At 44.4% G+C, this 143,320-nt stretch overlaps 4 protein-coding genes across 4 annotated transcripts in view; 2 read left to right on the top strand and 2 right to left on the bottom strand.

Annotated features, from left to right (window-relative positions):
- The window catches only part of CAPN14 (calpain 14), a 22,029-nt gene extending 6,450 nt beyond the window's left edge, over positions 1-15,579 (bottom strand). The window contains exons 1-13 of the mRNA XM_086629942.1: positions 15,349-15,579; positions 12,851-12,920; positions 11,599-11,717; positions 10,848-10,984; positions 9,736-9,910; positions 8,957-9,022; positions 7,466-7,551; positions 6,130-6,204; positions 5,308-5,471; positions 4,448-4,611; positions 1,539-1,744; positions 951-987; positions 42-104 (exon numbers count right to left, since the gene is read on the bottom strand). Of these exons, the coding sequence (XP_086486068.1) occupies positions 42-104; positions 951-987; positions 1,539-1,744; positions 4,448-4,611; positions 5,308-5,471; positions 6,130-6,204; positions 7,466-7,551; positions 8,957-9,022; positions 9,736-9,910; positions 10,848-10,984; positions 11,599-11,717; positions 12,851-12,920; positions 15,349-15,579 (1,593 nt within the window). The remainder of the gene's footprint in view (positions 1-41; positions 105-950; positions 988-1,538; positions 1,745-4,447; positions 4,612-5,307; positions 5,472-6,129; positions 6,205-7,465; positions 7,552-8,956; positions 9,023-9,735; positions 9,911-10,847; positions 10,985-11,598; positions 11,718-12,850; positions 12,921-15,348) is intronic.
- Positions 15,580-23,933: 8,354 nt separating this feature from the next.
- Positions 23,934-52,310, top strand: EHD3 (EH domain containing 3). The gene is made up of 6 exons (XM_009989882.2): positions 23,934-24,190; positions 31,124-31,300; positions 36,211-36,308; positions 48,688-49,100; positions 49,961-50,125; positions 51,640-52,310. The coding sequence occupies exons 1-6, from the start codon at positions 23,964-23,966 to the stop codon at positions 52,165-52,167; spliced, it is 1,608 nt and encodes a 535-aa protein (XP_009988184.2). The 5' UTR covers positions 23,934-23,963; the 3' UTR covers positions 52,168-52,310.
- Positions 52,311-78,547: 26,237 nt separating this feature from the next.
- On the top strand, positions 78,548-80,856 carry LOC147529291 (carbohydrate sulfotransferase 9-like). Its single transcript, XM_086629921.1, has 2 exons — positions 78,548-78,647; positions 80,045-80,856. The coding sequence occupies exons 1-2, from the start codon at positions 78,548-78,550 to the stop codon at positions 80,854-80,856; spliced, it is 912 nt and encodes a 303-aa protein (XP_086486047.1).
- Positions 80,857-85,506: 4,650 nt separating this feature from the next.
- On the bottom strand, positions 85,507-136,842 carry XDH (xanthine dehydrogenase). Its single transcript, XM_086629914.1, has 37 exons — positions 136,789-136,842; positions 129,910-129,967; positions 127,532-127,628; positions 126,199-126,307; positions 124,965-125,091; positions 124,056-124,117; positions 121,801-121,849; positions 120,907-120,995; positions 120,367-120,453; positions 118,991-119,132; positions 118,241-118,333; positions 117,303-117,454; positions 116,261-116,354; positions 115,342-115,451; positions 111,465-111,649; positions 110,766-110,940; positions 110,203-110,292; positions 109,394-109,563; positions 107,005-107,128; positions 106,478-106,597; positions 104,798-104,894; positions 102,746-102,870; positions 101,874-102,007; positions 100,322-100,409; positions 99,635-99,721; positions 97,997-98,188; positions 97,407-97,552; positions 95,490-95,571; positions 94,800-94,895; positions 93,936-94,064; positions 92,842-92,916; positions 91,963-92,015; positions 90,711-90,825; positions 89,796-89,861; positions 88,867-89,055; positions 87,059-87,226; positions 85,507-85,557 (listed from the first exon to the last, which is right to left on the bottom strand). The coding sequence occupies exons 1-37, from the start codon at positions 136,840-136,842 to the stop codon at positions 85,507-85,509; spliced, it is 4,080 nt and encodes a 1,359-aa protein (XP_086486040.1).
- Positions 136,843-143,320: the final 6,478 nt, after the last annotated feature.

The raw sequence follows: 143,320 nt of genomic DNA, 5'->3' as shown, positions 1-143,320 counted from the left end.
CTCTGGAGGAGTTTGTTCTGGCAGCTCATGCACACACTTACCTGTTCAAAATGCTTTGTGAAGAAATCTTCCCAAATCTTGCCTTCATACCTATCAACAATTTCCTTTAAGATATTAAAAAAAAAATCATTAATTTGAGGAAGAAAAACATTGTAATCCAAGACAGAGTTACTGAAGATGTTTTCCGAGAATTGCACTCTCATCCCCTCCCCTTCCACCTTCTGCTCACCATTGCAGTCAATGCTACATCACCAAATGCAGCCCACTGCATAGCTCCCCACTGCGCAGAAAAGCTATTTCTAGGAAAGAAATACTCAGATAACACTCCCTGGGGAGAAGCATCTCCCCCACCAAGCCATGCAACAACTAAGAATGTGGCTCACTCCTTGCCAAGAAGGGAGAGAAGGGTCTCTGTCCTCCTTTACACAGGAGTATAGCGAAGATGAAAGAAGAACTGGCCCTGTTTATGTTAGGGGAACGCACTACACTATGAACTCCCTGGCACAAGTGGCAGATGTGCGTGTATTGCCATTGAGCTCAGTTATTTTGAAAATAACCTACAGACCGCTGCATGGGAATAGTACTGCTCAGGTCTCATGATGTCTTCAAAACTTTCAAGGCATGAAAGGAGTGGGCAGACATGCAAGAATGGACCAGGAGTCTCCAAAAAGCCATGAATAGTAAAGACTACAGAGTATGTAAGATGGTGTCACTAAAAGCAGTTTGCAAGAAGCCAGCTAACAAAAAATTAGCATGTCCCCCACATCTCACTGCATCTATCCACATGGTCCAAGTGACCCTGCCTGTAAACCCAAGCTGCCCTTTCAAAAGGGCTGCAACACAAGCACTCCCATTCTCACTCAGCCTCTCCATAGGAAAGAATAACAGGAAAAACCCAACACCCAGAGCTGAGACCAAACCACAGATGCACTCCCATTACAATCACTCACCTTAGACAGGGTGAAACTGCTGTTCCCACCCATTTCCCTGAACATACAAAAAAGCAGACATATTAAGAAGGTATCGCAGAGTTGTGTGTTTGTATCATCACAGGTGACATCACCCATCCCAGAAGGGGCCCCAGCCTGCTGTTGCAGCATATGTTTTTTCCCAGTGTTACAGCTGCAGCAGGGGAAGCCCTCACATCCATACAATTCCCCAGGGGCTGCTGGTATTTGAAGTCTCCAAAGCACCATGTCTACACAAGCAACCAACCACCCTAGCACCACCATCAGGGTCTCCTGGCAAACTGATGGTGCGTTAAAAACTGTAGTCCTTCTCCAGTCTTCAACATGAACACACTGCAAGAATTCCTTGTGTGGGCCTAGGTCAACACTTCTTGAAAGGATAAGGCCAAAAGCAGTGCTTCATCCACTGAGCATCCTATGCTGGGAGAGACCCACAAATCTCTCTCCAAAAGAGACTGTGCTGCCTCTTGCATGGTATAGTCTTTATGCTGCCCTCGTTAGACTAGAAAGATCAGATCATCCCGCCATCTCAGAGAATTAGACGCTAGCAGAGGGGCAGCAGCATCTCACCGAAGAACATGCTTCCTGGAGAAGACCCGCAGGATGAATTCAGACTCTTGCTGAGGCTTCAGGGTGGATGGGACAATCACATAGACACCAGGCTCCAGGTGGAAGTCCTGAGTCACTTCCCGCTCATCAAGGAAGACCTGGTGCTTGTTCACAGGCTGGTGGTGGGTGAAGAAAGCTGGGAGAAGCTTTCTGTTGCTTTCCTGGTACTGTTAAGGGAAGAAACAGAAGAGAAATGTGTTCTTCACCAGCTGAACAAACAGACAAAAGGCATTTGACATAAACAAAAGGCATAGACAGCCTGCCTTCACACCTCAGTTTTGGTTTTTTTTTTTTACAGCACAAGCAGATAACAGGGCCCAGAGGACTCAGTCTCCTCCCAGGACATGGTGGTTCTCACCATGCGCTGCACCTGCCCAATACTAACATGACAAAGAACAGGGCTTCCTGCAACATTATCAACAATATGATAGTACTTGCAAGGAACAGCAGCAAGGACTGGGAGGACAAGTGGCTTCTGTCAACCTAAGCTACTGCAAAAGTCATTTCTATACCAGCAGAAATGACTGCAGGCAGGAAATGCTCTAGAGACTGCTCTTCGCTAGCCAGAACATTCCTCCTACCCCACAGGCATCATGCACTTTGTCCACAGCTTGTCCTTTGCACCGAGGATCTGACAGCAGAGGATTTTTCAGAGCACCTGTGATCCGTGCCTACTGCAGGAGCAACCTAATCCCTAGCCCTGACTCCATGCACGTGTCCTTGATCTGCCTGGCACTGTTGGCTCTTACAGATGTTTTGCTCTGCAGGCACTTTTCTGCAATAGAAGGATGGATAAAGTGTTGATCCAGGCAACACTGAACTCATTTTTAATGCCACTGAGTGCCCAGTACACAAGCCAAATAAATAATCCTGTTAGCTAAGACCACTGTCACCTTCTGATCTTGGCTGTTCCTCACATTTAGCCATTTTACTCTGCAACCTCATGGAGGAGATGCTATTCCTCCTCCTTTGCCACTATTTTTCTTACAAATAGAGCAATCTTTCTTCTGAAGGGTTCAGGGTTACTCCTCCTCGTGCCCCTTATGTTAAATGCAAAGTTTTTATATTCCAGTCAATAGTTTGTCGACTGTAGTTCCAATATCTTGGCTCACGGCTTGCCATTTCTCAGTATTGACCTTGGCAACCACTACAAACCTGAAATTAAAGTGCTGGCCACCACCATTCCCCCTCAGGCGTGGCACAGCAGTGTGTTAGGGCCACGCTCAGACCCTCTCTGCCAGGAAGTTTAACTCACTTGTAACCCTGATAGTGCCTATAACATTTAGGTCAGAAAGGAGTGGCATCTTACCTCATGGTTACCATACTGAAAATACAGAAACTGGGAACACAACTGAGCTGCCCTGATCATACCCCCAAAATAGTTCTTTGCCAGCCCAGGTTCAAAGGGACTCTCATTTAAGAGATGCTCTAAGTAGCACCAGAGTGGAAGATATGCCCTTTCAAGGTAAAAGGAGCTAAACCTTTCCCTGTTTTAAATAGCTCTCTGAAGTTAGCGCCAAAAGCGGGACATGTATCAAGGTTTAACTTCCAGGGCCCTTCCTTGGGTCCCAAAGGCTCCCGGCTAAAGAAAACAGTAGAAACACAGATGACCTGAGGACGCTGAAAACAACTGTAGCATCAGCTCCAGAGCATCCCAGCCAGGAAGGAACTCGAGCTCCCCAGGAGGCCCCTGACTTGCATGGGGAACAGGCTCTGTTCTCACCTCATCCCAAGACTGGGAGGCAGCAGAAAGGTTCGAGCTCCCCTGAGAGCTGCAGTGAGCCCAGCTCAGACTCAGCCAAGAATCGAGGCACTATCCCATGACTGCAGGAGGGACAAAACACTGATCCCTCTTATAATACCTTTGAAGACCTAGTACAGAAGCTGAACAACTAATGCTCCTTTTTATCACTGAGCCCTCTTGATATGGCTGCTCTTCTGAAGAGTCAGTGAAGAACTCTGCATTAACAGTGACTTACTGTGGTGCCTGACTGAACTCAAATACACTGTTACTAGCTGTCCGCCAAGGAACAAAGGCAAGCACCACCTCCAGAGTTGTAACAGCTGCAGCAGCCCAGGTCCCCCAGCCAGCAGTGGTGACAAGGGACTCACCTGTAGGTCCACCTGCAGGAAGAAAAGGAGGAGAGCACCCGTCAGACAGGGACCTCTGGGTCTCACACAACATAGCTATAATTGCTGGGAAGCAGCTACATACATCCAGCTGGGGTCTTTGCCTTCAGAAACCTCAGCCCCTCCACCTGAAAACCCATCCCCACAGCCATCTCTCCATAACTGTGCAAACTCACAGCAGCAACAAGAGCTGTGGCTCTGTTCAAGGGATGAGAGCGGCTCTACAAGGCACTCAGATAAGAGGAGAATTGGGGGGAGGAAAACTCTCACCCCTTCTAGTGATATCCACTTACCCCTACACACAGGGAATGAGCAGTATTCACACATGGGCAGCTGCCACATCACACTATGAACACCTCTCAGGCACAATTTTACTGCAGTTGGAAATAACCTGAGGGCAGCGCTCTCCCTGCCTCAAAGCAAGGGGACTCCTGGCATCCTCTCAGCTCTTGCACATACGCTCAGAGAGGGAAAAGTAAAGTTCTGTGTGCTGTGGGGCAAGAGGCATTTCTCACTGTTCTGCAGTCTGACATACAGGATGCCAGAGAGGCAGCAGGCAGGGCACAGAACCTGAGGGAGCCCAGCCTTGACGTGTGAGGAGACCAGGCAAAGACAAGGAGAAAAGAGCATAGATCACCCTGCACATGACAAAACTCTTGGTCTGCAAAGCCCTCCAATTTACAGAGCCTGGAAGCATCCCTAGTTGGTGAAAGCAAGAATGGCAAGGCAATTCTTCACACCTTGTAGAGCGAAAAGCCAATGAAGAGGTGAGGAGCTCGGTTACGGTGTTTGCTGCTGTGTTTCTGCATCAGCGATATAATCACATTGCAGGAACCCAGGTTCTTCTTACTGTCTTCAACTGGTAAAACTTTCAGCCAGTACTGAGGGTTCATCCAAAAGGTGCCTAAGCAAAACAAGAGAAACATTTTTATGTCACTTTTCACTATCAATTTGGTTGCCAGCTTCCTGCACGATGCCTGGCATATGGAACTGAATATGTCACAGGTTGTCTGGACATCCAGACACCACAGGGATTTGATCTGAGGGTGCAGTTTACAAGTTTAGCAGTGCAACCACTATGTAAGACAGGAGAAAGGCCCAGGAACAAGGAACTACGTTTCTGCTCACCTGCAACTAAGAGCTCATTTTGTTTAGAAATGTATCACTCTTCCTGTATCACCTCCAGTGTATGAGCTAGCTGACTTCAGATCCCACCCACTCTGCCTCCAGAAGGGCTGAGTCCCTGCATTTCCTATTCACTTCACTTAAAATACCACTCCCTGCAAATGCTGAGGATACAAACTTCAACAGACAAGTCTAACGCCCCAAAGCAGCTCAGTGTTGGTAACTGATCCTACAACTCCTGCAGCTCATTTCATGCCATAACCAGTCCACTGCCCTATGTTTGCAAGTGATGCACTTTCTGTGATAGCAGAAGCTAGTCGGAGTCATTCAGCTGCTTTTATCTGATGTTTCTGTGGAGGGTTAAGCAGGAAGAGCATGTTTCTGTTGTTAGTTTTGTGTTAACAGGTATAAGGTGCTGGTAACTGAGTCAGCAGAGCAATGTTACCCCAGAGTCATCCAAAAGAGTACTCCTCACCATTACAGAATCCCAGACTTCCTCCCGCTGTGCTTCCTTTAACCCATCTCCCACTCTTCAGGGAGTACATCCACTTCTTCCCATCTTCCTGGCTCATCAGGTCTGGAGTTAATTTACAGATCGTTAGATCTACAAAATGAATCTTAAAATCTCGCAGAGACATCCTGGGAAAAAATTGTCAAGAGACATCTTGTCAGCAGTTTAGTTTAGTCCATATGGCTTATAAAAAGAAAAGGAAAGGGAGCAGGGAGCTTCGAATCTGCACCATTCGGTGTTACATATGGTAATGCTCATATTTTATTAGGCAGTAAAGAAGAGAGCGTCTGCTGCAACAGCAGCATCTAGCAGTAGCAAATGCACGACTAAAGTTTCAGCAAAGGACAGCAGCACACAGATTAAAATAACATTGCCACCAAAGGGACCGCAGTGAAATTACACGGGCGACAACATTGCCACCTCGCGGCAAAAGCTGTGGAGAAACCACGAACGAACATAAGGCAAAACAAGAGCTTCCCAAAGCCATCTTAAAAATAAATAGGCAGGACAAAAGCTCCTGAAAGCTGCCCCATGTCTCCAGCAGCCCTGGCAGTGTCCTGTTTCTCCCTCACTCCTGCCATTGAAGAACAGTGCACCTCTTCTGTGTCAGCACACCTCCTCTTCTCACATCATCAAGCAGAAAAGGAGAGCAAGAAAGTAAGCACGGGCTGTTATAAAGCAGATCAGATGTGCCTCGACCTAAGTGGCAATGTGCTGCCTCATCTCCAGACGCAGCCCCAGAGCAACTGGTAGAGAGGGGAGAGGCAAGACTGTGCCATTCATTACCAGAATTCTCCATCCTCCTTCTTTTTCCTCAGCAAAATCTTCTCCTTCGGGCTCAGCAGTTCCCATTTGTAAGAGCTGAGGGCAAAAACATGAGGCGACTAACCAAACGTGGCCTCCAATTCAAGGCAGAGGACACAGCCTTCCTCTATACAAAGAGGCCAAATCCCTGTCCTCACATATCTCCACCTTCATCCCCCACTAAACACAGGCTCCTTATGCCTTCAGCCATGAGAGACTTTCCACAAGCGCTCTGGGTCCCATGAGATGTAGCTAAATGGCTCCAGTTTTCTCCAGCAGAAGACAGAAACACCCCATTTCCATCAGCCAGTCCGTTCAATTGCACATGCAGCTTCCAAGTACTTAAAATATGAAAATCTAGACCTGTTTTGTTAATTTTCTGTCAAAGGAGACAAAATAGGAAGAGTATTTGGCATAACAAACGAATGACTAGGACAGCACAAGAGGCAGCTGGGAGCCGTTTAAAAGGCAGGCCTACAGTATGTTGCTCATTATGCTCTTCAACAGGAACAGCTGGTATGTTGTCATTATGTGACAGACACGCATCAGAGAAGTTACTGCTCTGCAGACAAGGTGAAAGTCACTCACATTCCCAACACTTCCCTGGGCTCTTCCCTCCTCTCTACCCACAACCCTCAGCAAACAGGGTCTGTGCAGGGAATGAAGTGAAGCTTGGAAGGAAAGACCATGCTTGGCTTCAAAGAGGAACAGGACACAAGTCTACAGTTGCCTGTGGTCTAGGATGCAAACCGCTGTCTTTCATGGATCCCAATCAAAAAACCTCAGGCAGATGCAAATATAGGGCCTGTTTGCCTCACTAGTTGCTTCCTCTCATCTCACACCCAATTGTATTTCCCCAAAGAGCCAGGACAGAGGACTCCTTCGCAGCCACCCAACTCAATGCTTGCAGCCTGTGGAGGACTTTGCACAGTCCCTCCTGCGATAAAGGTCTGTTTTCCCTGAAACAGGCTGTTTGTTTAGAGACACAGCTGTCTGTCACTTTGCATGCCATTCAGATCACGGCAACATGGTCAGCATCTGATGTTCATATTATGTTTCCTCTGGCATTCAGTGAATGGAAAAGCAGAACCGAGCTTGTTGAAGCATCATGTGTGAAGTGAGCCCAACTACAATGAGCACTATCTGCCGGAGAAAGACATATCTATCAAGTCATTGCTTTGAAACCAGAAGGTCTGTGGAAGCGTTACTTATGTTAATGTTGCTCTCAGCACTAATTCATGCCTGAAGATGGCAGCATCTTTCCTCCAAGAAACCTTTCCTCCCACTCAGCATCAGAGCTTCCCTTTTTTAAACTCACCTGTCGCTCCAGTCTCCTTTCCATTCAATTTTTCCCCATGGATTTCTCAGTCTTACTAGGTTTTCTGGTCCATATTGACAGGTCACCTGCAGAAAACAGTAACGTTGTGCTCACCAAGGTCTCAGCAGTTCTCATCTGGTTTATATCACTGTACTATATCAGATATTAACACAGATTTTGTTTGTTCTCATAGATGCCAGCAAGTATGATGACAAAAAAATCTATGAATATGTAACTCTGAATGCAGGCACAAATTGATTAAGACGCTTTGTCTTACCTTCTATAACTGAGAGCAGAGACCTCACAGATTCCTAATTTGGAGGCTCAACCGTAACAAATTCCTCTTCCTTTCCAACATTGTTTGTTTTGTGCTTATGTGGGGGCAGGACTGTACTACTGTGAAAGCTAAGTCCTACTCCAGTGCAACAGCACAGCACAACGTGTAGCCCAGGGGTAACCATATGGATTAGTGCCTCCTGAACTGGGATGCCATGGCAGGAGAAGAGGCAGCCAGGCTGACTAGGGGCTTTGTTGGCAGCATACAGTAGGACAGCTGACTTCCCATCAGTTCCACACGTTCAGTCAGTCCCATGCTCCTGCCCAGCCCTCCACCCCATCAGAGGAGCCAGACTGACAGACATGTTGCTCATAAAGCCCATAACCAAACCCCTCCTGCTGTGTGTGGGAGACACAGGCATGCATCCTCCAGCTCACAGCATCTCTTCTAGCTTTCCTAGTATCTCTTGCAGAGGTACTGCATATGCTTTCCCCCACATCTATATCACATGTCCAAAGCCCCATAAAGTCCTTTGCCATCCTTGTCAACCTCCTTTTGAGGCTAGGCAAGATAGTCAGCCATCAACCCAGGAGGAGAAAGCTCGAGCTTTCTCGCGCTCTTTGAGACCTATTATTTTACTGTCTCTTACATCTAGACAAATATCTTTAGGGAACTCCCAGTGATACTTCTGCAGATCAGTGAGGTCTACCTGGTACTCTCTGGACAGAAGCCCAGTTTGGTTCCTTTACTTCAGCCTTGACTCTGCAGTTTCCATCTGCAGTTTTTCATGTTTTGGCCTTTGTATTCAATTAAATTACTACTCTATGGCCTCTCCTCTGACTTCAGAGGAAGACTTTTTACCCCAAGCAGGTTTCAGCTCATCCTACCAGCACCAACAAAGGCCAGACCCTTCATCCTTAACAGCTAAGATGCATTTGTAGGTGATGCTCTCAGCAGAGCCCTGTGAATCATTCCCACCCTTAGAGAAATGCTGATTTACAACGACTGTTTTTTTATGTCAAGGTCATGATACTAAAATGGACAAACTTGAAAGTGAACCTTTACAAAGCACACTCTTTTAGCCTTAGACTAAGAGAAGGGCTTTCGAGGAGGAAATACCATAGTTGCCCTGATTAAGGGCTGAACCTATGACTGCAATAAAAATTGCTGACATTCAAACAATCCTGGACCCAGGACATTAGGGCTAATCTTACCTTTCTAATACCAGTTACTGTGTAGGCATGGCCAGCAACAAGCCCATTCTTCAGGACCTTTGTTGTCTGTATACAAGGAAGAGAAACAGAAGGAAAATAAACCTTTTTATTTTATCCCTACATAAACAGCAGACTCATACCAATACCAGAGACCTGTACCTATGTAAGCAATGACTCTCAAAGCAAGTGGAGAATGGTTTGAACTGAAAAAAAATTAAGTCTGAGCTCCTAACAGCCATATTTTGCCACATGTTTTGAATTGGGAGGTTGATTGGGAAGGTCCCTTCCTAAATTGTGGATCTTTGGCTAGGGACCATCTCACTTTTTAGAAGTCCAGGAGGTTAGGTTTTGATCTGCAGAATAGTAGGGTTTCCCAACAGCTGAAGTGTTAGTGTAAGGTCTGGAAGCCAAGATTTGAATTCACGTTCTGCACTGTACACCTCTCTATCTGAGTTATAAGCTTATTCCATGAGTCTCTGTGCCTCACTGCACCATCTGTAAAAATAGAAAATTTATTTAACAAAAATGGGAAAATGTAGTAGGCCCTTATCCAATAGAGGTTCTGTGATAGATAAACCAGATCCTAAACATAATGACAAGATGCTGAGTGTAGCAGGGAATCAATCCATGTGCAAAGTTTAACATTAAGAATGTGATTTCTACAGAAAGTTATGTGTGACAGCTTTGATACTTTTTGAGTCATGACTAGCTGAGCAGGGGGAAACAGGTCTGGAAAGGCTTTTTGCTGTGAAGCCATCTGATGTCACTTCAATTCTCACCCCTAAATGTGTCTGACAGCCCATGAGAGATCTGCTGTAGGTTGCTCTTGTCAAGATATCCCACAGATCAGGAGGAGCTGCTGCAAGGTTGATCCTTGTATTAACACCACCTGTAAAATCCACCAAGGCTTCCGAAACTTGCCCAATCTGCAGATCTTCATAGGAGCCGTAGAGTCTAGCAAAAAAGACATCAATATATTCTTGGGGTTATAGTCATAGATGCTGTGTTGAGAACACTGTGCCAATGAAAACGTACAATAAAGGTTTGCAAAAGCAAAAGGAAGGCTGTAACTCATGCTTAATTTTAGGGGAATCTTTTCCCTATTTAAGAGGGGAATCTAGCAAATTGCCTTCAAGATTGGCCATAGTCACTCGCGGTCATCCCTCACCACACAGTAGTGAGAACGTTCCCATCACTACCTCTTTGATAGCTCTGTGTTAGTGAGTGTTGCCTGAATTTATCACCAGACACTGTGCTGTATCTAAGATATAGCACTTTGAGAGGCACACCGTCTTCAGAGCTTAGTCTCCAGTGTGATTTTCTTTACCATCACAGTGTGACTTTCTACAGTCTTTTTGTTCTAACGCTAACACCAAATGAAAACAACTGAACTTTCTATCATTTGCTGTGGTCTTGTTTTCAATGTTAACTAGGATTTTTCCCTGTTCTGCAGAGACTATTTCAGCCCAAGATTAACAAACTCCGTCAGTTATGCCTTTTTGCTTTCTTCTTAGTCCTGATAGACCATTCTAGACAAAACATCCCAGAGAGAAGCCAGTATTCTCACCGTGCCATGTGACTTGTTGATCTACAAGGAAGGCACCATCCTAGCCAATACACTCCAAAGAGCGATAACAGAGGACAACTCCCCAGGATAGGTCTGTTTTCCCACCTACTCCTAAACCCTTGGACTTAAACTCAAGGGCTGGATTGATAACAGTTATCACAGTAGCAGCTTTTACTGCATAATAATAGAAAGATGAGAATGATTTACTACACTCCAAATGCAGCAAGGCCTAAGAGATGCATGTATAAACAAGAACAAACTGCGTAGGCACCAACCAACATATTTTAGAGGGACTGTTTAGATAACTTGCAATGAGTCACTTACTTAGCATATGCCTTCTCCAGAAGGGCTCCCCAGAACACGTTCTTATAGACTGAAGAAACAAAGACCAGCTCCCCAGCCTCATTCACTGGCAGGCGATCATCAACCACCACGTCAACCCATTCACCAAAGTGCCAGAACTGTCAGGGGAAAGGAATGAGCTGATGTTTCCCTTGGAAGGGACCTCCCCTTGAAACAACGGGAAAAGCAAGATAGCTTAGCTATAAGCACAGGATGAGCTACTTTGCAGGGGAGGGCTGCTTTGGGTCAGGGGGATATGCTGACTCACCCACAAAACTAACCCCTCAGGCCCACCCTACCAAAGGCAAAAACAAAGCACGTATCAAGTGTAAAAGGATTAAGCAAGGAAATTAGGCATGGCTCGGCTTCTGGGGAAGGAACCCTAATTGCAGGGTAGCAGAGTTGCATCAAGAGCTGGGTAAAGGGATAGAAGGTTGGAGTGGATGTGCCCAAGCCCTGCTGACTATTGCCACTATGAAGGAAGACTTTTGTCTGGATTAAAATATGGGTAGGGAACAGCTGGAGAGAAAGGTCAAGCCAAGCTATATCCTCAGTCTCCTTGTAGCTGATCCACTGCTTTGTGGGAGGGTGATGTGCTACCCTCCTGACTGGGATACCCTCTGGCCACTTGCCCCTGTCGAGGGGGAACTGTGTACAAATCATGTAAGGGTGTGACACAAAATGTGACAGAGGATTTCTGAAGACCTCCCGTGCTCTAGAGGAGCACATGTACCCGGAAGTGGAAAATGCCGGCATATTTCCTCTCAAAGCTCTGGTTTTGCGGCACGACAGCAGCCAAGATGTCCTGGTGGAATGTAAGGGCTTCCAGGGCCGCCAGGAACCAGCAGTTCTCTGTGCCAAGACAAATGGACACATGCAGTTGGCTGAAAAGTGAGAGTTGTCAGCCAAGTTCAGGAACATCACCAAGATCCTAGCAGAAGAGCTGTTATGCTGATGTCTTTAAAATTATAACAAATCATACACAGAAAATGAGATGATCCAGACATGTGCTTTACTTAACCAAACAATGATTGGTTTATAATGGCTCTCTCATGATCTTTTCATTTGGATACTGTTTGGTTAAATAAGAAATTTAGCAAGAAATAGCTCTCAATAGAAAGGTTCTGGTATTTTACTGACATTGAATGGGGTTTTTTTTCTGTTCTCTGTAAAGGCACGCTATTAAAAAAACCCAAAACTTTTCCTTTTTTCTTTGAAATATTTACTTTTCAGAAGAGAAAAATTATTTCCAACAAATCTCACATGCAAGACTGTACTTATCAGACTTTGTGTTTAAGGGCTTAAAGCATTTAAAAATTAATTTAGTCCTGCCCCACATGTTTTGCAGATGACAATACATCCTTTTACTTTAGGTAACATGGGCATAAAAATGTTTTTTCAGCTGCAAAGCTGGGAAGAGAACACACACTAGCCTGAGATACAAAGATAGTGAAAGTCTCAGATTTTCCTGCTTCTGTGGTCTCTGCTCAATTTGTCAAGCAGCAACATTACAGACTGTGGCATCCAATTATTATTACCCAGCTGGCTTGAATTGAAACTGAATGTAATTAACTAATTAACTAAGGTTGAGACCCTGCCTACAAAAGATGGGCCATTTCCTCCTGGCTGTGGAAGATGCAATGGCATCCTTGGGGCTGCAGCCCAGGCTGGTGAGTAACAACAGACCAGTAAGAGCACAGGATGACTTACTACTGCAGTACTAGCATGCACAGAAGCCACACAGAGAGTGGTGATTTCAGCTTGTGGAGACACCTCTCACCCCTCAAATCCCACCTCGAAGCTTGCCAGGTTTTCTACTGAATCTATCCTATCTTAATGGTTGCTTCATCCACACCATGCCAAACGAAGAGATAAGGACAGGCACGTTTTCTGTCTCTATGACACGTTTTATACAGTCAAAATTCCTCACTAAATGTTATCTTGTATAAGAATACTTAGATATGTATACAAAGGAGCTTCCTTACCCACCAGTCCTTGGCAGAGATCAAGTTGCTTTCTGTTTCCAGCATAAAATACTGGACTTCTGTGCAAATCCTGGGAAGCACACAACGAAAAAAAAAATTGAGGGACAGAGTCAAGTCAGTAACATGAGCTGGTTTAGCTTGAAGTCAAGGACTTTCTGCACGCAGAGCTGCAATCTCATAAGATGGGAAATCCAGTGAGTTCCTAGTCTAGGATGCAAAAACCTCATGGATATGTGACACAAAACACTCCCTCTGCCTGTTCAAAGCTTTCAAAATACTTCAGGTCTTCTGTCCCAACAGTCGTTCTGGTTCAGGTATAACTCTAGTGTCATCATGTGCTCTGGCTAATCTGACATGAGCCTGGGCACACATTTGTGCTCAGTCTGCATCGAATTTGGTCTCTGACATAAGCCACTGGTGCTTAGATGCATCCTCATGGGTCTCCATGAACACCTCACTGAGAAGACAACCCTTCAGGCCTGCCAGCCCTGCTCCTCCATAATTGCTGACAAGTTTCAGGAAAAAGAGGCTACAATGGCAGAGCATAACTGTTCAAACTTCCAGGCTGACATCTCCATGATTTGACTGATAATCGAGCTACAAACTAACTGATGGCTGCTATGGAAGTTCCTGTTGCTATGACAAGAGTGGGTCTGTAAATAACTGTTCAGAAAGAAATCATGTTGTTATTTTTTTTCCTCTCACAAGTGCCTCTGGGGTCAAATTAATAACCTAAGTGTCAAACTTACGTTTCACTCTAATGACCTACAAATTGCTCAAGCTAATTTTCACACTGTTGGCTTCCCCTTCAGGCAGTAGCAGAGAAACAGCAAACCCTCAGAAGGCAGTTACCGTAATTAGACACCAGCCCCTATCCTTGGTGAATTTGGGTGTTCGGTTTGCAGCCCATCAGTCACAGATGCAGCAAGCTACAAGCCTGCAGGCTGAATGGCAGAATCTCAGCATATCTTCTGCAGCACAGGGACCAAAGGATGCACAGCATCCATCCTCAGAGAGCCTTTGCTGGGCTAAGTTTGGCATCCAGAGCGAATGGCAGCCTTCTTCACAAGGCAGTTTTAGAGCAGTGGAACGGTGGACTGAGAGACAGAGGAGGTTTCAAGCCCGTTCCAGTATCTCTAGAGTGGAGGGACATCTGAAGGGCTTTGTAGAGGCCAGGACTCATGTCGACCTTTCCCTCCCAAATACCTCTATGCTGATATAGCTGCCTCAGCTGTAGTGCCCGGTACAACCTAGGTCAGGTCCCTGAGGACTGCACTCTTCCTCCATCTATAGATCCTGACTTAACACAAACCATCTGCGAGACCAAATTGTGCATGAAACTCTGAGAACCAGGGCTGCTATTCCTAAGCTCTCCCGCACAATTTGCAAAGGTGCTTCTATTTTCCCAGTGATTTTCACAAGTTTTGCAGAAACTCAGCCCTTCTAAGAAACTGATAAAATATGACAGCTAGAAAGTAACTCAGCTAGGAGATGTTATCTGCTATTACCTGGAAGAATTTCCTTACAGACACAGTAACATAAGGAGTCAGTACTACTGAAATTCTCAGATAATTTTGTACATTGCTTTCAGGATGATCTGAATCTCAGTATGTTGCTCAGGGGCTCAGCAAGAACAGAACTGCCATTGCTAGTAACAGGCCAGAGCTAACAGGCCTTATCTAACTGTGCCCATCCCGTGTCCTGGCCTCCACAATCCCTCCCTCCTAACAGACTTATTTTCCATTTATTATGAGAAATTGCTCTGTGATCAGCGCTCGGTACCAGATGTCTCTTGTTGTGATGTTCAGTTTAAGTGTGGGATACCAACAAAGGCCTTGGAAATACGGTCATGAGTAGAAAACAGAGGTCCCAGAACTAAAACCAACTAACTGATTGATGGTCAATTACTGATTGTGGCAGAAGTTCAACCTTGAGAGCTGGGAAAAAACTGCTCTAAGTAAAAAAATAATAGACTAAACAGTTAAGCAGAAAAAAAAACAACGCAGCAACAGGATAAGGCACCTGCTGTTGCCAGTGAAAGTAGCAGCCTCCAGCATGACAATGGTATGTGGCCCATAGGAGAGGAGTTAAAGGATAAGAACTGTCTAGAAACTTGGAAATCTTCTAAAAGTTCAAGATCTTCAATTCTGGGGAGACAGATCATCAGCATGAGAACTCCCATCATGAAAACATGGTGAGATCATCAGAGCTGTGAGCTTCAAGGGCATTGGCTCCCCTTGCTCCCTTTGCCTGCACTCTCTGCCTGCTTCAGGCATTGCTGGATATAAATTGAACAAGGCTGGTTATGATTTTGGGCAACAAATGCTTCAGAGGCAATTATGAAGCTCCATGTGTGACAGCTGATACGTAAGTGCAGCCTCTGGAGGCATTAAGGCACACCTAAATTAAAGTCTAAGAGTAGCCTGCTGAATGCTAACACTATTTTCTGGCTATCAGCTGTAATCCTCCACTTACATTATTCACTGAGAGTCACTTACATGTGGCCTCTTCCACTGTAAATTTCGAGGTAGTTTCTTTAGCAGTGCTCCCGTTCCAATAGAGCTGATGTGAGCAGGGAAGCTGTCGTCTATGAACAGGCATTTGTTCTTCAAGCACGTCTCCAGCAAGGCCTGGTAGTTCTGCTGGATGGGTGAAGTGTGTTTTTGAAAGATACTCCTGCCTAAGGGCACAGGCGACTTCTTTTTTTTCAAGAACGGCAGAAAAGGCATGGTGATGTCCACAGTAACACCGGGATAATTTTTTCCACTGACTCTGCAGGGATCTCACTCTGCACTGTCCTGCTGGAAACTCCTTTCTTGGGATGAGGTGCGTCTTCTCCAGAAGAATTTCTGATCATTAAAATAGTGTAAAAAGTCAATTTAATAATGGCTTTTAAAATTTTCTCTTTAGCTAGCAGGGGGATGAGGCAGGGGTGGCACTCCCAGGAGAAGTGGGGAACCCATCCGATTCTAATCTAGCACATATCACTGTGTTTTCAAGGCTTTACGTTCACTTTAGACCTGTGTGAAATCAAAATGAGTGACCTCATTGACTTTTACTGGGGTTTTGAAGCCATAGACATCGCTATTCTCAGTCTCCCTCTGAACTATTTAGGCTCTCTAGGATATTTTCATAACATGTTGCAACATGAATGACAGTCTTTATTCAATCACATGCTGGCATGTGGACATTTTCCCTCCTAAAAAAAGAAAAATAGCAAGATAAACCAAAGGCTAACAGAAAAACGGAACACATTAGGTGTTACGAAGCCATTACTCTCAACCCCCCAAAGGTTATTTTCCCCTTTTTGCCTCATTTTGGAGAACGATACAATCTCTCCCAAGAGATCACATTCCATCTTGCTGATTACCACAGATTCACACATGAAATCACACGCTGAGGTATTTTTTTTTCTTGTAACATTCAAGACAGATGTTTCTCATCCACCCACTAAAAACAGCTAAGAGTGATTTCATAGCCCTTTTTTAATACTAGCAGCTATGCTAAACATTAGCAGCCATCACTTTTTGCTGTGAGTGGTGGGCTCCTGGGAGAAATCATGACTAAAATCTCAGCAGGTAAATGATGCCCATCAGTGGTAACAAGTTGATCATATTCATACACTTCTCATTACAGTGTAGACAGAAAAAATGAATTGGGCTACAGAGTTCAATAAACGGTTCACATTCCATAATGATACAGTATTTGGAAGGCTTCCCTGCAGAGAAGGCTCTCTGAGACTCAAAATCACTGCCCCAGGCACTCTAGGAAACTGGTCTCAGTTAGGAATCAGTTGATTGTTACTCCCATCGAAGCTGAAGGTCACCAGCATTCCCTGTGAGAAACTAAACAACCGCAGACTGCGCCATCCTCCCACACAGAGCCCTCGTTTGTTATAAAACCACTCTACAACTGATCCACAAGGCTTGATCCTCAAGGGCAACCACGAGAAAATCTTCAAAATATAACCCTGGAAACAAAAATTCAATTTTCTATTGTCCAGTAGACATTTCAGACCTGAAAAAGGATTTAAGTGCCTAACAATCTGCCTACTTTTTCTCCAGATGAAAAATACTGTCTCTCCATCCAAACTTTGCCTTTTTACAGTCATTGACCTTCATGGCTACAACAACATGAGCAACAGACAGAAAGACAGATTTAAGGAAAAACAAGAGGAAGAAAACAGCCTGGAGACTGGCTGCACTTTATAGAGACAGACAAAACATGTACAAAGAAGAATTTCTCATTTTGCCGCTCCTCAGGAGAAGAAGTGGTGAACAATTGACATACTTTGAGCTACACTGAAACGTAAATACTTGAGACTCGATTTTGGGTGTGCAAAGCATCCACAATGCCTGATAAAATCATTGTAACCCCTCACCAGTTCTCACCTCAGTCTAGCACTTCTTTGAAAAATAATTAAACTTCACAGATAGGCCTTGAAACCCAGAGACAGTATAAAAAAACCCCCAATGCTTTCAAAAATGGAGGTTTAAATCACCAGGATATGTAGCCTTATTTTCAAGAAACCGAGCCAGCAACTCCAATTGTTAACAGTGTGTGTTGAGAGTCAATGATGCAGCTACTTCACATGTTTTGAAAACCTCCCAACTGAACCCACCTGTAGGTGTATTGTTTTAAACTCTTTTCCAAAATATCTGGAAATCTTCAAACAAAAGACGCAATGAAGCACTTGTGTGTCATGAACAGTCACTGCTTAGATAGCTACAAGGTGTTCCACTTCATGTTTTAACCTTCTGCCTGCCTGGCCACAGTTCTGTGTACGAGCAGGCATCAGATACAGTTTTATACAACTAGCCAAAGTATCCCTGGAAATCACTTGTACTCCACTCAGCAATGTTACTGAGCCAGGCTGAATCAGTGTCCCACCGTGTCCTCCGGCACGGGTGGAGCAGAGTCTGTGCACATCTCTTCCAGCAATTATAATTTCTAAGGGAAAGCAGCCAAGCGTAGCAGACAGAGGTTAAAAGCTTTAGATGGAAGCTGTGAACCAGTAGGTTGGCTGGATTTGGTTCTCTATCCTTTGTACGTTCCCCTAGTTAGTATGTTTGCCACCTGATGTAAGTCCTTCCACCACATTTGGCATCCTGCGATCTCCCCTGATCTTTCTCAACATCTTACATGCCATGAAGTGGCCTCATCCCTAAGCCTTGATATGAGAATCTGAAGAATCCACAGAAAATCCTTCACTTTTAATAAAAGTAATCGGACCATGAAAGAACTCTCTGAGAGCCTCTTACTCTCTCTACGAGAGGACTTATCCCAGGCAACACAGGAGCAGTGGGCAATTTGAGGGCTAAACCTGGAGCTGACAGAGCTCAGCCTAGCTCTGATTTAACAAAGACAATCTGTATCTGGGCTGAGGAGACACTCCTGATTATGTGGAATAGAGCAAATGTTTGCATGCAAAATAATTAATTTTAGTGTGAGCAGAACAAATGACGCAGGGCCGTTTTTCACAACCATTCTTGTAATACAGCAGAACATTAGCTACAGAAATTAGCAGTCAGTAGTCAACATGGAAATGCGATTGTATGAGGCTTTCTTAATCTTTATTAGTCTCTAAACACAGTATGAAAATAGCATTTGCAGGTACAACCCCAAGTCTTTGATGAAACATAGTAGTGTATTTCAGAAATAAAAACTCAAAGCTGACTCCCACTCTTCCTGTGGGCTTTTTAGCAAATAGAAATACCCTGAAAAGAAGCACTGAACTGTGTTTTCTCAAAAAATGAATGAACGTACAGACAGGTGGAGGACTTTGCCCTGAATTTCCTCTGCGTAGATTATTGACTCAAAAGTTGATGAACACCTTCTGGTGCTGAGATTTTCAAGGCCGAGCAGTGAACCTGCCCCAGAGCCTCCCACTGATGTTAACAAAAAGTCTGTAGAAAAAATTCCTGGATGGCTTTCAGAACTTCAAACAATATCTCTCAGAGCAAAGATTCATTCCGGCTGAGAATTTAAAATACATATTCTTTGCTGTGTAAATTGCATAAGCAACATTGAAACCAGTAGAAATAAGAAAATCTCATTTACTCGAGATCTGTCCTTTAGCACTTAAGGTTACAAAATCCTACTCATAAACATCTTAATTAGAGTTTCTAACTGCTCACAACTCCTATTACAGTCAAATGAAACTTTTGATTTCTGCAGAATACTTTCTGATCAAGTATCAGTTAAACCGCCCTTACACTGAGAGAATAAGGGTGCACAAAATCTGGGTTAGCTAAAACACCAGCCCGTGTTCCCAATCAGTTGGCAAGCAGAAGCTCTGGAGCTGTGACATGCAGGGCAGCTGACGCAGCTCATCTAGTTGCTTTACATCACACTCATTCTTCTCATGTTTGCTGCTATGAACCTTTTGCCTTTCCTTTCAACACTTCCAGAGAAAAGCAGCAGCTGCTGCATTCAGCACAGCCAGCAGCGTCGTGTAACTAATACACCCATTGGATCCTAGAGGACAGCTTCATCTCAGCACCGTGCCTCCAAGAGTGGTGACAGAGTTTTATGCCTTTCAAACCCCTAGAAAATCCTACCTCTGTGCTGGCCACAGATGCCTGCTGAATGCCAGAACCGAATCCCTCTTTACAGTACTTGGCGTTTGATGTCTTACCTTCTCCAGGTGTGTCCTCACAGCAAAGGATGATTGTTCCACTGGCAGTGATGCCTGCTGCTTATAAGTAGTATATATGTTATCTCTACCTATATGTGTGTCTGTATGCATGCGTGCGTGCGTGTATATATAAGTTTTGCCTACGTAACCCTGAGAGCTAGTCCTCACCTATCAAGCACTGTGATAAAAGCAGGAGGTGGGGAAAAAAAAACATATTGAGTAATGCCAGAACATTTCTGAAAAGCCCAATGTAAAATATTCCACAGAAGACATGAAAGAACAGGTCAGCCCATCATGCAGTTGCTGTTTGACTCACCCATCGCTTCAGTGGACAGCAGCTTCCTTGTTTAGTTAGCTACTTGATTATTCAAAGCACAAAACTCTGCGTCTCTCCATATATCATGACGAGGTAGAACAGGAAGATGCGTTCAACTGTGTCTTAATACATTTTAACCGGATTTCTGCTTTCAGGTAAGAAGAAGTTCAGAGAGGAAATACCCTCAAAACCCCCACATTTTCTCAGAACAGATGGGGCCATGACAGTCTCTCCACTTTGTCAATCACTAAATCAGAACAATTTCTAAAAAGACCATTTACACAAGATTGAGGGAAGTATACGTCTTATGATAGAGCCAGTTAAAACCATCTAGGAGTTATAGGAGAAATCTCCAAGCTTCTGCATTACAAGGATGGCGAAGGGCTCAGAGGATTTTCCTTTCCGGCACTATTACAGACATCGCATGGGTTAGGTCCCCCTTGTACAACACAACATGCTTACTTTGCCATACAAGTTTAAGGAATGAACTCTCTGCATGCACTCACTCTGTATACATTATCCAACCTGATGTTCTCCATTTCTGGTGGCACTTCTGGGTACCAGCACAGTGTTCTGCCCCAGACAATGAGGGGTAAGAGCAGCAGGGCAAGGGCAGGGAAAAGGACAGCATGAACACATCAAGCCATCTGAGACAATGGTAGGAGAAACCTAATGGGAAATATTTCAGGTGAATATGGAGGAGCAGTGAGGGCAGGAGAAGAAAGCAGAGTTGTAAAAGCAAAGCAATGTGTGAGGAAAGGGACAGACTATGCTAGAGATTATTTTATTCTTAGGCTGCATGGCAACAGCAGGAGGTCAAGAAGCTTGATCTAGCTGAACCGGAGGAAACTCTCCCATTTATCAAATTAGTGTATTTGTTTTAATTTTGGGGGCCTACTGCACCTTCCGCTCCCCTCATCACTTTCCTACAAACCTGGCTATTCCCTGTTGAACCCATCACCACCTGAACTTCTGACACTGTCTATTTGGGTTTCTGACTTGGTAATGAACAAACAGTGACAGTAACTGCACTGGCAGGAAGTTAATTTTACTGAACTACACTGCTCCCACAAGCTTCTTCGAACTGTCAAAGTGTTACGGTACTGACTGAGTCACCGCCTCTTCTCAAATGTGGTGACTTGCTAATGTCCCCATCCTCAAATGATCTTTTGTAGGAAGTAAACCTGTCCAACCTAAGGCAGCAGATAAGCAAACACACACGTCATCATGACTTGATTTCACGTGAAACGAGTTTCAGTTATACAACGTTATGTTTCACCTATAAACATCAGGTTGCATTTTGAATGCAAATACTATGTGACTTAGTCCAGCCCCATTCACTTCCAGAAAAGTGGAAGTTAATCTTCTCCGTCAAAGTCTCTCTCTCTCCAGGGCAAGGCAAGCATCCAGCTAAGTGACTGCCAGCCATGTTACCAACAGCAGGGACGTGACTGAAAAACTACGGATCTAAAAGTTTAATCCATCATGGCTTGAGAGAAAAAGACAAATTCTGTACTAGAGGGCGGTAGCAGATCCCCACCAGTATCAGATATGGGTATGTCCTGAGCACTGCAGTACAGGAGTTTCTGTGCAGGGCAATCCAGAGAGAGCTCTTGCATTTGAAGAGCTCAGAAACTTTCAAGAAAAACAGCCCTTCTTCCAGCAGTGACATTTTAAATCATCATTTGGGGGAAAGAAAAAAAAATTGGTTTTGTTCTTTTTCTGCTTCCAAATTTAAAAAATGTAATTTTTTTTTTTTAAAAATGCCTAAAGATTGCATTGTGAGACCAGTCTGTCCAACAGAAAACCATCCATTAAAACATCCCTGTTTAAGAAATGAAAAGGAATAAACAATGAAAATAGATTAAAATTTTCATTTGAGATTCTGGCAAAAAGAAAAACCTAATTATATTCTAAACTTCCTTTACTAATTTTACTTCCCTTTGTTTTTGACAAGCTCTATACTTCAAGATAAGGAGAGTCCTTGAGAGAGTCTGCCTTCCAGAGAAAAATGACTAATAAAACAGTGAAAAATAAATAACACTGTGCAATGTTTGTGAGTCACCTAAAGAAACTCTATAAAAACTGTGAAGTTTGGATAGGATCTGCCTCAGTGATAAAGAATCCAAAGGAAAGAGACTCTCTTCAAAAATTGTGAGGATACATTTTTTTACCCATTTGGCCATCGGGTATACATATTTATGATTAACACAACTTAATGATTAATGTATACTCTTGTCTTGTAAATGTGGGACAAGCGTGCCTCCGCCATACCTGTAGCAGTCAGGTCCTGCAGTCTGAACAGCAGAAACCTTGCTTTCCTTCCCCATTGATTGCATTCAGGAAGGGCATCAAGGTGGCCTGGGGAGATTTACAATCAAAGGCTTCCCGGCCTGACCTTTACTCAGCTCTGAGGATAACGCAAGCAATCACCAAAGACACTCCATATATAGCTGTAGAAATATCAGAGCAGCATCGAAGAAGTGCAGCCCTTAAATGGCAGAACTATCTAGAAGATGAAAGCGATTTTTTTTCCTACAAAATGAGGAATTCTTGCCAAAACGTGTTGATTTCTATGGGGCCCTTCGTTTTCAGGAGTTTTCACTGGAGAGGAGTCATTGAATTCTTAAAGCCAAAAGTCTCTATTTATAAAACTAAAGAAAGGAGGGGAATTAGTCTTAAAGAGGTTTTGAAACATTAATTCCATTTTCAGACTAGCTTTAGGCATTGGCAGCAAACAGAGAAGCCTGACCTTCAGAAAATACAGTCAGCTTGCTATTTTTTTCCAGAAAAAGAAAACTGGTCCCTGGAGTCATCGTTCGCACCTCACGAGTCAGGCCGTGCCGCAGAGCGTACAAGTGCATGGGATCACACAACCGGGACAGCCAGGAAAACGGTTGCTCCTGCCACCAGATTCATAGACAGGGACGTGAATTGTTGTCCAGGCACACGGGGCCACACGCATGTGGGGGTGTCCCCCCCCCCAGCCCTGGTGAAAAACAACTGCTTTTACCGTGTCCGCCAGGCCCGGGCTCCTCCCGCCTGCCAACTGCTGGGAAAGGGCAGGAGCCTGCCACACAGTGGGACTGCGTCCAAAGCTGCCTCTTGCCACATTTCCCAGACCCGCTGGATCAACCCAAGTGAAAAAGCCGTTTGGAGATGTTTTAGGAAGAATTCCCTGCTCTGCCCCAGCTGCTCAGCAGTGATGAGGAGAGCCTGGCAGGGGGGCACTGTGGCTGACGGCCGGCTCTGGGGACGTGCTGAGCCACCGGCTGCTGCTGGAAAACCCACACAGGCTTTGGCCTGAGCGCTGCAGCCTTCGGCCAGCAGCTGTCCTGTCAGCAATAATTCCTGGAGGAACAAAGGAGTGGAGAGAGCAGCTCATTTGCCCGTCTCATCTGCTTAAATGATGAACTCTTCTGGGCACAGCCAGCCTAGTCCCTGTGAGCCCCCGAGAAGCGAGGGGCAGCAGCAGCGTAGCTGAGCCATTGGCTTGAGGAAGGGCTGGGGGACTCAGCTAGGGGTGGCAGCGTTCAGAAACAGCCGACGCCCTGTCAGATTTCCACAAGCGGGGGTTTACCTTGGGGAGAATTAAAATGGCGGCCGGGCTGCAAATCCCCGCAGCGGCCCCCAGGGGGCGCTGTGCCCCGCCGCGCCCCGCCTCAACATGGCGCCGCCCGGCGTGGCTTCACCCGCCGGGGAGAACGGGCGGCGCCTGCCAGGAGCCGTCGACTTCCGGCTGCCGGCCCACTTCCTGAAGGGCCGGCCTTAAACGCCGCCCGCCGCGCTCGCAGGCTGCCGGCGCCGCCGTCACCGCCCGCCCCTCCCGCTCTGCCTCCGCGGCATGCCCACGCCGGCAGGCGGCGGCGTGAAGGGAGGCGGTGTCCAGCGGCGCCGCTCAGCCGAAGCGAAGCGGCTTTTTTAGCCTCCCGCGGGGACCGTTTTCTGACTGAGACCGCCGGTGCGGGTCGCGTAACGGAAGGCGCCCCTCGCGGGTGGGCGCCGCACGGGAGCGAGGCCTGCCAGGCCGCCCCCCGGGCTCCGCCGCCCGGCCTGAGAGGGCATGCGGGGATAGCCCGCGCCGGCAGCCAGCAGAGCCTCCCCTGCCCGCCGCCCCGGCCTCGCTGGTCGCTGCGGAGCTGGCTTCAGGCGGCCCCAAGATGTTCAGCTGGCTGGGCACCGACGACCGCCGGAGGAAGGACCCCGAGGTGTTTCAGACAGTCAGCGAGGGCCTGAAAAAGCTCTACAAAACCAAGCTGCTCCCCCTGGAAGAACACTACAAGTTCCACGAGTTCCACTCGCCGGCCCTGGAGGATGCTGACTTCGACAATAAGCCCATGGTTCTCCTTGTGGGGCAGTACTCCACAGGGAAGACCACCTTCATCAGGTAAAGCCTGGCCGCCTACCTCCCTCCGTCCCGGGTGTGCCCATACCCTCGACGCCCGTGGGCCATGGTGGGGCAGAAGGGGTTTCTGCTACCTATGCTATGCTGGGATCTTTCTTTTTTTTCTGCCCCTCCGCATCCTTGGTGCTCATCAACAGCTTTCCATTGAAAAGCTACCTCCACCTAAACTCTGAGAGCGTTCCTTCCTAAGGACAGAGTGGGTGCGATGTCCCATGAAACACCGACGTGGCAAAAAGTAGGGCAGGGCATTAGTATGGAGACCTGAGTCACTCAGGGGCTTTCTAGTCCGTTCAAAGTGCAAAAGCTGCGGGAAGCCTCGCACAGGGTATCCCCGTGACTGCTCGGGTCGGTGTAGCCCCTCTAATAGCCATTCTTTTCAACTTGATGTAGCTTTTGGGTGGTGGGGCAACCTATGGCCTAGGGAACCTTAAAGTGCGTGCTTGGGTTTGTAATGGTCTGTGTCTCACGCCTGTGTCTGCGCTTCTCTGCACTGTGCCCAGAGGCGATGTTCAGAGCCTAGTTTGAGAAGCATGTGTGCTCGGAGGGGTGTGTGCACAAGAGAGACCTGCCCATCTTCAGGGCTCCAAAAGTAAGCCCTGTTTAACTGTGACCTGCTCTGCTGAAATGCTGGGAGCAGCAAGTTTGCTCCTAACTATAAAGAAAGGGCAGCTGCCAGCAGCAGGTTTGATGGGACACTGTCAAAGAGAGGGTTAAACTTTTCTAGCTGGACTTGGTTGCAGGGATCCCTGTTCAACCTCACTGCTAGTTCAACTAGCAGCAGCCTTTCTCTTGGGATCATAGCTGAAGCTGTGCTGTCTGTTTCCTATGTGATTCATAAGCTTAGTGTTAAATTCCAGCCTTTTTCTGGTGTGGCTGTGTTGAAATCTGTGGAATTACCCCAGTGTAAATCTGGATGTGAGCCACGAGCAGCCAGCCCTTTGTTCTACCAGTATTTCTTGGTGGAGGAGGGAGCTGTGGAGAGTAGAGAGAGGTGACTCAAATTGTCTGTACCTCTTAAGGAGTGACCTTGAGAAATGCAGGAGGTGTGGTTTTTTTTTCTATGCTGTAATATTCCTGCCACTTAATGCCCAAGCCAGGAGCCAAGAACAGAATGCACTTCTGCTACCTTGTCATACACCTGGCAAACAAAGTTTAAGAGGTAAAAAGGCTTTTTTGAGCAGGTCAGGTAGATGGTTAAGGGGCATGAATGACCCTAAGAAGCATTTGGCACATGATTGGAAAGGGACTTTCTCCTCTGAAAATTAGAGAGGCTAGATTGGATAGCATAGCTGTCTGGTTTCACCCCAGATCTTTGTTCTGTGATGTGGTACCAAACCTATTTGAAAGGCTTTTTCTGCCCTCTGGGTGCCCCCTGATGCTCGGAGGAGAACTTTCCCTGAACATGAAGAGGTTGCTGAATATCCATTCCTGAGGCTGCTGACTGCGTAACTAGAGCATCTCTTCCTAATGCTTCTGTCTGGATCGCCAGCATCAGCTTTTCCCTGCAGTCTCACCTGCATGCTGTTGTAGATGAGACTTCCTGCCTTTGCCCCTCTCTGTTCAGTGAAGTCCTCTTTCTGTAAGCCTGAGCTCCTTTTGGAAGAAGTTTGGGTGCCTAAAGCATGTTCTAGGCAAAAGGAGAAGATTGAGTCTTCGCTTCTGTGAGACAGCAGCAACCCCTTTGCTCTGTGATCTAATCCTGTCTTTAACTACGGCATTTCATTCATGCCTATGTCCTCTTCTCCCAGCCTCTCTGTGCACAGGGCTGGGAGGAACCTATCCAGAGACTATGGTCAAGCAGAAACAACCAGGAGTGCAAAAGGCACCTGAGGCAGCCCTCCATGAAGGCAGAGTTTTCTCTACATAAAATAGCATGTAACAATGTGAAAGCTGAGAACTCTTGGAGAGTCTGGGGCCTCTTATCGTAGGAGGAATGTGAGGGTCTGGTACTCCAGTATGTTCCCAACCAAAGGCAGGAAATGCTAGAAAACTGAGTGTTGCTCAAGGTAGGCTTCCAGTGTGAGCTCACAGGCACTGGTCATTAGAGTGCTGGGATAAGCACCAGATTATCATCCAGAGTTATTGTGGGAAGGCCAGTGGGAGCTAAAACTGAGACCAGGGAGGAGTTAAAGGAGACTGGGGGAGGAAGTGGGAGAGGAAACAACCATTATGTCTTGGCTTTAGAGTGAAGCAAGAAACAGCTTCTGGACATCTCTCACATAATCTTGTCAGGATGGAGGATAATTAGTGTTATCCCCATGTATCTACTTCACTCTTACATTGCATCCTCCTTGTACTGCCATGCAATTTAGGAGATGACTTAATGCCACTAAACACTCCTGTGGAATGAACTCAGTCCCAGTTCACCTGGATCCCAGTACCCCATTAAAAAGGACAAAGGACCTTAATTGTCTACCTGAGGTGGGTTTATCTGCCAACATCCATCTTGTTCTTGGGCGATCTGAGGTGAAACAAGGAAGAAATGCAAGGCTCTGAAGCACCTAAGCTGCAGCATCTTGCAGTGAGGCTGCTCTCTTGTCAGGAGCAGGTGGCAGAAAGAAGGCAGTCAAGGTCAGCAGTGAGAAACATTCCTAGAGGCTGAGGCAGGGAGGAGGGAGGTGAATTGTGTGGGTCAAAGCCAGTGAAGTGAGATCAGAGCACTGGCATGCTTTCAGTGCAACCAGGCTGATCTCTCCCCCTGCTTTCAGGAACCCAGAGAACTGAGCCTTATTTTGCTATGGGAAAGATGTAGCGTCACTTAACTGCAGCTTTTCCATTCCTGCTTCCTGCTGTAGCTTCTCTTCTGGCTCACTCCCATTTTCCTCCTCAGCATACATTTGGCTGAGGGTTTTCTGTGGGGCCAGGGTCTGAAAGGCTGTGATGGCGAGGGCAAGGCAACACCTCTACCTGGGAGTATCAGACAGCGACAGCAGGATGTCACTGGAGCCTGCCTCTGCAACGTTATTGCCTTTTATGTTTCCTGTAAGAGGGTGGGGAGTGCGGGACAGAACATTACTCTACTAATTAACTTAGATTCCGTGGTCTCTTCTAAAAATAATCCTGGCTTCTGTCCAGCCATCCTGCTAATAAAATAAACAAGCCTGCCGGAGCCCTACTAACTGTCAACATGGCTTGCTTTTCTGGTGTAGCCACCCCTTCCTCCTACAGCTAATCATTTGCACATCCTGGCCTCTCCAGACTGTTTGTCACAGTCTATGCGCAGAGCTCTGCTGTGACCTCCCTGTGTGGCCCTGAACCTTTCATCTCTGCCTGCACCAGGCAGTTGTCACAGTTTCCTCCTGCTCTGCCCTTCTTCCCTTTCCCACTCTGCATCACCTCTGCTGCCACACACACAGCATCCTGCATGGCTCCTGCATGACTCATCACGAGCAGACGGCCCCTTCCCCCACATCCTGTGGCACTCCTGCCCCGAGAGCCTGGGATCTCCTCCCCTGGCTCCTACGCTGCTCCAAACCCACCTGGGAAAGGGTACCCCAAGCCATTCTGGCACCAATGGAGCTTTCCTGCCCTTGTCCCTCCTCAAAAGGAGCAGGAACAGGTCTGAAATGGGGCAAACAGCATGATGCTCCCAGCCATGTACCAACTCCAGACACTTCTCCAAAAAGCAGTTGGGCCACAAAAACATTCACATGCACTCTGCAGGCTTTTTCAGCCTGGCTGAAGGTTCCTCCCCCAGGCCCTTGAAGGTGTTGAGCAGCTCAGAGTAAGGCAGGCTGCAGTGGCAGGGGAAATTGCTCACCGTTGGTCAGTGTCCTCCACAGCTATCGTTTGCTCTTCTCTCCCAGAAATCCCTACAAATGTGACAATTGCATGGATTCTCTAGTTTGCTTGTGTTAGCAGAGGCAGCCTGTGTCACTGCCTAGCTGAAGTGCCTTCCTCCCATCAGACAAGTGTCAATAAATCCCCTTGTGTTTGTCCTGTGTACAATGAGATTCTTGTGCTGCAGACACCCTGCTGCACAAATGTACCCGAATCTCCCAGGGAAGCCTTCCTTAAAATAGATGCCACAATACTAGGCGGTGCAAGTTTTCATCTCTCTGATTTCATCACACCACTTGTTGCACATTAAGTCAATTAACATTCTCTTGTAGCTACTTCTATATGAGAGTGCTTTTGTTGTTTTGTTTTGTTATTTTGTTGTTAAGTCTTATAAAAGAAATAAATGTATAAATGCTTTGAAACATTAGGTGAGTAGAGCTGTGATAAAATTCTTTTGATCAGCCTGGCTGGAGGAGGAGTGTTGCTATTACATGCAGGACTTTTGCTTAGGCTTCTTGGAGGCTTTGTCTATAAATGACAAACATACCCCCCAGGCTTTTTTTCCTCCTGTTGCTCAAAAGCTATCATATTACATGTGCATCTCAAACCCATAAAAAAACAAGGATGTTATTGTTATGGCGAGGCTGTGACCTGGCATTGAACGTAAGAGGTGTTTCTCGAAAGAGCTTCACCTGTGGCATTTGACAATTGTTACTGCTACCTGTTTCTTTTCTCTCTAGTGTTTGCAAGGGGAGAACTCAAGGATTTCTTTCTGTGGATCCAGTGAATTCCCATCTGTATATCACTCTTAAAAACACTCTCTCAGATCAAAAGCAAAGTACAAAGTGGGAGCTGAGGAAAGCCAATAGCAGTGACTAGCACCGTGGTGATGTCTATCAGGGGCTAACATTTTTGCATTGCCATCCAGGAGCTCTTAGCTTAGTTTCCTGAGTTTGGCCAAGTGGCTTCTAACCTAGCAAATGGTTGTTTCAGTGTAAAGAGCTTCCCAGGGAATGGAGCCAAGAACATTCATATGATAGGCTACAGAGCCCTTGGTGGGAAAGAAATAGCTCCTCCTTGTTCTCAGCTGCTTCAAGCTAAAGAGAAGTTACTGTAGCTGCCAGGAAGGTGTATTCTGATCACCAACCAGGGAGGTGCCATACACCAGCAGTGTTCTGATTCTGTTAAGCAATGACCCACTTCTGCAGGAAAAGTTTGAGGATCCCTGCATATGTTAGGGGTACCTAACCTGTAGGTAGGATATACCACCTTAGTGCAGGAGGTCAGAGGGCTGTTCCCTTCCCTTCCTGGATTGTTTCCATTTTTGAGGAATGGCTAAACAGCTGCTGCTTAATCTCAGAGTTGCATCCATTAAGAGAAGTCACTTCCAGTAACAGTCTGATGAGCACAGGACTTGGAAATGACTTTGAAAGATGTAAGAAAATACATGATAAAATGCCAATAAGGGAGGGTGGTCAGCTTTCAAGAGAATTCTGTATAGCATTGCTGGAATTCTTGCTGCAGGCATTCTCCTCATTAATGTGTACCAAGCCAGATAAGTAGCAGTGATTTGCAGTATATCCTGGCCATGTCCTTGCTTTTTTTACCTTTAGATCCAGTTGGTTTGGCCTTGCCCATTGGGAACTGAAGATGTGTTTGCTGACGTGATGTCAGTAAATAGCCCTGCTGAACAAGCACAATCTTTTTGTTGTTCCTAAAGCACTAGAAGGTGATTACCTCTGTTAAAACAAGGGTGAAAGCAAGAACCCCCCAAAAGTTATCATAAGCCTTCATGCTGGTGGTCCTGTAGCCCCTCACATAGGAACTTACGCTTTCTGGTAAGACTCACTGGAGTGAACCAATGCTGGTTGTTAAATGCATTAGTCTCGATCATGAAAAATCCTCAGCCTTTCTTCCATCTCCTTTTTCCCTGTCCCCTGAATCTACTTTTAACATCACAGCAATTCTACATTTATCTTTCTACTTCTGCTTTCTACCTACTAAAGATTAGGTGAAAGCAACGGAAGAGGAAATGCCAGCCATCTATTGGCAACAAGCAACACTATTAGTAACTTCCATAACCTGACAGTCATACATTCCTCATGTAACAATCCAGAGCTTATCACCAGGTCAGGGGCCTGACACCATTCCGCACTGAGGGCTTAGACCAGTTTTAGCTCTCTTCTGCAAGCCACATAGACACAATGGTCTTAGTTTTCAGCACAGGACCAGCAGGTGGGAAGTTTTGTGCACCCACACGCACAAACACAGACCTGACTTCACCTCAGTGATGGCATTTAACTGCTTCATGAGCTGAAAGGAAGTGTCCCATGCATACCACTGACCCACCCTGAATTTGGCGTAAGTCAGGGTAAGAGTAAGTCAGGATGTGCTGCAAGGGTTCTGCTCAAAAGTCGTGCAAGGGTGACTGTCCTTCCCTGAAATTTGCCAAACTGTACCTTCAGAGAGGCTGTCAGAGGCTTAGAAAATAATAAGGGATGCTGTGCTTACTGTGCCATTTGGCTTTGTAACAAATATTGGGATAAACTGCCACACACATGTTTAATGCTCAATATGCTTGAGCAGTTTGTAGTGTAGACCTGTAGCTGCATTGCAGAAGCACATAAGAAGGGAGACTTGAGACTTCAGCAGTCAAGTAGAGGAGAAGTTGGCATTTGAGCAACTGATTTGGACTGTGGGCTAAGCACATTAGTTGGATGGGTCTGCTGAAATGAGCAGCAGTGAAGTAATTGATATTGGCACCAAAGGCTAGTAAGGTGTCAGGATTAACTCTGTCATTGCAGTGAACTGTTGTTTTTGCTTTGCTATGCTAAGTCTGTTCCGAATGTCTTGAGGCTTAAATACACAAAATGATCAATCATGATGAGAATCTCTTCCCAGCAGCTATAATCTTCTCAATTTCTTAATCCACTTGAAATAAGAAAGCTTTAAGTGTGGAGATCCTGACTAGAAAAGCTACCATGACATTTATCAAGCGATTCAGTGACAGTGCTAAAAATAGTCTCAGAGGATCCATACTCTTGAGCTTCATAATTACACTGCAATTATCAGTACAACTCATTTAGGACTTAGGCAGCTCATGTCTCATGCCCACACCTGTTTTTTCACCTACAGGTACCTGCTGGAGCAAGATTTCCCAGGGATGAGGATTGGACCAGAGCCTACAACTGACTCCTTTATAGCAGTTATGCAAGGAGATGTGGAAGGAATTGTCCCTGGAAACGCGTTGGTGGTGGATCCCAAAAAACCGTTCAGGAAACTCAATGCCTTTGGCAATGCCTTTTTGAACAGGTCAGTACTCAAGAATGTAATTGCTCTGAGAATAAAGCTAAAAACTAATGAGCAGCACAGCTAGCAATTTAAAAGCATAAGGCATGACACTAGTCTTCCTTTTTTTTCCCCCATCCACATGGCTGATGCAAAGCCATTCCAGTCTTACCAGGTGCATGTAAGTCACTCATTGAAGGGCAGAATAACATTCAAGTGGGACAAACCTCCATTTTACTTGAACAAACAAAACAAAAACCACAGCAGAGCCTATTAAGCTCATCCTGTAGGAGTGTAGAGTTAAATCTCTTTATTACACTTTATTCCCCCTTGCTTTTATATTCCTAGCTTCTTCTGTTCTGCCATCAGTTCAGGTCCCTGAAACTAAATAATCCAACCAGGTGTAGCCACTGAAGTCAGTAGAGAAGTGAAACTGGCACAATATGCATGTCTTTGCTTTCTTGTGTTTTCAAACATGGCTCGAATGTCCCCCTTGTAACAAAACCAGGATCTCTCCATTCTCATGCCTTATACGTGTAACCCCAGGTGCAAACTGATGACAGCTCTAATGACTTTACCATAAAAAAACTTGTAGTAGGGGGTTTGGACAGTGGCTCTGTGACACGAGGAATGTAACCTTTCCATCCCCTAGACCTAGCCCAGCCACACTGAGTTTTGGATCTAGGCCTTGCAGGAAGCCAGCAGCACACACCCATATCCTAGATGAGCACAAACTGTGCTACAGCAGGCAGATGGGAATAAAGTGCCTGACTACACCCATCAGTGGCGCCTTCCCTGCTAATGTGGTGTGGGAGACATTGGAAACATGGCAGCTGCTCAGCCAGACAACCAGGAAAGCTGAGCTTTGGCTCCATTTCTAACTTTAGAGCCTTGAAAGCGTCTATCCAGAGAGCACAGCATCTCCTACCAGCACTGACCCCAGGAGTGCCCATGTAGGCTGCAGTGAGACAAGGAAGAGAACCTGCAGAGAAGCTTGATGAGAGAAGAGGGACCTAGCTGAAGTTACTACTATGCAGAGAACCTCACAGTGCCTTAGGGTGACTCTGAAAGCTATATTGGATCACTATACAGGTTCATCATTCAAATACATTAACATGGTCCTGCACTAGAGAGACTTTGAGATATTTTTTCAATATTTTTTAGGGCTTAGAACATCTGCACCTGGCCAACAGTTAGGTCAGGTGGCTGCCCACTCTCTACACCAGGGGAGGATGGTCGTTTGCACTGAGAAAATTAAGTCCTTCTGCCTGGAGTGCAGAGATAGTAGATGAAGAGAACATCGTTCCAAGCAGCCAAGAAGAGCTACAGCTGGCAGATAGTTCACTGCAGAGGAGAAGCAACATCTGGAATAAGGAGGCAGGTGTGGAGGGCAAAAAGCAAACATACCTGCACCGGACTCATTGATGTGTTCTAAAGGCAATCTGCTCCTAATACAGTGAGAGATCTTTGCTGTTGCTTAGTGTCTGTTGGCCTAGTTCACGGTCTTATGCTGGGCTCTGTTACTGTTCAGCTGCTCTTCCTTCTCTTGTGAGAAAGGAGTCAAGCATGTGCCTGTGAGGAAGAGGAGGGCAGAGGGGCACAGCAATGATTCAGCAGCAGCAGAAGTGCAGTCCTGGTAGCAATGCAGGGAGTAGCCACAACAGCTACTTAACCCCTTTTCTGCTGACAGATTAAAAAAAAAGGTAATGATTTCTAAACTGGCAGAGGAAGACACTCTAAGGGGGACTAGCTCAGCAAAATGCAGATGGTAGTACCCAGGTAATTAGGAAATTAAGTGCATGCAAGAATTGACTCAGAGGGCCAGAAATATAGCAGATGTAAGTCAGAGTATGTCCACTGGACTGGATCAAGCCACCCAGACTTACTCCTGTTGTGGGCCTGGATTCTTGGCAAGAGACAATGCAGAGCTGTCTCTGCCTTGCATATATCTTGCTACTGCTATGTGTTTATTAAGGCACTGACCTCAGCTAGGAGGCTGTGAGCACAAAATTTGGAGAAGGCAGGTAATCTCCAGGAGCCACCTCTCTAAGCTAAGAGAGTTACCATGGACAAGTCCACTTTACCCTTGGGCAACAATTGGCTATGAGCACCAATGGAAAGGACAGAGCAGACAAGTATTCACATAGACCATGCTCTCTCAGCTGAGAGGTGGCAGCCCATGGCACTGTGTCCTGTGGGGTGCAGAGCCTGCTGCTCTCAGGGAGCTAAGTGGAGGAACAGAAGGAGTGAGTATCCAGGCTCAGCTGGTGCTCCCTTCCCAGCAGACACTGGGATCTGCTGCCTTCCGCAAAGCAAAGGAAGAGTGGTACAATCAGGATTTGACTGGGAGACAGCACCTAATTGTGCTGCTCAGTGCCTGTCTCCTCCATTCCCAGGAGACGGAGCACCTGCCTGTACCTTCTTGGCTAAGGGCAGAGATAGGGCTGACAAGCTGCCTGGAGCTGAGAGAGGGATAGGAGTTCTGCAGTACCATGTTCTGACCCTATCTCTTGTCCTCCTCTCCTTGCCCTAGGTGGTTCCTGAGTATTGAGAGAAGGGCTTGTTTTCCTCACTCCAGCTCTGCTGGAGTTTTCCAGTACTCCAAGCTCTAGAGGGATCCCAGCAGAGCCAGATTACAGGTTGCACCTCGTTATCAGGAGGATTTGTTTGGCACCAAGGACCTGGAGCAAAATCAGGAATCTCAGCCATTACTTTCATATCGCATCGGCTTGGTTGCAAGATTCCTCCCACCCTCAAAGTCTGTCTTGGAAACCAAAGGTTCCACCTTCACCCCCATGCTCTGCCTGTATGAGGTGGTGAAGGTCTAGTTTGGCACTACGCTCTTCCCTTTGTATGGCCCCAGACAGAAATAGGTCATGCTCCCTGAGGTCCTGCAGTTCTGCTGGGACAGCAGGAAGGCAGCAGCCTTAACAACCTTGCCAACAGAGCCAGAATGCACTCACTCATGCTGGCCTCTGACCGTATATCTGAAATCTCCTGTGGAGTACTTTCCCACTGGAAAATCCCCTTTCCTGAGGCATTTCATACTAGACTGCAAGGAATACTCAGGAAACCTGGGCTGGCAGGACAGGGGAATAACATGACTTTCTGAGCCTTTTGTTTTCTGCTACTGTGCCTGGCACTCAACAGGAGAATCAAGCCATCCCCCCTGCCTTCTACATGAGGTGTTACACATTCAGAAATGCTTCCTGTTGCCACCTGCCAAGCTGCGGATGTGGAAGAGAGGCTGTAATATGTGGTCAGAAATAGCTGACAACTTAGGAGAGAAGACATTCATCTAACCCATGAGGATTCACTCTTGTCAATCTTCTTGGAGTCATACAAGTAGGAAAATTGGAGTGAGGTTGTAGCATAGCCTGGAGGAGTTCATAGCTGCAGGGACTTCAGCAGAACCAGCCACTCAAAGCACTGCAGGGCTCTGTCTGCCTTGACTGCATCTAGTGGCCCTTCTGCCAACCCCTGTCCTTTCTGTGGTTCTGCTTCCTCCCACAGTAATGTGTTTTTTTATGCCTGGATGTCACACCACCCTATTAATATGCATATGTATGTATACACACACATATTTATAACTGCCTGGAATACCATCACAAAAAAGGCTATCCATGAAACGCTTCCAGGAGCCACGTAAGTGGATAGGCTTTTACTGTCCTTTGCTGTTACCAGCAACTAAAATAGATGAGGTGCAACCCCCTAAGAACAAACACAGGTTATTCTTTTTAGGCAGTGATTTGCATAGATACAAGATAGGGAACAACTAGCTAAAGAGCAATTACACAGAAATGAAGCTGCAGAGGAGGGAGGAGTGAATTAATGTAAGTCAACAGTGTCATACTGCTGTTAAAAAAGCAAACATCTTACTGAGATACGTAAACAAGACTGTCATATGGAAGAGATGAGGAACAATCCATCCACTCTGGTCACAGCTGGAGTACCACGTCAGCTTGGGGCACCATGCCTGAAGAAACACGTGGAGCAGTTTGAGAGGACCCAAAGGAAGGCTGCAAGGGTCTTCTGAGATTTAGAAATGAGCTGGAAAGGCAGCTAGAGAGAACTGAAAAAGAGAGGGGAAAAAAACGCAAACTGTTTTCTAGAGGAAAGACTGAGGGCAGACAGGATGACAATAGTATACATTGTGACAAGAGAGGCAAAATAAATCATTTTCCATGTCTGCTGTGCTTGAGACTGAAAGACATTGTAGCATGGGAAATTTAGATTAGACATTAAGAAAAAGGGTTTTGCTGTAAGGATAATTAAGTAATGGAGTAGACTCCCAGCAAGTATTGGTGAGTCTGAATTGAAGAACATTGTATTGTTACAGATTTGAAGAATACTTTAGCCAAACGTCTGATTGATCATGCCTTGAGGCAGGACAATAGACTGAACAACCTCTTGAGATCTCATGCTGCCTATGCTTTCGGATTTTCATGGTGCAAGAATAGCACGTTTTCTATCTGCTTAGGACCAGATTTGAAAGAGAACAAAAATCCTACAACGTTGCCGATTTTTACTTTTTTATTTTTGAACAAATTATTGCAGTTCACTTGAGTTCAGGACTCTGCAGGGGAACACTTTTAAGTGAAGAAAAACAGATACTACTTCTTGATAAAGTCTAAACGGCAAATGAAAACATTTAGATTTTCACATTTTCATTAATAATTCACAATTTGGGGGCCACATAATAAAATCTGTAATAGGTAATGACTGAGAGACCCTCATGTGAGAAAAAGCAAAACAGCCAGACAAAGTGCTCGGTTCTGGCTTATTTCTCACTTCTTTAAATCAAGAGTAGCTCCAAGCTCCAGTTGAAGACTTATAAGTGAGATCAGAGCCTGACTTGTCCCATGCTGCCTGTGATGTTTAGCACATCATAAATAGCTTTTGCTTTTATTTTAAACACATTTCTTTTCACACAGGTTCGTTTGTGCCCAGCTGCCTAATCCCGTGTTAGAGAGCATCAGTGTCATCGATACACCAGGAATCCTTTCTGGAGAAAAACAGAGAATTAGCAGAGGTAAGTCCCAAGTTCAGTTCTCTTCCAAACAACAGTAGTGGGATCCAGAGGGACTCCATATGAGTTTCACCTCAAGCTGTAGACAAAAACACTAGTAGGAGCCTCTCAGAGATACAACATGACTTTACCAATGTCCCTTTGGATTTGATTTGCAATCTCCTAATGGAGGATCTAAATGTTTTCAGGAAAGGTAGCTGACAGGACCAGCAGTACCTGTGTCACAGTCCAGTATTTCCCAGTGGAACAGACTTCCATCAGAAACAGTCAATTAATACCTATCTGCTTTGCAGAAACGCTTGTTTTCAGTGACTTATTGATGAGCCATAGGCAGGGCTCCCATGGCAATCAACTTGGTTTCTTTACAGTTGACCTAGCACGTTTCTTGCACTGTCCCCAATTCCTAAATCTAACGGAGGGCTGGATTGGTCTTAAGAGCCGTTGGCACCAAGGTTTCTCATTGCAGTGATAAATCTGGAAATCCTGGAGATGCCAAATAGATGTGATGAATAACACAAAGTCTCTTGGTGAACTTCAGAGGGTCTCAGGCTGACCCTCTGAAGTGGGCAACATCTTCATACTTTAAACCTAACATCTGTGGTCACTTTCTCACTCTGTAAGGTCATGGTGGCATAGCTCACATTTCATGCAGGTTCCTTAGACAAAGCTATGCATCATTTCATTGGAAGAAAGCCAAGTAATAATCACAGCATTCACATTTGAGAAGATCAGTTCTCATTCACACCACCTATTAACAATGCACAATTAAGTTTCAGCAGCACAGGCTCTACCCAAAGCACTGAGGTCTTTCCCATATTTTGATGTTCTCTCCGGTAAGATTTCTGATGACTCACACCTTTCCCACTTTTATAACACTTCTTTGCATTAACTTTGTTCTTGGAAACTTCCCTTTCTCTTTTGAGGAACCACCTTGCACAGAGCCAGTTCTTGATTGTCTTACTGGGATCTTCCACGACAGGCACCTCAGCTAAAGAAGTGTTAATAAAGCTTTAAAGGACAACTGGAGTTAGTTGAAAACTCACATTAAGTTTTTCCAGCATAGGTCTCTGCACTGCTACGGGGTAATAAATTCCTTCCAGGCAGTCTACAAAAGATAGCAAGATGTGCAAGCCTTCATCAGAAAGTTGAAAAACATGCTATGCAAGCATTCCTCCCTTCAGCAGAAAGTGTTTAAAAGTAGAGATAAACAAAAGTTTATATTACATGATGTGAATGTTTTTCAGCCACTGAAAGCAACTAGTTTTCTTGTGGAACTGTCACTGTGAAGAAAACTTGCTTAGGAGGAAATATTTTTTTTCTTAAAAAAATAAATAAATATTGTATGTGAGTCAAAATGGACCTATTTCAAGTCCTAAAAAAATTTCCGTAGCCCCTTTCCCAAATCTCCTCACCAATTCAAATCCTGATGGTTATTGCAAGATCTTCCTATTTTCTAGCACTAAAATACCCTCCTGCAAAATGTAGTGGCACTTCTTGCTCCTCCTTTTGCAAAATTTCTCCATCAGCCTCCCTGTGGGCCTTGGTGTCCCACTCCTGCAGCTACTCTAGTAAATGCCACCAATGCCAGAACATACTGATGCACAGCTGTGCACTGTTGGGAAAGTGACTGGTGCACTTTGACCTGAGCCAGTAACACCTCTCCAAACATCTGGAAACAGCTGAGGGAATGTTCCTTATAAGCATAGAAAGCTAAAGGAATGTCCCCGTTCTCTGAGCTTTTACATGCTATGCCTATTTGCAGGACAGGAGGCCTGTCTGAGCACGCAAGACAAGTTCTTTCTGGGCAACTTTTCTGCCCATAGTGCAATTAAGTGCTTGTGCATTGGCTCTGTGACTACAGTGTGAGGTCACTCCACCCTCATGCCAGGAGGTGAGAACTGTAGGTGGGTCACAGCCATCTCCTGTTCATCCTGCTATCCCAGGAATTTGCTCTGCAGCACTCCCAACCAGACAAGGGGGCTGTCACAGCCTAATCGTAACAGTTAAAAGTACAGGGTAGGGGGGGATCTCACTACATCACCATTTATATCCAGGACAGCCTGGAACTGCTCACTTGTGCCACATCAGATGGTTTTTCATTAGCTACAGGAGAAGATCCTCATCTGGTTTAGATCAACATAGCTTTGCTGAAGCTGGCAGAACTCCAGCAATTTCTGCCTGCAGGGAATTCAGCCCAGGGAGCAGAAAGAGTCAAAAGAGTGCCTAGGTGCTTATGTTTAGGAAGAGCTGCAGCCAGGCATTGGCTTGAGCTTATCTCAAGGAAGCTGGTGTTTGAAAGGGGAGTGCTCCCATGGAGGAGGAATAGGAAAAAGTGGTGAGGCTGGCACCTTTGCCACCAAGCTTGCGAGCCAGCTGCCTTCATTAGCAAGTTGGGTTTAGAGGCAAAGAGAGCAATAATGTGGTTTCTAGGCAGAAAACAAGACAGTGCCAAAACTACTGACGCAACAAAATGCTTGTGCATTCTATACCTTTCGAGCCTGCTCAGATTTCACTTGGGAATGAAGCAAGACCTGAGGGAGTCTTGCAGAGGTTTTCCAAGAGATGCTTTGAAATTTCTTAGCTGCTGAGAACAGGGGAGCTCTTCTTACCCACATTGTTTGCCAGTAGTAGATTTTAAGACCCGTAGACTGGGGTACCTGTGATGCAAGGTTAGGGAAGGGAGTAAAGCAGCTTTCTGTCATAAATTTGAGGGGAAAAATAAAGATGCAAGAGATGTGGCAGGCTTTCCCAGCCTGCCTATCCCATGAGAACCAGCAGCATTTCTAAAAATAGGAGTTTCTTCTCACTGGGAACATCACAAGTCTGTCTCCTTTCCCATTAGTTGTCAAGAGCATTAGCTAATCTATACAGTGCCAGCTTAGCAGAATACCATGGTATCAAAGCTTAGCAATCCATCAGAGTCACCTTATGTTCCTGAATTGTAAGGCAGTAGCTGTTCCTGTTACTACATCCATGTTTCAAGGAGGAGGATTGAGGAAACTGGGTTTAAAGGAATGATTCAGGGGCCAAGAGCAGGTTCTGAAGCTTTTTATTTGTCCGAACCCAACTCTGAATTAAATTCACTGCCTTATTGCTGTTGGAAAGACTAATATGATAGATAACAAAGTCCCTACCCCAATGGACAACTTGTAGAAGCACCAGCATGCCAGTGTTAGTGCTAACAGCAGTCAGCCTCGTGTAGCTGGCAGCAGGGCTTTGCAAACGAGTAGCAAGCTTTCCTCTAAGCAATGCTGTATAATCCTTAGAAACAGAGCTCTGCACTGGCTTTCTTCCAGGACACCACTGCATGATCTTAAGATACACCTTCCCCCCACAGAGCAGCCCATGAAATTTCCTGTCAAGCAGTTGAGGGTGATGTAGTCTGTCATAGCTGAAGTCCACATCCCCTTGACATGCAGTGAGATCACCAGCACTGCCGCAGCTCTGCTGCTGCTCTCGGGCTCTGGTAAATAGTGTAGCCAAGGAGCTGCCTGCAGTGAATTGTCCTACTGAGCTCCTGTAACTCATGCACTTCGTGTTGGGCACCCAGCATGTCACAGGTGTGGTAGCTAGACCCCCTAGGATATACAGGTTTCATTTACAGGCCTGGTGGGAAGCGTTCTCAGGATGTCATGGCCCAAAGCATCCTGCCCTTTGCTGCTCCTCTCTTATCCTTGCTTGAAGAACAGCCATTTCTCTTCTGGCCTTTTTCACATACTGGGGCATGGATCTATGTCCACATGTAAAGAACTAGTCATTGCATTGCTTGTCCTTCTCCTTTCTTTTATTGTTTCCAGCTGAGCATGGGCAACAGCAGGCTGCATTGATCCCTACAGGGCAGGTGTTTGTACCAAAGCAGCAAGCACGCTTTGGGCTGCTTTGACAATTTGATAATAATATGGATGCTATCCATTTGCAAAGCACTGTTCTGATGTCACATGATAAGCCCAGGCCATCCTGCTGGGAGGGAAAAAAAGGGATGACTGTACTGAAATAAATGAGGACAGAGGGGAGTACCACAGGTCAGGTCATGCAATACAGTAGAGCCAGAGCAGGAGTTAGGACTTCCTCATAATTCATCATCTTGAGCAGTCTGCCATGGTAATTGAGCCACCTGGTTAACAGCAACTCATACCCTTCAGTAGCAGTGCCATCCCTGGGGGGCTGAGCCTTACACCCTCTGCTCACCGTCAGTCTCAACCTACGCATGCCCTAAGCTGAGCAGATCCAAGTCTGCCAAATTCAGTGATGCCCTGAACAAGTTGTATTTGATCCCTGTTTCAGGGCAGTGCTTCCTGAATATATCCTGAATGCTTACTTCATCTTCATCCTATATATGTCACTTCCTCCCTTTCCAGCATTACCTGTGAGCACAAGGTCCTAGCCAGGAGGTAAGGACTGGCAGCGCCATTCCCCATTGGCTCTCTTTCCAGTACACGCTATTCCAGCCTTCCACTCAGTTCCATTTTCCTGCCTGCAATGCATCCCAGGCTTCCCATAGCCAAGGAAACCACACACTAGCCTTACTGTCTCTCCTGGGAAGGAAGAATTCCCAGTGAACAGCAGCTTCAGCACCAGGGATATTTAGTCACTCACCAGCCTGACAGCGAGAAGAAAAATGCTAATGGACAACAGTCTTAGGCAGTGCAGAGCTCTCAGACTGTCTCAAATAGCCATGCTCAGAAGGGAAAGGCAAACACCAAGGGAATTTATGTTCTCCCGCGTCGTGCAATGTTGTTTAGGGTACAATGGCAACAAGAAAATATTTTTTTCCAAAGAGTTTTGTCACGTGTGCTAGCAACAGCATGATACGCAACTAAAAGCATCCACCCTGAAAGTCTCTAAAAGGGAGGCATTTCAAATATTTGCTATAATACTCCCCAGTGGTGATGTTTGCTTATGTTTAGTATTTCACTCTGCCTGGGAGGGTGAAAGTGCACTGATTAGTTTTGACTTTCCAGTTCACCTCCATTACTGCAGTGCAGTAGCCGCTCTGCCAACTTGCCTGATTTTTATCACAGTCTCACAAATGCATACTGTTCCACTGAAAGGCTCAGTTCCTACAGTCACACGGTTCTGCACTTCCTCTAAGAGCAGCACAAAAAACGAGCACAAAATCTACACAGTTCTGGCCCTTTTTATTCATAGAAATACGTGAAGCCCACAGGCCTAACTTTTCTGACCTGAAAGCAGAGTGCAAACAAAAACCTCAAGATTATATTTGGGTTTCGGAAAGACCAAACCATGATTTTGTTCAGGGTGAGATGAGAGGGGGGAGGTGCTGTCCTTATGATTTGGGTTGGAAATACTGCTATGTTTTGCATTTCTAGATCTGGAAGAGAAAAAAATAATGCAAGAGAACTGAGATTAAATAGTTGCATGAATAGAAAGGGTTGTGCCTTTTTTAGCTCCCCTACTCTTGTTAACATATAGCAAGCACTTAATTTTTGCTGATTTTGAATAGTTGATGCAAAGAGTCTGATTTTTAGACCAACTGTTCAACTTGTCCATTTTATTGTCCACTATGCACTCCAGAAATATCCTAAGTATGTTTCTTTAAGGAAGGATAGTCATGCCCATCAGTATCTCATCAATTTGCATTATTTATGCCCTTCATATATTCTTTCAGCATCCTGAGTAACGATGGAGGAGGACTGTGTTTCCTAGTCATGGGTAGCAGGTATCAGTTACTGATGGCTGTTTAAGGCCAGGTTTTCAAACACGATTTCTCCCCAGATTTAAACTATGTGTACTGGGAGAATTCAGTTTGTGTTTGAACGCTATAGTGAAAAAACTTCCTTGGAATTCCAGCTATGCGTCAGTGCTGCTCTGCACTGACCTCACTGGAAAACTTGGCCTATATTCAGAGGCCTTCTGAGGTCTCAAAACCTGGCTAGAAACTGTTTTGAGGATTGGCCCAAGTACCAGGAAACAGTCCATCTGCCACAAATGACAAATATAAACATGTGAAGGGTAGAGGGGACAAGTCCTGCTGTATGCACATAGAAGCTAAACAGGCTGTCGTAAAGAAACTTTGCTCTGGACAATGCTCTCATCAGTTTTACTCCACCTGACTTGAATACGTCAAGTGAGGTTTCACCTAGTTTCCACTGACATAAAGCAAGGGCCCTGTCAGACTCCAGATCTCTTCCCAACCCTGAAACCCTTGTAATAAACAACATGAAAGCAAAAGGCCAGTCTTCCACTCTAGGTACTGTTTAATGTAAATGTTAGTGTTAGGAATCTGACTCCAGACCATCTTTCCTAGCTGAGAGCATAGGCAGATTAGCTGTGCTTTATTGGGTCCTTTTGCCTTTGCTTTGGAAACCTCAGTGTCCCCTAAACATATGTACATGTTTCTGTTAGTTCTCTGGCACTGAGGGGGAAGAAATGCAGAGCACTGACTGGAAGATGTAGCTCTTAGTGCTGTGAATCACCAGCTCCAGGACAGATTGTTCCTTTAGGTATAAGCAAAGGCAGAAGCGATGGGCAAGCTGAGACCTGCTCTAGAAGTTAAGACATGTAACATTCATAGAACTCTTTTCATCCTGAAGGACTTCTGTCTACTTCCCAACACACCCACAGATATATATTACAGGAATCTCTTTATATCCCCTTGGAAGGCAGCCACTTCCAGAGAGGAATATGGCAGGTTTTTTACAAAGATGGCTTAGGATGAGCTGCAGTGAGGTATATCCAATACCCATCTCTCACTTTTCATCTTCCCCTCTGTCCTCTCCTTGCTGGCACCACCACCTCTTCACCTTGAGAGAAGCTTGCCCAAATCACTGTTCTTCCATCCAATCCCAGCTGTTTCATCTCTCATACTCTTCCCCAGCACCCTCTTCTCTCTGCTGTGCCATCCCTCCCTGGGTCTCACAACAACCACCCACCCTGCTTCCCGCTCACTTTGTGTCCTCAAAGGGATATGACACTTGCCTTCCCTTCATTTCCTTCCCCTGGCCATCATGTCACCTTCCTCCTGCTTTGCCTGTAGCCACCTATCACACTTGGGTAACACCTGCTGGCACATTCTCCAGTGTGGGCTGCCTGCTTGTTTTGCCATAACATAGTCTTCTTCCCTAGACTTTGAAGGGCTTTCAGGCAGGGCATCACTGTGACCAGTTAGACAAAGCCACGAAACTTGCTTACTCAATTTAAAAATTCAGATCAAGTCATTAGACCCCTGGAATAGGCGCACGTTTCATCTCCAAGAGCTGCTCCCTGTCTAGGTAGTCGGTCCTCACTATGCCAACTATCCTGTCTTCTGATGCTGTCCTCAGGCACACAGAGCCAATCTGTCAGTTGATGAACAGGGACACAGCCATAAAACTCTGCCCTTTAGAGGACCATGATCTAGTGGATTTTCAGTCTCTGGATAATACCGGCTTTAAAAGGATGAGAAGGTTGCTCCTAGTGGGTAAAATTCAGCAAGACAGAGGTAAATTCTTAAAAGCAGCAGCACTGTTTAAAGTGATGTTGACAGCAAGCAGTGAAATGCCTGGTGCAAAGCAGCAGCTTTGGGTTTTTTCAGCATTTCTTGATCTTACTGTGCCTCTCCCATCCCACTTGAACTCCACCACCACAGGGGCTGTGGCCATAGTTCCACAAGACAGGAAATCTGGTAGTAAGCTTCCTATCAGACAAAAAAAACCCAGTCAAACAAAAACCAACCACCAGTGTAGCTACATGGGGAGAAATGCTGAACCAATACATGCAGACTCATTGCTGGTTTAAATTGGTTTAAAAAACGTTACAGCCAGGCAGATTTTATGCTGGGTCAGGTATCATCCATCTTCCACAGTCAGCATAAAGACCATATCATGCCTGGTCTGACTTGACAGAAGGGTAATTGCATAATCCTGCCAGATCTTAGTGAAACACACGCTGCCAGGTATTCCAATAGTGCACAGACAAGTATTCATTAAGTCAGTTTGCCTTATGGAGTCTAGGTGGCCGGGTATCTGCAAGGAGATAATTTTTTCCCTGTAGGCTGAATCCACTGACAGTCCTGCTGACTTGTCAGCTTTGTGTTAAATCTGTTGAGTCCTTTTCATGCTGTCAGAAGGAAATCTGTCCTGTGAAAAGACATCTGATTGATAGAAAAAAAATTATTATCGTGTTCATCTTGTCCTCCTAGTACTGTACGGTTGGGATTCATTTTCTATTCATGTTCACCTTATCTGGAGGACCTGAAAGAAGCTGCGTCAGTGATATTGGAGAATGTTTTAATACGCATCATATTTTTCAACAGAAACGCAAGTGCAACCACAGACAGCCAGGAATTACTGAACAGAAAATTCTCCCCTTTACATTTCTCTCTGAACATCCCTGTAATAATGGTTTTGCATTTATGCAGCTGTCAAGCAGATGGCTTCCCAAACGTCCTGTAACTTCACAATAAAACTGTGCTTTACATGGATAGCTTCGCCCATCACTGCAGCAGCTGCCAAATTAGAGATAGTAACTGGCTGCTTTTGAGAGAGGCCTTAGCAACACTCTACAACACTAAGAGAGGGCGTAAAGAGACATAGCGCATTTGCAGTGGAATGAGCAAGGGGACACTTTGAAAACTCCTAATTTGACTGTAGATCAAGCTCAGTTCTTAGTCCAAGCTCACACTGTAACATACTGCCAGAAGAAAGTAGAGTCAGGCCCTATGCATCTGTGAAATGAAAAAAGAACAAAGGGGAATTAAAGTGAGGTAGTAATGCTTAGATTTACTTACAGAACGAGCTTTGTGTTTTCAGGTTTTGAGAAACTCCAGCTCTGGCTGGAGTGAGGCAAAACGTCTCAAGTACTTTATGATGTTGGAAAGTCTTCTGAAAATGAAAGTTCTGAACTAATAATTAAAATACAAATTTAAGACCTTATTTTTAAACATCTTTATTAATAACTTGTCACCTGCTGTCCAAATGCTTTAGTACCAATCTACTCTTTCATGTGCTAAAAGCAAAACTAAAAAGTCCACCCTGTGACTCACTTGTGCGGCAATTCTCTAGGCACCTGTCTGTGAGAAAACACCATCACAGTCAGTGACTCCAAGTAAATAGTTGTAAACAGAGGTCTGTCCCACCTGCCCTTTCCACATGTTATGCTATGCATTAAGGAACAATACAACACTCGTGATACTTTAAAGGAGGAAAGAGAGGAAAATTATTCTGTCACTAAAAAGCAAAATATATACACCTTGGTTTTCCTGCCAACTACCTCCGTACAGGAGGACGTGCGTGTGATCAGCACTTGTTAAGAGCTGTGCACGAAGAGGGGTGTTTCTTGCTTAGCTGGGCACCAACAGAAAAGGTTTCTTACATTCCCTGAAGCACCAGAGCAAGTGGGACATAGAAGAAGAATGTGTGCGTTGGACTTTTGTCCCAGCATGGGAGGCACACAAATCCATGCTGTTGTGACTGCTCTGAAACATCACCGAGCATTACTCCCCAGGGCTTTTTTTCTCTCTTTAATGGAGATATGCAGGACAGCTGCCAGGAGAATATCTCCAAACAAGCAAAGAAGCTGGGAAATAAAGTTTACTAATCAATCTAGACATTTAATGAAGTCCACAGGGACATTCAAGAGTCACTGTGTTACTGTAGCAGCTGGGAACATACAAAAGGTCTGAGCAAATATTAATTCCCTTTTCTTGTTGGGTAGAAGAGCATTTTTGTTCGTAAGTAGGAAAGAGAGGCTTGCAAAGCAGATACCCTCTTAAATACAACTGTGAATCCAGGAATGACACATGATAAAATCAGTAGAGCTAAGCACCTGGAGACACTTTTGGACAAACCCTGAGACCCAGGCAGATCAAAGCACTAAGGTCAGTCTCCCAAGGCCTCAGCCAATACAAAAACTACAATACCGCTTTATATTAAAAAAAAAAAAAAAAAAAATCAGTCCCCACTTCTACAGAATTACTAAAAGGTGGGCTGAGTGTCAGGTGCAGACACTTTCCCCGACCTTATCCCAGCCCATTAACAGAGAGCCTAACAAACAGTAGCTGTTCTTCTACTGCCAGAGGGAAACCATCCACACCACCTGTGACAGGACATTACTGTAGCATTACAAGGTGCCTAGAGAGCATAACTCTTTCCCCTGTGATTCCCACAAGAAAAAGACTGGAAGAAGTAGTCGTCATGCAATTCAAACACGTGCCAGCTTTACAAGAAAGCATCCCAGTCAATGTTGACAAGATTAAATGCAAACACATTTCCAAAAAAAGTCACCCTGACTCTTTGCTTCCATGGTGATAAAGCAAGCTGTGTAGCTCAGCCTGTGAAGAATAAACTATCCTGCCATGCTAGATGACTTCCAGTACAGCCCAGGCAGAACCAAACATTAAGTACAGGTGTGCATGCCGGGGGGTGGAGTGTCTCCGTTTGTAAATTCATTGATCTGCTTGCAGAGGGACAGCCTGCAGCCTGAACTCAGTCCAAGCGAAACAAGGTAGCATTGACTCAGTCCTGCTGCCAGTGCCTCCTAGTGCAATTTGAGGAGTCAGCATGCATAGTTTTAAAGCAGATGTGCTCTAGATGTGCACAGTTAGACCCGTGGAGGTGAGCTCCCTACAGTGAGACCATCTGAGGTTAGAAGACTTAATATCTGAAAGCAAACAGGACCAAGTTAATTTCAATTGCAGGAGGGTCTGACTCATGGCTGTTACTGAGGTCAGGCACATGGACTGGGCAAGGTATACAGATATCGATATAGTATGTTGCATGCTCAGCAGATCTCTGTCAAAGGTAGTACCAATTCTGAATTCTCTGAAGTTTCTCAGCGTCAGACATAGCTGAGCAAAGAGCCAGGGCCCAGCATCGCTTGCTGCTGCTACAGGCAGCGCCAGTGTCCCTAGTGAGCAGAAGGCCACTAGTGGGACAAACATCTGTCTCCTCCATCTATGATTTTTGTAGATCCTATGGAAGAGAGCAGCACAAGCCATCCACATCCAAGAGCACTTCCTCCCCTTTTCTCATAAGGAGCGAACGACAATTGGCAGAAGCAAAACACTGCCCAGTAATAATACTTTACAGTTGTATAAAAGTTCTCAGTGGCAAACAGTTAGTACCAATTTATCCAGCTGAAGAGAAAGTTCACACAGGCTTTACTCCTGACTTGAGAGACAGGATGTCACCCCAATTTGCTTAGTCACAAGGGACTAAAGGCTAGTGGCAAAAGTCAAGATCAGAGCTTAGCAGTCCTCTCCTCTGTAGTTCTGATCTAAAGACTAGGACACAGTGGTTGCCCTCTAGGTTTTGGAGAGGACAGAAAGAAAAAAAGAAGAAAAAAAAAAAAGAAAAAGGGGAAGGGAAAGGGAAGAAAAAAATGACAGAGCTTATTATCATACATTTATTCATGAAAGCCAAGATGAAAATAGTATGTTAAAGGCTTTGAAGACAAATAGCGTATGCTCTGTCCTGATCACTTCTAACAGAGTGCAGCACTCTGGCAACACAGATAACCCCAAATGTTGCACAGCATAAGCACCTGACAGAGCCAAGAGAGAGCACTAGGTTCTCAGTGAGGCTTTAAAGAAGGTGAAAAAACACACAGAGCTATGAAGGAAGGTCATTTTGTTGCTGTCATGTTGTTTTAAAAACATTTCCACACACTGTTTGTCGTGCCCTGTATTGCCTAGAGATGGACCCAAATCTAACACTGTGCATCCATTATCCTTAGTTCTGAGGCTTCTGGAATTTGAACCCACTGTTTGTAGCTTGAGTCCACCTCTGGTGTTCACAGCAAGGCTGTCTTCTAAGCATTAAGTACTTAAAGTAGACAGAAATCCTTTTGCTTTGTGCACATGCAGCAGGTACGACAATGATTACTCGGGTAAGGCAAGTTTTTTGCATCCTGGGTTTTGAATTGAATGGGACAAAGTTAGTCTCACACAACTAGGCAAGACCTGAGAGTTATCAAGCAGTAGAGATGCACTTTTCAAACTAGTCTGGGTGCAAGTACTGCGATTATCCAGCTTTCTACAGCCTTTGTAGGCTATGCTGATGGCCAGTAATCAGAAACTAGATCTCTCTTGTTGCCACATGCAAACAGTAGCTGTTTGAATATAGCAGTTTCCTCATGATACGCATTTGAGCAAAGCATCTGTAGTGTAAGTTCAAGACTTCTTTGGGTCATCTCTTATCATGGAGAAGATGAGAGCTATCCAAACTGCACACGTCTTGGGCATTTGAGTGTGAAGAACAGTGCCTCATCTCTGCCTTCTTTGGGACAAGGAATGATGTTTCATGTTTCCTTTATCAAGCTACCTGATCTACTGGGGAAGCTTCCTCTTTGCAAGCTTACCCTCAGATGGCATACTTCAGGTACAGCAAACAGGTTTCTCTACTCCCATACATGTGCATCTCTACTTTTCCTCCATCCCTTGCAGGTTATGACTTTGCTGCTGTATTGGAGTGGTTTGCAGAGCGGGTTGACCGCATTATTCTCCTTTTTGATGCACACAAGCTGGACATCTCTGATGAATTCTCTGAGGTCATCAAGGCCCTGAAGAACCATGAGGACAAGATGAGGGTTGTTCTCAACAAGGCTGACCAGATAGAGACTCAACAGCTGATGCGAGTGTACGGTGCCCTCATGTGGTCCCTGGGAAAGATCGTCAACACTCCTGAGGTCATCAGGGTCTACATTGGCTCCTTCTGGTCCCATCCATTGCTTATCCCTGACAATCGCAAGTTGTTTGAGGCAGAGGAGCAGGACCTGTTCAGGGATATCCAGAGCCTGCCCCGCAATGCAGCCCTGAGGAAGCTGAATGATCTCATCAAGCGAGCACGGCTGGCCAAGGTAGGTGTTTGCATAGACAAACCCAAGCGTTCTGTTTGGGCTGTCTGCAGTATGCAGGCTGCGGGGAAGTGGTTTGGGCCAGTTTGTCTTGCAGAGCTGGTAGATCCTACTCTTTTTACATTCCATTTCACTCAGGCCCAGCGTGTTAGTCCTACGCACTTCAAGGAAGAAAGCACCTCCTTTGCTTGGTGCGACAACCATGACAGGCCAGAGTAAGGAAGATAGCCACAGATCAAAGCAGGTAGCACTTGAAAGGATCTGGAAAGCAGTTGCTCTATGTTAGCAACTTGACAATTAGGAACAATTCAGCATGTCAGAATCACACACCAATGGAATTGGTAAGCTCTAGGTCTTTTGCCTTAGACTTTCCTAGCCAAGAGAGATACCTAACTTAGATGAATGCAGAGGAGGTGGAGACTCACAAGAATGGCACATAAGCCTGCCCTATCTGAATATTTGAAATGAGCTGAATGAAGCCCCTAGAAATAGAGGAAAGAGCACCATATCGATTGAGAAGAGAGATCAAAAGATGCCTAAAAAGCTTTCTGTGCAAGGGTCTTCATTTCTAAGAGAAAACGCTTGGTCCACCATTCAGAAAAAAAAAAAGCCCGCCACTGCTTCTCCAGGAAGCACATATGAATGTTATTCTCTTGTATGCCCAAGACTCATACACTGTCTTCACCTCATCTCAGCACAGCTGAGCAGCACTTAGCACTACAGCCATAATCAGTAGGTACAGGCAAGCTGAGGAGCTGAGCTTGCTCTTCAGAGTGGGTCCTAGGCACAGATACAGGGAAGAATTTTATGATATGCTCTTTAACGCTTGTCTTCTTCGTTCCATATCATTGAATGCCCTTCAGGTCCATGCCTACATCATCAGTTCCCTAAAGAAGGAAATGCCTTCAATGTTTGGGAAAGACAATAAGAAGAAAGAGCTTGTTAACAACTTGGGAGAGATTTATGCCCGGATTGAACGGGAGCATCAGATCTCACCAGGAGACTTCCCTAATCTGAGAAAGATGCAGGTAAGCAATCTTGGCCAGAACATCAGAAGACCAAGGAAAGAGCATTCGAGTAACCACACAGAATATGACAGAAGCCACGCAGACATTGGTAGTTGTTGCTTGTGGGAGAGGCCTGTTGTGATGTTGAAACAGGCCTTGAAATACGTGCAGGCTATATTTGGGCATAAGCACTTTTTGCACATAGAGCCCATGGGAAGCTATGGCCGCCTGCATTTCTCAAATCTTGGCCTAAATAGTACTTTACAGAAACTTGTTTCTTCTGTTTTTCTTTATTTTTAACTCCGAGTTCCATTTACAGATTTTTCAGGCCTAAGAATACTGCTAATTTATATTAAAAGAAAAGCTATATGCTGAGAAGCCTACATATGCCCCTCTCCTCAAGAGCAGTACTTTTTGTCCTCTACTTCACTCTCTGTTTCTAGAAAGAGATAAAGGAGGCTGTGAAAACTTAAAACCCTTTTTCTATTTTAAACAGAGAAGCAGGTTTTCTGTTCTGCAGAGCAGAGACCTGACCCAGCATTCATGGAAGTCAAAGACTTCAAAGGACCTTGGATCAGAGCCTTGTATTGTACATTCAAACAATGCTGGACACTGCTGCATTGCTGCGTGGCTTCAGTCCAAGCAGAAACCTGTTCTGAGTTGCTAGCTGTTGAAGTCGTTACTAGCTCCCTATGGAAAACACAGCATCTGCTCTTTTTTTTTTTTAAGTGTATTTTCCTTAAGTTCTTGGGAATGAGATCTATGGAGTGTATCCAATAGAAGATCCCATTCAGTGCTTGTTAAAATGTGTTTAAAAATAACTATACCAATCCAACAGAAATGAATAGTGTGGATTTAACGGGTAGAGGGTGAAGTATAAATCTGTAGGTCATTTTGCAGTTTTTTTTTAGAAGAGAGTTACCTACACACTCTGCTCAAAGCACTTTTGCTTAGCTGTGAAAATTACAGAAACCAAGCTATGCCGTGAAGACATGCTCACCTCTTTACAGATATGCTGCTGTCTTTATGGCATCTGAAAGACGCCCTGCGTGATGATGAGTGAAATAGTCTTTTGCCAGCGTGGCATCTCCTTCCCTGAGTGCAGAGAGATTGCTGAGCGCTGGCTGGAGGGTGTAGCAAGAGCTGCACAACCAGTTTGCCTGGAACAATTTGGTCTTCAAGGAGATGGCTTCTATGTGGCTTGGAAAGGAGGAGTCTTATTTGCATATGGCCATCATCTAGGCCTTTGAGTAAGCCACTTCCCCTCTCTGTACCATGTCAGCCCCACTTTGTAAGCGGAGAAGATCATTTTCTGTAGGGCTTAAAGAGGATTTAAGAGCAAGGCTAGCCAGGGAGACCCCATCGCATGCTGAAAAGCAGGGCTATCAGAGGAGGGAATGCTGAGCTCCTCACTACACCTCCGCTGCAATAGCAGATTTATTTAGCCAAACAGCAGAGAGGCACCCCACTCTGCCCTGTTACTGCACTGTGCACAGCTGTGTCACTGACCTCTTGCTATGTTGTTCCACTTTAAGGATCAGTTGCAATCCCAGGATTTTAGTAAGTTCCAGCCTCTGAAGAGCAAACTGCTGGAGACCGTGGAAGACATGCTGGCCAATGACATTGCCCAGCTTATGGTGCTTGTACGCCAGGAAGAATCACAGCGGCCAACCCAGATGGTGAAGGGAGGAGCCTTCGAGGGCACCTTGCATGGTCCATTTGGCCATGGCTATGGCGAAGGCGCTGGTGAAGGGATCGATGATGCCGAGTGGGTGGTGGCCAGGGACAAGCCCATGTATGATGAGATCTTCTACACACTCTCACCTGTCGATGGTAAAATAACTGGTGCCAATGCAAAGAAGGAGATGGTAAGGTCTAAGCTGCCCAACACGGTGCTGGGCAAGATATGGAAACTGGCTGACATCGACAAAGATGGCATGCTGGATGATGAGGAGTTTGCCTTGGCGAATCATCTCATTAAAGTCAAGTTGGAGGGTCATGAGCTGCCAAATGAGCTCCCTTCCCATCTCCTCCCTCCATCCAAAAGGAAAATAACAGAGTGAAAGGAAGGTTACAGGGGAGGGGGAAAGGGAAGGGGCAAAAAAGATCTAGAAGAACATGTTTACTTAAATTATACTGTTAGATGTGAGATCACCTTTGGATTTATACCTATTTTACTGTATGAAGAAAAAAACCTGAAGCAGAACAAAAAAGTCCAATCCTTGTCATGATAATATGCAATTAACTCTTCCAGTGTAATGTCTGTGCTTTCTAATGTGTAGTCTGTAAACATGAAGGTAAAGAAAGGATGTTGGGACTAGGAGAATAAGTGGCAGTAGAAGAAAAACTGAAGTGGGCTGCATTTTTTGAGAGTTGAGTAGGCACTAACAGAAATATGCTAACTGTCCGTATCACTCCTGAGCTTTGGCTGCACCTTCTGCTGTTTAATGGGTCTCTCAAACTTCAGGAGCCTGAGATCTTGATAGTGAAGAGGAAACCTCAAGGTCTCCAAGCTATTGGCCAAACAAAAGAGCACTTCCTAATTAACATAAGCCCCCACACAATTACTAGATACTAAATCCCAGAGTTAAGAATTTTAGGAACCTTGATTCACTGTTAGATGCAAATTTTACAAGCATTTCCCTGTCCTTAAATAAAAAAAAAATAAAATCTGAAACAGCTCTAAACTGGGCAGCTGGAGTTCCTCATTGTTCACTGTGAGAAAGGCACTGAGAATTCCCAGTTGCCTCTACCTCCCATTCAGTCCCTAGGGGAGATTTGTTCTGCCCCCACAAGGGAAACAGAAGGAGGAGGCACTAGAGGCAGACATCAGGCGGGCTGGAAGGGAGAAACACCACTCCCAGGCTCACTGAAGATGTCACAGCCAGTGGATAGTGTTTTCTCTTTGAACAATGGTGGTGTTTATCATTCCTGTGAAGTGGTATGTTTACTCTCATCTTGCACAGTGAAAGCTACTAGGTCCCATTCTTGCTATAAAGATAAGAACCCTGCACTGTCAGGTAGATGGTCCATCATAAGAGCAGAGACCACTGTGGGGCACTGGGCAGAGTTTGCTCTACTGCCTGTGCCCCCCCAAAACAGCCAAGACATCGACAGCCTTCACCCACCCTTCTCCTCACCACACAGTAACACCCAGTCCCCTCCAGAACCTCTACCCTGAGCCAAGAGACCTTCCCCACCTCTTTCACACTCTATGAAATTTTTGTTTTCAGGACCGGATTTTGGCAGAAATCCCTCAATTTCCTATTTGGTTTCACACACACACGCAGGCACTCTTCTGGTTTTTGTTGTTGCTTTGGAGCAGAGTGTTGTTCCAATTCCTGTTGTCACTTTATATAAGCTGAGCTCCTACTGTGATGAAAAACCAAGACAAGTATAACTTATTTTATATCTCTGTGTTCATATTATATAGAGAATTATATTCTGTGTATGTAGGATGTGCTTATTGCAGTACATTTATCACTTGTCTTAAAAATTAATGCATTAACCTTTTTTGTACCCTGGTCCTAAAACAGTATTAAAAAAGAAAGGCCACATCTGTCTATTTCTTTACATAGCAAAATGAAATGCAGCTGAAAAGAAAAAAAAAGCTTATTTCTACATGCAACAGAATGAGGAAATCATCCTGAGCGCGTTCCCAAATGCACATGTAGGGACGAGCCCTGCCAGACTCGGGTGTGCACTGCTGAATGACTGGTTAACATCTGCAAGGTCTCCTTTCACTTCTGGCAGTCTAATCACAACCTAGATACGCGCTTGAGCAAGCGGAATTGTACCTACAATTCACCGTGTTCAACGTAGGGGAAGAGGTAACAACCAAATAAACACTTCATTAGGAAAAGGAGTATATTGAAAGAGCTTATTCTTGCCAGTCAGAGATGAGAACGCTACAGATTTGTTAAGATCTGGAAAGGACACAAAAAAACTTTAGTCTTAAACCTTGCCGGCTCTAATTTTACTTCTGTCTTCATTGTCCTTTCTTTACACGTTCATTACAGTGATCATTATCCCCAGAACAGGGCAGCGGGATGCACTGAGTAAGACTGAGAGCAGTTAGGATAGTGCTGGGGAAGCTCTCCGAAAGGGCCTGAGCTGTAATGGTTGGCAGTTTCCATTGAGCGTGCGTACAGGATGAGAGAGGAAATCAAGGTGGAGAGCAAGCAGCAATAAATGTACATTTAGAAAAAATTTAGCAGACTGTCACTCCAGTTCAACCACCCAGCAACCCCCAGTTTCACTGTCGTTACAGCGTGTACATCTGCTAACGCTGTCCAGGTATTTTTGTGGAATTTGCATCCAGCTGACTCCAGGTTGAGGCTGAACAGAGCACCCCAGATCAGCCCTGCCTCCATGCAGGCATGATTTTCTGATGGCTGCTCATACAGCACGTTGCTTGTGCCAGTCATGTCATGCTGAAACTTAACACTTTCTTTAAAAGCAGGTTACTGCTTCTCTCAAAGGAGATGGGAGAGGGAGAACATGTGTTAGTCTTTTTCCAGTGTGCACCAGCAAGGTGCTCAGGTAGGCCAAAAAATTCATTGTAACAGCTATCAAATAGCTTTCAGGGCACAAAGCCCTTTTTGCTTGATTGTTTGGGCGTGCGAGTTCACACAAACCAAACCGCAAGCCTGTTGCAAACTCCCATAGCAGGTCCCTTTTCGTTGCGTTGGCTGCGGTTGTGCTTTAGGCATCTCAGAAGAAGGCTTGCTGTTCAACAGGAAACGGCAAGAGACTTTCGGCGTCGCCGGGAGCAGCAGTCCCCCCCACAGCATGACAGCCAGGGCGTGTGCCATGGCTCCTGCCTCTGCTCCACACCTTGTGCAGAGGCTCCTGCTCTTTACGTCCCCATGCCAGCCTCTCCAGGATGTTCCAGCAGGACTCTGCGAGAAGTGCCAGTGGGACAGCAGCATGAAGAGCTCTGCCAGCACAGATCAGGTGCACAAAACACCTCCGCAGCACTGTGGCTTGGGGTTTTGTTTTTTTTTTTCTTTCAACACTCACTCAGAAATTACTTGTGCTGCCAGAGCACAGCTTCCCCAGTCGGGCTGGAGGGGGAAAACCAATTTAGGGACAAACACACAGTTACTTAATACAATTGCAGTGCGTGTGGTTCAGTGACGAGGCAGGAGATGAAGCAACCCCATTATGGAGAGGGAACAGGACAGCAACTCAGGAGGCTGTGTTTCCAGAGAGGCAGTTTACAAATAGTCCTCCGTGTTCAGATAAGTTTATCCAGCACATTTCACTTTTGCTAAGCTCTTCAGGAAATTGAATAAAACAAATAACCACAACCAAAAAAAACAAACAACCCACCAAGCCTCAAGCACCCTGGGGTTCTGTGCAAAAATACATGCAATCCTGGCTCTCTGGTATGGCTGTGAAAAGACACACGTATTTCTTCATCCCCTTCCCACAGGCAGCAGCTGCACACACACACCTCCACTTCAGAGTTAGGACTATTTGGGCAATCCCAGGCACCTGTACCATGTCCCAGATCTGCAGCAAGGATGCGATTTCCCAAGCCCACCAGGACCTCAGGCTGTGCAGGCAGCCCTCTGGCCCTTGGCTGTTCCTGCCGGTTCACAGAGCCGTGCTCCCAAAGGTGATTATCTGTGTCTAACAGTGCTTCCTTTTTCTCAGAGTGGTTCTCAATTACTGAACAAGGTTTCCCCAGGAAGTTACACAGAGAAACCTACTCATTTGCTGATGTCTGCGGGTGGGGAGTTTTATCACATGAACATACCAGTATCACTCACTTCTCTGATCCTCCCATGCCCCTCTCTACCCATCCTCAGACAGAAGAGCTTCCCTGAGGTCAGAAGAACAGAAAGGTCCTTTCTCTTTCTCCAGATAGGAGCTGCATTTGGTCTTTGTTCCTTTCTGGGAAGGATTTAGAGAAGAAAAATCTGTACCTACATGCTATATGAGCTTCTTGAAAATTAAGGAACATGACAGGCAGATTGGATCAACAGCACTGTACAACCATTTATTTGAAGGGGAGGATAGGAATTACATCAAGTTCCCTGAATAAGGTTTCACAGGAGGTGTGTGGTTCAGCAAAAAGCAATTACTTCTGTGAGCTGGAATTTATCCAGCATACTGGAGTTCAGAGGGATTTTTAATCAAACAGAAAAGGTTAGAATCAGTTTTTCCATCATCTTAAGTTCCAACATAAGCTTCATACAACAATGAAATTCAGATTTAGGTCTGGAAACTGCTTTGTCCATATGACGGCAGCCTTTGGTTGGGGAACAGAGAGTTACGGGTGATCTGACCTTACACAGAGGGACAGTATTCCTACAAGTCCAGCAGGAACTGGGGACAAGCTTCTCCAGAATTCGCCTCAGAACATGCTACACCTCTTGCATCATTGATAGCTTCCTCCTCTGCTATTGTTTATCTCAATTCCCCATCCCTGGAAGTGTTCAAGGCCAGGTTGGATGAGGCTTTGGGCAACCTGGTGTAGTGGAGGGTTTCCCTACCCATGGCAGGGGGGTTGGAACTAGATGATCTTTGAGGTCCCTTCCAACCCGAACCATTCTATGATTCTTGTTATAGGGACAAGCTGTGAGAAGAGGGATTAGGTGACTCCAGGTTTATGCTTTGGCAAATCAAGGGACATGATAGACTATTTAATCCCTTCCTGGGCTAAGAATCCCTCAAGTCCTTCAAAGCTTGATAGATGGGTGTTTGGAAACAGAACAGCATTGAGTTATTCCAGAGGAACAGCTTGACTATAACATCCAAGTTATTTTTTGTGGAATTTTCACAATACAGTGTCTATAATTTTCTGGTCTTTCCTTTTCCTTCCTTGTACTTATGAGCCTTTCCCTCCTCTTCCCAGTCTGTGCAAGGGTGGAGGAAAATAAGGTTTCATTTGGAAACTCGACGTGCTAAGGAGTTCAAGGCTAGCGCAGGCAAGTCAATCACCACATAGCTTTCCAACTCCTTTGGGCAGTGCAGATAGAGCAAAGCCAGTATTTAAAGCAGGATGAACACACTCTCAAACAATTCCTCTCTGCTTGAAGGCAGAGAAGTCGCCAGCAAGCACGGCACACATTCTCCACAGCGTGCCTGTTCCACTGATCCCTTCGCGGGTCAGGAGCACATCAAACACTGTACAAGTTGCTAGGGTTTAAAACAGGCTCTTCTCCAGCTAGTTACGCGTCATGTAAACAAGCATCAGCAAGGGCTCCATTAACGTCTTCTGAAGACATAAATGTGGAAGATATTTATAGGCCTTGGATTATATTGTCCTCCTTGCCTGTGCCGTAGCACAGACAAATGAAGGGTGTATGTGTGGAATTCCTCTCCTTGCACTTCCCAAGATCACTGCAAGCAAATGCCAACTAAAACCTCTCTCTAAATAGCTTTTACCCACCACTCAGGCTACCACCCTACACATTTATCAGCAAGATGAGAATCACAGAAGCTCCCTATAAGGTGATGGCAGCAGAAGGGGCTAGAAGAAAGCGCAGCTCCCAGGAAAAACTCACTGACCAGTTCTCCTGCCTCCTTCAACCCATAGCTTTCAAGGCAGAAATTCAGCAGTTGTTGGATTGGTTTATTTTAAGACAGTGGAAAGGAATCAAAATAAGAGCTCGCTGCATGTCTGCCTACCATGTTCAAGCCATTCACAAAGAGGACAAAGGGAAATTATCTGCATCCAACCATCTTTAAAGTTTACACGTCACACAGCACAAGTGTCTCCAATTTGTACCGTAACTGTGCAACTGGGGTCCCAGCTGGCAGCTAGCAGGTATGTTAAATTCTCCAAAGCAGAGTTGCTCTCTGATCAGGATGAAAGGACCCAATCCCTCAGTTAGGAGTTCCTTCATGTGCCAGTCAAAGTTTTAATTCCTCTCTATATACAGAAAGGTCACGAGCAGCTTAAATATCCATAACAGCTAACTAGCACCCATCAATTTGCTTCAAGCACAGAGCAAACCTTTGGCAAACTACGGAACTCGCACCATTTGCCACAAGGAAGATTAGTTCTCCAATTAATAGCATCATCTTTGATGACTCATCCTGCCAAAGATTAAAAGCAGACCGATGACCATCTTCTCTGCCAAGAAACCACACCTCGCAAACTAAACCATAAAAAGAAATGGTGGCATGCTTCCTGGTCCCACCAGCGGCCACCAACATACATTACCAGAGCACACCTAAATCCCTTCTTCCTTCTGAACTGCACAAGACCTGACCCTTCCTTCTCAAGTTGAGCAGTCTTGAGAGAAAAGGAGGAAAGGAGATGATCAAGTAGTTGCCATTTAGCGCTAGTCTGAAGCTTTGTAGGCTGCTCAGGGACAATAAATAATCCAGCAACTGGAAGAGCAATTGAGAAAGTTTTACTAACCAGAGAGGTCTCACATGCCCAGGGGTGGGCAGAGATATTTACAGAACAAGAGCTATTCAAGCAGTGAATATCAACCCCAGGCCTCTCAGGGAGCCTTAATCAGAAAACCCACTATGGTCAAGTACTGGTGATACACTGGCACCTAGTTTTTAAGCTTTGGTTCAAACCTGCCTCATCCCAAAGCAGGCAGAACATGCTATAACCAGCAATTAGTTCCTGACAGAGCTACCCATGGACTTTGCCTTGCCAGCTGTAGGCATCAACTATAGCAATTTCATGCAAAAAAAAAAAAAAAAAAGTAGTTGAATGCCTCAAACATCCAGACCTGCAGTAAGCAAACCATAGCCCATGGTACTTGGCCTAAAGCTGTCTGTGCAACCATGCAACCTTTATGGTGGTGGGGGTTTTGGGGGTTTTGTTTTTTTTCCTCCATAAATACGTCACAGGAATGGTGACTGATGAGGCAGTGAGGTTTGGCAGCAGTACTTTCCCTTAAGCTCTGCTGATTCAATTGCTCCTGCCCTTTGCCTGCAGTACATTCCCAGCCTTACGAGCTGTGTTCCCCATGTCTGTGAGGAGACGAGATGCTGGAGAGGAGGCTCTGCCAGGGCTCAGTTCTTAGGTGGAATAGCACAGAGAAGAGACCACATACTGCCTACGAGGTGGCAAAGTCTAGGCTTGAACAACTTTTCCCTCCCCCCAGTCCTCTACACAGCTTAGCTAACCCCTAGAAGCACCAAATCATCTCAGCCTTGGCAGCATTTCAGTACAGACCCAAGGTCAGAGTTTCACATCTCTTGTGAGAACCTGGAAGGAGCAGTTATGGGCTTTATTTGTGGTTTTTTTATGGCAATTCCTCTTCTCAAGGCTGCTCTCTGTCCTTCTTCCCCTCCCACTAGAGCTTCAGTTAAGTAGAGATCTCCATCCAATGTGCACAGTGGGAGGAGGGGAAGAAAAGTGCTTATGCTGACACCCTAAAGACCTTCTGAGATAGGCAAGAATGACAGCCTTTGTCCTGTACCCTCATGGAGAAAACCAGTCCATGACAGGACCCCAAAGCAACACAGCAGAGGTGGTTTCTCAGCCCAGCCCTAAGGAGAAGCTATCAGAGGCATGAAGGGAGCCCCAGAGGCTCAGAAGGGGGACCGAGGGATAGAGAAGAAGCTGCCGGAAGCTGGCTGAGGTGTGACATGGGTGCAGCTGGGGCAGGCTGGTGCAAGCAGGTCATGCTTCCATGGAGAGTCTCTCCAGCCTTCCCAGAGCAGCTGCTCCCCACTCAGCAGAAAACACGGATGTCTCCTTCACAGGGGAGAGAAATTGGCCCTGCAGAGCAGGAGATGACAAACTGCTAACGCAACAAATGAGGACACATTGCCCTTTCCGGCTGCCTCTATCCCAGCCCCGTAGGGATCATGTAAGGTCACAAATATTTCTAAGGATCTGCTTCCGATGGGTCACCTCGCTCATTTCACTTCGTTTCACAGAAATAAAGGCAGGCTGGCGGCCTTTCACCGCTTCCTTTCAGGAGGACCGTTTGGAACAAAAGCTGGCACAATCCCGCCAAGAGCTGCGGGCCACCATCGCAGCCCAAGAGGCACATGCTGGCTGCAGCCCTTCCCCTTTGCCCAGAACGGTATTTACTCTTCCAGTTTCTCACTGCAGATGTGAATGTCAGGGCTATGGAAAGGCTGCCAAAGCGGAAAGGCTGCCAAAGCTGGGACAATGCAGGGCTAGTGGACTCACCTTAGCCACTTGGAGACCCTGGGGGAAAGAGGATGCTCAGACCTGGCTTCCCACCATCTCCAAGGCTAGTCAGACCTGCTCACAGACCATTTTTCCCCCTCTAGCTGAGAAAATACCCTTCAAAGACCCCGTCACCCTGGCTGGAAGTTTGCGATTAAACCACTGGACCTGCCAATGAGCTTATAGCATTAATTATTCTTGAGGCACCTCAAAGCATCAGAAGCAACCCCATCGTCTGCCCTAAAGTCCTTCACCGGAGGGTTGAGTGAGATAAGCACCTCCCAGCCCCACAAGTAACTGCTGACTGCAGCAAGAGGGGGCAGGCCAAAAGGCTGTTTCCAAGAGAGGCAGGCTACTGTTATCAGCTCCCCAGAGATGAGTGTGCAAAATACCTGGCATATTATACCCTTTGGATCATTTGTATTCAATTGTATAGCCAAGAGGGAAGGGGTGGGAGGAGGGGAGAAAAGAAAGAAGCTCTTGACTTCTGCCCAGGAAGATGAGATAAGATACAAGGAGAGGAAGAGGGATTTTTACTGCCCCAGCAAACAGCTGTTTACTTCCTAACAAAGTGCAAGTGCAAACACTGAATGTAGTCCAAGGAGAGAAAAAGGCCATTGTTTACTGGGTTTCAGACAAATGTCTTCAAATGCCCTATTAGAAAGATAAGCGCATATTACAAGAGAAAATTAGGTTCATGCACGAGCGCAGTTATTATGCTGTACCTCTGCGTATCAACTATGCTTGATCAAAGACCTCAAGCAACCATGGAACAGTGCCATTTTGCAGAAACACTAAACACTGGCATGTTGAACCTCTTGGCACAGGATGCTCTGAGTTTAAGACCATCACTTAAAAACTAGGAGGTGAAAAAAAACCAACACAAACAAACAAAACACCAAAAAAACTGTTCTTTGTATTTAAAGATGTGTTTCAGAGAGGGCTATCAGATCAGAAGTCAGTAGGCACAGTGAGGTTTCAAAGTGCTCTCCTTAACTGCTATGAGATGTAAAGATGGAGACCTTTAACTTTTCTGATGTTGGTTTCACCAGGGCTCCTCCAGCCAAGAGGGACTCCAAGCCATGCTGAAAAAAGCATTGCTCCCAAACAAGCATTGCTCCCTGCACTCCCAAAGCCTCCTCATCACACCACGGTGTGTTGCTAAACGCCAAGCTGGAGGCCAGAGAGACACACTCTTGGTAGCTGGTGGCACTCAGTGAGCTGACCAGGGCCATCATCCCAGCTCCTCCATGCAGCCCTGATGCCAAACTGCCTTTAAGAAAGCTGGTTCATTGGTTATACACTCAGGAATTCTCCTTTTCCTTCATGGTCCAGAAGCTCAGCTTTCCAGACAAAAGTTCAATTCTTATTTTTAAGCAAAAGAGATTTGCCAGCACAAATTGAAAGATAAACAAGCACTTCAGTCAGCAGTCAACACAAGGAACGCGATAACCTGGCAGCAGCATTGCGCTTCCTTCTTTGCATCGTGCACGCCTCGCGCAGCTCGCAGGACACCAGATCTCTCTGGTGGAAAGACAGCTGTAATGTCAGGCGACTACAGGGGTGAGAGCAATCCACAAAGCACTCCAACAGATACACCAGGAGACATAAGAGCAAAATAAAAGGAAACACTGGGCAAGGAGCCAGCGCTGTTCAACACAACTACCTGGCAGATTTGAATTGCAAGCTCCTGGTCTCAATACATACAGCACACACACATACACATAGAGTTTTCAGATACATTTTACTACATCACATACCATGGTTTTTGTTGGTTTTAGGTTTGTTTGGGTTTGTTTTTTTTTTATTAAATCCAAAGACACTTCGGAGGAAAGCAAATTTTAAAGAAATTACTGTGGATGTGAACGAACCCTCTATGTCGGAGCTAGGCACACTGAAACTGAGGCATGAAAAAGAACCAGCCAACCTCATGTGACAAGTTTTAATTGCTATATATATATATATAGTTTTACACAGAGACATCTGCATGTATTTAGAATATAAGCACACAGAATTTCATAATTTAGAGATTCCCCTGTCAAGAAGTTACATATCATCCCAAGTCCCTCAATTACTTCTGCTGAATAACAGTCACCAAAGACTAAGCCTGTGCATTTTTTGAAGACATAGGTTTGTTGTTTCCGGATCTGAATAAAGAACAAAAACAGGATCATAATTTACCATAGAAGACAATGAAAAGCTTATCGTTGTAAATATATGTAGTAAGATAATACAAATCCTGTTCCTTGGTATTTCCCCTCCACCCTCCACTCCTACCACTACCCCTTCCAGGTTTAGGGCCTCTCCCCTGCTTGCATGGAAGATTTGACGCCCATCTAAAAGCCATAAATTACTCACAAACAGCTACTGAAAGTAGCAATGACCATAGGGGAACACTTCCACAAAGCAATAGAGCTTCCTTGCAAGCTGATAAGAGCTTCCTGTTTTGAATTTTAGGTTGGCTTTTTTTTTCCTGATAAAAATTGACTCTCTCAAATATCTCAGAAAAGGAAGGACCAACAGATTTAATATTTTTTTCATCTGCCAAACATAGAATGGTTTGGATTGGAAAGGACCTTAAAGATCATGTTGTTCCAACCCCCCTGCCATGGGCAGGGGTGCCTTCTACTACATCAGGTTGCTCAAAGCCTCATCCAACCTGGCCTTGAACACCTCCAGGGATGGGGCCACAACCCCTCTGGGCAACCTGTTTCAGTGCCTCACCACCCTTATTGTAAAAAATTTCTTCTTATATCTAATTGAAATCTCCCCTCTTTCAGTTTAAAGCCATTGCCCCTCATCCTATCACTACACGCCCTTGTAAAAAGTCCCTCTCCAGCTTTCCTGTAGGCCCCCTTTAGGTACTGGAAGGCTGCTAAGAGATCTACCCAGAGCCTTCTCTTCTCCAGACTGAACAACCCCAACTCTCTCAGCCTGTCAGCAACATCTTGTGTTGCGAAATATGTTCTGTTTTGCTGAATGACCAGGTCCAAGAATCCTGCATGCATCATCTGAGGGAGCAGGTAAGAGGAGCATGTTGAGTCCATCACCTCTTGAGGATGATGGATTGGCTTCAGCACACACCTTTAGTCCTCCCCTGCACACTCTCTCTCCTCTCAGGTTCTGCATTTTGTGCTGCCTCTGGCAACACTTGCTGTTTCTAGTGCAGGGGAAAAAAAAAAAAAAAGCAGAAACCTCCAGGGACGCAAGCTAAAAAAAACAGAAACCTCCAGGGACGCAAGCTCTGCATTCACCCACCTCCTTGGGGGTGGCATAACCTCCCTTACATCTGAGCACGTACGCATGCTTGAGGAGACCTACCAGACAGGCAGCCATTTCTGCTTACTGCCGACCTACCCTCTGTTTGCATGGGGGATCTTAGACACAGGTTTTCATCTGAAACCCGAAAGTCACCAGCGAGCACTCCTGCGTGGATTGCGCAGTGTTCGCACCAGACCAGGGTTCCTGATGGTCTCCATAGGAAACCCTTTCCTTCCAATACTCCAGTGCACCTCCTGGACCTGCTGTTCCTGATCACTGGGGACAGACCATGGGCCCCACACCTGGGCCAAGCAGGCTGTATCAGACAGGAGGACATCTCAGTTGCCCCTTCCCTACAAGTGCTACCCTGACCAAGGGGCTTTTGGTGGAGGATTCAAAACCCCCCAGTCTCAGCCCGAAGGTGTTCACATGCGCCTCTGATTTCACTAGCCCCACAAGCCTCTCTTCTTTAGATATAAGAGAAAAACCATTGCACACACTTGATTCAACATCAAATATGGATACGAGATATCCCCCAGGAGCACCAGATCCCCACCCAGGATTTTAAGCTTTAATCCCCTAAAATCACCTCATATTAAAAGAGAAATTAAAAGAGGAATAGCCAGCTTAAAATTCAGTACACTCCAGAAAGTGAAATAACAATAACTTTAAATGCTCCATTTGTCCTCTGCTACATAGTCCCTGCCCCTGGGAAAGGCAAAGCATCCCATATTGTTCAGCACAGGAGCAGTTTGGACCGTTACAACAGTGATTTCAAGGGGACAAAACAGCAAGGTGATGTTTTGCAAAGCAAAACCTTTTATGCATAAGCAAGATAATTTTAAAGGGTGAAGGTCAAAATAGATTGCACCCCACAGAGGAAGAGCAGCCCTCTGAGCAGCACTTTTTCCAGATCAGACTAGGCACTGTTTCACATCACTTCTCCTTTAAGCTAAATTTCACCACTTCATCTTACAGTAAACGACAGAAGTGAGAAGTACTTACACAACATAGCAAAGATCACAGGCTTGCATTTTTGTGGCCTTTCAGACATTTGTTTTCCACTGCAGTCATTCACACATGGAGTTGCCCAACACAATTTAATGTCTTGCCCATACTAGCTAGCAAGGCCAACAGTGGCTTTTCCTCACGTATCCACTTCAGTGCACAAGATAGGCAAAGAAATTATAAAATAACATTAAGTCTCACACTACACAGCTGAAAAGGCCAGGCACAAACAGGAGCAGCAACCCTTCCATCTCCCAAAACTGAAAAGCCATCTTCTAAATATAACAGTATGGTTGAACCAGCAAGCCAGGCAGCCCTAGGTGTTCAAGAGCACCCAAAACCAGCATCAAACATTTTCTCATCATTCATCCTCTCTTCCCTTCCCCATCTTTCCTACCTGTTCTCCAAATGCTGGTCCCTTCACACAACAGTAACCCAATACGCCATTCTGTCTCCAACCTTTCAAACCTGGCTATAATTGCATTAAGTAGGAGGAGACCAGCTCAGGTGAAAGAAATTCTGCTCTCAAACTCCTCTTCACCTGGAAAGCCAAACCTCTGCTGAGCATTTACAGGGATCTGGCTAACTCAGGCCATCCCACTCAATTTTTCACTTGCTCTGAGCTTCTCTCTCCCGATGAAGGCTGCAAAACCTCTCAAGCACTTCTTCCAAGCAAACAACCTTTCAGGGTACGTTTTGCAGCTAAAGACTCAGAGCAAAGCTTTGCTGCAGAAAAAGGTCATCACAGGCTTTTTCTTTCTTCCCTCTCAGAGTAGGCAACTCAGAGGAGCTATTGGGTGAAGTCATGTTGGGTCAGCCTAGGCAGAGCCAGTGGTGGTACCCCCCAGGCAAGCGAGGGCTGAGCCCCTCCAGGCTAGGCACATTTTCTTCATTGCTTCTGTTGAGCTCCAGAACATTCAACTCACCCGTGCGATTTATCATCTCTGACTGCCGTTTACATTCCTCTCACCGCCTTTTGGAAACTCACTGCTTTTCTGGGCTGTGTCAACGTTAACAGGCTGTGCTCCTACGCTGCCCCAAGCCTGCAACACCCATCCCTGGCCATGCACTGATAAAGCGAGCTGTGGGCATCCCTCTGCAAGCCCCCCAGCAGCTGATTGTAGCTCTCTGTGGGGTTAGGGCATCTCTCACTCAGCTAGAAACCTTGTTGGGGTGCAAAAAGCCCCCACCTGAGCTCAAAAGCGCTCCTACTTTCCATATACATTTGAAAGGGACTTTTCCCAGGTGGGAGGTAGATAGTACCTATACATATATACACCCCCACACACATAGAAGTGTCAGTGTGGTCAGTCAGGAGACACAAACCTCATGCATTCGTTTTACCAGGAGACTTTTCTGGCTATGTTTGAATTGCTTTTTGCAAGCCAAGCAAAAAGCCTTTTTGGTCCAAGATCCAAGCCCCGCAGAGCCAATACAGACAAGCCTTGAAATGAGCTGCCTGACAGAATTGCTGACAAGGTGCCACCAGGGCCACCTTCATGACCAATAGTCCCTGCGGGACTTGCCCCAGTGCCACCCTGCCTGCAGAGCTGGTAAAGCTGGCACAGCTCAGACGAAAGCCCCAAGCACAGCTGGAGGTATTTAAAAGACATGTAGATGTTGTGTTCAGGGACATGTTTTGGTGATGAACTTGGCAGTGTTAAGTTTATGATTGGACTCAATGATCTTAAGGTCTTTTCCAACCTAAATTATTTTCTGATTCTCTGATTCAGCTGACAGAGCCCTGAGATGCCAAAGAACAAAAGTGTGACCACAAACTGGTTGCATTTGTTGTACAAATCACAGTGGTAATGAAAAGACATGGCCCCAGTGCTGTTTTGACAGTCACTTTTCAGTGTTGGACTGCGGGAAAGGAAGGGATTCGGGGATTGTGGCTCAGGGCTTGTTTCATTACTACGGATCCCAAAGAACTTTGTAAAATGATGCTCAAAATCCAGACCAGACATGCCAGTCCATCCCTTGCAGGTGGCAAGGGAGTCACTTGGGCAAGACAGACCTTCAAGAAGCACAAGTACATCATGCCAGACACCTGGATGTTGGGCAGAGAAAGGCTTGGGTTGGGCATAGGACAGGGCAGCTCACAGGACAGTCAGAAACCAAACCCTTTGGCTCAGAAAGATGTCAAGGAGCTGCATGAAGAAGCTGTGAAAGAGCCTTTTCCTGCTTGCCCAGGACACGGGGCCTGGCCGCAGCAGTGGTCCAAGGTGGTTTATTTAAGCCATGCTCATAAAGCTCACTGTAACGAGAAAATCATTCTAGCAGAGCAAATCCCACCGAGAGCAGCTGGTGCCAGCAGGCTCCTCCTTGGCGTTCACCATCGGTTTCTCAATCAGGCGAGCAGCAGGAACCAGCCATCGGGGGAGAAGCTCGAGGTTTAATTTTAGCCTGTACCCCCAGTGCGTATCTTTCCCTTTTATTTTTAATCGGAACTTCATGTAAAAATAGAATTTCCTGCTGCCCGATAAAGGATTCCTGTTTTCATGCAGGTCTGCCTTCTTGGGAAGCTGGTGCCTACGAGGTTATTGATGGGCTCTTCAAAGCACAGCAGCCTGGCTGAGGGGGTAGGACGAACCGTGTTCAGGATTTATATTGTTCCTGCTTGCCTTAAGGGGGAAAAAAAATAAAGTGGTTTTCCCCCCTGCCGACGAATCGCCACCAAATTTAGCATTTCCGGAACTCTGTTTTGGAAAATCTCTGTTTGCCTGAATATTTTTAGTAGCCAAGTTAGGGTTTGCATCCTTCCCAGGTAGATGTTTGGGAAAAACAAAGCGCTTTGAGGCATATCCTGCCTTTTGAGCCTGGTCATCAGCTGGCAGATAAATATAAGAGCGGGAGAACAGTCATTCCTTCCACCCTTTCCACTCCCCCACGACACGGCACCCACGCTCCCCAAAATACATACCCACATTCCCCAACACAGCTCCTGATGCTACAGGGAGGAGCAGTCCATACAGTCCTGCCTTGGGGGCTGCTCCCCACCTTCGCCTGTGCTCTGCAGAGAGGTTGGAGAACTAGATGATATTTGAAGTCCCTTCCAACCCAAACCATTCTATGATTCTACGACACAGGAGTACCACAATTTCAGGACAGGCTGTTTCAAGCCTGAATGCCAATGATTTTCAGTCTCCTGTAATGCAAAAGCATTGCTCTTCTTAGCTATGTCTGCCCTGGGCAGGTACTCACACACCAAAACTCATGGTGGCGAGGGCTCTGCCACCCGCTCTTCTCCTACGCTCTTCTCGCCTGCTTTTCTCTGCAACCAGGGAAGAAACCCTGAAGTGCTAAAAGGAGACGCGCCAAGGGGAACGTGAAGAGGAATTCACGCCTTTCCTAGGTCTCGAGCAGAACCTTCCCTCAACCCCCAGCAAGCCGTTCCTCCTGGCAAGCGAGTAAAAGGCAGTGATGGTTTTCCCTGAGAAGAAGGGAACTGCCTGTTTTTTTCCTTTTAAGAATAAATCTCGATTCTCCCACTGGAAGTGTGGATGTAGACGATGTGGCATTCAGGACTGAAGGCATCTCCCACTGCAGCCCATCCCTGGGACATCCTTTAACATGGCAGGGTCTGTCAGAGATGCGCAGGCAGGCGAGGCTTTCCTCCTCCTCGCACGGGTTTAAATCTGACGGGCAGTTCCCAGGGACTCGGCCTCACCACATGAAAAGGCTCAGAAAGTCACTCTGGGCAAGAACAGCATAAAAAACATCTCTGTAGGTCAACGTGAGAAATAACCACTGCTGATATTCCTCGGGCTGGGGAGAGCGAGGTGGGGTCGGGGGGTGAGAGAGGCCTTCAGCCCACTGCTTCTGGGGGAGATTGAGTCATAGAAAGGGAAGGACATATCCCGCAATCGTGGGAAGTTTCATGCTGGTGGAAACTAGTCAGTCCTCCATGAAACTGAAACAGAGTAGATTTCGATTAGATATAAGGAAGAAATTTTTGACGAGGGTGGTGAGGCACTGGAACAGGTTGCTCAGAGAAGTTGTGGCTGCCCCATCCCTGGAAGTGTTCAAGGCCAGGTTGGATGAGGCTCTGAGCAGCCTGGTGTAGTGGAAGGTCTCCCTGCCCGTGGCAAGGGGATTGGAACTAGGTGATCTTTAAGGTCCCTTCCAACCCAAATCATTCTATGATTCTATGAAATGGCAAAACACAGACCCGCAGGTCTGACCCCAGCACACCAACACCTAACCCCAGCTCCCAGGCTCATCGCCACAGAGCCTGCAGCACTTTTGCATGTATGTGCTAGTTCGCTGCTGAAAAACAATTTATTCCATTACAAAAATTAAAATATTTGACTTAAAGAAGACCAAGGGAATGGAAATGCTGCAGTACCAGAGAGCTACCGTTGCATCGCTTTTATTAATCAATTGAAAGTCAAAATGTAAGCCTTCTAACGAGACGTCAATAGCTGTTTCTCTTGCGGCAGTGCTCACAGCCTGTGAGCCCGGCACCCTACAACACGGTGATGGGAGGCAGGGCTGTGCCTGCCAGAGACTGAGCTCTCTGAATTTATAGCAGGAGTATTTATAGAGGCAGCTGGCACTGGCAGCTCTCCTGGGACACCCGCACAGTCTTCTGCAAAGGGGCTGCTGGGGAAAGAGTAAGGGAGTGGGAATGTGCTGGAGCAACACCAAACCACTAGCCAAGGGTCTAAAAAAGCCTCAGGAGGACCTGAGAGCCAGGTCCTCAGGGGTATTTCAGTGCTCTGCTCCAGTTAAACCCCAAGGGCCAGGGCTGGGGCAGCGCTCCCACGTCCATCCCAGCAGCAATGCCAGCTCCCACTGCCCAGGAGCTGTTGAAAGAGCTGTTTTGGCACGGGGTCTACAGCATCTTCCCACCACTTCCCTGCTGGCTTTCTCCCCCTCAGGCGCTGAAGCGAGTGACAAGTGCCTGCTTGCAGGTGCCTTTCCCAAGGTCTGTGCATGGTGTAGGGCTCACACAGGGAAGAACCTGGTGCCGCCTCTCCATCACTCATCTTCTTTGCCTCCTTCTTCATCTTCGCCAGGAGAATCAGCTGAGGATGCTCAACTGGGGTGCATTGACTGGTTGAGGTCACGGGCTTCCAGAGGCAAAACCTGCTGCAAGGTCTCAGAGCAGAGCAAGCAACGGTGCATCTGAAATCCATGCTTCCAAAAAGCTCCCAAAATGTGTTTCATTCCCCTGTGCCATATTCAGTGGAAATAGGCGTAGGGGAAGACGGAGGCTCATAGAGTCGGACAGCTGCTGGGGCAAAACAGTCTTTTGCCCCTCCTGGACCTTTTCTTCAGACACAGAGGTCTCTGGTCCTCTATTTTATGCCTTTCTGGCCCTGTTACTTAAGAGTTGCATTACCTGCTTTTGAATTCAGCACACGGGGCCGGTGGAGCACCCGAGCGTGACTTTTAACAGCTGCCGCATTTTATGCCCTTCACTAGGAAGGAACGCTGAAATCCTTTGGGCTTGCTCAGACCAAAACTGCCTTGACTCCAGGATCTTCTGCTTCTTTAATTGTGAGATGTCCTGCTCCTTGGAGTAATTTTTTTTTCTCAAGTGATTTTTCAGTGTCTCCAGGCCCCTTCATTCATAACATCATGTTTGTGTTCCGTGGAAACGTGGCACTTCGGGCGGTGAGGAGTAGCCACTTCCCTTGTATCCAGCCTGTTTGGAGACATGGAAATCAAATGTGCCTTAGCATCTACAGGGAGACAAATGTGATCCTGTTGAATAACATTGTCACAACTGTTTGAGAACAACCATTTGGAGGGGGGAGGGGGGAATCATATTTAAATCTATGTAATTTAACACATCATGTTGCCATGCTGCAACCTCTGCACCCTAAAACAAAATGGAAGGGGCACCACCAAGAAGATCATGTCAATAGTAAGGCTGGTCACCGACAGCAATGTCCTTCATGGAGTGATGGAGGTGGCCAGGAGGGTGGTGGGTAGCAGGATAGTGGAAGATCTCTTCTTTTCAACCAAGATGTACAGATGAAGAAGTGGATAAACAGGAGTGACAGAAGTGCAGAGCTCTCACATTCCCATATCCCCAAGTACCGGTAGATGGGTCCATCAAAGCCCTGAACTCATGGAGGGCCATTCCCTCGACCTGTACCTGTCACCTAGATTCCTCAGAGAGGAGGAGGAGGAGAGGCTTTTTTATTTTTTCACAATGAAAATATCTGCAGAAATGCCAAATGTACAGACGGTTAGGTCATAGAGGAGAGGAGGGCAGAGCATCCCTCAGCTCTGCGTGGCCGGATGGCAGGCGAGAGGCTCCCACACCCCTGGGAAGGTGTCACCGAGTGGAGACGCCGTGTTTGGTGTACACCCAAATGAATCCTGCCATTGCTCATGCTCGGACAAGGCTTGTGTCAAGGCGAGGGGCTCTCCCAGCCGGCTCACAGGGCTGGACATTGACCCTCACTGGCTCAGCCCCAGCTTTGCTGCCATTCCTGTTTGCAGCGGCTAAATCCCATAAGCTGCGGGAAGGCCTGAGGCTCAGGGACAGTGAGGGACGGGGACAAGCAGGTGTGACGAGCTGGGTGGCCCCAGGTAGGATCAGGTGCCCGGTGCCCCAGGAGAGGATGGTGGGAATCAAGCAGAGCCAGCCCAGATCCCCACAGCTGAACCTCCCGCGATGCCTCCTGCCCTTTCCCTGCGCAGCATCACGCCAGGAGGTGCCGTGCTTTTGGGAAAAACGCAGGAAAGTGGAATTTCAGTTTGTGGTTCACATCCCCCAGAATCCAAAACAACTTGTTGGATGGGAAGACTGATGAGGGCCACCTCCTGATCCTGCAGCCCTGCATCCCGCAGGGGAGGAGGTGGCAGCCGTACGGTGGCAGCTGGTGCTGGGGGCCAAGCTCTGCCTTCCCTGTGGGTCTGCCCCTCACCCTAATGCCACCAACAGGGAAAGAAACTGTCAGTCATGCCGCTGCTGTGCCCTCCCCAGCTGGACCAAAGCACCCAGGCCACCCCATGCATCGCACCAGTGGCATCAAGAGGCTCCTGGCAGTCATGCCTGCCTGCAGCCAAGTCCATTTGTCCCAACACTGTCTCTCCCCAGGAGAAGCAGATGTGTCATTTTCCTTTCACAGGACGCAGAGCAGCCTTATCCAAATATAAACAAGCTGGGAGTATTTGCTGCCTTATTGTCTGGACAAAAAAGTAAAACAAACAGACCTTAAACCCTCTTCCCCCTGCCACTTCTGGTGTAGTAAAACAGTCGGGACCAGAGACTCCACAAAGTTCCCGAAAACATCACTCATCAGGAATAACATCCCGCAAAGGCAGGTGTGGAGGAGGTAGCCCAAGTGAGCTGTGCTGCAGCCTCCTCTAAAAGTCACTCAGAAAAAGTCAGAGAGCTCTTATATTTAAAGAGTTGCTATATGAATAATGGAAAAAAAACAGCAACCAAGAAAACACCAAAAGAACCAAGAGCCAGTGGCTCTCGGGAGAGGCCATGAGCGATGGGCAGATGTCTGGGTGCGCCCTCTAACAAGCTCAGCTTTCGGGGAGCATCAGCAAAAACCAATCCCTCAGCCAAAAGCTGCCTGAGAAACCATCCCCCCACGTCCAGCAACAGATGCGTGCGACAGCCTTCCTCACCCAGCCACGCAGTGGCACCAAAAAATGAGGCAAAAAGGGGAAAACGCTGCTGTAAACGTGAAGGAAAAGTGCTTCCCCCCAAAAAACGGGGCAGGCACAGGGTGTGAAGACTGGGGAAGGAATACCTGTTTTGCAGCAAGGGAGCTGAGGCTCAGCAAAAGAGGACCCATGGGAGAGATGAGCCCAAATCCCACAAGATTCCATCTTGCTTTGTCCATCTCCCTCCAGCCCACACCTCCCTTCCCTTCAGGGACCTCAAGAGGGAGATCAAAGTCTGGCTCTGGTGAGGGATGTTTTACATCCAAGATTTCCTTCCCATCATGTCAATGTTTTTCACCACCACCACTTCTTTCCCAGAAGGACCTGAGACATTTCAGACCCAAATCTCCTCCGTGCAGCCCCCAGCAGTGCCGCTGTGGCCACTCAAGAAAAAAAGTTAATCTCCATGAAGCTAGGGGTCAAGCACATCATTTGCCTCCATATTGGTGGGGTGGAGAAGCGGCTCCCAAGGATGCTTTGTGGATTCTCCTCTTACTGTGGTCCCTAAGGGAACAGTGGTCCAAAGTGTCTGGATGGAATAAATAAGCATCTACCTACGCTGTTTCTTGCAGTCAGGGCCCTAAAACGTAAAGGACAGCCAAGAGTCACACCCTAAAGCACATGTTGTTAAGGAACGTAACAGCCAGGACAAGACTTGCTTCATATTAAAAATAAATGAGAAAGAAAAGGTGAAAGACCAGGTTTCCCAAACCACCATGCACACACGGGCACTGCCTGGTTTGTCTGCGAGTGCTTCAGGTTTCTTTGCAGCTCCTGAGATGCTGCTGCATTTTAACAGTCAGAGGAAGAAAGAGGGAGGCCAGGAGGGGCTGGGAGATGCTTGGGATGTAAAGCAAGACTGAGATCTGGTTAGAGAAATTCTCAGCAGTAAAAAGTCCTGTGCTGTTTAGGCAGCACCACAAAGCTCCGTTGAGGAGCTGCTGGGATGGAGGTGATGGCTGCTAGCCTCATGGCAGGAGATAGGATGGGCTGGGCTGGGCTGGAGGTGGTGGCCGCTAGTCCCATGAACATCCTTCCCCTGCACATGTGGATCCAAACACACACTATTTTTTTTTCCCATAAGATTCCTATCTGCTACCACAGAGACATAATGGCTGGAATCCCTTTCATTTTTACGATATTTGGGCTCATCGAGTCGCCTGGTCCTCCTCTCCCAGGAAAATGCCCTTACCCCTAATAAAGCTGGAAGAGAGGGTCTCCTGGGCAGGTTGCGCAGCTGCCTCAGCCTCTCTCCACCACAGTCAGGTGTTCACGTTGATGCAGGCCCGGCTGAGGCAACGCAAAATTTAACAGCTTACGTAGTAATTAAGCAAAACCTCTCAATATCCTCACTAAACCACCAACAGTTCACGGCACCTTGTAAAATCCTCGTGTAACAGCCTTAGAAAAAAGTGTCACTCAGCGCTGGCAGTAAGCCACGCAGCCCACGTGGCAATTGCAAAACGCTTTGGATGTTTATGGGCCTTTTTTTAAAAATAAGATAAAATAAAAATCTAAAACGTACGTTTCCCCCAATGACTCTGCTCTGGGGAGTATTAAAAGCAGCACCTTGACTCAGCCTCCCACATAAACATCCTGCTGCCCCCGCACAGCCCGATACCGTCTTCCTCCCAGGATGAGGAGCTGAATAAGAAGTGACAATCACAGCTCTTGCCCGCAGGAAAACAGGAAGCGCCGGAGTTGTACAACCACTCCAAACATTGTCCTACCTGCTCCTCTCCTTGGGTGCAATGTGAACTTGCTTTCCTTTCCTTTCCGCCTTGCGTAACTATTTCTGGTCCAGCGCTGGCCAGTCCCGGGATGCTGCTGCATGGGGCAGACCCTGAGGCCTCTGGCTTCTTCCCCACCTGCCTAAAGCCAGCCTGGTGCTCTCTGCCCGATGCAGAAGGACAAACATCCACCTTTCTAACCCACCATTGACATTGGTGGCTCGGTGGCAGCGTTGGGTGCAAGTGCTGGAGGAGATGGAGATGGGCCCCGAGTAGTTCGGTTTACCCCACAGCTGCCCACGTCTGGCAGGAGCTAGAGATAGAAGAAAACCCCAAATCATCCCCACCAGGAAAGCCCAAAAGCAGCCAAGAACAGACTGCTTTTGGTCAAGTCTCTTAAATGATCACAAGATTGAAGGAGTCGATGTTTACAGACGTGCTCTGGTTCATGCATTGTGCTAAACCTCATCCCGAGCAGTGCCTGCCACCAAGACAGTCCAGTGGGCGGGCAATGGGGTAAGTCTGTGCCCTGGCATCGAAGCGAGCTGCGCGGCCAAGCTTCTCCATGAGCACACAGAGAAGAGCTCGGGGAATTAGGAGATGCGATGGAGAAGCAGCCACCCGCTCATCGTGCAACACCACCCCAGTTTATCCACAAATACCCACTTCCCCCCTCGACTTTTTGGTTTGATTTCTAGGAATTTCCCCTCCACTCGGTGTAACGCGTCACTCGCCGGCAGCCCTGCTCTCAGGACTGTCCTTCCCAAAGGCAAGAGTCTCTTTTCCACGTTAAACGACGCTCTGGGAGCAGGGCAGCTCATTCCTCCTCCGGCTGCTCCCACGTTTCTGCCGAGCAACGGGCCCAACTTTGCATGCAAAACATAGATCTTGGATCCGAATTTCCAAACAAGAAGCGGGAGAAGAAGAAGGTTTCCTACTCTCTCTTCCTTTACTCGCAATGTAAAAACATCCCTTGCCGAACGAGGTGGCGTTTGCCATCACTTCACAAAGTTCACATTCCCACAAGCGCAGGCGGGCGCGAAGAGGAACAAGGAACAAGGCGGGGGGACCGGCACACCAGCGCCCACGGGTCACGGTCACACAAGACAATACTTCGCAAAATTTGGAAGTGTGGGAGGAATGTGGGAAGGCTGAAGACGAGGATGTTTATTAAAATATAAGAATATCTCCAAAGGATTTGCGTCCTATGAGAAAAAAATGAAGGGAGCCCGAGGCAAGCCAGCTTGAGCCATCGGTGGGGCTAAATCTGGAAATCCTTATTCGGGTGATCCTATTGCTGACGTAGAGAAAAAGAGAATAGCTTTTTCTCATGTTCATGGCAGTAAGAGTTTTCCTAAATAAAGGTGAAGCTTCAAATGCATTCCCTAATTAATTCCCTTGCGTAATTGCATTAAGTAGTAGGATGCAAGCGTATTTCCACGCGTGGCTCAGCCTCTGCTCCCGAAAAGGGTGCTGCCTCCCTACAGCATACAGCAGGAAGCCTTTCAGTCCAAGAATTGCAGTCTCAGCCTTGCTGGCCCCTTCTAAGCTGTGCATGGAAGATGACCAGGGAAAGCCTAGCAGTAAATTTAAATCTAAAGTGTCTATAGAAAACTTTCCAACATTGGATTAAAAAAAAAAAAAAATAACAAAAAAGAAAATCTGGAGAAAAAAAAAAAAAATCATTGCATTAACCGTTTAAATGGCAGATACAATTTAGTTGGAGGGAGGAGAGTTTCCTCCTCCTCTCTTCCCCATACCCACCTCCACAGTGGTCTCGGGTGTACTTGGGAGGCGGCTCTGCGGCCACGGGGCAATGTTAGCTGTGCAAGGGGGGCCTTGCACCCACTGGTCCATTAGAGCTCCTGTTGATTGGGAGGAAGATGGAGACTACCACAGGGGCTTCCCACGGGCATCTGGGTGGTGTTCAGACGCTAAAGCCCATCAGGCCCCACGACCCATGGGCAGAGTTTAGCGCAGCCCTGGCACTGCCTCTACCGAGGGGGAGCTCGACCTCCAGGTGACAAAGTTAACCAGTTATCTCTGCTAACAAAGGGACATCTGCATTTGGGGCACAAGCTCCCAGGCAACCCCTCAGCTGCAGCAGCGACAGCAAAGCAGCTGCTCCCCAGAACCAGCCCCAAGCAGCTCAGGAGGAGTTTCCTCCTGTTTGCAGGTCATGAACGCAGAGCAGACACTGTCCCCTGCTCTCTGGAGAGACCCACACTGATAATGAAACTTTTTATGTGCTGTTTCCTCGCAACAAAAAGCAAAGGGGGTTTTTCACTGTATTTTCTGCCCCTCAGACAGAGAACATCTCTTTGCTTTTGCCTTATGGCTGCAAAATAAAAATAAATTGCCTTTCTCCCTAGCAGTTTCAGCTGCGCTTTTGCTCACCAGGGCTGCGGTTGGGACAGCCCCCGCTGAAATGTTATATTTTAACACAGGAAGGCACGTGCTGCTGCCACCTGCTAAACTAAGAGAACTTGCAGAGTTCCTTCTGCCCTTGTGTTTATCAACCTTGCAGCAGAGCGTTAATAAAAAAGGACCTCCTTGTGCTCAAGGTGGGCTCACTGGTGGCTGGACGGGCTCCTGCAGCAGCCCTTGCTGGGCTCTGCTGCTCAGGTGTGCGGCCAGGCCACGGATGTTGCTGCCCAGCCACCTAAGAGCAGCTTTAGGAACTGCAGAGAAGAAGTGCTGCTGAGTGAAAGTTTGGTGAGATGGAGCAAGGAAGGTGCATGGCGCTGCTCTCCACACCAGCTAACCTGCACTGGGGAAAAAGAATGTTGGCTGTACAGAGCCCTGCGTGTCATTTCCTGACAATCAAGCAGCCCTTGTGGGGTGGGCAGCACTACAGTAACACAAGAAACAGTTATTTTCTGTTAGTATTTATCCTTCACTCAAGCAGCCTCCTGCCCTGAGACCCATGGGGCTGGGAGGGGTAAGCACAGCACTACAGCTCAAAATAAAATTAATGTCTTCTGCTGGGAAGGAAGCAGAGGGTGGCCATTCACTCCCACCCCCACGCACCCCGACCTTGAGCTGTACCCTACTTCTCTCGGATTTGGGGTGACAAGTTGCAGGGACATGTGCAGCCGGGTCCGGCCACAAGACCTGACCACCACCTAGAGGAAACATATCCTCCACGCTGAGAGATGAAAAGCATTTCACAGCCTTGCCCAGGGTCCCAGAAGCGTTCCCAGGGCTGGAAGGAGACCCAGAAGACTTTAAAACCTACAAATGTGGCCATCCTGAACCACGAACCTCATGAACCACGAGGTTCTTTGAACCGCGGCGGGAAAGCGCTGGATATACCCCGACTCCATCGCCGGGCCCGGAGGCCGACGGAGGTTCTTTGGGTGGGGGTTCCTCGGGCGTAGAGCACCCTCTGGTGGGAAAATCACGGCTCTGCTCTCCAAAGGAGAGGGAGTCCACCCGTGGCACAAGACAGGGCTTCATTGAGAACTCCTAGGAGGTGGGTTTCCACCATACAAGGTTGTTTCACTGGCAGCCCCCATGCAACACAGGCGTTGTGCCCGTGCTGGCTGGGCTCTGCCTGGCTCGGTACCCTGCCAGGTCTGCGTGCCCCATGTGCCCCCTTGCTCTCCCTGAGTTCCAAGGCAATGATTCCTTCTCCTTTGGCCACTATAGCCCCTCGCAGCTGCAGAGTCCGTCAGCCAGACCGCATCCCTGCCACGAATCAGCCCACGGCCTGGCCGGCAGAAGGACGCTGGTGGTGGCAGACGGCAGCTCTCGCTGTAAAAAAGGCAATTTGTGAATAATCACTCCCTGATTTTGAAGTCTTTGTCACCATGATAACCGTGGGGATGAGTGGGGGTAGGTCACGCTCTCCAGACTGCTGCAGTCCCCTTTGCCTTGGTCGTCATGCTCACCAGTCAGGCTGCAGCTCCTTGGGAAAGGGCAGGAGCAGCCTGTAAGCTTGCCTGAACGTGCACGCACCCTCTTTTTGATATAATGGGTCCTCTGCTCTGCCGGAGGTCTCTGGTTGCTCTGGCAAAACAAGCAGCAGTCATAAATTTTAAGCAGTCCCTAGTGAAAAGGGCACAGACAGCAGGTCAGACTTACAGTCCCTGGTTAGTCATGGACCTGTCACATGATACTGGATGTGTCCCATCACGTCACCTCTCCTGCCCTGCTACTGCCTTAAAAGACCCACCAGCATCACAGAGGTAGGACCCATGGCCCAGCACTCACTTGTTCACACCCTACCCCGGGGCAGACCGCTCCCCTCAGCAGCGTTCCATCGAGCAGCACTTAACCAAATAGCAAAGCCGGCAGAGAACAAAGCGTATCACGGGATGGAGGACATCTTCCCCATCTGGCTCTGCAAGACCCTGCATGGGACCATGGGCATGCAGCTCATTTCTTACGGGGACTGCAGCCATGGGGCATGGCTGAGTGCTGGGGGTGGCACAAACATCTAATAAAAAGGCAGATTCAGCCTCAAAAAGCTCATGTTGTAAACACAGGGCAGGAGGCACCTTTTGTGCCTCAGGCCATTTCCCTGCCCCTGGCCGAGCTGCTGCCCAAACAGTACTTTAACCCAGCTCTGGGTGTGTTTCCTCTTAAATAAACACAGGAGGTACCTCAACACCCTTCCTCCAGGTCCGCACCTGCTCACTGGCATAGGGCTCCCAGTGCCACGGCAGCACCCGAGACATGCGTTTCCTTCCCCGCCTTGTCATCCTGGCTGCCCTGGGCATCGCCGTCTTCCTGAGCTGGAGGCTGCTTCTTCAGAGCCTGGCCACTGGCCGAGAAGGTAATGTCCGGGCACCATGGTGGAAACAACTTGGAGCTTTTTTTGGGGGTTTTTGGTGGGTAAATGCTGACAGCATGGAGAATGCTGTTTGCACAGCTCCAGAGGCAGGATAATCAATGGAGGAAAACACTTGCTGTGGAGCCCTGCAGTTTTATGTCCTTAGTGGTGTCATTGATCTCAGGTGAGGTGGGGAAACCAGGTGTCAGGCTGCTGGAGGAAACTCCCAAAACCTTTGCTGGGAAGGGTGAAATGCTGTTGGGGGGGAAGGAGTGAAATCAGTGACTAATGTCTCTTTTGCCTAAAAAAAATGCATCCCTCCTTTCCAGTCCCAGTCAATCCAGGGCAAAATCATCAGTAGATTTAGGTCTGCGCAAGTCAAAAGAGCAGCTTCAGGAACCGCCTCATTTCTTCCTGCACTCTGGGTGTCCTTTTCCTAATTTTAAGCATGATTCTCTTCCCTGTGTGACAGCCTCCCAAAATCAGTGGGAAATATTTAACTTCCGAAGGACCTGGGAGAAACAATCCAACTCACTGTCTCCCCAGGGCTGCCAAATGCCTACACTGAGCAGATGAGGCAGGAATGTGCTGCTGCTGCAGCTGCTATAAAAAAAATCACCAGGCAGGAGTTCATCCTCTGCGTTCAAACTCGCTGCGTTCTCTTCAGATCAAAAATAAGAAGATAAAGAGTAAGGAGCAAAGCTGCAATTTGAGAAATTAAACCAACTGTCATAGAGTCTTTTTATTTGCTTTCACCTTTTGTATTTACTTTGTTGTCTTCTCGTTTCTATTTGCTTTTTGCTTTTTATTTACAGGAGAAAAAAAATTGCATATAAAAGTGATGCAAGAACTTCCATCATTTGGATTCGTAAATCACCTCAGGCCATTAAGAATAATCGTTTAATTTCACATCTATTTGGTAGCTGATGTTGACCAATTAACAGACGCAAAAGGGTTGTGTATTTGTAGCTACAAAGTGATTTACCATTCCCTGGCCTCTCAGAACATTTCTGGCTCTCTTTGGTAAACTTACCTCAGTTAAGCTTGGTTGAAAGAGAGGATTAAAAGCAAAAATTATGATTTAGGATAGAACGGGTCCATGGCACAAAGCTACAGTTGGAATCAGTGCTCAGACACGGCAGTTTGGGGAAAGCAGGGTTTGGGTGTCCACAAGCTCACACGTTCCTGGGGACAAAAACTATTTCCCCAGCAAAAATGAGCTCTTTGCCAGGCAGGGCTGGTCTCCCCTCTCCTACTCCTCTTCTTCGTTCGTGCTATATACTTTCCACACTGCAATAGCTGGAAAAGAGCCACCATGGTGTCCTTCACTGGTGCATAGAGTCAGGGCAGAGGTCTTCTTTGGGGTTTCCTCATCCCCATCTTCAAATGGTGTTTCCCAGGTGACCTGGCCCCTAAGGCGGAGGAGGGCTTCACTTTGACGCTGGACACCTTCCTTCACATTCAGCAGCTCAGGAAGAAAAGACTGAGAGCTTTCTGCAGCCGATCTAGCAAAGTCACCACAATTCCGAGGAGCCAGGAGGAAAGAGCTCACCTGCTCTCGAGTTTGAGGGTGAGCACCAAGCTGGACCTGCTCTACTGCCAAGTGCCATCAACAGGGATAGAGGAATGGCAGCAGCTTTTGGAGAAGCTAGAGGAGAAGGAAAACGTGACGATCCCGGTGCTGCTTCCCTACCCTCGGCAGTACGCTCCAGAGACACAGCTGAGTAAGTTCAACCTGACGGAGATAGAGGCCATGTTAGGGTCTTACACCAAGGTGCTGTTTGTCAGGGACCCTTTCCAAAGGCTGATCTCTGCGTTCATGAAAGGCATGGGCAGCAGCCCTTCCTTCAGCAGCTTTGTTCAGGATGTTTTAGATAGTGGACAGCGCAATGCCAGCGTGACTTGGAAGCCGCTCGTCAGCCTCTGCCGGCCCTGTCTTGTCCAGTATGACTACGTGGTGGTGTTCGGCTTCCTCAGACAGGAGCTGGGTCATCTGCTGCGGCAGGCTGGGCTGCCAGCAGACAGCCTCCTCCTTGAGTTCACTGACACGCAAGTGCAGTGGACCTACAGCTGGTTATCGGAGCAGATGTTCAGCGAGCTGTCCCTCCAACAGAAGAAGCAACTGGCTCGTTTCTACCACCGGGACCTTTCTGCTTTCCCGTTTTCTAGCAGTTTGCTGACAGACCTCCTCAGCACCCCAGAGACCTGGTAGAAATACCCTAGCTGGAAGGACTGTTTGAGAGAGCGTTAGTCCAAATGTCAGCACTTCGAGATACCAGCTGGGTCATGGACAGACCCTCATTCCACAGCTGCATATTGCACTTGTCCATGTCACAGCTTCAGAAGGCACATCAGAGAGCTGAGACAGACCATCACCAGGGACAGGGTATCAAGGCTCTTTAAGTGGCTGAATTGCATTTAAATATTGCAGGAGTAGAGAAACGCATGGCATTAGGGCTTGGAAAACTGCATGAACTGAACTGTGATGGGACAAACAGCTCTCAGAAAACCCAGTGTTTTGGGGGAGGTTGTGTTGGACCTGATACAAACCACACCGGCATCCTCACATGCTCTGTCTGCACTGCCATTTCATATTGTGGGCTGCCTTTTGAGCCAAGAGGTTTGGCAATGGCTTCTTCAAGACAAACCTCCTCATGAAGCGTGTGGCCTGATGTCTGTCTACTCCGCACAAGTAGGTAAGATATGACACAGGGTGGCCCATTCTCCTGAGGAACCAATGATAGTGTTCCCAATCCTTCATGCTCCAGGAAGGCCTGACCCATCTTTTGGTCTTATCTGTACTCGTGAACTGTTCCTGTGTTTATGACCCAGCATCTCCAGCATGTTTAGGCTCAGGAGAGCCCCAGGGATATGACAAGATGTTTGGTCCATTTGCAAGTTTTGAGTGGCGTTCCCTGCTTTAGGGGCTGACTCAAATGGCCCAAGCCTAGCTTTCACCTGTGCTCACTAGCAGTGAGATGAGTATATGGCAGTCTGGACCAGGTACCAGCCACACCACGCAGCCAGCCAGCCTCCCACCTTGCCTCAGAAGCTGGTGGGCCCAGTGGAGGTGGCTAGAAGCATCCAGATGCATTGCTGCACTGCTGGGGAAACTGCCATGTAACTACTGTAAGGTCCTTCTGGCAGAACGCTGCCAAGGACTCGGCTTTCTTTTGGACTTGGCTGCCAGTGCGGCTGGGTGGAAGCCCAGGCTCTCCAGCTGACTCACCTGCTGGGTCCAGCTGGGTAGCCTGGAGCAACCACTCACCCTCTCCCAGCCTGATCTGCCTCACATCCTTGCAAAACACCAAGGATGAGCTGAAGTTGTCCAGCTTTCAAATCATGACCAACTTTTACCATAGCTTACTAGTTTCCAGAATATTTTTTAGCTTTATTTTGCAATGTTGTGACATTCACAGAGAATTCCGCATATATATTGATGTAAGAAAAACATGGATTTGACAACTCTTATTAAAGAATGATAGTGAAAGCTGTTGGTTAGAACTGACCTAAACCAATTACTGAAAACTTAGCCTCCCTGTCTCGAGGAACATGCGATTAAAAGTGTTAAGACATCAGATCAGATGGTCTCCTTTCACTCTCCCACAAATTATCCAGCTACAGCAATTACTGAAGTGTAGTTATCATGTGTAATACTTTACAGTCTAGCAAGATGGTGTAATTCCTCTTCTGAGGATACAGTTACGGAAGGAGAGAAGTGGTGAATCTCCAATGATATATAACATTCGTCATGCATCCATGCTGTATTTCACTGAAAAGTACTAGGAAAGGAACATTTTTCTCTTCATAAGTAGCTTTCCCTTCTGCAGCAGTTGCAAGCCAAAATCCCAAGCAGCAAGATGTGCATGGAGAGATCTGACGTGGTACCGCGCAGAGGACAGGGCTGGGCATTCACAACAGGAGAGCTGTCTCAGACAGCTTGGTTGTGCAGACCACATTTTAAGTCAGGCTATAGTATAGCAGCAGCGTCTCTTCTTCCCAGTCCTCCACAGTGGGTCTCTGTCCTTTTCTAAGGTATAGAATCATAGAATGGTTTGGGTTGGAAGCGACCTCAAAGATCATCTAGTTCCAACCCCCGTGCCATGGGCAGGGACACCTTCCACTACATCAGGTTGCTCAGAGCCTCATCCAACCCGGCCTTGAACACTTCCAGGGATGGAGCAGCCACAGCTTCTCTGGGCACTTAGTCCCATGGGAAAGCAATGTATGAAATATTAAGACACAGATGTGAAACGAAAATCTCAGCTCCATGTTCCTCAGGGTCCTCGTTCCACCCACAGCCCAGTCAAGTATTACACTGATTTCTCTGTAAATTCCTGTTAGTCTCCAAGCTTCCCTTTTCCCTACACCTTCAAAACCAGTTTTTATAATTACTTTGTAACCCTAATTTTGTACCATTGCCCACCCCCACTCCCCTCAGGTGTTTGATATCATCTACATTCAATTCCAGTGCACCCCTAAAGGAAGATGTTTCCTCCTTCCATCAGCCAGCAGCTGTGGAAGAGTAGTAAGAGGGCCCTGAGCTGGGGTGGGCTTGAGGGCAAGAACTGGTGCCTGGGAAACAGTGGATAATTGATGCTGCAGCAAAAACGGCTCCACAGGCTAAGGTCTGCATTGAACTAGCCCACTCTGACCACTGCATATACACATAGCTTGGTAAATACACATCAAATTAATGTACAAAGCGAATAACAAAAGAGAAACTTTGATAAATCTAGTTCAAAAAAATTTCACCTGACCAGGCAGTCACCACTGCTATGTGAGTCACCACAAACCCATTCTGAAATGATGAAAAAGGTGCTCCCAGAACCATGGGGCATAATGACCACTTACTAATCCTGACAGTGACATCCCGTCCTGTCCCAGGGCTCTCACAGGGAGCAGGTCTCGTGAATGTTGGCAGCTTTCCCCTGAGATGACACCAGAAGCTCATCATGTTCCGTATTAACACACATTACGTTCCCTTTGCGCTTCTTCTTGGCCTGGTTTGAACAAGCATGTCCGGTGATCCCAGGAGGTCGAACGCCGCAGAAACGGTGCCAATATCAATCTACCTTACAGACTTTGTATATTGTGTCCCTTCCTGGACATTCAAGAACAGGAATACACAGGCTCCAATAGCAATTCTTGCACATAAACAGTCACATTTTCTTCTCTAAGAGGTTTTTTACATATCGCCAACTTTCGGGAGAAAGCAAAATAGTGTTTTTGTCCAGTACCTCACAGCCTACAAAACACCAATGTCATACTTCAATTAATAAAACAATTACACAGCAAGCCCAGCAGGCACAAAATACTTTCTGCAACTCACAGGTACAAGTGCCCTTTTCCCAGATGGTAGAACTATAATATTTGAAGATGAGAAATAAATCTATGCATTTCCAAACTATATGCCCTGGAGTGCTTTGAAAAAATATTTCAAACTGTGCATACATTGTTAAGTCCTAAGATGGAGGCTGATTTTAAGCAGGATGTATGTGAGCAAAATTTTATATAAGGCAATGGAGTCACATCCTCTTGCACCATATTTTTTTGATGGCCCTAGGAGTGCAAAAATAGAAAAAGGACATTTTCATAAAGCTATGGGCCAGAGAAAGGGATAAAAGTTTGCACATGATGAACAGGTACAGTACATGGCTGACATGACCTAGAGATAATACGACGCTACAGTGTTAAATCTGACAGTGACAAAACCTGTGCAGAGGGAGGGCCAGCATTAAATCCAACATGAAAAATGCATTCAACCCAAAAGACGTGAGGTCATCACACAGTCAGCACATTTTTCAGACCAGCAGTCCCTGTAGCAAAAGATGCCTGTTCTCTTACATTCAGCAAAACTAAGAGTTGTCTTGAAAACAACGCTAGGCCATGGCATAACAGCAAGGGATTGACCCTAGAGGGCACCCAGAGACAACTAACCCCCAGCTGTGTCGGTCCCAGTCCTGTCCCTTGCCTTGCGAATAATGACCAGTAACATTCTCTGTTACTCTAAGGTGCTTTCTCAGATGTTCTCTCCTATTTAAAAGATGAAGGAAAGATGTGGAGGTATGGGGAAAAAAGGCTGAGCGCGTCAAATGAATCAGCATCTTGCTGGAAGCCCTTTGAATATCTCTAAGTTTTGCTTTTAATCAGAGAAGACAAGGTAACGTGTGAACTGAAAATTCATTAAAACCCTGGTGCAGACAAAGCAATCTTCATTTAACTTAGGATAAATCAGCTACTGGTAACATTTGAGGGTTTTCCTCTGAATCACTTTTGATACATAGGTAAGACCATCATCGTTAACTCACATCAGAACTCCTCCTCATCATCTTCTAGTGTGTATCTGGCTTTGTGTGCAGAGGGGACACAACAGGGTCCAGCCCTCCTCAGCACCTCTCATGCCTTTCCCCATCTCAGCTAGAGGACTGTTTGTCTGGGTTCAGTGCATTTAAGTCCTTTTTGGCATAGCATCACAAGGTAATCCATCTTTTCCCCATAGCAGAGAGGAAAAAAAAAAAAGAAACCACCATCCTGCTATTTCACATTGTCTGGTAGTAAGCATGTCTCCCATCCTTGCAGCAATTTTAAATTAAACCTGTAAGATTCCTCAATTACACCTGTATAACATCACCTTCCACTTACTCTTTGTTTGAATTTACATCACAGCTATAGTCTGCCAGCAATTCCCTCCCTTAGGGAAAACAATGATTGGACAATTAAATGTGAAAGCTCCATGAATCAGTGGATGAGCCACATAAACACAGATATTTATTTTTTTTCCATTATAGTCCTACTGCCTTGTGGTCCCTCTGGTGTAAGCTCAGTTTCACAAGGAGAGTTTGCTCCTCAAACTTCCCTTTTACACACGCACAGACCATGGCTTAAAGGTCCCTGGCTCAGCAGAAGGGCACTGTAAAGAGAAGGAAAAAAAAAAAGTTAGCAACAGCAGCAACAAGTGAGGGTCCTAGCCTAGGTTCGGTATGCCCCGCCATGCTCCCTTTGAGGTAGGTGACTTAGTACTGTTGAAGATCTGAGCTCATATCCCAGTCTTTCAAAGCACAGAGATGTCTGTCTCACGGCACTTCTATTAGAGGCTGTGCCTGGCTCTGGCTGAAGGCCTGATGGTCAATTGTTTGTGCAAGTTCTCAAAGTCATTTCTCAGTCTATCTCCCCAGACAGTGATGCAAGCGTTAGGTGAGAAGGACTAAGATATCCAGCTTTTGCTGTTATCCACAGTGAGGTTCAAGCTGACGAAAGCCTGGACGGTGTCCACATGGACAGATAGCTGTTTTTTCCGTCAGTAATCAGCAGGACTCGTAGAATCATAGAATGGTTTGGGTTGGAAGGGACCTTAAAGATCATCTAGTTCCAACCCCCCTGCCATGGGTAGAGGAATCCTGCACTACACCAGGTTGCCCAAAGCCTCATCCAACCTGGCCTTGAACACTTCCAGGGATGGGGCATCTACAACTTCTCTGGGCAACCTGTTCCACTGCCTCACCACCCTCAATGTAAAAAATTTCTTCCTTATATCTAATCGAAATCTCCCCTCTTTCAGTTTGAATCCATTGCCCCTTGTCCTATCACTACACGCCCTTGTAAAAAGTCCCTCTCCAGCTTTCCTGTAGGCCCCCTTTAGGTACTGGAAAGCTGCTATAAGATCACCCCGGAGCCTTCTCTTCTCCAGGCTGAACAGCCACAACTCTCTCAGCCTGTCTTCATAGGAGAGGTGCTCCAGCCCTCAGATCATCTTTGTGGCCCTCCTCTGGACTCGCTCCAGTAGCTCCATGTCCTTCTTATGTTGGGGACTCCAGAGCTGAACTCTCTGCAGGGACCCACTCCTATGCAGCACTATCACAACACAGTGACAGGCAAAGAGTCCATGAAGAGGCAGTGACAAGGTTAAATCCTGCACTCCTTCAGATCATGCCCACAGCCTTTAAGGAGTCTCCTGTGGTTATAACATTCAGCAGAAAGGAGCATTTTCAGTAACACTTTACTCTCCCTCCCTCCCTGAGAGACACCACTAAATTACAAAGTGAACCTGCAAGATATGTTAGCGGTCATGATCCTCTAAGAGATGATGGTCAGGAGCATCAGGACAAGAAGTCAATGCCTTTGTTCTACAGACAGGACCTGGAGGATGGAGGGATGAACTGCAGCTTCAGCAATACTGTGTGGCAGCCCTTCGTGCGATGGAAGCCCTAGCAATGCTGGTCTGTGGACTTGTCTCTCATTTGGTGGCATGTTAAGTGAAGGAAAACACCCATGAAATGAAAGCCAGCTGCTTGAGTAGGGCCAAAGTCTCCCCATCCTGCCCTAATCCCAGACCTGGGCCACTGTAACCAGCACACACACACCACGTGGAGTAGTCTCGCTAGGGAGCAGACTATGAAACCAGAAGTTGTTACCATTTTGGTGAAGATGTCCACACAAGCATTGCGGATCCTCTCTGGGGTGGCAGGGCTATCCAGCCTGAACGGTTCAGTCAGGCCAGAGTCCTTCCTCGCTGCATAGATGGCATCTTTAATGGCAAAAAACACTGAGGCAGACAGGAACAGAGGTGGCTCTCCCACAGCCTAGACAGAACAAAAGCAAGAGTGAGGCTGCAGCCAAAAACAGTCCTGGCCCTGGAAATACTGAGGCTAACAAAGGTGAGCAAGCCCTAAATGACAAGCCGGAATTGTTCTCATTCCTTCTTTGTAATTTCTCAGTCTTCCAGATATGATCAGGAAGGGAAGGCCAAGCCAAAACAGCTCCTCACCTTCCAGATGTGAGCCGCAGTCTACCAGATGTGATCAGTGAGGAAATACCAACCTATAAAAGCCACCAGTCTGCCAGGTGTGATCAGTGAGCAAAGACTGAGCTAAAACAACCCCCAGACCATTTAAAGATGAGGCAGTAGGAAAACATAGGCTCTCTAACACAGCAAGGCTGTTATAAAGAAAAAGGGACTAACTCACTCCCCACATTTAGGATGGTGCTAAAACTGCAGCAAAGGGAATTCAGATAAGGCAGTGGTGAGTTGTCTGGGCAGAGAGCATGGTGGCTCCATCATTGATGGTCCTTGCAAACCAGCAGAAATGCCTCCCTCAGAGATTACACAAGTACTATCTAGTACTGAGGTCCCTTTCAACGCCTTTATTCTTCATTCTGTCACCAGCACTAATCACCCAAATAGTTCTCCTCATTGATAAAGACAATCCTGTGGACAGATGGATGGAGAGGACTGTGGAGAAACCTTTTGGCTGCTGCAGCATCCTGTGAAGGTTCTTTCCCTATGCAGGCTAAGAAACACCTGTAGCTCGTTACACTGGGAAAGGTACCTTGAAACAGGTGCTGTAGCATTCAGCCAATCACTCTGGGAGATGGATGGTCAAGTGACATATAGCCTTGACCCATCTAGCAAATCACATGACTCCTGACTATTTAAGGCAGGGTGTTTACTCCTAAGGGTGAGGCATTTCCTCCTGAGCCTTGGAGGAGTGTGGGCCTTCCTTAGAGTAGAGCCTAAAGCCTTAGCATTAGAACATTGGTCTGCTTGGAGCCGCCTGAAGACTTCCAGCTGCGACAGAGGACAAGGGAAAGGGTGAGGAACCAGACCGGGCATATACAGATAAGGATGCTGGCTGGCCTCTCTAAATGCTCCATTGAACCACAAGTAAAACAAGTTGATTGATGCTGTACATCCAGTTCTGCTCTGTGCAGCCCTCACTAACCACAGAGAACAGCACTGACTGTCGTGGAAACAGCTGAAGGACACGTGCATTAATAACGGGCCTTTAAGGCTGACAGAAGCACTGTGAAACAGTAAAGAAAGCAAAATATGAAAACTCAGATACAAGATCTTGGTATATCAGATCTGGGGAAACGACACTGCTGGAAACGTTATCGGCAGTGGTGGCTCTAGTGTCAGAGAAGGGCAACCAGGGAGCTGACACGCAGGGGGAGGCTGGCAGCCTCTGTTACAGAAGAACTGGCACAGCACAGCCACTTCTGTCAGTTCTCCCTAATAGACAACCAGGCCGGCAACGCGCAGGTTATTTCAGCTCTTCCTAACTATAAAGGATAGTATATGTATTTCTGGTAAGGAATGGGAAAACATCCTGATCCCAGAATAAAGCCGGTATAACAAGATTAACTATTTAGGCACATGCATCATTACTTTATCACACCCAGCTTCACAGAGCTATAGAGCAGCAAGCTCTTGCAGGTATACCTTGGATGAATAAACCGCCTTGCTGTTTGGACAGTCACGGAGAAGAGACACGTAGAATTCTGTTGGGATGTCTCCAAACGCTGGAATTTTGTACATCCCAGGCCCTCGAGTGTACAAGTTCCCTTCAGGAGAATAGCGCAGCTCCTCCATGGTGAAGAGCCCAAGGCCTTGGACAAATGCTCCTTCTATCTACAAACACATCCAAACAAGGTTACGTTTTGTTGTTGTTGTTCTTCCCTGCACAAAAACAAACAGTGACTATTTCCACTGGAGTTTTCAGCCCTCCCCTCCCAACTAATTTCCCACTTTTCATCTCTAAACCCTTGTCCCTTTTGCTAAGTACAGCTTGGCACCTTTGCACAATTCCCATGTTCCTGTATAGATGCGGCTGCATTTCCCTGCAGGTGAAGCAATTTACAAATACATGCAAACAGATATGCTGTAAATGCAGGACAGGAATTTTCCGATGAAGCAAGGAAAAACAAAAATCGATGCCAAAATATTGATTCCTTCACAGGCAGATTAGCACTGAATAAGTTCTGCTTGTTGGCAATTCAAAGGACAAGAAGATTAAAAGGGTTAAAGAAGACATATCTGAAGACAAATTCTGGATTCATTTCTTAGGCAAGGCAGATGCTGAAAAGCATCAGTGTGGTGGTTAACTGGAGAATATCCTGTAGTCTTAATATTCAAAGAAAAAAACCAAAACCAACAGGATATTTCACTACATAATTCTGTGCCTATTGCATAGTTAAGTGTAGCTCAAACTGGTTTTCATGGCTAGCCTGAAATGCCTCACTGGATACCCAAGTTTGAAATGCTCTGTTTGCAAAGGCACAACCTGGAGAGAGATAACGGCTCATCTAGAAAAGTCTGAGAGTAGTGTGATCGCTTTAACATGGTGGAAATAGCAACACCATTTCACTTACCTGTCCTATATCTATGGCTGGGTTCAGACTGGTACCAACATCCATAACAATGTCCGTGCGAATGTTCTAAAAGGCAGAAATAAATAATAAATCAACACAGAACTGAAACTGGTACACCATGGTCTTGTATGAGAAGGGGTAATGTACGTTTCCAACCACTACCCACACTTGGCCAGTGTTCAACAATCTATCTATGGAATAGGCAGCCTATCAATGGAATAGGCTGCCCAGGGAGGTGGTTGAGTCCCCATCCCTGAATGTGTTTAAGAAAAGGGTGGATGAACTACTTAGGGATATGGTTTAATGGGGGATTAGGGACGGTTGGACTGGATGATCTCTAAGGTCTTTTCCAATCTAGAAATCTATGAAATCTATCTCAGCTCAGCTCTTCGTGCTGACTTTTAATCTGAGTTCATCTCTAAAGTAAATCAAAGGAACTCATTGCACTTTTCCACAGAGATCAAATGGACTCAATTTATATCAGTTCCAGGCAGCTAGCACTAGTGCTCTGTACCTGAGCATAATCACCAGAATCTGACCTACTTGTTTTTTTTCTTCTTTTTTACTTTCTTTCTTTCTAAAAGTCTTCAGTGCTATATGTAATGATTAACTCAATTCCAGTACATTTATGTTCTTTTGTGCTAACACAGTGCTGCTATCTCTTACTTAAGCAAATCCAGTAACTTTTACAATCATTCATTAAGCCTCCCCATATTCCCACAGGGTAGATAATTATTGTTTTATTATACTTTACAGATTGCTGCACCGTGGAACAGAGGAGTTGAAGAATTTACTGAAGGTCACATCAGACCAATGACAGAGCTAGGAACAGGCTAACACCCAGTATTTGATCTAACTCCCTGTGAATGTTTCCTTCACCTAATCAGAGGGGTATTTCACTGCTGACTCCCTCACCTTATGGTCACCTGTCAGGCAGTCTATCTCAACCTCAGAGCAAGCAACGCCATAACTGAAGTAGCAGAATGGTTTCCCTTCATTCTTTTCAAAGTCGTAGCCAATGTCAGGAATTCTTGATACAAAGAAAAACAAAACCACATTTCATTCCATGAACAGTCAAAATGAATACATTGTAACTTATCGAAATCCTTATTCACTTTTGTTTCATCCCTTCCATCAAGCCTATGCAGAAATGAAAACTGTTAACAACTATAAATAGAAATGCTAAAGCTGCCCTGTATTCCAAAACATGACTGAAACTATCAAACTATTTTAGCCATCTTTATTTTCCGATGAATCTCGGGGCTTGTGATTTTATTATGAACTCATTCCCACCAATCCAGTAGCAAATCTTGTGCTTGTAGAGTGCAGTTGAACATTTCTTGGAGGTCACCGAGTTTCAGAGCTTAATCAAGCTGAACCAGAAACTGGATTAAGCTAAGAACTGATTTTAAGCACAGTTCATGGCAAACTTTGTATCTGGCTACTTATACTCTGTCTGAAAACTGGTTTATTAAAATACTGACGGTCACTTGCTTAAGTGAAAAACGAATTTTAGAGATGCAACAGAAATGAGCTGATATTGTATTTTAGTCCTAAATAGGCTCTTCTCAACACTGCGTTTAGTTTATGTCAACCCCTCTGCCTCAAAAATGATGGATCTCCGCTTTCCTCCAGCAGTAAAGCTGACAAAGAAAAATACCTCATTTGAGAACTGCACAGGAAGGAGCAAGAGTTTGAAGTAGGAGAATGAAATTGAAAACACTGGTATCTGCTCATGCCACAACAGACAGGATACCGCTTCAGCCAATTGTCATAAGTACCTTTGTCCTCAAGTACAACCCTTGCCTCCTTTTTCCCTGCACAACAGTTCTAGTGCAACGCTAAGTCACGAGGTTGCCAGAGCAGAGCCCCAGGCAAAGCTCTGATTTCATTTATGCCTCCTCAGACCTAGGTCAGCTAGAGCGAAGTTAGGTGTACTTCAGATTTACATGAGACCTGAATCTGGCCCCAGCAGCTCTGCTCCATCAGGAACCAATTCTCCCCAGCCAGGAGAGCGTTAACCTCAGCTTAATATTTCTAGGTAGGAAAGGGCATGCAGCCCTAAGTTAGAGCAGTGACGGAGGGATAGGGGCTGTAGATCCTCCCAGAATTTCCCTGGATACAATTGAGTAAGAGCTGTGCCTCTGCAGTGTGGATATTCACTCACCTATAAAACCCCGTAGCTGACAGGCTAATACAGTTCTCATAGGCGGCTTTAATCTGGCAAAGTGAACAAGAGTTTGAAAACAGTAATTGTCCAACCAGACCCTGCAAAACAGCTACCCCAAACACATTTCCAGGAGAGCACGGGTAGAAGGTGAACAGAGAGCTGTCACGCTACCCAGCACCAGCAGTGCCAAGGGAAACATCATGAAGCAGCTTCTTCCCCAAATAGTCCTGTCAGCAGCTACCAAGGGCAAAACTTGCCCGTTGGCAGAGGGCTGAGATTTTCTCTTGTTTGTTTGGCTGTCAGCTACAGGTTAGACTTTCAACCTCAGAGACAAAGATTAAACTGACAGCCATCTTGACTTCAGTGAGGCCAGGGGAAATCCTATCCCAATTTCCAAACCTCAAAGTCAAAGCTCCTCCCATGAAGAGAAGAGCTCAGATCTGAAAATGGCCTGAGAGCCTTACAACACACCAATCTCTCACTATTGAGGGTGTAGAGATATTGCAGCCAAGGAGCACTACAAGAGGTGGATGGCAGCTCAACAAAGAGTCATCTTTGTCACAGAATACCTTCACTACAAATCAGCTTTCTTCCTGTTCAGGACTGTAGCCTGGCTACAAAGATAAATGTAACCACGCAGGACTTTTACTCGGTCGGGAGAAATTTCAGTATTAAAGTCAAAACTGATGTTTTGGGGATGACCTCTTGAAATCTTTGTTTACTTCCCTTGCCAGCTTTCTGTTTCACTGCCTTTGCTCAAATCTTTGCTGGCAAGATGCAGAAGGCCTGGAAGACATACCTGCAGGCAGGGTTTGCCAATTAAAACAATCTCTGACAATGCCCACTTGTCTTTCAACGGATACACAAACAGCTTACCCAGTCTTCCCATGATCCTTTGGGATTAGACTGTTTGATGGGCTCAATTCTTTTTAAGATAGTCTGACACGCATTCTAAAAACAAAGAGAGAAAGAAGCAATATTTTAAGATTTGACAAGTCAGCTCATAGTATTAAGAGCCCTATAAAAGTTTCAAAGAACCTTCTGTTTTTAAAGCAATATTGCCTTTAGGACTTTGGCATATCATAAAAAGGAACAAAGTTCACTAACAGATATCTTGCTATATAGGAAGAAACATTGACTGAAAAGAATTTTAAAACAGATTGGCTGTGCTGATAGCAGAAGGGTATCTCAAGTACAGCATGGAACTTTCCATACCATGACACAAAATATCAGCAGTCCACCAATTTATACAGTAACTTTATCTGTTCCTGGTCATAGCAGGACTCCTTAGCATATCTAGGCAAGATGAACCCATAACACTGAAAAAAAATATTCTTGCAAAATTCAACCTACTCGGACAAGCTGCGCAGAGAATATAAACAGCCCAATGTTTTTATTTTACAGGGTACACTTTGTCTTTTCTTTAAACCTGAGAACGATCAGTACTAAATTCCTCTTTTCAATAGAAAAGGCACATATCCTGCAAATATATGCATTGGCAAGTTCACTAAATTAGCAACAGTCATGACCACACCATTGCTACAGAAGGATGCTTGCTTTAAGCATATAAACACTGAGAGATCTTCAGTTCTGGAGCACAGCCCTCAAACCATCTGCTATTAACATCTGCAGCACAGTATATTTGTTATAGATAAGGCCACTTACATTACTAAGAAGCTAGCTATTTAAATAGAGGCTTTGTTCTGTTCATCTTGAGTAATCACAAACACCCTATTGCAGAACTAGAAAAGGACTGAAGGAGAGTTTTGACCAACTTGGGAAAAAAAAAAGGTCATTCATCATCTAACACGCTAGTAGTTATAGCAGGCAAAGAAGTTATGAGGTATCTTTAGCCTGAAATTGCCTTTTAAAGGTTGTTTTCCTTAGGTAATAGATAAATACATATCAACTTTTCTTGTTCTGGAGTCTCAACTTATAACCCACTAGTTTAGATAACTCAGCTTTCATACATGGACAGCCATTCCATTGATGTCCGCGCTGACAGATGCAGCTGTCGGGGAGGTATTTGGGACGGTGTTTGTGCTGGTCTCACTGATGTAAATTTTGGAGGTAGGAATTCCCAGTGACCTGCTAGCAACCTGCAGAGCAAAAGTAAGCAATCGATAAGCAGCTCTTCTTATATATATACAAGCATTATCATTCATTGCTTATGCTGCTAGGAGCAGCGCTGCAACCTCTACCCTCTCCTGTCCTAATCTTATTTTTCTTGAAGACTCAGTTGATTTGGTCACTGAGAGCTAGCCAGAGCATTGTTAAGTTTGCCCTCCACAGACTGAACATGTGCGAGCACATGCGTGTACACTTTTGCCACAATGACAGGCATTCACTTCACTATTGTGAAGCTAAATTCTCCTCTCAACAATTATAAGAATCAGAGGATAAAGAGCACTATTAGATTTTCTTTTAATTTCCCTTCCAAAGCAATGTTGCTCCCTTAGGCCTTTTTAACTATAAAGGTGTTAGTATACAGAGATAAATATGTTTGCAGTATGACTAATTTTTGTATAAAATATACGTATACTGTAGTTTTACAGGGTGAAAATAAATTACCAGAGAAGCTAGATTGTAAGTGTAACCCGCATGATCTACACAATAAGAGTTAAGATGATGAAGATTCTAATTCTCATGCTTAATTATAACAACACTCTTCAAATCTAACACTGCTGATGAAACAATTAAGAGAAATTAGTCATTATTTGTTACCCTACTCATGCTCATAGAGGATGTGTCAAGCTGTCTGAGGCAACAGTACAGAGACAGTGTAATTTTCCTGTAAAGGTGTCTCATTTGGTTAAGTCCAAACTCATTGGTACCTGGATCATTTTTGTGTGAAGTCCTTGACCCATCTCAGTCCCACCATGTGTAAGTAACACAGAGCCATCTGTATACACATGGACCAGAGCTCCAGCCTATAAAAGCGAACATTAATCCAAGAGTCATCATAAATGAACTAGTGAAGCACTTGGCAGACTTCAGTTACAAACTACAGAGAGAATGAATTTGTAACTAGATCGATGTTGTTCTTCAGTGTAATCAAAGCCACCGGTTTACACTTGAGGTGAATTTGATTTAGTGTCACCAACTCACTAGAAATTCCAATGACGTGGCAAACCTCAGCCACTATTTTCAGCTCAGAAAGCAGGTGAAGTAACCCAAAGTTGATCCTGTGCAACAGACATGCACCCTTCACCTGAAATTGCTAACACCATTCACAATCCATCAAGTCAAGTCAAACATAGGAACAGTGTTTTAACTATTGAGGAAGAGAGAACAGAATGGAAATTAACATAACACAATACCATGAAAACAGCTGCATTATGGCACCTTTTGGACAGTATAAAATGGTAACCGTTGTGTTGCACATTCTAGTTTGAAAAATGTGTGCTCTTTCTTAACTAAATTACTTCTCTTAAAAGCTCTAGTTTGGTACAAACGGAGGAGGGCCTGGGGAAGGGAGCATAAATCTAGCTTCTCCACTCAAAAGATGAATGACACTTACGGACCTGGTTCAGAAATGGGACAGTGAAGCTGATGCCAAATTTGGTAGGAATAATGCACATCCCTCTCTTCTTCCAGCGATGCTGCCTGCAAGGAAAGAACATTATTTGTATACTGTGATTATGAAAAGCCAGCATGGATTCAAGAAGGATAAATCTGATTGCCTTCTATGACAAAGTAACCTGCTTGGTTGATGTGAGGTGAGCAGTGGACATTGTATACCTGGATTTCTCCAAGGCTTTCAGTATGGTTTCCTACGGTCTCCTCCTAGAAAAACTGATGCATTACAGTCTAGGCAAGTGGTCTGTGCAGTGGGTGGGGAACTGGCTGACAGACCGCATACAGAAGATGGTGGTAAATAGCTCGTTTTCCAGCTGGCAACCTGTTACAAGTGGAGTCCCCCAGGAATTGATATTGGGCCCAACATTGTTTAATATCTTCAGAAGTGATCTGGATGATGGGATCAAGTGTAGTTTGCTTGATGAAGTTTGCTGATAGTACCAAAGTGAGTGGGCAAGTGGACACTTTATAAGGGAGAACCACTCTAAAGGAAGACTTGGATAGGCTGGAAAAGTGGACTAACAAGAACCTTAAGAAATTCAACAAGGACAAGTGTAAGGTCTTGCACCTGGGAAAACATAATCCAGGAGTGCAGCACAGGATGGGATCTACTCAGCTGGGAAGCAGCTCTGTGTAAAGGAACCAGGGGGTCCTGGTGGACAACAAGCTCAATGTGAATGAACAGTGTGCTGCTGTGGCAGAGAAAGCCAACAAGATTCTGGGTTGCATCAACAAGGGCACAACCAGCAGAGATAAAGAGGTCATTATCCCACTCTACTTGCGGCTTCTCAGGCCACACCTGGAATACTGTGTTCAGTTTTGGTCCCTGCTATACAAAAAAAGATGTGGACAGGCTGGAGAGGGTCCAGAGAAGAGCCATAAAGACGATCAAAGGACTGGGAAGCCTGCCATAGAAGGAAAGGCTGAGAGAGGTGGGTTTGCTCAGTCTTGAGAAAAGAAGGCTTAAGGGAGACCTTATCACCATGTTCCAGTATTGAAAAGGTGGCTACAAAGAAGATGGAGACTTCCTTGTTACAAGGAGTCACATGGAAAAAGACAAGGGGTAATGGGTACAAGTTACTCCTGGGGAGATTCTGACTGGATACAAGAGGAAAATTTTTCACCATGAGAATAATCAGCCATTGGAATAATCTCCCCAGGGAAGTGGTGGATTCCCCAACATTGGGCACTTTTAAGGTTCAGCTGGACAAAGTGCTGGGCCATCTTGTCTAGACTGTGCTTTTGCCAAGAAAGGTTGGACCAGATGATCCTTGAAGTCCCTTCCAAGCTGGCATTTACGATCCTGTGATTCTATACTCATGAGACTTTCATTGCAACTCAATACTGTGCTTCCCTCCGATAGCTTGGATATCGAAGCAGTAATGAAATATCCAAATGCAATACAGATTGAGTTAATCAGTAATTTTTAGGAAAGATTGCCTTTGTCTATTGGTCTCAACAAGAAGAAATACAAATTGAAGATGCTTCCCTAGGCATTATAGAAGCAATTGTCTGGACTACTAACTATTCAGTTGTATACATAAGCCAACTAAAAAAGACTATAAGGCAATGGAAAGCCTTGATAGCCATCTGAAAAGTCTAGCTAGACTCAACAGACCTACTTCCCCTTACAAAATCACGTCATGCTAGGTGTGATTCCTGCCTTATGTAAGCTATCAGGTCACTGATAGATGTTTCTTTCCACAGTGAGCCTGGAGGTATTTCAAAAAGAGAAATTTTTAGAAGTCACTCTGTAAGTAAGAAAGATGAGCTTACTTTACACTGCTCAAGTTTCTAAGAGAACTTCAGAAGTTAGTAGGGAACAGGTATTTCCAGTAAAAAGACAGCTCTAGAACACCTACTTGTTGAATTCTTCAATTAGTTTCTTCCTGGCATGATAGCTAGAGCTTGACAAACATTCATCCCAGCATCTTCGTAGGGTAAATCCCTCCAGCTTTTGGTTAAAATGAGTCAGGTCTCCTTCATTATAAAGATTGAGCTTCCGCACCTTCCCAAAGAGACATATAAAGGACATGCCAAGTTTAATGCTTCGGACTAGGTCTTTTTAATGGATGGCGTTAAAAGCGTGTTGGTTCCTAGTTTTACTCCTCTGCTTAATCTACAGAACAGAATTAATAGACATATATCTATTATGGGAAAATGGGGACTGAGGCATTACAGTTGGGAATTCTCAAGAGAGGCTGGAACTTGATCTTACTATTGTTAGTACGATTAATGTACCTAGTGCCTTTGGACATTTTTAGAATACTTATCCTTAAAGCAGGTGTTACACAATTGAGGCTGCTAAGGGAATTTAATGAAGCAGAAAATAAACCATGCTATAACATGGCTGTTATACAGAAAGCTTGAGATCCTGCTAAGAGCTTAGGATCCAGTTCTCAGACCTTGTTCAAAGGCAGTGCCACCCTGAAACATGTCAGTGGATCTGTACCTCCTCAGGCGTCAGGCTACACTTCCGAGCAAGGTCGCTCATCCAGCACTCAGCAATCATCATTCCTTGAGGCCCTCCAAAGCCACGGAAGGCTGTGTTGGAAGGCAAGTTGGTCTTGCAAACAATGCCCACACTGCTGACATTGGGGATGTTGTAGGAGTTATCCAAATGTAACAGGGCTCTATCCATAACCTGGTGAAGAGAAGGAATGAAAGTGGACACATTGTACATGAATCACATGTCAGATTTCCTACAAGCTGCCAAAGCCAAGCTGAAAAGCTTTGAAGCTAATTTACAACAAGAAGCACTGTATCTTGCACTCTGCAAGTCAACACAGCTGGATGAGCATTGAGATGCAGGCAATACTGTCTCCCATGTGCAATGGAGTGTGAAGTGGTATTGTCCTGCAAAACAGGACAATAAACATACTTCTCTGTTGACACTTAGGATCCTGGGACAGACTGAGCTTCAAAGTCCTTTGTTGACCCTGTGTTCATGTTGAGCCAAACTGCATGCCAAATACTACTAAATGCCATTACCCACCTGGAAGAACCAGAATCTTCTTTTAATAACACTAAGTAGTCTCTTACTGAAAAAGAAATCTTGACATCAAGTGACTCAGCAGCTGGGCTACAGCAGTAAGGGTAACTATATGAAATAAAGATTTTCAATAACTATATCTAAACTGCAAGATTTGAGATGTTTGTCCACTAACTGTGCAGACTGGGAAAGGGTCAGAGCTCCTTTCTGGTTCACGTTCCCAGATTTCCCTTCCAGCAGCAGCACAGAGTGTAGATTATTCACATCCCAACCTGATTTCGACATGGAGTGCTTTCCAGTCCCCTGAGTCCCTAGACACGGTGAAAAAGACAATTTGTATAGATGCACTCTCCACCAGGCTGTCAGTTTATGCAAAGACTCTTGCCTACCATTCTGCTCTGCACAGCACCAACCACATTGCTAGCATTGAATGTGGCTCTGGTAGAGCACTCTTGCAGTTCTCTCCTACTGAAATGGATTCATTTTTTCAGAAAATTATGAAAGACTTAGTGAACTAGAGAAAGGGAACTAGAATAAACATAACTGATGCCAGGCTATTGGGTTGGTGACTCACATGACAGAAAAGGAGAGATTTTTCCTCATGAGTGCAAAAATTCTTGGAGAAAAACTCAGAACTGAGGGCTATTCTTGTTCTTAGTGCTTGTGAACCCAATGTTAGCTTTAGCCAGTCCTTAACAAGCTTGTTATCTAGGCGCTTTGCCCTGATCAACCTGTTGACTTGGATATTTCTTATTCCAAGGAACTAGCTTGCCCCAAAGCTGAGGGACTATTAGTTATCTTGTGTTGTGCAACAAGTTTCCCGTCACAGCCCTCTGTAATGCAAAGCAAATTTTCTTGACCCTTTTGCCTAATCCAGGTTATTACAGCATTAATAAGAATCACGTGGCACATGCCAAGGCAGGTCAGTTAGCTCAGAGAGCAGTTGTAGAAGCTCCAAAACCCCATCAAGGGCTGTTTTTTGTCATGTCAGAGAGCAAGATGTGCAAGCAATGCTCTAGACAAAAACTCTCTGAAGTCAGAGCAAAAGGTTGCACATGGAAACATCTTCCTAGTTAGCCATCAAAAAATTTTACTTACACCGTAAGAGAGGTCTACAGAGTTGCCTCCATTGCTGTAGTATGACACCTCCAGACTCCTGATTTTCCCATTCTTCATGAAACCAACCTGTCAAGAGAGTTTCCTCACTAATCAGTTTTCTGTAAAATGTTCTGTTTCCTGCTTCCCTGCAAAAATTGAATCGACCTCATACAGGCAAAAAGGCAAGAGTGTCCTGTGCTGCAGCATACGACAAGCACAGGCAGCAACTGAGGAAGATTCCCAGTAAAGGGTCCATGTTTGCATCTCAATCTTGCTCCAGAGAACTCTTGCCACACCTTCCCTAACACCTCTCACACCTTCTGTTTTGAAAAGCAGAAGCAGTTGGATGAGAATTGAAGAGGAACAAAGGTTAATAAACAAACAGTAGTACGATACTGTAAACAAATGGGGGGAGGTGGAGGCACATCTGAGAGCAATGTGATTGTCAAGGAAGAGGGAAGTATTCATGCTGAGGTCACAAGAAAAGAACCATCTGAGATAAAAGAACTTCCACAGGACTTCAACAGGAAAAAATGCTATAACCCAGCTGACCTGATCCATTCGCAGCAGGGGAGATCAGCAGTGAAACCACCACAGTAGTAATTTTTTCCATAGTATCTTACTAATCTCTGATGTTTCAGGTGACAACACTAAGACAAGACACGTTCATTTCAGATGTGTGCATACCTTGTACCTCCCCAGGAAGGGATGTCTCCCACCACTTATCAGCATGTCCTCATCTCGATCCAGCATGCACCTTACTGGGCGGCCAGTTCTGTTAAACGATACATTTATCAGGCAACGCACGACAGTTTCTACAGATCAAGACTCTCCTCTTTTTGGTGAGCATTGTCTTTCCAGAGTGGCAATGGGGAGTTAGGGGTAAACCGCTCCGTTCGTATATCTTCCTCTTAGGAAAATGGCAAGATTCAGTTAAAAAAAAATAAGATCTTAGAAGTTGGGGCCTGTTTATGAAAACTCTTGCAGAAACTCTTATATCAAAAAGAAGGATAGCATCTTACAGAACAGATGCTAATAACTGAGCAATGACTGCTTTCTAGGCCATTTCTCAAGGCCCTTTTTTGGCTTTGCAAGAGAAAACGCCATATGAATTACATAATAATGCTAAGTAAAGTACTGACTAGCCTTCAATTTGACCTTGTTTATCTGCTTATTTATTATCCAAGGAGGAAAACGAGGAGAGGAGAAGAGAAGCTCAACTTCATTTTCTAACAATTCTGCCTTCCCAGTGCCTCTCTTCAGGTTGTAAAAACATGGAATGCCATAGATGTTATTTCATAACCTCTGGTATATAACAACAGTGGTTTGGCTGGCAAAGACAAAGGAAATTAAAAAATGCACTTGTATTACTGATTAATTAGAGAAAGTAGGTGGTTTGCTCAGAACAGGAAAAATAAAGCTGTTTCAAGTACAGGAGCTTCATTTTGGCTGTTCTCTTCCAAAAGTGTTTTATCAAATTGCTGCTGTGTTGCAACATCCATCTAGCATTGCAGCAGGGTGCATCCTCCTCATTTACAAGGACAGTATTGGGCAAGGCAGTGTTGCATGGAGTGTACAAACGTCACCTCAGAGGCCACATTTGCTCACAACCACAGAAATTTGCACAGTTAAAGATAAGCCCATATCAAAACTCTAGAAATCAGAAGTACATTTCCAGTCTATGCCTCACAAATGATTACAGTTTGGGTTCATTCCCTGTGCTTTTAGGGGTTTGAAAAGTGGGGAGTTCTGTTCAGTGGCCTGCCACCCTTCCTAGGGAAAATTCAAACAGAGTTTGCAGAGGAGCACAGAAACAGTGGTGCAGGACTGGTGTAGTAGAGTTTCGAGCAAGGAAAGACTTTCGTACCTCTATTCTACAAAACAACAAGCATGACTAGTGCTGGATTTTGAAAGGGTTTGGGGTGGAGAGGCAGATAATTTGAGATACAAGAGTTTTCAGAGAGCACCAAAGGAACAGCAAAGTAAGGGGTTTTTCCCCCCTTTCTTATTAAAAGCTGACATTTCTGCATAAGCTTAGCCCCTCTGAGAAGGTTCAATTCCTCCTCCCAGCTAAGAGTCCACTAGACACCTTCTTTGGGAAACCCCAGGCTTGCTATAAGCTGTACAACAACAAGACAAAAAGAGTCTTGAAAGTGCTCCAGTGCAAACGGTGTTCCAGAAGGAGGCAGGTTGGGACAGTCTGAAAGGAAACAGCCCTGCTCCCCACACTCAAACTTACTTGAAGGCTGCAACAGCCACTGCAGTTGTCAAAATAGTATTCCTAGTTTCTTTTCCTCCAAATCCTCCTCCCATTCTTTTCACTCGAACCACAATCCGATTTGAAGGCACTCCCAATGCACTAGCAGCAAACTCCTAAAGAAAGACAGAACAGCAGAACATGTACAAAGCTGAGCTGATGTTAAGAATTCAATACCAACACATTGCCTTTCTGCAACCATTGCAACAGTGCAAATACTCTCACATTGCAGGCCCTATTGGTCCTGCAATTGCATTTGATGCAACTGGAACCAATAAGCCCAGTATTTCATCTGAGGTGGGAAGGCACACAGTGCTTCAGCAGGCAGCGCCAGATTCAGGAGAAGACTGACATGAGATGAGGTTACCAAGATACAAGTCTCATTTAGCACAGGGTTTTATGTCCATACCACTCTGTCCATTCTCCCCACTCAATTATGAGACACTTGGACAGTCTTGGTGAGTCAGTAAACAGACCAAGAGAACTATATAGTGTCAGTGGCCTATCTCATAAGATGGTAGAGTTGGTATATATAGACAGCGTTTACCACCACCTCTCTTTCTGACATGTCATTCAACAGCCATGCCCACTGACCAGCTAGCACTCTCTCCAGAAAGGGTTAAGCATGAAATCCCTGTTGACAAAGATGTGCTGCCAACAGAAACAGCTCTGTCACCTGGAAGCGGATTCAGGACACCAGTAGGATGGATATGGACTTTAGATCCCATACTCAACTCTAAGTCTATGTGATTTTTTTATTTGAGACAAGATAGGACCAACCATAAAACAACTGTTTATCTAGTCTAAAACTGAAAAATTAATGCATTTTAGGTAGCAGGTCAATAAGACAGTACCTGTGTCTTCATCAGGTTTTGGGTCGACACAAAGAGTTCCATCTCACCATCTTCCCCCTTTGGCACAGCCAGAGTACAGTGAGTTTCCAGATAGAAATGTTCCTGCCCACCAAGGTACATCTCTCCTAGAAAATTGAAAGAAATGTCCCAAAGATAACCTGGTGTTATAAGGTATCTCCTGTCATGTGCTGTCTGCAAGCTTCTGCCCTTTTGACATGTACTAAATGACAACCCTTTGCACTGCCCAGCACTGGACATCCCTAGCTCTAAAACTGAAACTTCTGGTTAAATGTTTAAAAACAAAACAAAACAAAACCAGTCACGTCACCCCTCCACTTTCTAGAAATCTTCAGGCCAAAACACAAGCAGCTGGCATTTCAAAAATAAGCCTGCACACCATGCCATTGACCCAGCATCCCTTAAGAAGCAGTGTTTGGTGCGTTTCAGACTGCCCTGATAACACCACAGAGACAAAGGATAAAAATAAATCGATTATAGTCTAGATGAGCAGATCAAATACAAGGTTACAGACTTTGAAATAGGGGAACAAAAATAGAAACCCAAAATGCCTTAAGAAGATATAACTGGGAATCAACTCTCTATCACTGCATGTGGCTCTTTCCGAGGACATCTTACCTGGCAGTGCTGAGGGTATGATTTCCAGTCATGCTACACATTATTAAATGTCAGAATCAACTTCCTTTCTCAGTCATGGCCCTGGTCTATTCATCTGCCATAAAAAATTAATATTCGGAGCAGTTCTCCAAATCCTGGTTCTTTTATTCAATTGAGCAATAACAAAATAGCTGCCTTCATTAGGTACATCAGTGAGAAATGTATGTTTGCATGAGATAACATAGCAGGGTCTTTTCTCTTCTCTCCTCAAGGGGACTGGCCTGACATTCACAGTGTTGCAGCCTTTTAAATAACCTATTCTTCTAGCTCAGAGCAATTTCTGCCTTGCCTGGCACAGTGTTTTCATTTTGTATAGTATAGTACACTATAAGAAACAGTTAACAACAACTTATGACACCTTTGAAGTGCCAGTGCCAACCACCAACTGCAGAGGAAAGTCTCAGCAATGCATACCAAACTAGAACAAATGACAGACCTGGAAATGGGTGTTTCAGTTGTTTAACTCCCTCCTTCCCTCACAGGGACATAAGGGACAATGTTTCTCTGTGATCTTCGAGAATAATCCCTTTGCACCAGGATTTGTGTCTGTAACTGATTTAACTTTCCTCTCAGATCTGTAAGAGGGATGCAACACCCTCTTGTCAATAAATACATAGTTCTCCAAAGGTCTGATGTTTGAGACTCTTCCTCTCAGCAGCTATTGATCAGTGATACATACACCAAGCAATGACATGGGTCTGGTAGAGTATTCCAGTTCACAGCTCTGGCACCCTCCTCTCCTAACTCATAATGGTTTTATACAGTTGTTGATAATTGCTATGTTTACCCATGTCTCTACAACCTGCTTGGCAGACTCCAACTGAACGAAACCAAGAAGCAGACCAAAAAAACCCCTCCATCCTCAAAGACAGACCAACCATCAACATTGAGAAAGTGTTACAGGGCAGTACCATGTTCTGCACAATACCTACAGCCACCAATGTTGGTGGATCAGGTTTTCAGACACATGTATGACCCATTTTCATAAGCTACAGTCATATATCAGGTTAAAGGAAATTGACTGTCTGTAAGATTCAGATCAGACTATGTCTGGACAGGGAAAAGTTCCTATATGGATATGTTTCAGGAAAAAAATCACTCGGTAGAATATTTGCTGAAGAAAAATGTGTCCTTGCATTGTAAGAGAGTGTTTACAGGGGCACGGATGGGTGCATCCAAGTCTGTTTGAAACTGAAATTCAATCTTTCACAAGCTATTTGTATATAAACAGTGAGTTGAAACTTAATATGAAATTAATTTAGCCCCACAAGCCTTACTTTCATGAGTTCAGTATCATATGCATAAAAAGGAGGCTGATAGCCTGACTTTTGTCACGAACTATCCTATTTTAAAAGAAGTATTAATGTTTATTCGCACCTTCCAAAATGTGATCAGATTCTTCAAATCCCTTCTTCACCTCTCCCTTCTTAATCCTCTTTATAGCCTTAAAAAAGGATTGTTTCTCAATAGCTTCCTAGGAAACATGAAATGAAACAGATTTCACACAATGAAAATTTTGTGAAAGTGGAGCTAAACCAAAGCTTCCTCTGAAGAAGAAATATCCAAGATAAAAAGCACAAGAACTTATCAGACACTGACTATGGTAATAGCTAAGTGGCTTGACTTAAAGCAGTACAAAATATTTTCTGGCAATAAAGCAAATTCACAACAAACACCATAATTGAACAACCTTAGATTGTTTTGGGACCCATTTTACCTTATGGACCTAGAACCTCAAGGTCTGTAGCCACCAGAGCTATGACTTAGAACTTATGTTAACTATAGTCTGTGGCCCAGAAGTGGAGGGAAAGGAAAAGAAAAAAGAATTAAAAAAAAAAAAAGAAAAAAGAAAAAAAAAAAAAAGAAAAGAGACAGAAGGAGAAAACTAAATCTCTCAGACAGGATGAGGACTTCGGCAGAAATAGTTCACTTTTGAGCTATATACAATAATCTTTCTTGGGAAGTTTTACAGACACATTTCACTTTTGTCAGAACCGAAGCTTTCCATAGTGAAAAAAATACAGGGTGATCAAAAAACCACCAAAAAATCAGCACATTTTTGGCTCCACTCTCATCTTCCCTGGTTGAATAAACAACTAGAAGCCTCAGAACAGGAAAAGTTCTCACATGTTGTTTATGAACTCACAAATCAAAACCTCTGCCCACAGATGACAGTACCAATGTCTGTATCAGCCAATGCACAGACTCTTTGTATTTACATGAATATAATTCATAAATACAAAAGACATAGTATGAAATATTGACCATTAAAAAAATATAAATTAGAATCCCATGGTTGTAATCTCTCTCCAATAAGAATGGCTTCATACATTTTTTTCTCATTTCTAGATGTGAATATTGTATTAGATATTATCATTTGATTTCAATGTCACATAAGGAAATCTTGTTAACAAGTCTTCTAATAAAAAAAAAAGGCACAAAATGATCCCAAATTGTTGACATTAATTCATTTAGCTTTGAGAAAAGTCACTTAAAGGCTGTGTCCATACAGTCAGTGGAAACATTCGCAGTGGAGAGTGTACTCCTGAAAACTAATTTCATCAGTTTTAGAAACCAGACAAGTGGTCTGCAGAAATCTCAGAGGAGCAGTGCAGTGGCAGAGCTTGAAGAGACGTTTTCACACCCTATTATTGAGTGTTATAAATCAGAGAATGAAGAACGTATGAATGGTATGACCCTGCTGGCTTCATTGGTAGAGAATATTGAAAGCAAACAGCTGAGGGTAAGAATTTAGCTGACAGTAATCTTGTTAATTCAAACAAATTTGTGCTGAGCACAATATGTCTGCCAGAGTTCGGTTTGTTTGTTTTAGCTTTAAATAACACAGGACAAGTTAACATACTTCAAATCAGCACTACATCAAAGGTGTGTCCTCTGTATATCTAGATACACAAATTATTCCTTCTATCCATATCCTGTAGCACCCAAAAAGACTAACAAAATGTGTGGCTAAATAACCACAGGCGTGAAAACAGAACTTCACTAGACATCGGGGGGTCCCAAGCGAACTGCAGAAGCAGATCTGAGCCATCTCACCTGAATAGTGACAATAGGTTTCAGCTCTTCATACTTAATCTTCACCAATTTAGCTGCTCTTCTGGAATGTTCCTGTGTGTCTGCAAGAACCGCACCGATGATGTGACCAACACAAGTGACCTACAGGTGAGATTAGGACCCGCCATCATTTGGTGCGTATATCAGCAGTAACGGAAAGGCTGGTGATAATTCTCTCCATCTATTCCTTTTGTGCAATTTTTTGTCTGTTCAGACTCATCTATTTAAAGCCAGTCAAGGGAAACCAATCACAAACAACTTGAGACAGTAACTGAGCAAGTGAGCCTGTCCCAGCAGCCTGCAGCTTAGAGGATAATGGTACAGATACACAGAGGGAAGGGTCACAGGGCAAGAAGACTCAGGCCTTATTGAATTTGGCACCAAGACTTCTATTAACCCCGGCGCAGTAAAGATTTATCTTCGTATACGGTGGAGGACTTCAGTGGACAATATGAGAAATCTTATCTCCTAGGCAGTGTGATTGAAAAAAGCTATTTTTAACCACATACCACATCCTCAGCAAAGACTGTCTCATCATTAGCAATGCCAGTGATGTTACTGCCAGGAACATCCTTGGCGGAGACAAAACACACGAACCCAGGAACGCTCTGGGCTTCAGATGCATCTACAGAGCTAAAGAAAGAAAGGAGGAGAGGCAGTGTCATTATATTCCATTTTTCTTTTTGTAAACACTTACAAAATATCAGTATGTTATCAGGCCTGATTCACTGAAGTCTGGCCATGCAGAAGAGGAGTTTGTCACATGAATATCATGTGAGACCAAGGCAGAAAGGGCAACATACCAGACTAAATGATTTGGGATCTATATGATAATCTGAATCCTGACTGGGTCTGATCACCAGTCTGCTGCTTTGGACTATGCTGTATCGTACATCTTTTCCCTGAGGCAATTGAACTTGATCCAAATCGCCACATGTACTAAAGATCTTTTGACACCCTTTACAAAAGACAGACTGGTGTTAGTGATGTTATGCCTCCACTGTCATCTTAGTTGCCATGATTCTGGGAAGACAAGATTTCTCCCTATGTATTGATGAACATAAAATTTTACTGCAGACACATACCCCCTACCACGTGTTCACCTCTAGAGAAAAATGTGGCTGTGAGTCAGGGAGAAGTTGTTGAGTATCAATCACAAGAAAGCTGTAGGGTATTTAAAAGGATGCAAAAGCAAAATCACTCCAAAAGATAAAAAGCTTCATGAAAGGCTTTCTTTGGTAATCAGCAAGAGAGGTATCTAACCAAAATGTTCATATGCTTGAATCATATACAGATTCAAAACTAAGTGAAAAGCGGGATGGAAAGTAACCAGAAAAGTGCAATGTAATTTAATTTTTATATGGAGCACTTCATAAAAAATGGATTACAAAATACTTTCAAGCTCCTTTTGCAATATTTTGTACATTGGCTATACAATTGGCTTGCTTTACAAGGGAATTGTTGTGAATAGAAAAGCTGTGGCTTTGTTTCTGCTAACTGAACAATTTATTGTCTTCTGCAAATTGCTGCAGTTTTTCCAGTATGCTTATTTAGGTTCCTGAAACTCCGAGACAAACTGTGCCTGAAAGGAGCTGTTTATGCATCCCAGTGAGCTACAGACTTTTTTTTAAAAGACATTAAATGTATGAATTTACTTCCCTGCAGGAATTCTTAGACAGCAGGAACTGAAGACAATGTTGTTTCCCTTTGGAAAGTTCACTTTCCTGTGCTTCTGCAGTAATGCCCCAGAAAGAATCCCCTGACAGTTTTCCTTAGTTAGAAATACAGAGGCAGATGATTTCTAATTTACATCTGGTTGTCAAAATCTGACTCAGGTGAAGTGGAAGTTTTCTGAGCCAATATTTTGACTGACAAAATCATGGGCTGAGATACTTTTGTCACCTGATGAAATATTCTACCACTTCCTCTACAGAACAATACAGGCTCACGGTTTGAAATGTGAGTGTGCAACACAAACACAAGAGAACATGTAGAGTAACCTCTAGAAAATACTGAATATTATGATCACAGGCATAGATCTGATGCTTTCTCTGTTGCCCCATCTGCACGGGTAGTAGAAACAATGCTTATGCGTTTGCACCACTCATCAGTGACCACGTTGCAACACCTAAGATTTAACTATGATGACAGAACAATTTCTTTCATAACCTGGGAGTCAACTACCACATCTGTGCACCCATGACCACCATGCTGCCTGTCCTGTGTTAGACCGCTGTGGGAAACTTCTGGGCAGGAAGCCTAAATAGGCAGGAAGTATTGCCTAAGGAATGAACAGCACGTCGCAAGGCTCTTGAGGATGACAGGAGGCAACGCAAGACAGAGTGTCTCACATCAGAGCAGTTGAGGGCAGATGAGGGCCTGCGGAGCCACCACAACGTAAGCACAATTATGGATTGTGGGGGGCAGTCAGTCTCCCAATACAATGGCACTAAAACTCACATGAGAATGTACATGGCATTACCTGTCAGGATTACAACCTACGTTTTTAGGCAGATAGGAAAGAACATGTTCAAGTTGCATGCTCTGGTTAGTGATCAAAATGACATCTCCTCAGACATTGTGGCGCTCTCCTACCCTGCTCCTTTTAATCCTGCATGCTTGAGTGTACGAGATCAGACATGCAAGCAGGTTGCCTAGGGCTGAGGGCTTTGTACTCCGGCAAAGCTCCGAGATTGGTGCTAATTCCCTCATATTCCCACTGATGCAGACTTGTCAGCTGTAACACATACAGTTCACTTCTGTGTAACAACATGCAATGAACTGGAGTTCCCACTAATACAAAAACCTTTCCCTCACCCGCAGCTTGACAGGTGAATGTTTTCTATGCTATCAGGCACTGGATGCTTCCAACATCTGAAACTCAGAAGCAACACTTACAGGATCTTAGCATGGGCTTTGGTGCTCGTCACCAGGGTTAGATACAACTCATTCTCATAGTGAGGGATGTCATCACAGTAAACAGCTTCTCCACATGCTTGTTTGGCTGCTGAAACGTGCATCAAAGGCCGGCCCACCATATCTTCAACTGACTGCCCCCTGGGCACTTCCTGGAGAAAAACACAGCACTGACTACTACTGCTTATATCGCAGGGGACAGAAGCATTGACGGGAGAGCAAAAGGCACCACGGACACTCTAGTGAGATGAAGAATGGGGTGGAGGCTCAGTCCTGTGGGAAAGGAAGGTAAACAAGATGGGGTAGCTATACAGAGGGGGCTGTAGAGAAAGAAGTGAGAGGGATTCAATTTTCGAAACTGCTACAGAAGAGAAAGGTTCGATGTGACAGCTTGCATAAAAGGTTCAAGTTCTGAAGCTAGCTTCTACTCTCAAAGTTGAAGAGAACAGGTCATCAACAGCAAAATAAGGAAGAAGATATATCCTGAATCTGAAGCCTAAAAGATGCAAAGAAAGGCAGGCTGTAACTGTGGAAAGCAGAAGGACAATTTTAGTTTGGATTTGGAGCTGGCTGCAGGAGGAAAGTGCTGACCACAGCAATTTTTATGAAGATGTACACATCAGGAACAGTCTTGGGCAATGACAGGAAAGAATCTGAGACCCAAATACAAGCCTGAGGAATGGCATTATATAATTTCATATATTGCCCATACGCAGGGAGGCAACAAGATAGGAAGCACAGTTTGAGCTACAGAAAAGCCCCATCTATGTCACGCGGGCACTGCTACTTACTTGGAAGAGCTGGGCATTTGCAATGGGATCTTTGTGAAACAGCTCTGTAGCACTGATGTAGTTTGAGGGGACGGGCTCACACAGATTGTTCTGCCAGAGACATATTAAAGAGCAATCATCTTCTCTGCCAGTCCCTTTCTCACATTCCCCAGTAGCCCAGGATATTGCCTATTCTCCACCCTCCAGTGCGTTATTATCCAAAGATAATTAATCTTTTACTGGGTGAAAGGCAAACAGGGCTCAGGCTTTGTGCAAAGAATATCCACAGACCCACGAGAGCAGTTGTAATGCAGTGAAGTGGAGAAGTCCAGGAATCCTCCTGTGAACCCACAGATCAACATTCTTCCACAGCAAGGTGGAGATGCCATGAGGAAGCAAGTAGGAAGATATACTAATCACCGTCATGCAGACAAGGAGTAGAGTAGCTCTGGTAGCTATTGCAACATGGAGTTTGTTATGAGATACAACTTTGCTTGAATCTGGACCCTCCTCGTGTCTTCCCCCACCAAGGCAGCACAAACAGATCCTCCATCCCCAAATGTGCCTTCCCTAGCTGCACTCACAGTGCCAAAGTGGTTCTTGCTCAGTTTCTGAAGGACCGTCAGGTAGAATTTGAAGAAGAAACTGAGTGTTAGTGTGCGTCGAAAATCCACCATCCCACCAGGTGCAGAAGGAGACAGATCCATCTCACCTGCCAGTGATCGGCAGGCATCCTGCAGCAGCTTCTCATTCCAGTCTCTGCAAGGGAACAAACATGACACAGAGTCCTTGCTCAGCCCTAAATATCACTGGTGCAGACTAACTCTTCTGACACGGCAGCCCTACAAGCTCTCAAGCAACAGCCACCTGTTCTATCCCTGTTTATAGCATGTGCGTCAGCTTTGCTCTCACCTTGGGCTCCTGTCATCTTTTCTAAAGATGTGGCAAAGCTATTAAATGATAGCACAGACTTCTCAGTCCAGTTTGAAAGAAAATCAGTTTTGTTGGTCGTGCCCACATCTAGCTTCTGCCCACTTCAACGGCTGAGTGAATTTAGCCGGGAAATGGCTCTCTGAATGAGACTACCATGGATCTTCAAGGGTAAGGAGTACTGAAGGAAGCAAGGCATCACACAAAATGCAGACTGCCACAGAAGTGTAACTACACTTCTTCCCCTTTCTCCTTCTGTATACTATCAGAGAGGATTTAGGGTATTTGAACTGCTCCTGTAAAAATCAGCACTATTCCATTAGACAGCCTTTCTATCACAGAAAAATTCCTACCTGCCAGTGAGCTCCTGGCAAGTTTTCAGTGCCAGGACAGTTGTAGGAGCCATTCCTCCATAGCTTAGTTTTATCTCCTCCACTCGGCTAGTACCATCTTGGAACAGGACTCTCATCCCACAGGTCACGATAGCAATGTCATCCTCCCGACGGGAAGCCTGCTTGAAAGCTGAGAAGTATTCACCCTAGAAGACAGGAAAATACTTCTTTATTCTCTGCCTCGGCATGCTTTGGAGTATAAATATGGACAAGCTCTTAACCTATCTCTACATGGCCAAGCTATTCCAGGGGTTGATTCATCTTGCAGGGCCAAACAGGATATGTTTGTTCAGGCAGCGTTGTATATTTTCACATGATTCAACAATTAATTTTAATGTATTACATCAGTGGTTATTAGCCAACCTAGGACTATGTGGGAAATCAGCTTTGACAGAGATCTGCTCGTATGTGTCACATTTTATCTTTATCTTGAGAGGAAGAACCAGGACAGATTTTTTTCTACATAAACGAGCTTACAATTCCTCAGCAGTTTTCTTTTTCCCAGGCTGCTAAGCTGGAAGCCTATTCAGTAAAACTCATATCCTAAACCCCTTCCTTTTGGAAGTCTTTGAACTCTGCAAGAACTGAAATCAATAATCACACATGTCTCTCAGTTCTAGAATAGACCAGACTAATTAATATAAGACAATTTCAATCTGTTACTGCAAATACAATTGCCAGTAACTATCCTGAATCCTCTGCTGGACTCCACAGAGTGAGGAAATTCTTTTAAACGCACCAGCAACTACAGCTCACAAAACTCAGCAGCTCTCCTATGAAGAGTGGCAGTAAATGAGATTAACGCTACCAGTATACACTGAGTGATGGTGTCACCCTGGAGTCACAGTACAGTCAGTTTTTCCCCTTGTGTGTCCCCTTGTGCAGATTATGACAAATTGCTGTTCAGGCATCCTGCAGAGTAAGAGAGGAATCAGATCTGATGTCTTTACACAGCCCTTCTGGAGAGTTTTCTGCCAAGTTTCTTCTCTAATAGCTTAGCCAAGTGACTGCACAGCACAGCAGTCTGTTCCATTAATTATGTCTACTCAGAAGTGGACAGCAATTCTTTCATTATTGTAAAGAACAATTCCTCTATTGTTGGCAACAAGAACAGTTTCACAAGAGGCCCCTTTTGTGTATCAAGTACTTGTTACTGGAGATATAACTGAAGGGTGTGTTTCAATTCCTGAATTCAAGTAATTAGTGGGTAGCCAGCAGATAATAGCAGAGGAGCATCAATAGCATCCTCCCAATGAGGACGTTCTTTCACTCTGCTTGTTAAAGCAACTAGCTTTCAAAGAGGAAAACAAGCAGCCTCCTCACTTACTTGCACACTTCAGAGAAGATTTCCAATAACATGATTGCAAAAAGAGGGCAATATCTGCCTTCACTCCTCACGAAACCTCTTAAGTTTTCTTGGTACAGAGTCCTGTGGGAGAAAAGGCACTCGCTATTTTTCCTCACTGGGAGTGTAGGTAAGGTAATCATCACATCAGCTGCCCATGTCTGCCCTACCTCTTGGTAAAACAACAGGGCATGTCTCCTCTAAACTAGCACAGTGAAAGTTTTCAGGTGTTAGTTATTCTCACAGGAAGACCAAGCAAACTTTACTCTTAAGGGCTACTTATTAGGGACCTAGATTAGTCTCCCCACTTCCTTTCTGGACAAGATGCAACACCAGGTAGAAGCACACTAAGAAATCAACAAGCTCTAAAGGATTCATAGGCAATATTCACAATTGAAAAAACATTGCTTCTGTGACAATTTTTTTGAGTCTACCACATGGAATATAGTGGTCCAATAATGGATGAAGGTTAGAGGACACTAATTTAAAGGATGAAGGAAGACTTCATGACCACTGTCTCTTCAGTAGGGCAAAAATTGTGATACTATGAGCCTATGACAGAAATATGAGCAAACAGTAGGTTAAGATCATTTTCCAAAGACAGAAATAAATAGGCATTGTGTTGTCAGACACCTTCTATTTGAAAACCAGTAAAATGCTATGTGATACAGAATACTATTATCACAAAAATTAAGTAACGGTGAAAAATGTGATAGAGAAAGATATATGCAAGGGAAAGGACATGAAAAACTGATGACCACTAAGTGAGTAATACATCCTGTTCTAGGAATGCCTGTTATATACAAAAAGCTATGCAGTTCTCTTTTCCGGAATGTCTTTATATTTTATCTTTAATCCAGTGAGGTGTTTCCTCTTCTAAATACTGTCTTCGCACAGCTGCAATCCCCTAACAAGTATAGACTCAAAAATCTTTGTTCCCTGAATATCTTTAATACACAACACACAAAACAGCAGAAGGTGGTGTTACCTCCTCTCCCTTAACAGCCTCTCTGTGATAAAGCCTACCCTGAGCTCAGTCCCTCCACAGTAACACTGAATCGTGTAAACTGCTAAACTTCTTTAGTCTAATTCTTTCTGTTGTTTGGCCAGTCTTACCCTTGGCGTGACAAGTCACATCAACGCAAAAGGTCACATCAGTTTTAAACAAACATAAACCAAAAAATTCCAACTAGCTGTGGGCTAACACAGCCCTGCTTCCAGTTCTGAGGAAATCACAGTTCAGAAGACTTCGCCTGCCACATGCCACCACCTTCAGACATTCCCTGAAGAACTTTAGTCTCCCTGGCTTCATGTTTGTGAGCAAAGATCAGTCAAGAAACCATAAAGCAGAGAGTTCAAAAGTTGTTTTAGTCAATGAGCTGCATATAACCTAGGGATGAAGCCATTGCCCTGCTGGTAAATATTTGTTTGTTTTGTGGAATTGCCATATGACTGTCATATGGATGGAGGAATATGGGGTTTTCCATTGACTACCTCAAATATGTTTCTCATTTTGGCAAAAAGCAATGCTTCCTGTAATTATCACAAGATCAAAGAATAATTGCTCAGAAATAGATGGACAAACACCATAAATGAAATAGCTGCGTTCCCTTAACAGATAGATACAAAAATTAGAGAGGACAGACAAAGGATTTATTGGTTCTATCCCATAGTATGACAGCATTTCAAGTAAATTAGTGTTTTCCATTTATAAAGTGTCAGTACACTGTAAATCCTTGCGTCTTATAACTTTTAACCTCAACCCCTAAAAAGGTAAATACCTTCACAGCCATAAAATTCAGTCTGATGTTCTCAGCCCTAAAAGGAAAAAACGTTTTACCTCTTAGACACTCTGAATCAGTTATGTTTCATGCTGCTACAGAAGAGAAGTGCTGACTGTCCTATTCGAAGGAAGTTTTGCAGGCTCATTTGAAGTTGCAAGGCCACATCACCAAAATGCCCTAATAATCAGTCCTTGTAGTCCTTGTAGTTTCAAGTCTTGCAAGGCAAGGATGAAGAAATTGAACTTCTCTTTTATCCATACATAATTTTTCCCATTTCTTTTCCCATTTCAGTTCACAGAAATGAAGCAGGAACGTCAGGAACCTTCACTTTACTTCAGGAACTGCTAGCATCTTTGCTGTACTATTTAGCAAACAGAACTTAGACCTCTGAGAACATCATTTTGTCACTTTTCATCATTACTGAATGCACTCAAAAAGCTCCAGATAACAAAGTGAAATTTTTATTTCTAGCACTAGAGAAGTTCTTGGGCTTACTGTACTTTATCGTAGAGCCCAGATGTCCTTGCTTGTCAAAAAGAGTATGTTCCTAGCTTTTCACCAAAAAATTTACTTGCTTCCTGGTCCACTTGGGACTACGTAAGCATTTGGAGGTCAGTCTCCAAGGGAAAAAGTGCCTAACATTGAAAATAACACTCCAATAACAGAATTTTAGCTCCACAGACATTGAAGTCTTTTCCTACAAGCTTACCTTCTTGCTGTAGGGTATTTCAACAGAGAGAAGTATTTCTTCAGGCTTAAGTATTGTCTTTCTGTATCCGGTGAAAAACTTCTCATCCATCGTGATAGTCCTTTTGCCCTCTGCAGAGCAAGGAGAGATCAATGGCAGATGAACTAATAACTCAGATGAAAAATTACAATAGTATGTGCGAAAGAGCCTTCAGTCTACATAAATTACTCTTGATAAGATATCATTTTTCATTTTTCCACTCTCTTTCACGAAATCAGGAAGGATTTTCTCAGATTTACTTTGGTCCTTAAGGAATCTATGACAGCTTCTGTCTACATATCGAGTTTATTTGCACAGGAACTGATCAAAGACACCTCCTTCATCTAATTAAAGCTGAGCCTCTAGGTGAACTAGTTTCCAATGTCCTAATGTAATTCCCTCTTTCCCCTTTCCTTAGCCTGTACACAAACCAGTACAAGAGAAAGTCACTGATAGACAGCCCACTTACTTCGAGGATCCTATTTCAAAAATTTTTTTCCTCAGAGCAAGTAAAAATTGAGACATTTGGCTTTCTTCACAGAAAAAAACAGCACAAACTTCAATCTTTAGCTGAAAAATCCACAAGGATTAAAGCATGATAGTTATAGAAACAATTTCATGCCTACTGTTTTTCATGAATAAACATCTTCAACCAGCTCTTCACACAGGCATGTCTTTAAGCACATACATAGTACCAGAGATTCATTCTGGCACAGAATTTCAAAACTCTTTAGGAAGTCTAGCCTTAGGACTTCTGCCTCAAAAAGGGCAAAACCCCTGAAGACTCAGACTAGGCCTATTCTGCGTACTGTTAACTTCCACTTTCAAATTCTGATCTGACCGTGGCAGAGGACTGTTGACCTTTGCGCTCTCCTCAGTGCCACAAGGAAACGTAACTTACCTTTTGATACCAGAGTCAGTTTGCTTCCACTTGCCATTAACACAGGATTTAAGTCAGAAATCGGGCTTGCTGTCATTATGTTCCCACCAAGCGCCTAAAGCGATAATATATGCATCAAATAAATATTAAAAACCCTGAAGATACAGCCATAGTGTCTTGTAATCTTGCCTAACTTCATAGACAGTACACTAGAAGTTAACTTTGCTTGACTTTGCTTTAGTAAATTCTTTTTGCTCACTCAGCAATTTTAGGCCTTTGATGAAGTGGGAAAACATAAAACCCCTGAAATCAGTTGGTGTCCCTGTCAATACTAACATTTGCCTGAAACAGTTTTAGGAACAGTCTTTGGATGATGCACCAAAACTATCTTATGCCCAAACCATGTATACCCAACAATATCAAAATTCAATCACTGTCGTTGCAATTAAGGGAAGATCCATGAAAGTATAGAGCTTCTTTCAGTAACATTCAGGAACCCAAGTTTTTTTGGCTGCAATACGAATGTACGGCACAGTATCTTACGGAACAACATTTTTTGTTTGATAGGTTGGTTCATCTGCTTACTTGATCTTTTTTTCTTTTAGTATATAGCATTTGAACACACTGAACCCACCTCCTCTTTCCCTTTAAAAATAGAGGAAAATTTGCCAGATGTGATGCATTAATCCTATGACTACCATAGTCGTGCTGGCAAAAATCTACCCACCTGCTTCTCTGAAGTTTGTCCAGCATTCTAAATACATTTTTGTTAAATTAGCCAAATCTCACTCCAGTTTCCGCCTCTTATTCTGATAACAGCAACAGAAGACTTGGACAGCTGCCATGTTTCCCTTGCTTGCTAAATCTGTGACATCAGTGTAGCACAGACACCAGCTGAGACCCATGTTGTTATCATAGGGGTTCCTGGGGGCAGTTTATGTGCACTGGCTGCTTTGCCTAGGTTTGCAAATGTTCTCGTGTGAGAAGCACAAGGCATACCAACATTGGAAGCTTCTCCGACCGAGCTTTCTGTTCCAGTCCCTGATGCTCCCGAGTCACTTACAGCAACGTTCCTGATCTGTGGCCCTGCAAACCACCGCAGTTGTTCAAGGACAGCCTGGAAGACCTCTGTTTTGTAAGGAGGAAGCTCTGCCACTGCTTTTCTCAGCACCTCCTCTACTGAGCTCAGAGTACGGGCAGCACCAAAGGTGATCCCTGTAAACAAACATATGAAAAGAACTGTTGTTCTCCCAAACGTCAAGATATAGGAGGACAGTGTCTACAAAGCTTAGATGCCATTGAGTTTAATTAGACAGTAGAATTTAGAGAAGACATTCGGTCACTCTAGACTATTTTGTATGCATTGCCTGTAAATATCACATCCTCAGAACAAAATTCCCCTTTAAATCACATGACAGTACCATCACGGTACAGTAACTTACATGACAGTAAGTCACCACTCTTTTTTCTCAGTGTATTATGAATGATATTGTCCTCCTATAAGTATTACTCTGTCCTTTGAGAAGCGAACTCCAACTCCTCTCCAGTTTCCACACCTTAAACATGCTACCAAGCATTAGGGTGCGCTACATTGTCCTAATTACTTCTAACTATTTGTAAGGTTGACTTGTCTCCACCAAGAAAGTAAATGCAATACTTCACTTAGTCACTTAGACTGTCAAATCCAGTACGTTTCCCCCAGTTACTATTTTAAAAATATTTCTAAATAAAAAGATTGCCCACTGAAATCCGTTATTAACCCAGTTAATACATGTAAAACACCATGCATCAAACAGATAAAATGTCTAATATATCTTCTCATGAAAGCCCTCTTCGATTGTCAAATTATTTTTACATATCACTCATTTGATTCCCTGCACGGGAGAAGCATTAATGCACATAGAAAGCAGTTTTTGATCTGCGAATTTTCCCTCATATCCTCTTTATTACTCCATGGAGTCCCCACTCACTTCACAGGCATTCTGCCTCTTTTTTGCTCACCTGTTTCAGTGTGCTGAACAGTGTTCATTTCAGAGATCCATGTTGGTGCTATTATCACTGGATACAACATGTTCTTTAACCTCATCTCAATACCTTAAGGAAAAGTAAGATTCCTTCAGTTACACACAGGTGACAGAGCCCAAGTTAACTGTTTCCCAATGAAATGGTAGCAGGTCTATTCAACAGTCAGTTCATTGACCATCTGTTACACAGATAATATAAGGTCACAGAGATATCAAACTAAAAGCTGTTTTCCACTAATACCAGAATTCTCATAGGGAAGTTTTAGACACTCTTTTCTAGGCTTGCAATAACCTTAAAGACACTGTTTAGTACTTGGGGGGAGGGGAGGGGAGGGGAGGAGTGGGACGGGACAGTAAGATTTCAAGTCTTGAGAGTTTACTCAATGAAAAATGTTTCAAAAGGCAGGTTTCACAACTAAATTCAGTTGATTATGAGGACATTTTATGCTGTGCCACTCACCTCTTCTCAAAATTCTCAAAAACTAACACAAAAGCTCAGAGGTCTAGATAAGCAAATTTTTTTTGTCTAGCATAGTAAAGAACAGGAGAAAAACATTCACTGTGAGATTAATCTACCTGAGAAGAAAATTTGTTCCTGCACACAACCTGAAGATTAAACAGCTACTTAACAGCAATGGCATGAAGGTTTACTTTTGCACTGTTCTCACAAAATACTCCATGGAAAGTTTTCCAACTGCTCTTAATGAGCACCAGCTCTTCCTCTTACCCACTTCCGTGTTCCCCACAACGAGCTTGGCATTGGGATACTGGGATTTGAGAGCCACCAATTCCTTGAGAGTTGTAGGCTGGATCCACATCACACGCTCACCTTTGAAACACAGCTGTTTCTGCAGTTTGTTACTCTGAGTCTGCAAAAGTTAATTCAGATAGAGCTCAGACCCCACATGAAGCCATGAATCCCTGCTCACATGCTTCCCATGCCTATGTCAGGCCAGACGCCATCTCAGTCAAGTTCCTGACAAGTGGGTGATAGCCACACTGGTGTTGGCAGTTAGCCATTCCCAATCCTTCTGCCAGCAGCGACAAGAGTCTTTTTCATGCTGACAAAAGTTTTCCCTTCCTGATATTGCCAGGTGCATCCTGCTGCCACATCTCCCTAGCAAGACTTCTGCCAGCAAGCTCCATCTGACCAAAGTTCTGGCAGATGCCTGTGGCTACAGCCATCGTAGAAATAATAGGTTTTCCATTCTCATCTCACTGCAAAAGTGTCACCCTTTAGCACTGCTGAATTTGAGTTACCAGCTGCAATGCCAGATTCTGGTTCCCTTTTTAATTCATCCAGTGACTGAAGAAAACATGGCTGCCTTCCAGCAACATCAGGTCAACCCTTAGGTAGGACAACACCTGAGAAGAAACAGAAGGGGCCTATCTCAGGCTAAATATACATTATGCTTTGGTCTATGAGAACCTACTCATGCTGTAGCTCATGACACATTTAGGCTGGGGGCAGCAGCAGAATTAACAATTGAATTAGAGTTGTTTGTTCAATGTGAAGGAAGTTGTACACATGCCATGTGCTGGACTGGATTCCTGGCTGGGACACATTGCTTAGGGGAAGACTACCCCAAAAAAGACAGGAGTGAAACAGAGAGAGAAACTAATCTCACCCAACTTTTGATGTCTGTGTGAGCCAGCCAATTTCTACTCTCGCTACACTGAGTGAAGAGAAGTTGGTGTTTTTAGGAAGTCATCTAGTTGACATATATTCAGCTACATCCCATAGCTCCTACTTCTCTTCCTACACTATAAAGGAAGGACAGGGTGATTAGCTCACATACAGCTGCATTTAATATAAAAGTTCACATCTGACCCAGTAAACTGAAATCTAGATGTCAGCTACTGTTCCACCCTGGATAGGCAGTGACTGGAAAGGAAGGCAACCCAAGAGCAGACATGTATGGTGAGAAACAGAGGAAAGTCAGCCAGCTGGGACAGGCACTTGGCCTGCATATCTTTTAAGTCACCCAGCAGCCATCTTCTGCACTGCCATTTCCTCAGGGCAGAAACACTGTGGACACTCAAACCCTGTGCAGAACAATGAAACAAATGAATCACATACTATGTATTTTTGAATGAAGTTACCATTAACTCTGGTGGGAAAATTGGCTCCTGTGTAGGGTCCAATGGCTGGAACTCAGAAGAATTGAATAGGCTGGAAGACGTCATCATCTATGACAGAGAAAACGCAAAATGCTGGGCGGCAGAGGAGAAAGCTATCCACATACAACCCTAACTCATTCCAGTCAAATCCCTATTACTATTTCATGGAGCAAAGAATGGCAAACAACAGCAAAAAGATGCCACTTAATCCAGTGTTTCAGGTACTTTAGTCATATTTTTCTGATCACAATGCACATCTGGTCAGAAACTTGAACCTGAACCCTGAACATAGTAACAGGTTTTCGACAATCAAAAGTGACATTACTTTCATACTGGCATGTTAAATTACATCAAAGGTACCTTTTCTGAGGTAAGACCAGCATGAACTATAAATTAGTCTAAACCACTTTGCATAAATACAGCTAAATTAAAAGCATTGGGCTTTGGAACAGAACAAGTCAGAGCTAAGACTTCAGAATATCAGAAATAGAGGAAAAAACTAATAGTTGAGAGGCACCTTACCACACTGTCGTCTTTTCCATTCATGCAGCAGCCTGGACCATTGGCTTTTCCTCCACAGCAGCCCCCATTCTGAAGAAGAAACAAGTGTACTTCGGCTATTCTACACAAAGTCAGAACATTGCAACTTTTACAGGATATATTCCTCCCCTTTTATCAATACCTGGATCACAGAAATTTGCAGCAACGTATTTCATTAATAAACTAGTTTGACGAAAGAACTCCAAGCAGTCTTAACTGCTAGAGTATTCCATACAACAATGAGTGCTTCCGAACAAAGAATCCACAGGAATTCACTGGAATTTCCTGCAAAGAATTTCATTATATTCTCTTTCCTAAATTCATTTTATACTCACATTACATTATGCCCTAATTCCTTGTTTTCATCCCTCCATTGTGTGTACCTTAACTGGTACATAAAATGTGATTAACTTTTTTCCTCCAGGTATTTCAAAAAGTTTCAATTGCACAATTTATTAATGGTGTTTAAATTACTTCATTCCCCATTGGACTGCAAATTTTGGGAAAGATCATACTGGGGAATTAACTGGGTTTTAGATCTGTTTTCACAGAAAGATGAATTGCTTCAATATACCAGAAGCTGGTAACACTGCTTACAGTTGTCACCATGCTATTTTACAAAAGCGTTGCACCTCACAGTTTCAGAAGGAACATATCTAGGTCACTATTGTAAAACCTGTGTGATGATGGTTAGTCATGCTGATCAGGACATAATGCAGTCGCAGTGTTTTCCAAGAGCCAGACATTCGAACCAGCTCAGACGGCTCTGAATATCTGCACCACAGTAGAGCCAGAGAGGTCCAAACTCTAATACTGTATTGCAAATTGAGGTTACGGCTTTTAAAATTCAACTTAGCATGCTATTTTTCCTCTCACTATGACAGCATCCAGTGCCATTGACTACTCTGCCACAGCAATTCAAGTCCTGTGGGGACAAAAACTGTTCTGAGAAAAATGTGCAGATTCCAAGGAAAAGAAGTAGACTTGATTCCCTTTTGAGAGAAATTGATCACGCATTTATTATATTCAAAGCAGAAATGGGAGATGGAAGGTGCCAAGCAAGTAGATGTTTCTCTTGACAGCAGAAGGCAGTACCCTGCAGCGTGATGGCTAGGTCATGTCCAGTCTACAGAGAGACCTCTTGTTCTGGTTTAGAACTACTCTGACCCTTCAGCCAGTATCTGTGATCCAGCTGGAACTGTGAGGAGATACTCGTCTTGACTGCCAGCGAGCATTGAGCTGATGCTTCCGTGGAACTGTCTACTATACCTCCAAGATCATCTTCCTGCATGGTAACAGGAAGATGATCTTGTGTCTGCTCATAGTCTATCATTTTATGTGAAATGAGGGCTGCCTTTCACACTTTAAATTGCTTTGCATTTATTTGCCCTGAATTTTGTATCCCATTCTATTCTCCATGCTCTCAAGTTTATGAAGTCCTAAAATTCCTCAAAGTCTGTTCCTGTCTTCACTACCCACACTAACTTGATATCAGTTATCTTATTTTCTTACATCACTGCTCACTCTCTTTTCCACCTCATTTAGGCATATCTTGAACAGCCTTGCTCCCGCCACAGGTCCCAGCAGAACTCCACCAGTGACCTCCCTCCATTGCAAAAATACACCATTTTCTCCTCCATGCCATTTTTTGCCTTTTGACCAATCTTTCATACATACAGAGATCTTCCCTCTTACCCCATGGCAGCTTATTGTCTTTAAAAGCCTTTGGTGAGACACTGTTGAAAGCCTGTTGGAAATCCAAGTAGACTATATCGACTGGGTTTATCAACCATTTCTAATGGTTCTCACTCCTGCTTTTATTCTCTTTTGTTGATCGTAATTCTGGATAGTAAAATGAAATTAAAGGGCAGCATTCTGAATTCTTTACTTTTGATATTTAATACCAGTGTAGCCCCATAAGTGGCTAATAATCACTGAAATACCTAATGATCTACTTTTTTTCACAGCCTCCAGCAGCCTTTCAGGAACAAAGAGACTAGAGAAAAATTATGACAAAGCTTCATACCTCACCCATACCAGCAGATGAGTTCTGGGGAAGAGCTATACAGCAGTGACTTCTTTCCAAAGCTATTTCAGCTTTGCAGCTCATCTTTCAAGAAAGCAACTTTCTTATCAGATTTTCCCACAGTATGTTCCTATTCGTGTACCATGCCTTTACACTTTTTCCACGTCAGGGATCATCTGCAAGCTGTATTATGCCGAGATGCTGAGTTTTTCAGAGACTTACAGAAAAGAACTAGTCTGATTATCTGAGATCCAAAAAGGGACCACCAGGTGGATCTTATTCAAGTGCTCCACTGCCAGCAATTGGATTGAGTAAATGGCGTTGGTCGTCTTGCATTATTAATGCATGAAGCACATACAAAAGAGTCAAGAGTTGGAGCTGGGTTGTTGTAGCATGTATGTTTCCTCCTCCCCATATCAGAGTCACCCAACAATGAAGGGGTTAAAACTTTTGTAAGAATTTTATGAAGGGTTTAGTAGGTGGTTTGCCCATACCTAAGGAACATAACAAGACGACCATCCTTGAATCTGCCAGAAGTAATTAGAAGGGAGACTCTTTATCCAGAACTGTCTGCCCTTGAAGGGAACATCCCAGAAAATGTATAAACTTTGTATCATGTTTTTCTAAATTGCCAACATGTGCAGCAGTGTCTTGGGGAAAAGTAATTCCGGCCAGTAGAGATCGTGACCACCGACTCATGGACCACCTACACTAAACATATTCCAGACCCAAAAGAAAGGGGTGGAGAAAGAGAACTGAGCATGTGAAGTAATTTACATGTAAAGCGAGAGAAAATTACCAAACGTTTAAGAGAATAACGATGACTATGTGAACATGTTACGGATATGCATGATTGCAGTGTACAGCTAAGTTCCTGTCCAGGGGCCCGGTGTGTACGCAGGGAGGAGATACCTCCGTGCACCTGGTGCCACAATAAAGTAATGTCGCTTTCTAACACTGCAAACTGTGTTAGAGAGCTTCTGCCTCTAACACAGAAACTCTCGATTGAGAGTGTTTCAATGACATCAGCTCATGGTGTATTTTAGTAACAGAGAGGGAGACAGATTTTTTTTTTTTTTTTTAAACATTATCTGAAGTCACTTACTTTAGCAAACGTCCTGTATCCTTCCAGGATGGGTCTGTACCCTGTACACCGACACAAGTTCCCTGCATTGCCAGAGAAAAAGGATAATGATTTGGTTTCATTTGGCTGAGAACATCTCTTCTTTTAGAATATTTTATTGTTTCTCACAAAAGCTTGTCAAATCTAGACAAGCTTTGTCAAAGCTAGGTAAAGCTAATGAAAAAACTGGGAGGAGGAAAATTTCATTTGTAGTCATGCAACAATCCTACTGTCCCTTTTTGTTGAAATTTTTTCTAAATTAATTTCAATTTAATCTGCCTTATTCAGTACTCATTTACCTCAATTGTGTGAGTTTAATCAGTATATGAACTATCCAGTCTCCTGAATTACAAATTCTCCTGCATCTGATTTCCTCTCGGGTCACTGCCAGAAGCATGGTAACAGCTCTAACCTCAGCAATAACAGCAGCCTCTCAGATGATTTACACAGTTGAATTCTGCCCCACTCCAACATGTATATTGCTGTTTTGGTCCTTTGCTTGAGGTTGGCTGGCCCAGATGCTCTCTGTCATCTCTGCAGGCTCTTGTGACAGCAATGAATAAACAAGGAGATGTGAAGGCTCTTATAAGCCCCCGCAGGGACAGGCCACCTCTTGTTCTGAGTTAAGCTTAGTGGGGTCCGAATCCCAGACAGGCCACTTGCCCCTGCTTCAGGACAAACAATGGGCTTCTGTAGTATTTTCCACAGGCCATTTCTGTTCACTTCATAGCTCCTCGCCAGTCTCCTGGAGGAAAAGCTAGTTCTTAACCTCATAACAATCGGCTATCTTCAACAAAATACATTAAACAAAGGTGCACCTCCATCCCATTTTGTGAAATAGATGTAACAAAAGCAGAACAGGTTGCATCTCTGCAGGGCTACGCATGTTACCTTGGAAAGCATCTTCAATGTCCTCCATTTTGGGCTCACATTTGTTCCGAAGTAATGTATACATAGACATGACAATGCCAGGAGTGCAAAAGCCACATTGGGACCCATGACTTTTTGCTATTCTCTCCTGAGAAAAAGTAACAACCACCATCAGCAGCTCATAACATGAAGGCGATTTCATTGTTGTGCTTGTGTCTGTAACATCTCTGTTAAAAGAAAACAATCTCACCAGAGGAGCTAAGACTATCATCAGATGTTCTCTGACAAGAAGGTCAATTCATCTGTGAAGTAGACTCCAAAGAGGAGAACATTCTGAAAAGTTTGTATGTGGGCTCTGAGCTCCCAATGTAACTGAAGGTGACTAGCAGCCTCCAATGAGATCAGGAGCTCTGCAGATTTACCATACTAGAAAGGTGGGGGCTACCTGCATAGAGCTGACTTTGAATTTCAAAGCTCAGCTGCTGGAATCTTCAGGGGAAGTAGCGAAAAGAGGACAAGTAAACAAAGGTAAGACTAGCTGTCATCCATTCATGCGCGTTTAACTTATTTTGCACTTTGTTGTTTACTGTCTCAGATGCATATTGGCACAATTCCTACCCACTGGACAAACTGAGATGAATCATCATTTCCCTTACAGGACCAGTATCTCTGACAAAGCTGAGGCAAACCTGCTTCCATAAAAAGTGCTTTATAACACCTTGCTAGAAAAATAAGGCTTCACATTCTTGTCACTCCTCCTCACCAAGAATATTTTGGGACTTCACAGACATCGCTGAACCAAACCTTACTGCACCACTGCAGAGAAGCTTTCTAACTATGCAGGACAAGAAACCAGGGTCATTCATGGAAGGCCATAGAAGAGCCAAAACCTAACCCAGATTTCCCGGCTCCAAGTCATTATATAGGCTTTCACCCCAACATCAGTCTTCCCCGTTCCTGGAATTTGGTCCAGGATGTGGACCAAATACAGCCATGTAGCCCTAGAACAAAAGCATTAGCAATTCAGCCAGGATAGCACCAGTTAACTTGTTAGAGCATAACAGTGCTGCAGCACTGACCTGGGAGTTTTATTCCGTCTTTTAGTCATTCCTGCAAGAAGAGACTACTCATGTGGAAAGTCAAACTCCTGGCTTTAACACTATGATGGAGGTCCCAACACCCTGGCACAAGATTAAATAACATAAGAAGAAAATATGCATAGAGGGTTTTAAAGTTACCAGTATTAATAGCTTACCTGGGCTGGGTGCAGCCTGGATTTTGTGTTACCTATGCCTTCAACAGTAGTGACAGCTACATGATGCAGGGCACAGACAGGGAAGAGGCAAGCATTGGCAGTATGGTGGCTAAAATAATAAATTAAGGTCATTTCATTTGACAGTGCTGCTCAACAAAGGAAGAAGGGAAAACAAGGACTGAAGAGTACTCAAAAACTGTAGCAGTGGACACAATAGAAGAACTTAAATAGATATGATACAGGTATCAGTTGCAAGCCAAATCCTACAGCACCTACTCAGCCAAAGTTTTCCTCAACTTCACGTGAAGTTTAAACTGAGTATGCACCGTAGGATTTGACCTAGAAATAGCAACTTTAAACATCCTCATTGCATGTTAAGCTACAGAATCCATGGGAGTAATTTATAGAGGCAGACTACAAATACCAAGACACTTTACAGCTGGCCTGGTCCATTCACAAAGCTACATAAGACCACAGAACTCTTGGCCTTTTACCTAGCAAATCATTTCTAGATGGTACGCTTTGGGGGGAAAAATCCAGGCTGAAGATAAAATAGAATAATGTTGCCAAAATTCTTATAGGAACTAGCTACTTTATTTAATTTCTATCAAGACAGAATAATCACCCTAAAGATATCATATTCAAGGCCACATTACAAAGCAGGACCACTAAGTTAGATGATCCCAAGTTAAAATATCTCCAATCATTATTTCAAATATATCCAAAATTTCAGTGTTTTCATTCCCCACAGAAAAAATGAACTGAGGCCTGTCCCTCTGCCTCATCCTCCCTCTCCATTCCCCTTTTAGTTTTATTTCATTGCTTCATTCTTCATTTAGTTAAAGAGCGAATAGGAGGAATGTTTATGTCTCAGGAAATAAGAGCCATTCTGAAGGTTACAATAGATGTGGAGAAAAAGTGAGTATCTGCTGGCATACAGAAACCAGATTATTGTAGTAACACAACAGCAATAAAGATTTTATCACAGTAATAGTCTTTTGGGTCATCGCAGCAAAGTTTATTACATTGCAACAGAAGAACATAAAGGCTTTCTGAATTGGGAAAAGGCAGATAGCCTGTGTGCTAGAGTCAGTGCAGATATTTCAGGACAGGATGAAACAATCCCCTGTCAGCACTGTGCAATGCTGTAGGAAAAAATACCTTCTTGTCTCAGCCTTCTGATTTTATGTTCAGAAAGTGAAAAATTATGTTTTGGCAGAAACATACATTATATAACTTTTTTTTTTTAAATAGTACCACATCTGGAATGTCAAGAACTTGGATCTGTCCCCATTTAATTTCTCTGTTGAAGAGTTTGTATTGCAAAGGATACAGGATTTTCTTCCGAAAGGGATCATACTTGGATATCATAACAGTGCAAGCACCACATCCACCTTCTCCACAGCCTAGTTTGGTTCCACATAGGCCCACTGAGAGAAAAGGAATCAAGGAAAACCCAAAGAGCTTTGGCAGAAGCCTGTTCAAACAGTTGTCAATCAAGGCTTAGCAACAAGTTCCTACTGGAAACCAAGCACTCATTTTTTTCTGCTTAATAATTTAACATAAGCAAAGTTTCAAATGCTGGCACATGAGATTTGAGATCAACACCCAAAGCCCTAATAAGCAGGCAGTCCATATTCCGATAGACTACTAGAATAAATACAAAATTTCTGAACTTCAGCAATTCCCACTTTCCATTAGACTTAGAAAAGGAAACAACATAAGGGAGACAAAGCACTCAGTAATTGCTGAGCAGGAGCTGTTCAGGCATGCAGCCACATCCCTGAGACACAAGGTGACATCTGCTTCAGCATCTCTCAGCAATGGTGGTTGACTTCTTCCTACACCTGGTGATTCCTACCACCTAGAAGGCACTCAGGCAGGGCAGTCATGCAGTGCTACAAGTCACAAGGTTTCCCACTGACATGGCAGCTGCACTTGAACTGCTCACAAGCTATTTCCATCTCAAGAGTCACAGGCTGGCCACCCTAGCTTCTCTCTTGGCCCTGTTTAGCATGGCTTCCCAAGCAATGGGGAAGTCTAGAGACCAAACCAGCCAAGCACACTCCCCAGTAGCCTGGTTCCCATAAAATCACAAGAGTGAGACACTGAGAGGCAGAGCTAGCAGAGATGCCTCTGCACAGACACCTGTGAATCCACAAAGTGTACAGACTGGCCTAAGCAGGTTCCTCCACAGGCTGAAGAACGCATGCCTGTACTTTTCAATCAGAAATTACATCAAATGTTCTGTAAAGGAATTTCAGGAAAGAATTCCTCAGATCACTTCTGGTTTGGGTTCCTTCGCTCATTAGAAGGTAATTAAACTGCTGTTATTTATTGTGAAGGGTATTGGCCAATGCAGAGAGGCTTTTAGTGGGAAAAAAACAGCTGCTTTCAGTGGCAGTGGGCGTATGCCTGTACTGAGATAATCAACTTGACGTCTGTTGCTTCCCCACAGGCTTATGACATGGAGAACTCAAATCATCTTTGTCTTCACTATAAAGTGAAACGATCCTGGAACCAACCGTTTTCATACAATCATGTGCCTGCTTCAGCAGAAATATAGCTTTCTTATGCCGTCCAATGCCTCTCTTGACAACAGTGCTAATCTGCCTCAACAAAACATGTTTCTTAAAGTATTTGTCTGACCCTAGGCAGACATCTACAAAATAAGTTCACTGGAACATTCAAGCAGAAGATCAGAAGGTTTCAAAGAGCTCAGATTATCTCCTTACAAAGCTATATACATTAGTTATTAACATAAAAGCTCTAGCAATAAAAAGTGCACGCAGGCACAGCAGTCATACCACTTATTTTCCCTCTTAAACTTTATCCTCTCAAGTTACAGTCAAACAAAATAGGGCTGTTGATAGTTCTACTGGAAACCCCAAACAGAGTGTGATTTTTATCCCTGTACTTCTTTCAGATCTCAGACAAATAGAACATGGCAGCATGGTGAAATATATATGAACGATTCTTTTTAAGGAATACACCAACACAGACGTGAACAGTTTGGCCTATGTACACAATCAGCTGGTCAGACAAAAACTCAGAAAACCTGGAACGACACTACCTACTGAACCAGACCTAGTATAGCCAGCCTGGTCATCACAGTAATAGCTACCCAGCTCCTGAAGCTCATCTGATTCATGTGTTGACCAGTTGCAAACAGGAGTGAAACGTGACTGCTTGCATCCAGTCATGTAAACATGCCCACAGTATGTGGTGGGAACCCTGCCTCTGAGTTTGCATCCCTGGGTCATCTGATAAACAGGCCACAGGATAATCAAGTTACTGGATATTAACTATCCAGTAATATCCAAATTATGGATGACACAGCAAGCAGCTCAAGTGCCTGTAATGTTTTGACCAGAAAATTCTTTACAATTTGTGTGGAACAAATCTAAATTCCATTCAATTTTATTGTCTCAATATTGCTTTCTTTCCATCATATTATAATTCCTAGCAATTCTGAGAGTTTTCCCTAATTAATAAATTATTTAAAGTATATTATTTAAAATTTGCTATTGTTTAAGCTTGGAATACCAGTTGTAATCTTTGCCAGCAAGAAATACCAGACCATGCAGAGCACTCCCTCTTATACTCTGTGCACAAGCGCTGCCTAGCACTCAAGTGACAGGCAGAGCCGTAAACAATTACGAAATCCTGTAGGCATTGAAAGCCGCCTGTAGTTTCTTTGACACTGGATACATTTCCTTCGTAGATAGGTTAGCAGTGTTGTTTCTGGGTCCACATTTTTTTCCACCACCTGCAAGAACGGAAAAGAACTGTTACACACAGAATGCTTTACCACACAGATATGTTAGTCAGAAGGAGAAAGTTTGGGTTTTCTGTAACTTCTTTTCCAAAACAGGGAGCAGAACCACCAATTAAGCCCCCCTTACTAGGTTCAGCAATGCTGGTGATGTACCCAGATATGACATTTCCTTGGATTTATTGAGACAAATTATATGCATTACATATGGCAGAGTTTTTCAGCCATGGCGCACTGAGACAAATCTTAAAAAAACCTTCATCAAAAATGGCAAATAGAATTAGCAGTGAGCAGAGGAAGAACTGTGTTTTGTATTCAACTGTGTTTTGAATTCTTGACATCCCCCAAATTGTGTCTCATCTTTATTGACAATGCGTAACTGACCTCTGTCCTTTCTCCTTACTGTTAGAAGGGACAGAGGAAATTAGCAGATAAACAGAATGATAGAAACAGCTGCAGTAATAGACTTTATAGGGAAAAAAAACACCAGTGGAAACCATAACATGACCAATACAGGTGCTGCAGGACAAATAACAAGGATCAATCATCTTGAAGTTTCTCTTTCTTCCCTGCTAACATTAAATCAATCAGTGTTGCATCAGTAGTCATCCTTAATGTGGGAATATGAAATTTCAACCAAGAAGAAATTTTCTCTGCGCATTTTGAGTCAGGTCCATCCTATTAATGAACAACATTATTAACAGTTATCCATTGGACAGAGAATTAGATGTTACTTCAACCTCAGCCCAATGGTCAGAAACCAAAGTTCTGCCCTTGCCTCCAAATGGCTGCAGAGCTTGTCTTCCTCTTTTTCTGTTATTAACAGAGTGTCAAGAAACTTTTCCAAATTCACTGTGTTGCAGAACGTAATCATGTGTTCCTGGCTCTTACATTGTGCAAGTCCTAAGTACAACAGTTACAGTTTATTTAAATTAATCACTTTCAGTTTGAAGGGCAAATTGAAACAAAGGTCATTTGCGTGAGCCTTTTTTCTTACTGATAAGAAACCTTCGCAACCTCTGTACTGCTTCAATTTTACGCCTTCAACACGTGACAGTGTTATTCTAAAGAGACAAGGTTCATGCTTCCTAGTTGAGTCCACGCTTTTAGAACCATCTGATAAAGTTGCTGCTACAAAACACAACTGGTCATTTTTTACACAACTCATTCCTGCACTGAGGATAATCTACAAGGAAACAGAGTTGACTCTTCTAGCTTGGGGATGTCTTACTGTAAATGACGCAGCACTCATATTGCTGCTATTCAGAGCAGAGTGCTCCTGTTTCCTCACCTTCTGCATGCATAGAAACAACTAAGAGTGTATAGTGGCTCTCTCATGACCAGTTGGTTCACAGTAAGCACATGCATCACTCTGCAGCAGTTTGATAGACAGACATGAGCAGATCACTCCAAAATGCCTGTGACTGTGAGTGTCCCATGGACAAAAGGCCTTTTGCTGTCATTTCACAGGTAAAAAACCTTCTCCAGCAACTCATACCCTCATTGTCAAGCTGAGTTTCTTCCTCAGGGTTGTCATAGTGGCCACTGCAAACCCTTCCAAAGCAGCTTCCAAGATAGCCAGGCACAGAGAAAGAGCTGCAGAATAGTTTTCCAGATAGTTAAAGGCTATGGAGAATATTCTATGCAGAGATCAAACAGAATACCTCAAGAAGTTTTCTCAAAAGTATCCAAGAAGCACTCCATTATGTACTCAAACCAAGTAATGTCAAGTTTGGCCCAATGGCTCCTTTTCAGGACGTTAAGTAAGAAATAAAACATAGGCCTAATCCTTCATTCAGCAAAGTGTTTAGCCCCTCAGCTCCACACGCTTTTAGTGAAGTACTTAAGTAGTGTTAAGTCCCAAAGTCAAACCTTTGCTCAACTCTATCAGAAAGTGGCTCCCACTATGCAGTAGAACATGTCCTGAGCAATCCACAGTCTTACCCTGCTCAAACCAATAGCCCCAATTCCTCCTTCAGTCACTTCAAACTGCTCCACTGTAGCTGTGTATCCGCAATGCTGGCAGACACTTGGGATCAGAGGGAAATAAGGGGTAAGAGTTTGGAGGACATTGTGGAGTAAATCAAATCTCACATGTCAGAGAAGAAGGAGTCGTTTCTTTGCACTCAGACTTCTGGTGCGGCAATGCTTGTTTATTAGTCTCTCTTGCTGGCCATGGGCTAAGAACTTTTTACTGTTCCTGCCTTTTGTTCACTGTCATTGATGCTGGTTTTGTCCTCCAACTTGCAATTCCTCCAGTGGTTTGTTACACTCACTTGCTGTGATTTGTTCTTAAAATATTTTAAAACTCTGTAGGTGGGGATAACATCTCTTGTCTGATGTCTAGAACAATACGATTCACAGCTCAATATCTTACCCATCAAAACAATTCTTGCTCACCTCTTCTAGTGTCCTTGTACAAAAGGAAACTGCATTATATCCATTGCCTTCAGTGGGAGTAGGATCAGCCTACTCACACATTGCAATTGAAATATTTCCTTTTTGTTCAGTTACTGGATTTTAGGTTTTTTTAAAATTTTTTTAAACCAAATGTCACATTTCCAAATACATCGGATTAATGGCTACATTTTGACAGATTCAAAACTGCATATTTTACTGCATGTGGTAGCTTAAATTAATCAAACGTAGAAAGAAACTTTGTTGGAAATGTTAGGATGGCACTGACAGACAAACAAGCCCCAACAAATTTGCTCTGTACTGCTGTGTTTGCACTATACATTTGTTTGTCCACTGATTCTAGGAATCTTAAATACTCAGATCACCTCAGCAGGGAGTACAGCCTGGCTCTACAGCTCTTCAAGCTTTAAGTACTACATGGAACAAGTTCCTAAGCAGTACTCTACGCTCTTACAGCCCATGGGCTGGCCCAGAGAGGTGTTGAGCTCACTTTCACATATTTTCATGTACAAAACTTGGATCTCAATAAATATTTTGTTTGCTGTCTTCTCTACCTGCCTTTCACTAACTCAGATAACTTTGCCTTTACAACATAAAGCATCATATTTAAATCAACATTACCAGAAAGTTAAAAAAAAAATATTTCATTTTAAAAGAACAATAGTCGAGCAAGGTAAATAGAGGAACAAAAAGGAAAAGAAAACAGAAACTTTCCTAGTTTACCATGCAACAGGCTAAGCTTTTCATCAGCTAGGGTCTTCAAATCAGAAGTCGACACTTTTCTGAATGACAAGCTCCATTCAATCATTAGTCCCTAGTCACTCAATTAGTTGCAAGAGAAGCTGAAAAGTTTTAACCAGACTGCCGCGTAGCAAGTCAGATTAGTCGATGGTAAAGGTCCCCTCAGACCTTAAAATCTGTGAATGTGTATTCCCAAAGTCAATGACAGATTTCAAATTCATTTATTAGGGAAAAGGATTAGAACAGAGATGAACAAACTGAATATAACCACACATTGTAAATCTGCTATTGGTCATGAGAACAGTTTGTTGTGTTTTAAACCAGCACAATGAAAACTTGTAATTCACTGTCTAGGTAGGACATAGAGGGTCCCAAAGCTCAATAAAATCCTCTGTTTTGGCTGGTCCCATCTGCAATCAAACATCCACAGGCTTTGGAAGAGGTCTACTGTGGCTTTCAGCATAGACCTTCTCTTAACATTCGGGATAGAAATATTGACTCCACATGTTTGAACTAAAATTACATGCTGCATATGCATGAGACAGACTTGTCACCTGAGGAGAACAAAATTGCCACTATTAGCTTTAAATTGCATGTGTTGTTTTCTGTTCTAGTCTAGGCAGACTATCAAGACAACTTTGTGTTAGTTGTGTGCCAAGCTTTACGCCCAGTGAAGTAAACAGGTACCCAAAACAAACAATCCTGAATGTAAAGTATGCTCAGCTGTTCTGAGAAGACCTTTTCTTGACAACGTTGCAGACTGGGCTAATGCAAAAGAGAAGGATTTGCTGCCATGAAAGTCCCTATCTTATCAACCACCTCTTATCATGCAGTTTTGTACCATGACAGAATATCAGCAGCCCATTAGCAATGCCAAGCTGTCATGAATTCATACAGCAGTGACCTTTCCCACTGGCTGTGCTATCACATTTTTGTAGTGAATTGACCGGAATGTTGAGTCAGGACTCCAGATGGATGGAGCCGTATCCTAACTGCTACCTGCTGTTTCAGCAGCATTGCCCAGGCACTTTCTGCCACTCCTTCTATCACATAACCTCTCATGTGCAGAAACATCTCAACAAACTCCCTATTTGTTGCCACAGATCAGGTTGACCCATGAGTCCAATTCTCTTTTTTAAATCTGCATTTGGTGAGGGTGTAACTCTAGCCACTTTGGCAGAACACCTGAAAACAGAATAGAAAAAAAAAAAATGTCACTGGAGGCTCTGGGTAGAGCTCAATCCAGGAAACCATCTCTGCTCTTATCAGGTGGAACCTGCTCCTTTGCTATCACTATTAGTTCCATGAGCCAGCAGGGAAGGATGCTGAGACAGCCTTGATGCTTGGAATGAGTTGGTACCATTGGTAGTATTAACCATTCCCTGGTGGTCTGTTTTTTTTAGCCAACCACTGCCAAGATCACACAGTGATAAAACCCTTTACAAGGTCAGCTCTGAGACGTGGCTTTTGTAAACAGCAACTGCGGTTCCATAAAAATTGCTGAAATGCACCAAGGGCGATGCCATTCACAACGTGTTCAGTAGCTCCAGGACATAGCAAGAACAGACAGCAGGTACAAAAAGAACTGGTTGCCTTCTACGGTTAGCCTTCTGGGTTTAGGCTGCTCTTGCTCTCCTTCTCTACTCCACACGCACAGAAGAGAATCCCAGAAAATCAGTTCCATGTAGCTCAATCTCTTCTCTTTTGCTTTGACTAATACACATTTTTGTAAGTTAGCCAAGAGTCTCCTCCAGGAAACAGGGCTTTTCTACTGATTTACACAGAGCAATCAATGCTCCTGTAATACCTGAGCACCAACCAATGCTGAAGCACCAGCTGTAAATGCATATACAAATTTGTTTATAAACTCTTCATACCTACCATAAGTGGCATATTAGTTTTAGCTGGTCTGGTACCAGAACTACAATTCTCTTTCATTAGAGAATGCCAGAAAATGAAAGCAAGCCAGTACACTTGGCCTGTATCAGGGTCTGCGTTGCCCAACATATTTGTAGCAACCCCCTACTGCAAGACTCAAAAAGCTCCCAGTTTAACCCCTAAAAATCGGGGTTCACAGGGAGGGATCTGAAGTCACTAAAACCCTAAAACCTTCACAGAGTGAGAATAAGACAAGTTAATGGTGTATCACCCATGCTCATCATAGCAGAAAATATATCAGATGAAATTCACAAATCATCCTGTGCCACTGCTTCATGATCTCAATTACCAGACTTGATTAACTAGGGATGAGTAACTTGGAGCTTCAAGTTTTCACCTCCCTCTAGATACAACAAACGGCTGACATCAATTAACATTGACATATGAACCATTACTGATTTGTGTGAGCAAAGCTTCAGTTCTCATCCTTCTTTAGAAAAGCCTCAGAACCAGGGCTTGGTTCTACATCAGTATTACACTCAAGAGCTCTTTGATTAACTTATAATCCGTACTAGATAAACTTGATTCTTCACCTAATTATTGGTACGTGGATAAACCAAAACTGCCCTAGTACCTTGGAAAGTTCAAATTCCAACCCAGTTTGGGATTCAAATTCATAACTAAAACACCCTAATTGTAGCAACAATCTTACCCACACTTACACTTGATGAAATTAGCACAAAAGATCAATAAAAGCAAAATTGATAGTAATCTGGTGCCAGTCTGTAGGGCAAGGCATAGAGCTTTTAAATCAAGCAAGAATATTGTGTGGTCCCTCAAGGGACTAAAAAACTCTTTCTCTAGCCCCAAGTTAGAGCTACATATGATTTACCCCTAAGCAGCCCACAAGGTCCACAAACTCTTGGCTCCATAGTACATGGTGCATATGCAACCCTCTCCCCTCTCCAAGTTTCCCAGCTGGAAGCTGCTTTGGCATAAGTTTCCCTGCTCAAGCATCTATGCCAGGGGAAGGCAGCGGGGCAAGATTAACATCGAGCTGAGCTCAGAAACAGAACTAACTTGGTACTCATAGTTCAAAAAAGAGGCAGCCTTGACTTTGAAGAGACTAGGCTGCAATGCTAGCCAGGTGAAGTCTAAACTGAGAAAGGGGGCTCTGGGACAAACTGTTTAAAGGTGTCCAGCATGTGCAAGGACCACCCCACTCTTCCGTGAAACACTGTCACTTCTTAGATAATTGTCGGCAGTTGATCTAGGAAACTGTTTTAGTTAATGGGCTTTGATTTTAAAGTTTTCTAGCTTCTTAAATGGAAATGGAACAAACATTTTACTTAAATCCCTTCTAAAAATCAAATGTCAGAATTACTTACTGAACATATGAATTATATATTGATGCTTACATTTGAATTACATTTTTCAGATCTGTTGCAATTACTGAAATGATCTCCAGTAGAAATGCCTGTATTAAGTCAGTGCACCTTCATTTAAAAGTAGGTACCTCAGAATCGCAGTAAATTATTGCCAACAAATCTAAAACATAAAAGGAACGTTATATAGTTGTGTTACACTCTGAATAAATCACAAGGTAAAGTCAAAGAAGAGAAAAAGTCACTTAGCAAAACAACAAATAGTCTTGACAATTTCGTATTTAAAAGTCATGGCAATTGTGCTGGTATCAGAAAACTTCAGAGGAGGAAAAAGATGACTAGAAAGATAAGTGATCAAGCCACAATCCAGGAGCAAGCTGGAACCTTCCTTACCTTTTTACCATTCACAAAGAAAACAAGTTCATCCCCTGTCTCGCCTGGAGCCATCCTGCACACCTTCTAGAATTCACTCAAAGAGGGCCACAGATGACCCTCCCAAGAGCAGCCCTACACCCCACAGCGAAGTGAGCACCAGCGATACGACAAGTAATATGAGTCTGCCTCGAGAATGTTTGACTTTATTCCTACATCAGTGCCCTGTGAAACCCCACATTATATAAGAGCCAACGGAGAGGCGTGCCAGCTGCCTTTGGTTGGTGCTTCTGCAGCAGCAGTGACAGAAACGGAGCTGGAACGAGCAGAGCACCCCGCCCCCTTTTATATAGCAATAGATCACGATTAAAATGCAATTCCCTTTAGGTTACGCTGCCAGGCTTGGGGCGCTCGGAGTGTGCCACTGCGACCGCTGCCAGGAATTCACCGTGTTTCGCAATACAAGGCAAACTTCAGGGGCGGGGGAGGGGGGGGGTGTGGGGGTGTGGATGTGTAGGGGGAGGTGGATGTTCTCCCAGCTATCCCTCACCAAACATTGACAAGAAAAAGCTGTGTTTCCCTTCCCCTGTGCATAGCCATCCACCTAGCATTCACCACACAGAGGTCTTTCTCGTGAGAGCACCTGCTTATTTAAAGACTCCTCCATACATGCTCATCAGCTAGTGGGCTGACTGCAAGACTTTCACTACTCTTCCTCAGAGTTTTAAAGCTGCAGTGTCCTCCACCTGCAAGGACATTATTTAAACAGATATGTACTTGTCCAGATCAAATCAATTCTAGAGAACTGAAACTCTGATCCAGCACCTCAAAAGAAGTGCTGAGCTAAGACCATAATGTTTTCACTGGGCTCTTAAAGCCTTTGGGCTTACCTTTTTTGGCTTAATCTTCACATCCTGGATCTCAGGTGCATGTTGCCAGCGAAACACAGAGAAAAGTCAATTCTTTGAAGAATTTTTTGTCTTCCATTTCCTTGGTGGTGTTTTCTTCTGGTTTCTCCATTACACAACCGTACATTTTGCATTGTTTAAGTCTTCCAGGTTTTTCTTTCAAAGTTGTTGCAGAATTGTCCACAGACCCCTAGATATGACATGTGTTGGTTTCATGAACAAGATATCTAAATCCCTGGTTCCAGTTTAAAATTCCTCCACAAAACAGCACAATGCCAAAGTCTCATAGAAGCTTCCTAGCATTATACTTATCTGCTCCGTTCTGAATTTTGTGACTTTGCTTTCCTTCTTCAGCATACCAGGCTTATTAGTTTCAATTAGTTTTTTTCTTGTTGTTTTCTTAAAACACCTGGGAAAGCACTACATCAAAGTCTCCCTCCTAGGGATCTCTCTGAACAATTCACACACCAACAAAACCTAATTAAATTACCATTTTCAGAAACAGTCTTTCCTTCCTTATTTTGGAAATACGTCAGAGTGAATACAATACATGCGTTACTTTTACCAGCTTTTATCTTCTGACTCATGTATTCTGTTGCCCAGACTATCCTTTAGAAAAGCTATTTTATAACAAATGTCAAATATTGTCTCAGCACTTCTTTACAGGCATTCAGTATGCTGAAAGTGTAGTTCACAGCAAACTTGAACACAAGTTGAACACCAACTGCCTTGATCTTCATTTGCAGTGAAGTTGTGCATAGCTGAACCAGTGGTGACACCTATTGTCTGGCACCTCACACCTTGCAATTTAAGAGTATTAGAAAAATGACACTTTTCTCCAAGAAATCTTCACCTCTATTGCTTTACATCTGTGTGCAAGTTTACATAAGCACGACCCTCACATAGCAAGCATCAATCTCAAAATTAGTGTACACAAGCTTAGTACTTGTAAATAGTTTCATAATATTTCAAATAACAATTACTACTCATAACAACAGGTAACATATTACAGCAATCTTAAAGCAACTAGCCATTAGAGCATTAACACCAAAATCAAACATGCTTAGTTTCCTAATCTGTGTTTTCCATAATGCATAATGCTGTTCTTGGTTTTAAAGAACACTTGTAATCACGTCATCTCTTGTTTAAGGAATCCTATGAGTAAATTTTTTGCCTAGCCTTGGTGATAGCCTTATAACTAAACTGTCCCTTTCTGTTAAACCTGTAAACAGCATCTTATGATATTCCATTACAATGCTTATTTTTGACTTATCAACCTACTATATATGTAATAAAAAATAAAAATAAATACATCAATTATAGTGACCTTTATATGTAGATTAGACAGTAATATAAAACCTCACACCTCATCTCAACAGTGTCACTGATCACACAACACCAAGTTCATTCATTCTGTCTCCATCCTAATGGGATAGTCTATTACTATACCCATTTCACAGGCAGAGAACCAGGACACATACAACAGCAATCTTCCAAATCCTCTAAGTAACTCTGGAGCATGAAAGCTTGTACAATCGAAGTCTTTTAGCCATTTTTTTAAATCCCATCCCAAACAGAACAGAGGATTACCAGAAATGACAGAGAAGAAAGTGGGAAAAAACCACGATCATCAAACCCTCAGTAAACTTCTATAATATAAGACGACCTCGATAATTATAAAATCCCTTAAGTGAACTAAAAATAAAAACTTTTATCAATCAAACTCAAATTGGTTACAAGACAAGGTATTCTTACTTACTGGTCATTTAAAGTCTAGCAGGTTTCCTATTTTAGAAATCATCCCTTTGCACATTCATAACTCAGAGATGGGTATGTTTTAAAAGTTCAAAACTCCCTGCAGTCTCACTCACTTAAAGAGCTCAGGAAGCAGTTGATACTAGTCTAGAATTTAAAAAAAAAAAAAAAAAAAGCAGCTGGCTTTTCTCATTCTGATTGGTTAATCCTGCAGATCTGGCTGCTGCAATCATAATGATAATCTGTTCAGCAGATGATCACACACATAGCTCAATAAATACAGTGAGATTTACAGAAACACCATTCCTGCCTAAGGAGTTTACCACCAGAATTAGGTAAATGTATGAAAGTACAACAACGAACCAGTGCCAGAGGTAATAAAGAAAAAGGTTTAAAACAAAGGTGAGAAGGTTCGTTATTTTGTTGTCATGTTCCCTGTGGAGGGATTTATGAGGAGCAGTTTGGTAAAGCAGATAGTAAAGCAAACAAAGTCCCGAGTCACTGCTTTAATGCAATACCCCCTGTATCAAGCTTCCAGTGTTTTCACATTAACTCTGTGTGCCTGCTGCCCCTCTCTAACAGCTGGACTACTTCTACGTATTTATGAAGCATCCACTGTTGCTAAACATGCAGACAGCATCTTTCAGCTGAGGTGGAAATGACTCGTTTGCTTTAGATCTGGAGATCCCTCTTCAGGTAGCACAGGTATCCTTTCTGGCAGCATGCACAGGCACTCTTTTCAGGGATCACAAAAGGTCTCCACCTGCTGAAATTAGGGTCAGCTATGAGGGCATACCAAGTTAGTTAGGGCTTTACACACCATCTCTTACTACTTAAAGATTGCTTTTCAGAGCATAAACTATTAGTGGTTGTGTTGTTTTCTTATGAGAGTTCTCTGTAGAAGTGTAAAAAAAAAAAAAAAAAAATCACACTGTATTGATTACAGACTCTCGCCGTGAAGGCAGAGTGTTGCCTGAGGATGTCTGCTCTTCTGCCTTGGCATCACCTATTAACCACTGTTGAAGATGGGCTCCTAAAAAAAGTGGACCTTTGTCTGAATGGATAAGGACGTTCATACTTTATTGGCAAAATCTCTCAAAAGATCTCAAAGAAATGCAATCTTTTCAGGACCCTAATACAGGCATTAAACTTAATACTTTGGAATAACAATAAAAAAACACTACATAAAATTGCCCTATGAGTATGAGAGTGAGGTATTGCTTATTTTTTCAAAAGCATTTCTCAGGGTAAAAACAAACAAACAAAAAAAGCATAAGGTTCATGTAGTTTCTTATGAGGTGTCCAAATTCCTTTCTGGTTACAGATATAGGTTCGAAAAAGATCATGATCACAAAGCAAATATAAATTGGATAACCTCGTTGAGGCTTGTGAGTGGATACTAGCTTATTATTCATAAATCACTAATCATTCAGTGTTCAGCTTAAAATTGCATTAAAATTGTCTAATTGTATGGATTTACTTCATGAATTATGATCTCTTCACCTGCAATTGAAAATGGAGTTTAATTATAGTTCTTTGTCTAGTGCTTTTCCTTCTGCTAGCAAGAAGAAATGAACAAAGTTAATTCTTCCTTCTGTTGAAGAGTACTGGTTGTCACTAATCTTCAGAACAATTAGCAAAGCAAGGCTTTTGTTTCAATTAATCTACAATTGTTCTTTCATAATCTAGTTCCAGTGGACCAAACAAAGGATGTTTCAGATCTCTGACCTGAAAAGCAACTTCTTTTCAAGTAGGATTTTAATATATGTTCCTTGTCTTCAGCAGCAGCCAACCTGACACCTATCAGTTGTGTTCTACTTTCGTTCATGCTGTCATTAGAGAAAAACTTTAGACACCTGTCCTGATAATCCAACTCAATAAAATCAGTAAGGTATTTTAATCTCACTTCTTGGCCTTTCCTTCTCTTCATCTACTGATATTCTAAGAGTATCTTTTGTATCTAGTCATTATAACTCTGTCCCAGGATGCACCAGGAGGAAGTAGAGTCCCCTTGCAGAGACTGGCTACTGTCTTTGTCACAGGTGGAAGCATTTTCTTCAGTGTGTGTTTCAAGGAGAAAAGGTGGGGGCAGCTGTGACAACCATGTAGAGCTCTTTCTTCTTCTGAACAGCTGCTAAAGCACCTCCTCTCTGGCATCAAATAATACCCTGACATTCCAAGACTCCTGAGCAAGCAAGCAGGAGCTTCTGCACTGGTCTAAATAAGTATAAGCTAGTTTCCATACCTGGCTTGCATAGCACACATCTAATTTTCCAGTGCTTCTCTTCACAGGAGACAGTATCTACACAGATGTCTGCCTCACTTGTTTTCTTCTGCCCCTGTGAAGTTATCAATGAATTTTGCTCAGGACACCATTAAATCTGGTTTTCTTTTGTCTGTACACCAGATGCAGTCTAGCATATGGCTCCTTGTCAAAACTCTGATACAAGCTATATGATGTAAGTTCCTATTTAATATACTGTCCCTAAAGCTGTGTGGGCATCTGCACAAGCCCTCTGGCTGCCCTATGTATCTCACTGCTAATCACTTTCTCATTTTAGAAAGCAGTATTTTGGTGGACAGTTTGTTCAAAAGAAAATAAATCCTCCGCAGCTGCTTTTGCTAACAAAAAAGGCTTCCTGAAGCAACCTAACATTTGACTGTTCTATCAAGGAAGGATTTATATGCCAAAAGCTCGTGAGCATTCTCTAACTACTTCAGTTTGTCCAAGACAATGACTGCCTCTTCACAGATCCTGCCTAAACAGAGACCTGTACATCTTAGTACCTTGTACTATGATTCCCTCTTAGCTCCCAACTAGCCTCTACCATTAAGACAAGTGATAGTTGTCAAAAGTAGACTTGATTAGACTGGACCATATGACAAGTCAGTCCTCCAGAGAATTTCAGAAGAGCTTTGTTATCAGTACAATGCAGGAAAGCAGATGCCATCATCATCGCTGGAACAGGCTAGTTGTCTCAAATTACAGCCATCATGGTCTGCTTGCATCCCCCAGACTGTCTTGATTTCTCTTCAAAACAAATTCATTCTAAATAATTTGCCACTAAGTAATAGTAACAGACAATAAACACCAGGCAGGAAAGAAGCCATCTCACTGGAAAATCGTGGACAGCGTTGGCTCAAAAGCAATTTCTATAAACTCAGCATGAATCATTTAAGGTGAAAATTAGAAAAGCCATAAACATTATAGCAGTAACATTGAGGAACATCTTTCCAAGAGAAGCAGTGCATGAAAGAAAGATTAACTGCTTTCAAAATGAACCTTGAACAACGTAGAAACCGGATAATATGTTATGCATATATTACAGAAGTTGAAACTTAAATTACTTCAAGCCCTGTGTTTCCTCTCCGATCCTGCCTCATGTCCAAAAGACAGATTTTCTTAAGTCATATTCCTGATATCCTACAGTCTCAACGTGAAATAAAAAGCCTTCATACTCCCAAAGTTATTTTATTAAGACTGAACAGAGAAGAAAGCTGACTGCACACAGAAAGTCTGGAATGATGTACATCTTAAAACATGTCTATGAATCCCTGACTACTCAGAAGAGATATTCTGGATTATCTGGATTATTTTCAAACATACGTGCCTCAGACTCACTGTTTTCAATGAAAGACTTATGCCCAAGTATGGGCATAAAAAAGACTTTATGCCCAAGCATTTAAAGGCACTGAACAGAAATCTTACACCTTCATCACTCCTGAAGCTCTCCAATTCATGAAGAACAAGTTACCTCCACTTTTCAATAATTCACTTGGAAACCAGTTAAGAGAGAGATTAATGTGTTCCCTCCGTCACACTTCTTCCTATATTTGCATGACAAACTTGCAGATCCCAACATTTCTGATCATTTACTGACTGCCCTTTG

Source organism: Tauraco erythrolophus, chromosome 2 (genome assembly GCF_009769465.1).
Source record: "Tauraco erythrolophus isolate bTauEry1 chromosome 2, bTauEry1.pri, whole genome shotgun sequence".
Classification (NCBI taxonomy): Eukaryota; Metazoa; Chordata; class Aves; order Musophagiformes; family Musophagidae; genus Tauraco; species Tauraco erythrolophus.
This window is presented reverse-complemented; position numbering and strand designations above follow the sequence as displayed.

Excerpts from the sequence above, each read along its gene's own strand:
- EHD3 (XM_009989882.2), top strand. The coding sequence starts at position 23,964 with ATGTTCAGCTGGCTGGGCACCGACGACCGCCGGAGGAAGGACCCCGAG. Across the intron at positions 31,301-36,210 it reads GGCAATGCCTTTTTGAACAG|GTTCGTTTGTGCCCAGCTGC; the intron begins GTCAGTACTCAA and ends CTTTTCACACAG. Across the intron at positions 50,126-51,639 it reads CTAATCTGAGAAAGATGCAG|GATCAGTTGCAATCCCAGGA; the intron begins GTAAGCAATCTT and ends TTCCACTTTAAG.
- LOC147529291 (XM_086629921.1), top strand. The coding sequence starts at position 78,548 with ATGCGTTTCCTTCCCCGCCTTGTCATCCTGGCTGCCCTGGGCATCGCC. Across the intron at positions 78,648-80,044 it reads CCTGGCCACTGGCCGAGAAG|GTGACCTGGCCCCTAAGGCG; the intron begins GTAATGTCCGGG and ends GGTGTTTCCCAG.
- XDH (XM_086629914.1), bottom strand. The coding sequence starts at position 136,842 with ATGGCTCCAGGCGAGACAGGGGATGAACTTGTTTTCTTTGTGAATGGT. Across the intron at positions 124,118-124,964 it reads CATTGAAGATGCTTTCCAAG|GGAACTTGTGTCGGTGTACA; the intron begins GTAACATGCGTA and ends CTGGCAATGCAG. Across the intron at positions 111,650-115,341 it reads AAATACCCTACAGCAAGAAG|GGTGAATACTTCTCAGCTTT; the intron begins GTAAGCTTGTAG and ends CCTGTCTTCTAG.